The sequence below is a fragment of the Polyodon spathula genome, chromosome 4, assembly GCF_017654505.1.
Source record: "Polyodon spathula isolate WHYD16114869_AA chromosome 4, ASM1765450v1, whole genome shotgun sequence".
NCBI classification, from domain to species: Eukaryota; Metazoa; Chordata; class Actinopteri; order Acipenseriformes; family Polyodontidae; genus Polyodon; species Polyodon spathula.
Window position 1 is genome coordinate 65,070,029 of NC_054537.1, and position 144,179 is coordinate 65,214,207.

At 36.9% G+C, this 144,179-nt stretch overlaps 2 protein-coding genes across 6 annotated transcripts; one reads left to right on the top strand and one right to left on the bottom strand.

Moving 5' to 3' along the window:
* Window positions 1-5,247: 5,247 nt before the first annotated feature.
* Window positions 5,248-59,932, bottom strand: LOC121314755 (septin-7). 5 transcript variants are annotated; one of them, XM_041248397.1, is made up of 15 exons: window positions 59,767-59,931; window positions 53,268-53,272; window positions 51,801-51,897; window positions 35,994-36,100; window positions 25,786-25,886; window positions 24,933-25,067; window positions 23,317-23,434; window positions 21,283-21,375; window positions 20,724-20,820; window positions 16,225-16,276; window positions 15,071-15,196; window positions 14,131-14,151; window positions 9,517-9,652; window positions 9,265-9,410; window positions 5,248-6,272 (listed from the first exon to the last, which is right to left on the bottom strand). In XM_041248397.1, the coding sequence occupies exons 1-15, from the start codon at window positions 59,819-59,821 to the stop codon at window positions 6,233-6,235; spliced, it is 1,329 nt and encodes a 442-aa protein (XP_041104331.1). In that variant the 5' UTR covers window positions 59,822-59,931; the 3' UTR covers window positions 5,248-6,232. The 5 variants fall into 5 exon arrangements, with proteins under 5 accessions (XP_041104331.1, XP_041104328.1, XP_041104332.1 ...); XM_041248394.1 differs by having other exon boundaries at window positions 51,801-51,903; window positions 59,767-59,930; XM_041248398.1 differs by lacking the exon at window positions 53,268-53,272 and adding an exon at window positions 58,186-58,187 and having other exon boundaries at window positions 59,767-59,930.
* A 6,978-nt stretch (window positions 59,933-66,910) lies between these two features.
* nek10 (NIMA-related kinase 10) lies at window positions 66,911-120,167 on the top strand. Its single transcript, XM_041246735.1, has 34 exons — window positions 66,911-67,014; window positions 67,400-67,460; window positions 70,102-70,241; window positions 70,523-70,621; window positions 71,968-72,052; window positions 72,376-72,417; window positions 73,073-73,151; window positions 73,253-73,320; window positions 73,520-73,599; window positions 73,904-73,990; window positions 74,252-74,476; window positions 79,502-79,641; window positions 80,156-80,217; window positions 81,466-81,543; window positions 81,808-81,872; window positions 81,970-82,072; window positions 82,177-82,305; window positions 83,099-83,236; window positions 83,818-83,863; window positions 84,444-84,565; window positions 84,934-85,036; window positions 86,335-86,410; window positions 93,991-94,120; window positions 94,736-94,806; window positions 95,835-96,036; window positions 97,406-97,592; window positions 100,319-100,393; window positions 109,707-109,841; window positions 110,364-110,464; window positions 112,352-112,462; window positions 112,921-113,029; window positions 116,271-116,323; window positions 118,345-118,400; window positions 119,120-120,167. Exons 1-34 carry the CDS (start codon window positions 66,941-66,943, stop codon window positions 119,169-119,171), a joined length of 3,384 nt encoding a protein of 1,127 aa, XP_041102669.1. The 5' UTR covers window positions 66,911-66,940; the 3' UTR covers window positions 119,172-120,167.
* The last annotated feature ends 24,012 nt before the right edge of the window (window positions 120,168-144,179 follow it).

Consider the following 144,179-nt stretch of genomic DNA (forward strand, 5'->3'; position numbering starts at 1 on the left):
GGCTTTTTCACATGTTCCTAATAAGAGTTTACTGAGGTATACCATGGTAGTTAATCATAGTGAAGGAAAAGTATGGCCAAGAACAGTAAAATAGAGTATAACCATGGAAAAGCATGGCAAACTAAAAACGTAACACGGTAACTATTATCACCAGAGTAAAGGTCAACAAGTCTGAGAGAACAAAACATGACTCTACACACAGGCACACAACAGCAGCCCATCTGAGTGCCAGAATCCTGTCAATCTGGCAGTGATTTGCACTTCATGACAGTGTAGCAGTTATACACTGGCTGTTATCAGACCTGTCTTAGTCAAGGGGTGCAGTATATAGGGGTGTACAGAGCCAGTCAGAGAGGGTTAATTCCAGTTCTTTTTTTTACAGCAGTTCTTAATATGCATTTAAAAGGACAAGGGTATATTATTTTGAGTAACTAATAAGTCACTCACTGTGTTACGGACAAACAAAAGGTCAGTTCAGAACAACCTGAATAGAAGTTTGTTAGAAAAACAAACAGAAATAAACCACAGAAAATGGTTAAAAATATTGTGAAACTTGAAAAAAAAACAAAAAAAAAACTAGTCACCAAAGGAGATTAATACCAGTGGCTAGTCAAGATAGGTACCTGCTTATCCGAAGTGCCTCAGTTTCTAAAAAGGTCAACAACAATAAATAAAAAGGCTCATAGTCTTTTTGCTCTGGGGCCTTCCGTCCTAAAATGTTACATTGTAATATTTATTTGTACGTCTGACATATTTATTGGCATAGTTTAGATATTTTAAGATTTCCTTTTATACTGTATTTATTTGTGAACAAAGTAAAAAAAAAAAAAAAAAGTAAGTTTCATAAACTTCTTAAAGACAAGCTTGATACAGGCAAGACATATCCCAGTTCTTTACTGTACTTGTTGCATGGCATCTGTTTGTCATCACCTAGTGACTTAAAAGCACCGCTATGGTCGCTATAGAACTGTCAAATGTATTCCCTTTATGTGCACCTGATGCACCAGAGTGTAACTATTAAGCTGTCCCTCTTGCACCGGATGGATTTAACACCACCTTTGTTATAGATAGTATTTCTTACAGATGTATTCTTATACCCACTAGGGGGAGACTGTTGCAGGAGAATAGGTTCATTGTTTTACTCTGGTGTACCAGCTCTATAGAAACATTTCAGTTAAGATATGTTGCTCTTTAAGAAGTTAAAAAAGCAAGCTTTCTGAAAACTCAGAAAGATACCCATATAATACTAGGCTGCCAGGTGTTATAAAAGTGGACTGCAGAATATTGAGTCCAAGTCTCTGCACCAAGCAGTCAATAAAATGAAGCCCTCAACAGCAGAAAATTTGACCTGTCATCGCAGGCAGAATAAGCATGGTTAACTTACCTGGTCCCCAGCAGACAGAAGGTCATCACTCATCCCCTTATCTTGTCTTTTGAAATAAATAAAATATCCATTCATCACTATCCCCCTACATCCTACTTTATATGTACAAAAAGTAAACACACAAATAAATATAGCGCGCCTTTCCTACCAGGTCCCTGCCCCGGTAAAATTGTAAGGGAAAAAACAAAACATAACATCAGAATGGCATTACTCTTCAGAGAGCAGTAGTTACTCTTATCAACCACTAGAGAGAGCCAGTCACTGGTTGTCTCAACTATAACAGGGCTTCTTGTATTTGTGTATTCTGTCATGGTATTGCCAATTGTAAAACATACAAAAGGTTTTGTCATGGTATCATAATGTACCAGTATGGATAAAACATACAAGTTCCAAAACATACAGTACACATTTTTTAAAGCATTTGTTATTAGCATTATTCTGCAGAGAAAATAAAAGTTAAAGATGTTCTGAACTAGTAAGAAACAACTTCAACAAATAATCCTTTAACCTTTGATCCCACCCTTCTCCCTCTCCCTCTGCAATGTTTGGATTTAGCGGTAATTAGAAACCATGGTATTTTGATAGCTATTATCTGCATGTTTTCACACATTAGACTTCAATTGTAAATATTTGTTTTAGATTTGCATGCCCTATAAATGGAATCCATTCTTCCCACACTTCTATACATAATCAACTGGAAACTGCAGCCTGGGAAGTTTGTTATTTGTCTTTGTGAAAGGGCTAAAAAGGTAGGAAATAGAAACTCTAAATACAGATATGCAACTGGGTGACCTCTATATTACATGGATATCAATCTTAATGTTTAATTACATATCAGCGTCTTCAATGTTTAATTAGGTATCACTGTCTTCTGTCATTGTGACATTCCATCCGCAGCTTGCACTATTTATTCATATACAGTATAAAGTAATTGAGGAAGTTTCCATGTTGGGTGATATTCATCATGGGCACTGACACACAAGAACTTTCTGGTCAACGAAGAAGCATTTTGAAGCACTATGAGTAAGCTAAAAATGTATTTTAGTGAAGAGATTTTAATTTTGACGAAATTGGTGAGAAAAATCAAAAACTTTTTTTTTTTTCGTAAAGAGCCATCATGGATGGGTATGAAATGTGCGGTTACCGACATGGGGTCAAACGTATTGTTTACGGGGTTAAAACGTAGTTGTCGTAACTGAAGTATCACAGTCTAATTTCTCATTAAAACAAAATATGTATATATAAATAGATATATATATATATATATATATATATAATATATATATATATATATATATAATGTATAGACACACACACACACCCCATGCCTATACAAAGTCTACACCCCCTTTCAAAATTTTCACATTTTGTTGCCTTACAGCCTGGAATTAAAATGCATTAAAATAGTTTTTCATTAATCTACACACCCCACAACTTCCAAGTGAAAGAAATATTCTAGAAAATTCATTAAAAATAAAATCGTACATAGCTTGGTTGGAGAAGTGTCCACCCCCCTTGTCATAGCAATCCTAAATTAGCTCAAGTGTAACCAATCGCCTCCACCTGTGTTAAATTGCAGTGATTCACATGATTTCAGGATAAATTCAACAGTTCCTGTAGGTTCCCTCTGCTGGGTAGTGCATTTCAAAGCAAAGACTCAACCATGAGCACCAAGGCGCTTTCAAAAGACTCCGGGACAAAGTTGTTGAAAGGCACAGATTTGGGAATGGGTATAAAAAAATATCAAAGGCCTTGACTATCCCTTGGAGCATGGTCAAGACGATTATTAAGGAGTGGAAGGTGTACGGCACCACCAAGACCCTGCCTAGATCAGGCCGTCCCTCCAAACTGGATGACCGAGCAAGAAGGAGACTGATCAGAGAGGCTACCAAGAGGCCAATGGCAACTTTGCAAGAGCTACAGGCTTTTATGGCCAAGACTGGTCAAAGTGTGCATGTGACAGCAATATCCCAAGCACTCCACAAATCTGACCTGTATGGTAGGGTGGCAAGAAGGAAGGCATTACTCAAGAAAGCCCACCTTGAATCCCGTTTGAAGTATGCAAAAAAACACTCAGGAGATTCTGTAGCCATGTGGCAAAAAAGTTTTGTGGTTTGACAAAACTAAAATGGAACTTTTTGGACTAAATGCAAAGCGTTATGTTTGGCGCAAACCCAACACAGCACAGCACCCAAAGAACACCATCCCTACTGTGAAGCATAGTGGTGGCAGCATCATGTTATGGGGATGTTTCTCATCGCCAGGGACTGGGGCACTTGTCAGAATTTAAAGGAAAATGAATGGAGCAAAGTACAGAGAAGACCTTGAGGAAAACCTGCTGCCCTCTGCAAGAAAGCTGAAACTGGGATGGAAGTTCACCTTTCAGCATGACAACGACCCAAAGCACACAGCCAAAGCTACACGAGTGGCTAAGGAACAAAAAGGTAAATGTCCTTGAGTGGCCCAGTCAGAGCCCCGACCTGAATCCAATCGAAAATTTATGGCATTACTTGAAGATTGCTGTCCATCATCGCTCCCCAAGGAACTTGACAGAGTTTGAATAGTTTTTTAAAGAAGAATGGTCAAATAGGGACAAATCTAGGTGTGCAAAGCTGGTAGAGACCTATCCCAACAGACTCACAGCTGTAACTGCTGCCAAAGGTGCTTCCACCAAGTATTAACTCAGGGGGTGGAGACTTATTCAATTATGATTTTTCAGTTTTGAATTTTTAATATGTAATTTTTTCCCCTTAGTGTGGAGTATGGTGTGTAGGTAGGTGGGAAAAAAACATAATTTAAATGCATGAAACTCTGAGGCTGACACAACAAAATGTGAAAAAAGTTCAAGGGCATGTAGACTTTCTATAGGCACAGATTACACCGTGTAACAATTTTATTTATTTATTTTTTGTTCCTGGGTAGTAAGTGTTATTTCTTAATTGCTTATGCCTCAAAAGTATAGAACATGGCTCATATTCCCCACAAACTTTGCTTTTGTGACCAGGACAGTGATATTTCAAAATATCACTATTTCCAATGGGAAAACAGGCAAATGTGTGTCTTTTCGTTCACATGAAGTCAGAAAAAAACAACATATGAATCCAAATTAACATGTATTTATACTAAAGTAATACAAAAATGACTACAAAAGACCTAGAAGTGAGTAGTTTTTCGAGATTTACGATTATAGTGTAGATACAGTATAATCGTAAATCTCGAAAAACTGCTCACTTCTAAATCTTTTGTAGTCATTTTGTGTAATTGAGTACTAGTTTTGTGTGTGTGTGTGTGTGTATATCTTATATATATATATATATATATATATATATATATATATATATATAATGAGACTTATAGCTTGGTTCCAGACCACTATACATTATAATTAACATCCTTTATAAATACAGGAAAAACTTACTATTGCAGAACACAACATGGAACTGCCTCCAGCAGTGGGTGATTGAAGTTTCTTCAGCTGCTAACTGCCGCTGTTGTTTTATGACTCCTTGTATAAAATAACAATCTTTCTGTTACAGTTGTGCGATGCCATTGCTTCATATCAATTGACTTTCTAATAAGTGTTTATATAAAAGCAAGCCAAAATAATAATAACAACAACAACAGCCAAAAAAAACTTTCTTTATGTGGAAATAAAGTGGATGGACTCCTGCCAAATGACAGTTTACAGCTCAGGACTATATTCTTGAGCAAAGTGCATCAGTTAAAGTCAGTATTTAAATGTACATTTCAGGGACTGTGGTCACTTTTTAGAATGTCCACACATTAACTATGAATGAAGCTTTTATTTTTCACATGAAAGTAGAAGATGAACTATATATAAAGAAAGATACCATCCATTTACATCATCACAACTTTGTTTATTATGTGACTTTGTACAATACAAACGAAAAAATAGAGGTGAAGCAGTACAAGAATATAGTTAAATGTGAAAATGTCACACTTTTAGAAGACGCGGTACCCAATGCATGTAATGAGATGCACATTCATATGCACACAAATGTGCAGATGTCAATTAATAACCTTATTACTGCATAAAGCAGTGATTTTTACAGGTAAAAAAAAAAAAAAATGCAAAAAGTAGAATTCCCATAATTTCTTAACATACAAAACAATATATTTTAGCAGAGCCAATATATGGAGGGCAATTGTAAAATGTCACATTAAATGAAGTAGTAATACATTGGCTAGATTAGTTTAATTACTAGATGGAAAAGGAATACAAATTAGAAAAAAAAAAAAAAGAAATATGTTATATGAACACAAACAAGTCAGAGGTTCCTCTAACTTACATAGGTAGCCTTTAACTTACATATATTTATCTTAAAGGTAAGTGAAATATATCTTCTTCATAGGTCTTGTTGGATGAGGCTATATTTACTCTATGCTATACTGTATGAGGTTTATGTGTTATATTTACCAAAGCATAGATGCAAGAAAACATGGCAGTTTTTTCAAAAACACCTTCTGAAGTTTGACAATGGAAGAAGTATTTTTTCTGTAAACAATCAACCACCAGGACAAGATTGTACAACAGTAAAACATCTCATTTGCATAAAAAGGTTAGACATCAGTTTAAAAAAAGAGAAAAGAAAAAAAACAAACTTAGAATTCAGCTCTTCATCCAAAGACGATACATTTTATCAATATACTACCAAAACAAAATACTGTTCATATTAGACAGTACTGAACTGGCTGTTTGGCATGCTGATGCATCCAACATTCGATAGAACGGTTACATTGGTTGGCTAAAGAAACCAAAATAAACACTGATGTCCAGGATGGCAAATTGGCAACTAGTACATCATAGATCTGTGGTCCTTAAATACTTTAGAAGATCTTCCCCTTCTTTTTGTTCTTTTCCAAGGTCCTACATTAAAAGAAAGAAAGAAATATTATTATTATTATTATTATTATTATTAAGCATGTTTGCTCTGCATGTGGAGCACTAAGCTTCTGCGTCACAAGAATCACAAAATACAAAAAAAGCCAGAAAGTATGATCTACATAAAATAGAAATCAAATAAAATAAAAGGGAAAATGGGGCGTGAGTTCTCCCTCCCAAATGAACCAATTCTACCTTCAAGAGTTAGTTTTGATACTGAATTACAATTAGTTGAGGAGTGAAAAACCCCCAAAAAAACTAAATACATCCCAAAGTAGTGTGCGTTTGAAGTACAGTGCAATGAAAGTATAGTGACGTAGTATCTGCATTGCACACAGGTATTGTCTTACTTCAATGCTTCTTGTTCTGGTGTTTATGGTTGTGTTCCTAGTGTATACATGAATGTGCTAGTAAAAACTACGCCAAACAAAGACTGAATCATTAAAAAATAAATAAAAGAGCACAGCACTTCAGTGGTTCCCATCACTGGGATCTACTGAAATCTAAGAGAGACCCAACAGAACTACATTTACGACAATTTAATATTGGTATATTTTTTATAGAATATATATATACTATATAATATATATATATATATATAATATATATATATATATTTTTTTTTACAGCCCCGCACATAAATGTACCTGCCTTTAGTGTTTTATTTTTATATTAAAAGTGAAACGAGCCGATTAAACCAGACTTCTTTCTACTCCACAAATAACGTGCAGAACGAAAGCGTGGACAAATAAATGAATTGCTCTGCATTTTAGTAGTGCTCTTTAATGCAAATGCATTAAACATTAATCGTGATTAATCAATCTTTTTTTTTTTTTTTTTTTTTTTTGACCAGTTTAGCAAGGATGGTCTTTGTTTTATGAAAGTTAGTGTTGTAGCGACAACCTCCAAGCAACGAGGATAAAGAGATCATAGCTATGTTTTTAGGAATGTATAGGTAGAAAAATAGTTATTTATTTTGTCATTATCAGTTTACCATGACTAACTTAAGAAACTGAGAAGGTTTAATGCACTAATTACAACATTAAAAGGCAGGCAAAGCGCTCAGAAATAAAACCCAAAAACCAGAATCCGTTCTGGTGTATTTAGAATCATTTGACTTGTGTATTTGAAGTAAGTGGGATACTTCAAGTTTATTTCAGACAGTGCATTATTGACACTGGTAGTAGAGTGAGGGTTGTGTCGAGTTCATAGGGCTGAGGTTTGGAAGGACCCTCGCAGCTGGCCAGTCACATGAATATCAAATCGAGTAGTTACCCAAAAAACTCGAGCTGCAACCCTCTGAACTACACATTGATTATGATGTGCTTATAACTCATGCGGCTAAACTCTCTCCATCTTGTCAACCCGCTTAAGCTCATTGTATTGCTGAATGTATTAGACAAAACTTTATTATTATATAATGACATCACTGTTAAAATTCAAGTTTAATAGATTAGGACTTATAGTGTCTACAACAAAAATTCTGGCATTGCTACATTACATTGTAACGGCGAGATTCAGGTCTAATTTTTGATAATTTTTTTTTTAATTTGTTATTGAAACAGATGGTAAGTTTAATGAAACAGAAAACAAAGTAACTCCTGAAATTGAAACTGTTGTTAGAGTGCACTTCAGGTGTTAGTTTTCCTAAATATATGTGTTAGATATCCTTATGGTGTTTGAGCAGATTTGCAAAAACAACAATTTTATAAGCACTTCTACCTAGAACAGTAGATTTTTTTTTTTGTTGTATAGTCTACAATAGTATTATTTTTGTATACAAGCCCCACCCCCAGTTCCTTCTTAGCCCACATGGAAGTATGTATTTCAATGGAATGTGGGAAGTGGTGTGGTCTGGCTGCACAACTGCGACTTTTACGTGACAGCTCTGGATAAAAACAAACCTGGAATTATTTTTTTTTCATATATAGACAATGTCACAGAATCGTTTGCCAAGTCTTGAGATGTTTGTGTTTTATATTGTGAGAAATTAGAAGCATTGGCTCTGGCAACGAGGGCAACAAGGATTTGCCCAGAACAACTGATGTGCTGCTGTCTCACAGAAGCACTATGCTGCAGGGTCGCACAACTGAAAAGGTAACATTATTATTACATACCTGTCAACTTTTTAAACTACAAAATCGGGAGTGTAGAGCGGCAGCGGGGGGGCTCCCCTGGGTCCTAAACCCCAATGGGTAGAGACAGGCATTGCAGTAACCACACACCCGCCATAACTTTTGCAGACATTAAAGGTTTCCCAACTTAAGGGGGTTTTTGCTTGTGTATTAGTCAACCCCTCCAACTTCTGGATTGTGTTTTGGGGTTTAAATGGCTTCTCGACTTACTCAAAAGCTTTTATGGTTTGGGGGGGGGGTGGGGGGGGGGGGGGGGGGGGGGGGGGTAATACTAACATACGAATACCTATGATACTACAGATGTCTTGATTGCCATCTACAGAACGTCATGTATACATTTAAAAAATAAATAAAAAAAATGTGTACCCCTTTGGATTGCTTCACGCCCCTGTTGAGAACCATTGGGTAAATGTGATGGATTAGCTACTACAACACTTCATATTAGCTGCTCATGTATATTTTTGAAGATTCTGATCAATGTGAATTAAAGATTGCTAAATGACAAGCTTGGTTTCTTCTCACCCAAACTAAGATGTATTAACAGTCACAGTTGTTATAAAATAGTGGAAAACACTAGTGGAGGCTTTGAGTAAATTGTTGATGCTCATAACATCGAGATATATATATATATATATATATATATATATATATATATATATATATATATATATATATATATATATATATATATATATATATATTTTTAACTCCTGAATGTGTCTAAGACTTTTGCACAGTAGCGTGTGTGTGTGTGTATGTATGTACGTACGTACGGTAATGTGAATATAGAATTATAGCTTTGTGAAAAGGATATTGTGTGTGAAAACGGTAATAGCGTTTACCTGGAAGAATCTAGCTTCTGCTGCTCCAATATGCGCTGTTGTGCCTCCCAGTTCATTTTCTCGTCCTCGTACTGGCGGCGCTTCTCCTCCAATTCTTTGTGCTGGGCTTCCAAGTTCTTCTTCATCTGCTCATGGCGTCGCTGAAGCTGCGGAGGGAGGGGTGGGTAGATACACAATGAGTTGCTTGTATAAATATTAGAAGTAATCTAAAAGCCACATGTTACTAACAATGTTCTTTTTGTAAATCTGTACCTCTGCCTCAGAGTCTTTCAGTTTCTGAATCTTCTCCTTGACTTTCATATCGAAGACCTGCTCCATTTCCATCTCCATCTTATTCATCTTAGCCACGTGTTCTTGCCTCTCCTCCTCCATCTGAGCCAGTGGGCTTCTGCAGATATCCAATAATAAAATACAAATAAGAAAGATCAACAGTGCCAGACACAGGCCTTGCTTAACACTGCGCGTGTACATCAGCACTACCCTGAAGGAAAAGAAGCTGGCAATAACACGATTTTAATCTTTCAAATAGGTAACTGTAGAAAGTACATTTGTTGAACAAACATTGTGTCTATTTAATAGGATGACCAGTTAAATTTCAGAAATCTCTTTGGGAATGTTTTTTTAAGACACCCGATTCTCACACCCAATTTATTAACCTTTTCAAGTAAGTGGATCATTAAATTACATATACTGTACCATGTGAAATAAACCCACAAGCACTGTAGCATTACCAATACCAATGTCTCCTGGGTAGCATATCATTCCAAGTTAAACATTTGAAAGAGGCAAAAATCATACCATAGCTTTTAAGTAAGCTTGAAGAAGGGAAAGAGAAATATATTATTCAGTGGCTCAGTTATAACTCGTCATGGACGTCCCAGCTAGCCAGAGAGTTGCACTGCCAGTTATATTGGATTAGTATTGTACATGCTTGCTTTATTTAAGTATTCAGCACATATCCTACCAAACAGTCTTAGCTACTTTGCAGGCATGAGTCACTGGGCCAAAGATAAAAACTATTTGGTTTCCAGTATCCCAACCCTAAACATTTAAGTTTTTGCCCTTCCTTAAAGATTTAGGTTCCGCTCTTATACTCTGCTGCTTTTGAACTTCAGTCCTATGAAGGCTCTGTGTGCAGATTGGGCTGAGAAAGAACTGTTGTTATTATTAAACTGACTATGTTATCAGACATGCAGGCGTCCATTACAAAACTGTAATAAAAAAACAAACAAAAAAAACCTGTAGATTACATTTCTCTTTATAGCACTATATACAATAATAAACGGGCTTCAGTTAGTTACTGATACATAATTCCATCTAGTGTATGTGACGTTATAAACTATGAGACCGTCAGGTCTTACTAGTTTATAATACATGGATATTTGTATCTAATAAAAAAAGACAATAAAACAGATAAAGGTTCAATTGCAAGTGCACTTAATAATGTAAATTAAAGTTAAATATTAAATAATCCAAAATATAATTTTATTTTTTATAATTCAGGAACGGTGAATTAAACTGGGTAGATAATGAACGGAATAAAGTATTTAAGGAAAATGTGTTTCAATGGGGTATGCTTTTTTTTATTTTTTTTTCTTGTCGCTGTCAGCTCGCTTGTTTGGTGCTCCCGTGGGTGGAGGATGACTGTAAATCTTCAGAGACAGATTTGCTAAATGCGTAAAATCACAAATTGTGGGTGCTCGAGTTATTGAAAACGCAACATTTTGGGGTGCACAGGAGTCAGATATGGATTAAACGTTAAGTATAATGTTCTCTACCAATATACCATTTTTATGTCACTACTGTGGTATTGCCTTTTTCGAATGACTCAGGATGCAAATATAGCCTTCATCTATCGAGACAGAGAGAGGCTACACACGCGACAAAGCTCTATGAAGGATTGCTATTATTTTTATGATGATTATTGTTTTAATAATGTTTACTATTAGAATTTGTATAAATCAGTTAACCTTTTAGCGTTGCTGCGATCATATGGTAACAGCTCGGTTGCGGGTTTGCTTGTGAAAAAATGAGTATCATTTGTACGCATACATTTTCAAATCTTGAATACAATACTTTCATTTTCTGACAAGCACACCAATGACACCAATCATATCTAAAAATCTTAAATGTTTTAAATTAGATACTTAATCTTTATTTTAAATAACATGATCTGTAATGTATAGCAGAATATATGGCTGTATATAAAGTGTTTTAATATATTAGTGTTTGAGTTCAATTATTGTATAATTACACTATGCATGGATTAACAATCAATTCTTAAACCATTTTCAATTAATGAATGCTATGGTGAAAATTGACATCTGTAATTTTAAATAATGTCTATGGCCATTACCCAATTAATGGTTTAATTATTGGATTGACTGGTGTATATTATATCTGATAAAACAGTTTTTTTAAAATAGACAATCGCTGCAACACCTGATGGAGACAGATGCACACATATAGCAAAGTCCCACTAAAGATCCAAATGTTGACAAAGGCTTGTAGCTTGATAGCAGACGAGTGTCGAAACGTGTTGTGTGGTGTATGGCCATCTGCTTGTATGCTGTTTTTGTTTAAACAATGAAATAAGTTTTAATAAGTAGTTTGTAATGGTCATGTTCTTATAAATTATATGATGAGTGTGCAACCAAGACGTCTCTACAAGGTCTACCATCAAGCTACAAGCCTTTGCCAACACCCAGATCTTTATTGAGACTTTGCTTAATATATAAATTGTTTTATTGGTTAGCATCTCTAATTACAAGCATTGTGGTGTACATATGTTTTTAGTTTATATATATATGCCAGTAAAAACACTACCTCAGTAACTAAATACATGAACCCATTCTGAAGGCTGTATGCATTAAAACACCACAAATACATTTCCAAAATAAAATGTTTTTCTTATCTACTATACCCCCCCCCTCTTTTCTTTTCATTGGACCTGGAAACCATTAACTTTTTTTATTTTTGACCCTATACATTTATAAAGCAGAATATGAAAAGCAAAAACCACATGAGTTTGGTTAGTTAAAACATTAGACATTGAATATTACAAGCCAAATTGTAACGAAGGAGCAGCTTACAGTATTATGTAGCGTGGCCTAAAATTTTTTTTAGTGGCTGGTAGATTTTTATAAAAGAGTGAATGAGTACATGGAGATAAAGTACTATCTATAATATATAACATATAAAAGCCCTTGTTTTTGAATAGACAGCGATCTTAAGTATATAATGTGCTCCGGGTGCTGTACATCCCAGTGTAGAGTACCTAGTGTTAAAGTGATATCCCAAGGAAGAAAAAACCATTGGCTTTCACAAATCAGTTACAATGGTGTCCAAGGGACAGTTACAGCATTAGTTCAGTGTTAAAATGGTCATTAGCACTGGTTAATATTAGGGTTATGAGGATACTTGTAATTTTCCTGAGTAATTACCTTTAAGAAATATTGGTCAGCAGGTATTAAACAAATCACTGTTAGAATGTATTTAATGATACTCAATAATTGTGTCAACAAGGGCATTCAAGGGATTGCTTTGTTTTGTGTAATTAACATGCTTTATTGCATTTAATTGATAACCAACCACTTCAAAATTTCTTACAGGTAATTACTCTGAAAAAGCGGCATTTACTTTTAATTTACCCCTCCCTCCTGGAGCAGTGAATGCAAAAAAACTATTTTTGGGGGGGGGGTTTGTGGGCTGGAATTGAAGATTTGTACTAACTTGGGGCATTTGGCACAGATCCTAAAATTAAGTCAATATATTGTCAATGTATTTTAACCTTGAATTTACATGACCAATACACCTTTCTTTTGCTCATCTTCTGTAGCGTGTAAATGTACTGTAAAAGTACTAATTCACTACTTTCCATATTCAGTGCCTTGCCATATGAAAATGAATACTCTCCAAAATAACCACAATACACTTCCACACCTGTGGTACCAATATCAGTCTGCACTGTGGAGCTCAGAAGGCGTATAAAAACTGCCGCGCAGAGTAGGTGTGCGTGCCATTTCACATTTTACATGAGGTTGCGTATTTGGGCATTCTGGCTTTGGGCGAAGTGAAAGGCAGATTGGCAGAGGTATTAGTAGGTGTGTGCACAAAATTACTGAAGTTTGGTCAGGAGCTTCTGACCACTGTATAAGGGCTTGCTTAAAGGCAACGGTTGCAAGATGCAAAAGGCCAAGCTACCACTTACTGATGTGTTTGTTTCTGCTCAGTTTTGTGCTTATGTCAGTTTGTTATTATAAAAGTCACCTCTGTTTCAAGACTGCTTATTTTAATATGCTACAGCACTGCAATACTTTGTAGTAATTTGCGCAAATGAGGTAGTAACAAGGGTTATAAAATACAAAGAAAGCCTGCCTGCCACCAGTTATTTTTAAATATACTAATGGACATCACTAGCTGAGGGCAAGGACATCTAACCTAACAAAAATAATTGAGCATTTACAGTTTTAATATCAAAATATGAAAATCAGGCATCCCATGGTTCATGTTTTGCAGTTATAAATAAATACAATACACTCTACTGTGTGTGTGTGTATGTATGTATGTATGTGTGTGTATATATAGTTTGTTTTGTCAGATCTGGTGTGGTACAGGGTTTATTTTTAAATAATCAAATTGGATTGTGAAAACATGAACATTATTTTTGCCACAGCACTACAGGTAGATGGATGCATTGGCTACTTTTAAATGCTGATACTTGAGAAAAGAAACAGGACAGCACAGAAAAAAGTTCCAACAGCATAGGTAAAAACAAGCAAACCACCTGCATGGATACTTGATACGTAAACTTGAAGGATAAAATCCTCTCTCAAGTTTTGGAAAAACTTAAAAATGACCACTTACATGCCTTCAACTGTGTCATATCTAAAAAACAAAAACACACAAACTTAGCATGCTGAAAAGAAACCATGCACTAATAAGAAAACATTAAAAAACTAAAATGGAAAGATTTTGATAAATAAATGACTAGCATTAAATTCAGTTCTAAATACAATACAAACAAAGGGCTTCAAAACCTATTAATGGAATTAAAATCCACTTTTGTGTGGCCACGCAGCAGATTAGTAGTGACTCCGCGCTCCATTGTGGAGGGTTAGCTCACTTCAATTAGTTTAGTGATTTGCAGAGCAGGGGCGGTGTTAAAGCTTTCATGTTTATGAACATGCCTGACAGGCTATTAGGCAGCAGGCCACTACCACTCCAATACTGATCTAACATACCTGTATTTCATGGACTTTTCTCAACAGTTCAGTTAAAGTCTGAACACACAAGGACTTATTGAAATATGAATTAAATGTATGAGTGGCAGACAAATACAATGTAAAATTAATTTAAGAAAATACAAAAATAGCTGCAAAATATTATCTTGTCTGCAGTGTAGTTTTCAAAACACTGATTTATTGATGTCAGTAGATGTAACCAATGGCCACTTAATGTTACAAAATAAATATATTATGTTAAAAAGGTCCCATCTTATTGCAAGAATATTATTGTTGAAAATCTAAAATATAGCCAGCATTTTTTAAAATCACTGTATCCAAAGGTTATGAAAACTATTGTATCTTATTGTGTCTGGTGTAATTTTTTTTTTTTTACCTACAAGAAAAACAAAGTGTGTAAAATTCACAAGCAGAATTTTTCAGTCCTAAAAACTGGCTGCATCACGCACAGCATCCGTAGCATATGTATGTACTTTTAAAAAAAAAAAAAAAAAAAAAAAAAAAAAAAGTATACTGGCATTTCAAACCCAATTAAAAAGAACACATGTGGAATACAAACTTACTTAGTGAGCTGGCCTTTGTTTCTGTTGTTATCCACACCATTGTATGTCACAGCTGCCAGCTTCCTGCTCCTATAGTTCTCATAGTGAACGTTGTTGGTAACATCTTTTAGATCCTGCATGTGGGTTCTGTGGGTCAGACACAGCATTTTTCCACTGATAAGCAAGGGTTTGGATCAAGTGCGATCATGATCACCTCAATAGAAATATTGTAATAGGGTTAAATTATGGAATAAATATAGTTTTTGAATCCACACCAAGTAGATTTGTCATCAAAACTAGCCCCCCTTAGAGAATGCAGAAAAGACTATGGTATGCCAGCGATTTATTTGTTAAACCACAATGAGCAACCCAATAATGTGGGTTCTTTGTTGTCTCTATGACTTCATCCTATACAGTTTTTTTATTTGGCCTATGGCATGACTCAATCTTAAATGGCAGTGCAAACAAGTATGTCAGTAACAAACATATATTCTACCAGAGGTGTCAATACAAAATTTGAGTCACAAATTCATGAAAAAAGATCACCATGTCTTACATCCACAGTATGCACATTCCATTTTAAGAAATGGATGTGCACAGTTTTCATGAAAACCAGACAACCATTTATAGCCTTTAATAGGAAGGACAATGTCAGTACAGTACTATGAAAAAGTAGGTTACTATGGCATATTTACAGAATGTGGAAAAAATTATTGTAATGAGGTCAAAACCCACAAACTAAATTCTGTTACCCATTACAACTTGCTAAATGTCCACCCCAAGTGTTTTCCCTGAAATTTGGTTAGCAGTCTGGCAAATATATCTAAAAACATAAAAGAATAACTTTCATAAGCATTTAGAAGGACAGGCACCTCACATATATATCAAATTTTGAATACCATCACAAAACCAAAACCATCAATAGTTTATTCACAATTGTATAATTGACTTCTCTCTAGAAAGATGTATTAATTTTTTTAAAAAAAGCACTTCCACCACATCCCAAACTCCTGCAAGGTACAAGAAGATTGGATCAAAAGCTGAAACAGTCCAGACGTGAGTCAATGATCATTTTTTAAAACTGACCAGCAACACTGATCAGCTAGCACAGCACCCAAGTCCAAGCAGACAATTACAGTGCAGAGTCAATGTAAAATTATGTATTTTTTTCTTACCTGATCAGCATGTTTCGTAGAATTGTGAAGTCACAGTGCTCACTGTTTTCAACTGCAAAGTAAAAATAAATAATTATTTTTTCAATCCTTTGCACTAGGGTGAGCACCATTAATTTTATTAGGGCTGTGTTCAAAGGTTTGTTCGCTAGCCAGGAATTCAAAGGCAGTTTTAAACCTTGATAGGTTTGTCAGGCGGCATTCACGCACGCTGTTTTTTTTCTTTTCTTCTTCTCTGAAACTGATTGACAATGTGGGAATACTATAAAATCACACATTGAAATGTCACTCACATGCAACATTCAATCTTTTGATTTGTATACGTTGTATTAAAATCCACTATCAAATTGTTATACGCAGCAACTCTATATGGCCTTGGCCGTGTATGGAGCAGGGTATATTTAAAAATTCCTATTATTATTACTACTATGACTACTGTTATTAGTAGTAAAATGTGACTGACTGATAACCTGCTTGGAATGGAGACTAAAATAAAGCTTTGTTTTGCCTAAGTATGCTGCAGTTGGTTCTGCTGCAATGCTAGCTTACTGTATACAGTTTATATGTATTTATTTAAATTATAAAAACATGACTACTATATAACGTATTTATAAACTACATGCGACTCTTGTATTCCATTTATATGGATTACCTGTAAAATAGGATTTTCAATCAAATATAAAACTAGTAGCTATGGTGACATCACCAGTAAATTATGCAAATTAGTGCCATCGAAGGTTCGAACATTCCTTCGGTAATGTGCTCCGAACTTTCGAAAGTCAAAATGTACCCTTCGTTGGAGCCCTAAATGTTATTATGTCTAAGCTACCTGGATTTAATTAAAATGAACATACAAACACATGTCGTTAGTCCATAATCAGATGCCCCTCAAACCCCTCTTTCTATTGTTGTTCTAAGAAATGTCCATACCAAGTTTCATCAAATAACTCAGCAGTTCTCAAGATACGTCTTAAAATAAGTGTGATATGAAATAACTGTTTATATTATAACATTAGACCCCTGTAGTCTAAAACAAGGGCAATAGGTCTGTCAGCAATAAAATGCTAGAGTAGCTATTTTGGACAGTTAAACAAAGCTTGAACTTAACTTTGCCTTATATGTGGAAAGCCAAGTAAAACAGGAAGGTGCTCTACAATGCATTTATTAAAGAAATACATACTTGTATAATTTGTTTATGAAATGCATAGCTTTTGTACAAGGTGTTTTTCTATCTCCTTGAAAGTTTGCATGGGGAAATCAATTGGAATCTACTTGGGTCTCACTGCAATTCATTTTATTCTAAATGGACTACCAGTTTAACCGGCTTCATCTAAATCTCTGTTAGAATCAATTTCTATTTGTACAACTAGGGCTGACACAATGATTCATACGTCAGGTCAGGCAACTTTTGTTGTTCTGAGACCTAATGTTTGTGTCTTGAGTAAGCTAAAATTCAACTAAAACATTAACTGAATTCGAATTCACAAAGAATGAGCACAACTTGAGATTGGAACATTTCTAGTACAGAGACTTTTATTATGGGAGATCGAGAAAGGAACTTGACAATCCAGTGGTTTTTGAAGGCAAGGTCAATTTCTATACAACCTGATATAATATTACTAGGAACCATGTTATGTATGCTGTAGCACAGCATTTGAAGAACTGCACACATGCAAATAATCTTTCAATGTATTAAATACGAGTTTTCAGTAGTCCACTGTGGTAAGTAACCTTAAAGACAATGAACAACAAGGCACAGTATTACAAGATCTTTCCAAAGTTGTTGCTCCACAGAAGGTTCTTAGACAGATCTTGGCTGGATAAGTTGATTTCATGGTGACAACATCTATTTTTTTAATCCATGGAAAAATCTGTTAAGACCATTTCCACTCAATTGGAAAAAATAGGTCTACAAATCAGCAATGCTCTTTCAGTATTGTTTTTGAACTAAAAACGGGCAACCCAAAACTGCTTTTAAACAAAAGCTTTACTTAGAAGGAAAATGTCTTAATGACACTACTAAGACAATATAAAAGTGTGACACATGGTGTCTGGCCTCAAGCCAATAACAATGTTTCCCACAAAACCACCAAAGCAAAATTTTCACATGCATCTCTACAGAAAAGAATAAACCATGAGAAAAGCATAGTTAAAATGTACCACTAAAACCCTGTTAAATAAAAGTAGTTAAACACAAGAGGGAGCAGCAAGATTATGAACAAGCAGTTAGCCAATAACCTGAATGTGATTTGCATAACCTTGCATAAAAAAAAAGTAACTCATATGCTATCCTGTGTTGCAAAACTGCCATTTACCTCACTGCCATTTTCATCATTCAGTATCAAAACGGTTAAGCTCTGATAAAGACAATCAAAAATGCACTGAAGAAGTAGGTTTATTAATAATATACATAATCATTAAAATTGCAAGTATCTAAGAAAGCAATTACAGAAACTGCACTGGCAGAATGATTCTCTTCAAAAAAAGAGTCTACAGTAAAGAAACCACCACAAGAGCTTAACTCAATGGTAATTTTAGATATTTAATATGTAAAAGTTAAAAGGAGTTTAAAGGTTCCAATTGCCTAGTCTTAATATACCTTAATTATAAATAAAAAAAATAAATTGTAAAAATCATACTAAATTTTGATTTTTTTAAAATGCAATTTTTAAACTGATTCATCAAGCCCTTCCATTATGTTGCTCTGCACATCTGTGGGTGTGTACAGTACATGTAAATTAAACATTTTATTTATAAACATTTTGGAAAGAAACAGTCATTATAATAACTATATTTGTTTTCTGATGAAAAACTAAGGGTGGGTTACATTCTCCCCCACTAAAATCTGTTCTCCTCAACGGGAGACATGTTGACAAGCTTTCTGTTAAGTTTATCTTGACTCAAGTAACTGTATCAACAGTTCTGTTTGATTTTGTGTCACCTGGCTCTACTGTTGCATCATAGCAACAAGGGGACCGAGGTACCTGTTTTCAGAGAGTACATTCACACTGTTGATGACATTTTGTACTCCACCCAACCTCACAGTCATTTAGCTTAGCGAGAGGCCGACAATCATGCTTTGGCCTGCATGATATTGGCACTGGCAAATCTTTCTGGCAAATGTCTTCTGGATTAAGCTCATTTTATATGTTATATAATTAAATGGTAGTGTGGAGTGATATCTTGTTATGTTTGTGTGGTGAGGTGGCAGCTAACGGTTCACCGACAAATAAACCTCTTCTAGAACGTCAATCAGCCAATCAGAGTACTCCCTCAAACCATGCTGTTGCATAAATGACCATTAATCTAATTAGAATACAAGACAGATAAAAACTAATTTTTCACAAGTCTTTCTTCATATTTGTGTAATTCAATGTGTTTGAATTCAAGGCTTTTGGGACCAGCCATTTCTCTTTTCATAACTAATTTCTCTTTCAGCGCAGCTGGTTTTATATCCATGCCAAGCCTCGCTTCCTGTCAGACACAACTTAAAAGTAACTTCCTGTGGTGGCAGCGGACACAACTGTTCAATACTGCACTCTGAAACTTGAAGGGGCTTTTTTTTTTTAAAACTTAAGAAAAAAGAAAGAAAGAAAATGGATTACTGCTACAGAAAAAAAAAAGTTCCACATTTATTTATTTTTTTATCTGGTGATAAGAAATATTTAGTTTATGTTTTAATAAACCAGCTTTTTTTCATGCCTAATAACAATGTTTGAATACATATTCTGATTTAAAGGCATGATATTGTCAATACAAAAGTAACCCCAGTCCTATGTAGTGCACTGAAAGTTAACTTTTATACAGTAGTTTCTAATATCACATACTAAAGTATATATATGTTTTTGGGACAACATTTGGTTTGATGGAGAGACAAAGCACACAGCTGCTAAAACGTTATGATAACGTCAGTTGATCTATAAATGTTCCCTCTTTAAAATCCATATAGGGAATTGTATTATTGTTAAAAACTACACATGGTATTGGGTGGGGTGAGGCATACTGTTGAAATATTTACTTTACTGGCATGTTATGTTACAATAATGGTAAATATGATTTGATTCATCAGTATAAAAACACAGCAGTGCAGAAATATATTTTTCTGTTGCTTCCTTAACCTTTTCACAAAAACTTGTATTTAATAAAATTTAAAATCCTGAAAAATATATATCTCTGCCTTATGGACTAATGAATCTTTTCTTCATTCTAACAAAATTACTTACCTAAAATGTTCAAAATAGGCTATTACTATTACAGATAAGGGAACTAAGTAATGAATCATTATTTTTGGATATCTAAAACCATGCAAGTGCAATAATAATAATAATAATAATAATAATAAATATGAGCATGACAGTGACCTTATTCATATACCAATACAGAATGACAAACAGATTAAGCATTAAGGAAATACCATTTATTTCATCAATCCTTCTGGACTTATTTCAAGAAAATGACACGTGAAATGCACAATATTTAGAAAATAAATTCCATTAGGTTACCTTCTGCAACTCCCCATGGGTACTGTCTTCCTCTGACTCGTTTGCCAACGACTTCTATGACAGTATTGCTGCCCACTACTGCCAATGGTAAACGATCCTACAGAGAAAAGTGAATTGAGTCATATAAACATTAATATATGTATCAATTTGAGATTCCTTTTAAAAACATTACAGGAAGGCACATGTCCCAAATAGGTCATTATTCTGTACACCACAGCAAGCATTTTACTTAACGGTTTTTAATATACATCGACATGGATGTTTTTTTGATTGACATTTGATAGACAAACAACCTCCAATACACTCAAGCTGTGTCTTCTCTCTTAATTAGCCTATATTTTATGATTATGTATTTATACACAGCAGTGGAGCCAGTGCCTGTGGCTGTATATGTTGATTTACCAATTACATCCTAAATAATGTATAGAACTATTATGGTTGTGAATTATATATATGTTAAATCGATACTGTTTTTCACTTTCCCTGGTCTGCTGCCCTTCACCATAGGAACCTCGATCATCGATTAAGAATAAAAAATTTAAAAAAATGCAAAAAGTACCGTGATCTTTTTAATTAACTTGTTTTCCTCTTCATCATCCATCTCTGGAAACTCATACATTCTGATTTTATGTTCCTGGATCTCTTTCATTATCTGAAAATAAAAATGAGGCATTGGGGGAAGGGAAAAAAAAACAAACAAATAAAAAAAACCTGAAAATGATATTTGCTTGTAGATCTTTTTATTGGAAATAAACACGACAGACAGACAGACAGACGGATAGATATGGAGTTTGAGAAGAGCCATCCAAGCCCTTTCTAGTTTATCAACTTTGGGGCTTGTAGGCACAAAACGCTCACAAATCACCAACATTTACCTCCTTTCTTGAGTGCTGCTCTTTTGGTGTATACAAAGAGAGAACAAAGAATACTACTGTTATACAATCTAGGGTGCTCCCTTTCCAAGATACAGTACACCTATCATTATCATTAAAACTGTCTTTTAGGTGATTTTTGGGCATCGATAAAGCCAAAAAAGGTAATGGTAATAATAATAATACAAATAATAATAATAATAATAATAATAATAATAATAATAATAATAATAATAATAATAACCTATATCTATAACAGCAAAACAGGAGAGAAGTGTGATTACACTGTGTAACAAATTTTTTTTTTTTTTTTTTGTTCCTGGGTAGTAAGTGTTATTTCCTAATTGCTTATGCCTCAAAAGTATAGAAAATGGCTATTATTCCCCACAAACTTTGCTTTTGTGACCAGGACAGTGATATTTCAAAATATCACTATTTCCAATGGGAAAACAGGCAAATGTGTGTCTTTATACAGTAAATACAGTATACATACATACAGTATGATGTAAATACAGTATAATCGTAAATCTCAAAAAACTACTTCTAAATCCTTTGTAGTCATTTTTATATTACTTTAGTATAAATACATGTTAATTTGGGATTCATATGTTGTTTTTTTCTGACTATGTGAACGAAAAGACACACATTTGCCCGTTTTCCCATTGGAAATAGTGATATTTCAAAATATCACTGTCCTGGTCACAAAAGCAAAGTTTGTGGGGAATAATAGCCATTTTCTATATTTTTGAGGCATAAGCAATTAGGAAATAACACTTACTACCCAGGAACAAAAATTGTGTTACATAGTGTTATTAGACAACAAAGAACATAATGGAGTGACTTGTTACTTTGGTTTCAGAGGCTGTGTATTGGTTGTAAAAACTGCAGAATAAATTGTGGATTTATTTTTTTGTAGTTCATCTTTTAAATGACTGTTTCCCTAATAATAATAACAATAATAAAGCAGAGTATCTGTAATCCAACCCCACCCCCTCAAAGGAAATCCCTGTGTCTATTCTCAGTCATCTAGATGACTCTGCGCAGGACTTCAGTTAAGAGGCCACTCAGTTAACAACAACAAAACCGCTCACTCTTGTTTATAATGCAAAAGCATGTCACAATAAATATAATGACATTGTCTCCCTGTTTAAAATATTTTCCCTTTCCTGTTTACCCTTGGTCCTGGTTTCCAACACTCTTTCTCTGCATTAACAAACTATTGTATATATTCAATGTAAATTAAATAAGCACATGGAAACAATTCATTTGCAGTTATCAGAACAAAGGAAAATCACTACTGGCATCTTCTTTTTTGACTTCTTTTGCTACCTTACTAAATATTGTTGGTGTAAAACAGATTAAAAAAGTAGTAATAAACATGGTCATTTTTTTCACATATAAAAAACCGTCCTACATTTTCCATCAGTGGCAAAGCCAGTAGCTGACAATATCATACAAGCTAAAACACTGTAAATAAACAAATCAGCTGACACATTCCTCCCCTTCCAGCCTGAAAGTGATGCAAGGAATTCGGACCCTTCCCCTCCCCCCACACCTGCTATACATTGCAGATTAGAACTTGCTCATACATTTCTGAGACGTAATGCACATTTTAAGATGATCACTATACACAAAGCCAGTTTACAGGCAAGTTAAAGAATAGAGGTATGAAAGAGGTAAGAATATTGGTTGTTTTACCATATGCTACTCCACACACTCACCTGCTTCTTAAACTGTTGGCATTCTTCTGGTGTGAGTGTATCAGCTTTGGCAATGAGTGGGATAATATTAACTTTTTCATGTAACCGTTTCATGAATTCAATATCCAAGGGTTTTAGCCTGCAAAAGACAAGCAATGTTTATTTATTTTTTTGGTAAGTGAACTATAGTAACCGGATGGGCAATTGTCCCTCCTTCCCAACATTTTTTTTTCAACGCATTAAGTGCCGAAGTTCATGAAAACTATCAGTCAAAACACACCCCATGTCCCATTGATTTTCTTTTCTTTTTTTTTTTTTTTTACTGTGTGGTATTTCTTTGGACAAGTAACTCCACAGTATGAATTTCTCACTCAAGTCAGTCACTGATAATTAATTGTGGGTGTAGTTTAATGTGTTTTCTTCAGTTCACCACCATAAATATGCCTTATAATCTTTAAATGTCTCACAGTTTATTAAGACAGAGCCTGGAGTTCAGATCTAATGAAAGAAGAACAGTAAACTGTCAGTTACCTGTTAAACCACCTGTATAATCTTACAGGTCAGTGGTAGATCATGCAAACTACCCAATACACACAGAAATACAAAAATAACCAAATAAATAAATAATAATAAAAAAATAACACATGCTGCCAACTGGATGGTCCTAACTAATGCTACTAGGGGTGGGGTGCAGGGCTGGATAGCTATAGACACAATTTAGATTATACAATATACATCAATAACAAGCTAAATATTCTGATGAAAGATGAAAAAGTAGGCTCTGGGAATGTTTCATGATTAATGCAGGTTTTACAGTAGATCAAGGTTGAGGACATTTATAAAAACAGTGGCAACCTACTTTACTACTCAAGAAAAATGGTTATGAAAAAAACAGTTGGGTTGCAGCTACATTAAACTAACAGATTACTTCTTCCCTTCTTTTGACACTTCTTTACTCGTGCCATGTGTTGAAAATAACACTATCTCTTGCAATAGTGATTAAGGTGAAATGCTTAATGTCAAAAACAAATAAAAGCAGATGTTGTGCACTACACCCATTCTGTATGACGGTAAGCTTTACAAAGAAATAGTACTGTTTCCATTTCTAATGATTACAGAGAACCAACACACTGAGGGAATAATAACAAAACAGATACTGATAGACAGATATATTTTTTTAATCCCTCAGCAAACAAAATAAACTCAAACCATTTTCATTTACACAGCCAAACCCTATGTGATATTTTTGTTACCTTCTACAAACAGCCTTCCACTGCAAACAGCTTTATTGTTGCAATGGACAGTTGCAATGGATTACAAAAAACTTCCAAATACAATAAGGATTACTTTTGTAAGAGCAGAACCAGCAAGTATCTGTCAGCCTTTGCTAGATATTAACTACTGTATGGACAAAGGAATCTTTGTTCACCTGTTGTTGCAAAAGTGGCCTGGAAAAGCTATATCATATTCTAGATATGAATATGAAGTTGTTTTTTTTTTGTGCGAATATTGTGCAAGACAAAAAAAAAACAGCAAAACTGAACTCAATGAGCTGAAGCACCTTTCAAATTTAAGGCATTTTTAAAAGTTTACTCTACAGTAAATTTACAATATGAAACAGACACAAACATACTGACCCATGACCTGAAGGTGCAATGAAGTATAAACAGCAATGCACTCTGTTATCTGGCATCTGACGTCTGTTAACACGAGACTCCGCATTCAGGTAATCCTCAAACTTACTATCAATGTGATCGATGACAGGCTGCCAGCTGCAGAAAAGTAAGAAACAAGAAATTAAACAGGCAAACTGGACAGAACACCTTCACTTTAATTACAGCACCACCAACAGATGATACAAATTAGGCACATTAAGTAATAATTTGTACAGCTAAAAAACAAAACAAACAAAAAAAAAAACACATCTGTATTTAAACTTTGAAAGGGGTCAAAATTGGCAGTTTTTCAAAGTGTTATTATACTAAAATGTTTTATTTTAAGGTTAAAAAGTGCTATTGTGCTATTGTGCATGTTTATTAACTAACACAAATTAAACAGGAACAAATAAAACACGAGGGCCAAAATAAAGAGTTACAAAAACATAACAGAGACATTAACAAAACGCCAGTCTGAGTAACACCTTCACTGGCTTTCCTCCTCCAGACATACCACGCAACAAAGGATTTTTCCTTCCTTTATATACATGTGGCCATTAACCAGTTAGCACTCAATAGCCTAATTAGGAAATGGCCACACCTGTGATTGTTGGCAGGGATAGATTTAACTCCATCCCTACCAAACTTACATTCACCAACAGAATTAGCATGCAGTTTATATAATTCTGCAAATAAGTCACCACCTGTTTTCTAGGATTCTGCCATCTATTAACTACATTAAAGGTTATGTTAATTAAATGTAAAAAGACTCACTGAGGTATAACACCTTGTTTCCAGGTGCATCTTAGATTAAAAAAGAAAAGACAATCCTTACCAATTACTGTTGTCCACAGCATCTCCAAATCCAGGTGTATCTACTATTGTAAGTAGTAACTGGACCCCACCTTCTTTTATGAAAACTTTGGACTGTTCCACCTGAAAAATTAAAAAATAAACAAACAGTCATGACTGTAAAAAAAAAAAAAAAAAAAAACCAACAACAAACACATCCACATAAAATCACCTTTTAAAAAAACATACAAAGAGAGGGTGTCATCTTAGGTAAAATTTATTATAGATGATTTAGTTCGGAAAGTTTGAAAATATACAGAACACAGAGGAAACCAGAGATGTTTATTAAATATATTATTTATCTAAACCTAAGATTAGTCTTGCATCTGTGACATATTTCAACATATTAATTGAGGCAAAACAAAGCTGCAGTACAGGATGTGTGGTTGGCCCCAACATGTGCTGCAGCACGTTCACATATTTAAACACATACATACACACATCTTTTAAATATTGTATTTGGTTTGACAAGGTAAATGTGCAAGTAGCTGTTGTTGGTATAAAATCAAGTATTTGGTTTACTAATATCAGCAGCAATAATTGGGTTCACACACAGAATGTGGAATGGGGTAAAAATGCATCCCACATACATAAACACTTAACTTATAATTAAACTGGTGAAACTGGTTTGTATTATAATTGAGTTATTAGTTATTTATTGAATGTTGTTTTGAAGTGCTACTGCAAGTATTTTTCTAGGAATTGTATTTATTTACTACAAAACCTTGCTATTAACAATAAATGTCTTTAAAATTTCACAAACACAAATATAAAACTACAAAATTTAATATTTTACATGGATCCTCAGAGTTTAGTAAACAACCAAACAATTTGTCACATCAATGTGAAGTTGCATTACGCGCAAAAGAAACAGCTTCAGTCTTTTCAGCAAAAATAAATAAAAAATAAAACAGCAGAAAGAAAACATATACATACTAAAAAAAAAAATAATTCCAAAACCAACTAACACCATTCAAAGATTCAGAGTAGACTGAGCACATTTGGGCTACATTCACACTGGGTCCTTTTCAAATGGACTCTGTCTAGTTCATTTAGTTGGAAACAGTGTATCAATTTGCTTGCTGTTCACTCTTGTCTGCGAACAAAAGGGGCAGATTTTGTTTGGATGTGAACTAAAGTTATTATATATTTATTTTAAATTAATACATTTTTTGAATGCCAGCAGTAGGAGAATAGTACAGTATGTAGTTACACAATTCTGCACTGTTTTACTGCTGTCGGTATTAAAGTAATTTGAGGAAATACTGAATATATTTTATTATTTTTGTGAGTTTTGTCCAGTCTGGCTTGGATTTTGGTCTCTGGCCACATTTCTATCAGAGCTTCAGCTTCTCACACTGTCCATGTAGTTTAGGATTACCAGATTTCCAAGCCATTAAAAAATAACAGCATATAATAACATAATAATTGTTTAAAAATTAAATAGTGTATTTACTGCAGATCATAACTCATTTTTCTCTTTATCGTCATCTAGTTAAAACAAACTGTACAAAAGTCAGATTAAAAACGCTATTACCATATAAACATGTGACATACACATAATCAGAATGATTAAAAAAATAATCTATAAAATTGGTTACATTAATCCGCCACATATCTGACTCTGGTGGGACCAGAGTAAGGGCGGATATGTAAAAAGGCGGATGAATGAATCCTGTTTTAAATACCATTACACATAGCTGTAACAATTACTGTATTCACACAATTATTGTTTTGAGATTCAGCTCCCCTAAACCCCTTGTTTAGAAAGACACAGAGTATTAATACAGAGTAGCAGTCTGCCATGTGGGTGCGTGCATTCAGTCTTGGAGTGACAGACAGGAGATCGAGACGGAGGTTGAAGTTGATATGCCATGCAGGCGAACAGGATTTATTTACATATCAACACAATGAACAGCTCACGTGACACTACCAGTAATGGCAGCGCACGGAGCACATACAACACAGGGTATGAAAACTTTGGTGGGATCTACGATCTCTGAACGAATCTTCTCTGTTCAGTAATAAACTAACTTACATTGCTGAAGAGACTGATCATAAACTGTTAGGGCGCCCATCACATGTCCGGATATGCAACGGATTACTGTATTTTATTTTTGAATTGCGCTAACACAACCTAATAAAATTACTCTGCTATTAACTTACTGGGCACACCGGTACAGTTTTATTATACAACAGCAAAGCCAGGACGATGTCTGGTAACCTTAATGTAGTTTCGTTTTGCTTTTTGCTGTACCGTATTCCTTTGAATTTAAGATGCTGCCTAAATTTTTCAACCCCAATTTGAGGAAACAATAAAACACCAAAAAAATATGCATTTACAAAAGACACAACAGAATTTCGCTGTTGTATCGTACAAAACTTACACGAAACAGTGTAGCTGTAGATTAACCATGGAGCTTGTTTATTGCGCTGCATACTTTATTATACTTTAGATGGCTTCGATGTCGTACACACACAGCATCAGACAATATATAACCCAGCAACCACAACAGCATTGAACACTGCTTGGCATGTCGAAAAATACGGGGGTCTGACCAGCATTTCCGATCTGAAAAACGATGAAAAATGAAAATGACGAAATTGCAAACGTTTCTCTTGGAATTTCTCAGAAAGCTTGATTTGTTTTTTCTCAGTAGTGTCACGTTGCTGCTTCTGTATTCGGGCAGACACCTTTGTTGTCATTTCTTGGAAGTCAGTCACGTTGCTGTTTATATACTCGGGTAGTCACGTCTTTTGTTGGCAATTTGAATACATGCATCACTATACTGTACTCAAAATTTAAATATGAAGGAACACGGTACTTCTTTCCTCAGAATCTGAACTAAAGTATGTGCAAAATGTTTACTTCCGAGTGAGGTTACCAAGTGTGCAAAAGGACCGAGTCCAGCAGTTGTTTAAATTGGAGGTTTATTTTCAGAGAACCAGACTCTATGCGTTTGCCAAACTGACTGAGACCAGACTTTGTTTTCCACACATCACACCAAATGTACCACGTGCAGACCAAACCCTCTCAACGGACCCAGTGTAAACACAGACTTACTTTGAATTTCCTGTGGTTTTTCACAGGAATCTATTTTTATAATAATGTACTATAGGAGGTAAGACGCAAAGTACTGTAAAGAATGCAATTATTAAAACATAGTGCTGGACCCTAATGTATTATAGGCGATTTTTCTTTTTCTACACGTTCCCCCAGCTCTTCCGCAACTGTTAACCAGCTGTGATTGTGAAATGTGACAAAATAATACATTTTTGGAACCCTCTGAAGGCAGTTATGAGATATGTTCATTTTAAACATGCGGGGTGCATTTGCACCCCTTGCTGCGGTCAAAGGGTTACTGGTTTGTCTCTAAATACAGAATTAGGGAATCCGGTCATGTGTATGCTGTAAATCAATCTTCCATAATTTGCACTTAAGCCCTTTACAAGAAACTACAGTAAGTAGCCCAACATTATCATTATCAGTACAATTAAAACCGACATTAGTCCAAACTTCTGTGTACAATGACAATAATCACAAAAGGAACAACACCTGTTTGTCCTAACAGTGAATACAGAATGTGCGGCACCTATGTTTTATCGAGGATCACCATTATCCACCACCCAGTCCTGGATGTGGCTATAAAGGTTCTTCAGGACCTACACGATATTCTAAGAAGTCGCCAAGTTGACAAAAATAAACGGTTTACTGTCTTAATTCAAATGTCGTAAAAGTGACTTAGTTAACTCAGTCCCCCCCCAGTCCCCCCCCCAGGGGGGGGCTTTACTGTTATTTAAAGTGTGTTGTCAGTAAACGAACTCTTGGTTTCAAAGGCTCCATACAAAGGCTCCAGACATTAGGCTTGAAGCAACTGAAACTGGCAATATCCCAAAAAATCCTGAACAGTAAATGGATGTTAAATCAGCAAGGCCAACTGGATCCTTCATGTCTTTAAAAAGCAGTTCATGGGAAGGGTGGAAAAGTCAGTGCAATTCCTTACATTTCAATCCCTTCTTCATTCTACTGCTCTTAGAAAGGTCCCCCCATCCTAATGCTTTGTAGACTATATTAAAAGTGTTGGTTTTTTCAAAGATACAGCAGTGCTACAAATATGCAGGCCAAAGACAGCATGCAAGAATGACAGGAATTACTAACAAAAAGAAGTAGCCTTTTCATAACACGATAATGCATACCAAGTACCAAAGTATAGGGGTTTACGAGGAAGATTTAAAAGATTGTTCCAGAGCTCAAAATTAAAAAAGTTTCATTTCAAAACATGTTTAAAAAATATGTTGAAAAATCCAAACACTTCTGTGCCTATCGGCATAAAACTATTAGACATGCCCGCCATGGCAATTAGTGATCAGCAACCTGATAAAGTAGATGACCTATGTGTATATGTACTGTAAGAATTAAAGTATGACATTCATACAGACACATTCTTATACTGTTAATAACTTAATGTTCTGACCAAGTTTCATCACCACTGCATAAGCAGTTCTTTAAACTCCTAATGTGTGAAATAAGAACACACTCACACCTACACTATATCCCCATCTGCAGAAACACACTCGCAATAGTGGAAACAAAGAGACGTGCTTTAGCAGGCAATTTACATTGACTGTTTAAAGAAAACGCATTATTCTACAGATGACATTTAAATAATATTTAAAAGTAAATGATTTGTGTGCTTGTTTTTAATTTTTCAGTTGTAAAAAAGCATGTTAAATAATTTACAATAAACATTTTAAGATAAGAGGAAGCCTTCAAAACACACAAACAAGCAAACGGCTTTTATGCTGAACTTGTTCCACTTTCTCCACAAAACTTCAAAGGTTTTGTAAAAAAACAAAAAAACCACTTCCTGGTATATTCTCCAATTTTCTCTAGCATGAATTCATTAATCTGACGTAATGCAATCAGTTTGGACAGTTACTTGTAATGATACATGATCTAAAATTGGGTTTCTGACAGCAATCTAAAGCTGAAAAGAATAAGCACAATAAGGTGGATCTGTCTATCAACTTACAGTAAATAAGGGGAAAAAAACGAACAGTCTCTCTTTTCTTTCTTAACCCCTCTGTGGTGGAACCACCTAGAGGAGAACTTTAGGACTGCTCCATCTCTCACTGCCTTCCACCGTCTCCTCAAGGCCCACCTGTTTAGGCTGCATTTGTAGATCTCTTGATCTACCCCTCATACTATGCACTGGACTCACCTGACTTAAGCACCATGATGCACTATCCTTGCACTACTATTAGGGGTGAAACGATTCATTGTGTATCGATGCATCGCAATACTGTACAACAGATACAATCTTGAAATGAGTAGCTAATATGCCACATTTATTGAACAGTAAATCATGAAAGAAAAGGTATTGGTTGTCTGAACGCAAACTCAACTTGATATAAGACATATCCCATTGTGCAATGACCTTGCCAGACATTTCCGGAATTTAAGCGGGAGTAGAGGAAACAATGTTTTTTTCTGTATTCCATTGCAAGCAAGCAGGGAATACTGACACTGTACTAAAGGCTTCAGAACAGGCTGCTGAAACGCTGCCTGGCCAACGGGAGTTGAGACAGCTGTGATTCTGGCCAATGGGAGTGCAGAGGAGGCGGAGACAGAGGAATGAGGAAGCAAGCAGTGTCTGTAAAAACTCACTGCTATGGCTAATTTTACTAAAAGTTACTAGCTTTTGTATTCAAATGCTATATATTTGTCTCCTTTTGTGAGAGCATTTTTATTTCATATAAATAGATAGCTATATGTTTTTATTTTTTACTTTTTACCACTTTTAATGTACTGCTTTCATTTTAATGTTTCTTTATCAATCTGGTGTAAATGATTCATATTATATATATATATATATATATATATATATATATATATATATATATATATATATATATATATATATATATATATATAAACACACACACACACACACACACACAAGTAAAGTCAGTCATTTGTAAACAGTGGACAGGCTATATATTAAATATTTAAGTATCTGAAGTTTTTTTTTTTTGCAGAAAGAATGTGTTTCCTGTAAAGCTATTTATTATAGATTTCTATTGCTATTTCTTAAGGGTTTTCTTTTATATTTGTACTGTATTCAAGAAATTAATTTAAATATTTTTGAAAAAACACATTAAATTGACATTTATCATTGGAAGTCCAGATACATTTAAAATAAATGCAGAATTCTGATTAAAGTGCATTTATTACAGTATTTTAATTTGTATTAATCTTTGAAATATTTAATATTTTGTTGTTCTCACAGGATTAATATTAATAATTCAATTTAAAATAATATTTAATTAAGGCTTAACATTACTGGTGTATTGGTGTAATAATAAAAACTTTCAAAACATACATTTCAACCACTGTTATTTCTTGGTTACCTGAAGCTTTCTAGCTTCCAAAACATTTTAAAACTTATTTCAGCCAGATATTTTTATATTAATAAAATGTGTGATAATAAACAAGGAATTTATTTGCAAAAGCAAGATCTTGTTTGTGTTCATGGCTACATTATTTCCTTTATGTGCAAACTCGAGTTGCAGTATTAAAGCTATTGCCTGTGTGTTCTCTAGAGTTTAACATTTCACAATTGTACCTGTTGTTACATGCCATTCTTCCCCTTTTGCCAAGAAAAAGTATCTTCCTTAGTAAGCACAGTGCACTATGGGGAATTTGTTTGTTTTATGTGAATAAACCTGATTCCATTTAAGTTTATGCGCATTAAGGCACCTTAAATTTGCATTTTCTCAAACTGTCGACTTTCACAAAACGCTAAGGTCTAGCGTTTTTAAAGTTTGCATAACGGTAAACATTTTTGCGAACTACACCTGTTTCCATTGAGCTTATTTTTTTTAATTCACAAACTTAAATCGAATAAATCCACTACAATAGAAACAGACAGAAAAACATCAGGCAACAAATCAGATTACAAACGTTTAACTCAAGATCATTTAAAAACACAGACAAGAGCAATGTCAGTCCTATGAAAAGAGCTACACTGATTGAAACTTTTCATAAAGGGTATTTGTAGCCAAATGTGCCTGCAGCTGCGAAGCAACCACCCGCTCCACTTAGAAATGGAAGATTTGAGTAGAGTAATGGTGCAATAATACCCGATATTAAATTAATAATATGTAATAAAATAAAAGCAATTTTGTCAAATTTAATTTTCAAAAGGGTCCAAGTAGCCTTCACAGATGCAAACACATTGGCAAGCATACAAGATGTTAAAAGGTAAAAAAAGTTTTTGAAATTTGATGTTGTTGTTCTCAGAGAAGGTAACTGGGGACAGATGTCACCACTAGGAGCAGAAACAGCAGCAGCATCACAGATAGTTAATATTTTTGATACAAAGAAACCCATAAACTCCTGGCAATGGGCATCAGAAAAGGAACGTAGAGTAGAATTTGCAGGGGGTGACAACAATTTACTAAATGGTGGAAAAAAGGACTCTGGAGTTCCCTTGATTTTCCTTGATGATATTGGGGAAAAAAATCAAATTTTCTCAGCCCTTAAGGCCTTTCTGTATTCCTTTAGATGCTTGCGCCAGATCTGCTCATGGATCACAAAGTAGTATTTCTTCCAAGCTTTTTCCAATTTATGCGTGAGATTTCACAGCCCTTAACTCATCTGTGAACCAAAGTGAATTTTTTGGAGCTACAGCTTTACAGGTCTTAAATCGAAGCCAGGTCATCAATTATTTGAGAAAGCGTGATTATAAGCATTTACACACCAGTCTAGATCAGAACTAGCAGAATTTCATGTTTTGAGACTGCATTACATTTTGAAAAGCTGATGAAACTGCCGTATCCAAATCACCTCCAAGAGAGGTAGGAGATAGGTAGGGCAGCTGACTCAACTAGAAACTGACATAAAAAAGTAAAAAAAGTAACAAAAAATTATCAGAAAGATACAGTCAGAGACAGAAAAATCAGAACTAGTCAGACTGCAGGCAAAAACCAAATCTAGAATATTTCCCTTAATATGAGTGGGTATAGAAACAAACTGCGTGAATCAAAATATGAGAATAAACAGTTAAATTCAGCCACCATGGAAGACGTTGGTAGGGAAGGTAAATTGAAGTCACCCATAATGAATAGTATACGTTCAGCCCTGTGATGATAACATAACAGCACTTGAATACTGGAAAAGTGAAACTGAGTGTCTGCCTGTCGTGTCCAGTGTGGCACTGCGTGCACTCACAGTGCCTCTGGAAAGATCATTTAGTTTGTTCAGAAAAGCTCAAGACAAACGTTGCACGTGCCTCTCTGAAGAAAGACTTTCTCAACATTTTGTAGGCTTTACTGGATCTAGCAAATAAATATGTATTCCAGTAACTAATAAAAGACCAATAAAAGTTATTTTATTTATTTATTTATTTATTTTAACTAATTTTTACATTTTTCACTCTTTTTTTGTACTAATAATTTAAAGCAGGTATGATTTACTGATTTATGTATATTTACTTTTTAGATTTGGATGCGATTTTATAAAGCTTTAAACAGTATACCATTAATATATTGTCTGCTACCACACCCCTGACTTCGCGCAATCCTTAAAATATAAATCAATAAAAATCTAAAACGCTTAAAAATAATAATTGATACTATCCGTCGAAATTCTTAAATATAAATCGAATTCTGCCGAGCCTAACTGTATTACAGACTTAATAAAAGTGCAAATGCAAAGAAAGTGAAACATAACGTTTCTGTTTTGCAAAATAATACAACATTTACTATTTAACAACAAAGTATATATACAGATCTGGCAAAGTCCAAGTCAGACTGGCAGATTGTACCCGAATTGAAGTCAAAGCAGATGCTAGTCAGAGGTGAAAGTAACTTTAATTTCTTACCTGTGTAGTGGTACTTGGCACACTGTGCTTGCTTGCGCATGCCTAAACGACTTCTGCTAAGAAAGCAGGGAAGCACCCATTCAAATATGGTACGTCAAGTAGTTTTTGGTCTTTTACATTTATTTTTTTTTTTATTGAATTTATCTTATTTTCCATTCTTTTATGTTGTTTTTAATGCAATTTATCATATTTTTCCACCATTAAGAAAATAGTAGAATATTTATCATATGCAATACACTGGGTCTTGTACATTTTTTTTTTTTTTTTTTTTTTTTCTTCTGCAACTTTGCTGTGGACTTCTTGTGAATTGTTTTTTCTTTTTCGAGAAATTAATTGTCCGTTGCCAGTTTAAGTTTGCAAAAAATAATGTATAATTAATGGTAAATGTATCTCCATAGACAACAGGAAAACACCCATCATATCGCAATTGATTGCGCATGTCAAAATATGACGGCGCACAACATGCAACCTGTCATCGTACCACTTTCTGCCATTACACGAGTCAAGCTGTGGTATGCATACCACATACTGATGAAGTACTACTTTCTAACACTACATTATGGCTTCTATCAAAGTGAAACTTGAACTTAAAGCTTATCTATAAACTTCAGGTACATTCAAACGGTATTCCAATTCCAAAAGAAAAGAAGATGGTGACAGACAAGATGAAAAAGGCATACACACAGAATAACCTAGCTTGAAAAAGTAAAATTGAAAATAATTTTGTATTTTTTTTTTATTTCTTTGCCTTTTTCCTGAGGTATATCAGACAACGTTCGTTAGGTAAACTGTTCCCCAACTACTACGACGAGTTGAACGAAAATTGAATTGAATTTGTTTCAAGGACTCGTGACTCTGACTCGAATGATAGCGACTTCGACCCTGATGACTCTGACTTGAGATTTGAGGGCTAGTCTACAAAAGTCTGCTAATGGACAACTGAGAGTTTGTTATGCAGCCTGTCTAAATCTAAAATGTCCTATCAACTGTACAGATTGTTATAAAGAAACATGCTACAAATAGGAACATTTGCAGCTGTTCAATAGACTTCATATTTCCATCCTGCAATAAAAAAATGTCAGCCGACATATTTAAAAAAAATTAAAAAAATAAAAAACTAAAAAGGTTACGGAGACCAAATATGTGATAGAAAAATTGTGCTGACTATCTCCAGTTTCAAAAGGCAACAAGCCTAACAAACAATGAGAGCACAGAAAACAGGTATAGATGAACTAACAAGATCAACGCATACTGCCTTGGTGCTCTTTGTGACATTTATTGCAGCTTTAAGATGAGGCATATTTACCTGTACAGTCTTTTTTATTCTGTGTGAAGGACCAGGATATTCTGGCGAGTACAAGTCCGTCAGAAACAAAGAGTTGATCAATGTTGACTTTCCAAGCCCAGATTCACCTTAAAAACAAACAAACAAATTAGTTAACACATTTTATTCACATTTTTTCAAGCTTATGAGGAGTAAAATATATAAAAAGTATAATATACACCCTGGTATAAATAATGCCCCTTTCAAACAGACGAGTTATGACTGGTCAGAGCCAGTGTGGCATTTTGGTCTGTGTGAATTGCCTATACCATCATATTTTATGCCGTCTCTGAACCACCTAGTGAGGTGGTCTTAACTCCTGCGTGAAAGACTATGCCGGCACTGAAGTGCTATAGTTGGCATGGACTGAAAGTCAACATCCCATATAACTGTATACCGGATGTGTTGGGTATTTTTGTCGTCAGTGTTACACTTTCATTTTTTTCAAGTACAATAACTGATCAAGAACAAGGTAGTAACTGGAGGAGTCTAGAATAAGTTTAGGAATTGTTAACTTTATGGGCTGACAAGGTGAATTCATAAATTGAAGGGACAGTGCGTGATGCTGTGTGTGTATATATATATTATATATATATATATGTTTAATGTATCGCTTACCTATCAGACTATCATCTGTAAAAGCTCTTTTTTCTCCAACAAGGACATTGTGTTATTAGTTTAAACTGCATTTTGCAGATGATGCATGTCATGCTCCATCGTCTAGCGGGTAAGTACAAGTACAATTCAACACTACTTTTTACCACCACTGGTGATTATAAAGAAAGTATATTAAATTAATGCTTGATCACACCATTCTGGTGTCCACTAGGGGAGTTGTACTCTGAAGAATGAACTATTTATCATAACAGTGAGATGTGAAATTAAATCGGTACTTGAAATAATGAACGCAGTCTTTCCTAATACATTTAAAACAGCAAACCTAAATACAATTTATAAATCTTAGCTTCAGGATATTTTAAATGGGTTTTATATAACTGAACAAAAGAGATCCAATATGTGAAGAAATCAGCAGCATACTAAATTAAAGTGTTATCAAGAGTGCACCATGTGAGAAATAAGTCATTTTATGCAAACGCAAGTTTCTGTAGAAACTTTATTAATTTAGCCCAATCACATATTGTAGATACAATAATTTAATACACAGGTATACCTTAAGGACCTGTCCTAGGACCCCTCCTATTCTCACTCTACATCCACTTGCTAAACACTCAAATCTCCTCTTTTGGCTTCTACCACTTTTATGCTGATGATGCCCAGTTCGTCCTCTCTTGACTCTCACATCTCAGGATGTCTCTCAGCAAATCTCAAACTGGACGCATCACCTCAAAGTCAACCTCTCAAAATCTGATCTCTACATTCTCACCATCTCAGTCTCCCTTGACTATCACTCTTTCTCCATCTGCTAAAAACCTAGGTGTTGCTGTTCACTCCTCCCTGACACGCACTTGTCACTTCTTCCTTAGCAACAGCTACATAATACATCCTTCAGCTCATTCAAAATGCTGCTGCTCATCTTGTATTCTCCCAACCTCGCTACTCTCAAGCTACCACTCTGCTTCACACATTCCACTGGCTACCTATATCTGCTTGCATTCAATTCAAGACCCTGGTTCTTGCCCACTGCTCTCTTCACCACACTGCCTTCTATCTCCAATCCCTCTGGTCTCCCTTTGCCCCCTCTCGCCCTCTCTACTCCTCCTCTACTGGCCGACTGGTCATGCCTTCCCTTTACTCTCCATCCTGCCGTGCCCGCTCCTGCTCTTGTCTTGCCCCTCTGAGGTGGAACGAGTTACCAGAGAATTTCAGTTTAGACTGCACTTGTAGATCTATTATTATGTAATTATATACAGTACATTGTTTTAATCTTAACTTGCTGCAATCTCATCTTGTACTGTATTTTAGTAATATAATTTGCACTTACTGTATTCAAATACTGTTTTGTATTTTAACCTTTATTGCCCAGTAACACTTGTAAGTCGCAAAAAAAAAGTCATTGATTTTTTTTCTTAGTATTTCTAAATTCAGCACGATTGGAATTTATAAAACTAACAAGAAACAAAAATTAAATGACAAAAGTTATGACAGTTTTTTTCCTCAACTAAATTAATCTCATCCACGTTCTTAAGCATCCACAGCTTTGGACTACTCTACTGTATACAGCAACCTTTCTGTGACCTATTAACTGCTATCACTGGTATCTATTGTTAAACTGCATTTTGCTAGCTACTACTGAGGTTTCCAGATTGCAAAACCATTTCTCAAAAATTCTGATGCCACTTCATGTAAAAGGGGGAGGGGTCAACTTAAGTTCTCATGCACCAGCATTCCATGCATTCTTGTAAACATTCATGGAATGCAGTAAAACAAATTACATCCTGAAATGAAAACATTTCAAATTAAGAAATAGCAAGCATTACAGTGCGCAAGAGCATTTAGTTTATCATCCAATCAATAACAGCACAAAGGGACTGACAACAGTAAAACATTCTTTAAATGCTTTGTTACTGTACCATAGGTAGATGTAGGTTAAAGATAAATCAACATACACCAGAGCTGTGGAATGATCAAAGGCACCACAATGCAAAACATTTAGTAGTTCATAAAAAGTAAATAACGTAAAACTTAATGCTCTCTATGTGCAACACTGTTTTGCAACTTAGTTGCTAATGACCTGCACGACAAATATGGGCAGGGATTCTTTGTGGTGAAAGAGATGAATCAGTATTTTATCAGACAAAAAAGTTCAATATACTTATTTTTACCTTTATATATATATAATGATCACATTTGATTCTGAAAAACAGTATTTATGTTCTTACTTGAACACTATTGAAAAATAATGTCAGAAACCTGCATCACTACAACATCTCTAACTCCTAACGACATACCTGCTGTGCACAGGACAACTGAGATCAGGGCTCAGCTAACTTTTCTTTTTAGGCAACAGTTGGCACTTCCCTTACAGAACTAGACAGATCATTCCCTAAGGGATCAATGCCCTGAGCTTTAGCTTTTTTTTTTTTTTTTTTTTTTTTTTTAGGAATAGTAAAGCAACTAGAGTTTAATCATTTTTTTTCCCAACTCCTTTGCAGCTTCTTTTACCAAAACATAAAAAACGTTTAGGTTATTTCTTTTGGACATTCTTTTTAGTACGGTCTCCTAAAACAATTTAATTCCATGGTAGGGTCAAACTACTGCTAAAAGCTGCTTACTTGGCAGATCAATGGAGGAATATTAACATTAAAATCAAGTGTAACTGACTGGCTGTCACACAACTTGTATGCTTATTAAAAAGCAATACATGTGCACTTTTCCTATTAATATGGATTATGAAAAATGATGCTGTCCATTTCAGATTCAATACATGCTGAACAAAATATACTGATTCTACTTTGACATTAGAACACCCTTACCAGACTGAACACTAGATGACATGACAATTCCTTAAAAAAAAAAAATCAGGACATCCCAGAAATAAATACTCAGTCTGTATCAGAAAATTGACTGGTTGCTCTATTTCTAAAAAGATGTTTACTTAACTCAGATTTGTTTTTCACAGCAGCAATTTTTACATTTAGACACACTGGCACTTGCAAGTACAATGGCACCATTATAATACTGTACCAAGCTGACAGAGACACTTTCTCTGATGTACTAGCTGGGGAGATCTTCACATTGCACAAATAGAGCTGCATTACAAAGGAGTTAACACATCAACAAAAATACATTTATTTTGGATTAAGCCTTTGTACCATTTCACTCTTACTGATCAGTTTAGAAAGACCCCCCCCCCCATCCATTGAATTCTGAGGCAAAACATATTAGCAAAAATACATTTTGGCAGAGGTGTAAAAAGCAATAAGGGGAGAAGTGAAACTCAATTTTCCATTACATTTTACTGCTCCTCTGATCAGATGTTTAATGTTACTAATAAGCTTTATTAATTTTGCTACCTCATTAGCATTCCCATTTATACTTCTCCACGGTGACAGGGATACAGGAGAGATGCCTGTATGTTGGTTTTAACTACAGTATATCTTGATTCACAATATCTCATTCACGTTGACGAAACTTGGTATGGGCTTTCAGGTGCTTGGAGATGGCCAGATCATTGCCACTATGGCCTACTTTTGCATGAGTTGTGGCCTCAGATTAAGAACATAAGAAAGTTTACAAACGACAGGAGGCCATTCGGCCCATCTTGCTTGTTTGGTTGTTAGTAGCTTATTGATCCCAGAATCTCATAAAGCAGCTTCTTGAAGGATCATAGGGTGTCAGCTTCAACAACATTACTGGGGAGTTGATTCCAGACCCTCACGATTCTCTGTGTAAAAAAGTGCCTCCTATTTTCTGTTCTGAATGCCCCTTTGTCTAATCTCCATTTGTGACCCCTGGTCCTCGTTTATTTTTTCAGGTTGAAAAAGTCCCTTGGGTCGACATTGTCAATACCTTTTAGAATTTTGAATGCTTGAATTAGGTCGCCGCGTAGTCTTCTTTGTTCAAGACTGAACAGATTCAATTATTTTAGCCTGTTTCCATATGGTATGCCTTTTAAACCTGGAATAATTCTGGTCGCTCTTCTTTGCACTCTTTCTAGAGCAACAATATTTTTTTTTTTTTACAATGAGGTGACCAGAACTGAACACAATATTCAAGATGAGGTCTTACTAATGGATTGTACAGTTTTAACATTACTTCCCTTGATTTAAATTCAACACTTTTCACAATGTATCTGAGCATCTTGTTGGCCTTTTTTATAGCTTCTCCACATTGTCTAGATGAAGACATTTCTGAGTCATTTTCATAGATTCCTTCTCCAATTTCAGTATCTCCCATATGATATTTATAATGTACATTTTTATTTCCTGCGTGCAGTACCTTACACTTTTCTCTATTAAATGTCATTTGCCATGTGTCTGCCCAGTTCTGAATCTTGTCTAGATCATTTTGAATGACCTTTGCTAGTGGTTCTCTGACCTCTTTGGGTCAAAATGGGTTTTCCCATTTTATATGGGGGAAGTTGAAATCCCCCATTAGTATGGCTTCTCCTTTGCTACACGCATTTCTAATGTATAACAGATTATTTTGCTCACCGTCTAAATCTGGCGGTCCATAGCATGCTCCTATTATTATGCCCTTTGAATTTTTGTCAGTTATTCTGACCCATATTGATTCTGCTTTATTTTCTTTGTCCAGGTTTAACACCTGGGCTTCAAGACTGTTTCTTAAGTATAGCGCGACCTCTCCTCCTCTTCTGTCCTGCTTGTCTTTCCTATAGTGTATACCCACAAATATTATATTCGTCCCAATCACTCTCAGACAACCAAGTTTCTGTAACACCTATCACATCATAGTTACTTGTTAGTGCAGTAGCTTCAAGTTCTGGGCTAGAAGGCTACAGAACCAATCTGCCCAAATTAGATTACACTTGGACACACTTGTTACAAGAAGTTATTCCATATGTGTTAACACACACTCTGTTGTGCTTATAAAAATTATTGTTTATTTTGTAAAAAGAAACAAAAAACAATAAGATTTTAAACTATAAACATATTTTTATTGAATGTATCCCTACACAACTGCAAGACAGTACCTATACTTTGGCAGTAGAGCCTACAAACATGGATTAAATAACTTATTACTGCTGAATTCATCATTTTTGTAGACATGCACATTTATTTACTTGTTTATTTTAATACAGCAGCTTGAATATACTGTTTTTTTTCTGTAAAGTAAAAACTATAGAAATGTAGAATAAAACTGCTTATCTGCATGTTTTTACACACTGGTATGTAAACTTCATGTTTACAATAATGACATTCTACCTTTAAATGTTAAATGGCAAGCCTTTGTTGCTCTCACCACCAGTTTCAGAAACAGACAGGCTTACTCGCTTGCTGGGTGTCACTCAACACAAACAAAACTGTTTACTGCACTTTAACACACATCGATGTCGGCAATTACTGTAACTTTGCTTATTACTTATTACACTGACTTTAAAATCTGAACCAAATTGTTTTTTTCATACATTATCTCTTCGCTGTTAAGGTCCAAAGCAACCACGCTGTACTTTTGAAAAGTGTTATGGTCTTTTCTCACCAAGCACGTCGTGCCAAAGCGTCAGCACCAGCATATTTTGACGCTGTCAAGTTGCTTTCACACCAAATCAATCCATCTGAAGCACTGAAAACAACATTTCCTTAACAAAAGTACAGGATTACATTTTTATATCTTTCAGCACCAAGTACTGTAACAGCAGTACTATTTCATGATAACTACAGGGGAGGGACTCGAAATAAGTAACACATGCGCAAAAGATATATACTTTCTCTCATGTCCCGTCCTGGGCTCCATAGTGTGTACACTATTTTGCAAAAAAATAAACAAAAATGGTAATATAAGTATTTAGTTTACATGATGTAGTTTCGAGTGGTGTTCTCTTTGTCGCACAGTCTTTTTATACTGTACTTCTTTGCTGTTGAAAGTTATGGGCCTGAAAACACCAGGACATCTATCTCACAGCAATGACTATTGTTATAATTATTTAACCCCAGTTGTGATCTTCATACAGTACTTGCTATTTTTTTTTTTTTAGTAGGGTTGCAACCTTTATAAAATAATGATTCATTACTTGCAACTTTTTGTGCACAATGCTGGGGACCTCGTTTATCTAACATTGACTCCCCTACAACTTCCCAAGCCTGTTGAAACACAAATGCTACATTTCTCCAAAACAAAATATAGCTCAAAGAAATACTTCAGGATTGGGCTTAAAGTCTTTTTGCAAACTAGATAAATGAGAGGTTTCTCCGTTTTCTTGTTTTTCTCTCTCCTCTTTCTGAAACCCATTTTTTTGACACTTTAGGTGCCTGCCTATAAGCTGTGACCTTTCAACTTTCTGGTTTACTTATTTATTTATTTATTTAAAAGGGGCAGTCCAGTAGCCTACTCAGAAACAGCCATCAACAATCTGAATGTTTCATTATTATTTTAAGGGAAAGAAAAAAAAAGCTTTAAATTTTGAATAAAAATATCAATAAAACAATTGTGTCATTGATGTGCATTTTTCAGAAATACACTGGTTAAGTAAGTAAATTTATGCTGGACACCCAGAGAGAAACGGGAACAGTCTATTTTAGACAGCGTTTGGGTAAGCTGACATGCAACACGCTCGGTGTGAATGGACCTAATGCATGCGGAATATTTAAATGGACTGCATTCCTTAAACACCTGTCACATGTTTAATGAGTAAGTAGCGGGGTTCTGAAAAATACAGCGTTATACATCCCCATGTTTTGCTCCAACTGTTTAAATAAGATACCTGTAATTTCACTGTTAACATCCTGACAATCTTTTAAACTTACACAGTATGTTTCAAAGCTCTTTTCAAAATGGCCAGTCTAGTGCACTGACCCAAATGACCACACAATCATAATTTACATAATAGAACGTTGCAACACTACACTTGCACCAATCAACTACTACAACTCAATTTAATGATACAAAATGTCTGATCACCATTAATAGAAACCAAATATTTGTATAACTACTTACAATGATATTATACTGAAAATATTAAAATGACACCTTGCAAACAAATAATTACACAAAGCCCATACATATTATTAAAACAGCCAGCTATTAATCCATTTTAAGTTTTGCATCACCTAAAATTTTAGGATTGAGACGCAAGAAAAAAACAAAACACCTGTATGATCTTTTATTTAATGTCATGTAATCAAAGAAACTACAAAATGACATTGCAAAAGTCTACTGGAAGACGTAGTAGTACAGTATTTCATGTTATAGAATTCAAAATGTCAGTTTTTCATTAAGTATACTGAAAACTACAAAGCGGAACGTAATTCAGTATGTTAACGCAATATTATTCAGGTTTCATTCGACTTTATGACACTAAATTAGTAAATGTTTTTAGTTCAAAATTGTGAAAGTAGTCCTAAAATCGCCGAACACCAATTCCCTTCAAAACATACATTTGGGGACATGTATCAAGATCGACTGACGAAGCGCTAAATTGGCGGAGGGTAAGTAGCGCTCTGCCACGGCACAAATTTAACCCCATCCCGAATGAATTAACTGGAACAAAATGAATGAGGCACAGTGTAAGCTGCTACATTTAAATTTGTAAATGCGCTGCGCCGGTGTTCCGAAACCCTCAAAATGGGCTACCGGTAGCAAAGATTAACAGACTAATCTTAAAAATAGCGCCTCCCCTCCAAATGGACTACCTCAGTTGAAGAATGACCCGTGCTGACTAAGTGTCTTGGCTTTACATTATATTATTATACGATGGATAAAACCAAATAAACATAAACATAATGAAAAGGATATAATGAACCAAGCTTATTATACAACAAACCCAAACAATTGTACACAATGAAATAGCTGGTATCGAGCTATAATTTCATACTTGGTGAGATCAAAGAGAGTAATACAGACCCTAAATACTCTCCCTGTGTTCCTGGGTTGTTCAGGAAGGTTAGGAGCCTTTACTATCCGCCGTAAGAAATGCCCCTAAAAATTCATGATATCACGAATTTCATGGAAATTGTGTATCTGACTGCCTGCCATGAAAATATGCATTTTATTTTCCTTACAGTATTTCACATTACTGTACTCTTCACTTCCCCTGTTGCTTTCATACTTTTATCAAGTAGAAGCAGCGCTACAGTAGCTTTTTTTTTTTTTTTTGCAACCATTTAAAAAAATTGACTTGTTTCCAGTTTGTTACATTTTTAAAGATTGTTTCAATAGCGAATCAAGTTACAATGTACATTTTTAAAGAGTTGACTCAGTAGCTAGGCTAAATATTAATGTTTCAGCCATAGTTTTTGATTGATGTTCTTGTTGAACTATTAATGATAACACATTTTAGGCAACTTACATCAGTAGAATATAATGTAAATAGAAAATGTTGGATAAAATGGTGGTTTGTAACACTTCATAAATTTTTTTTTTTTTTTTTTTATTATCATTCGTGAATATTTTTTCAAAATACACAGAATTTTCCTGGCCCCTATGACTGCTGCCATAATGCTCTTTCCTATTAGCTGCTTTCTAACACCTTAAAATGTATGGCTAATGAGCAGGGGAGAGCATTACATGGCGGAGTGTATTTTGGCGGTGCTAACATAGCCTTAACCTTTATGGTCCTGTGTCGGACCAGGTCTGACATTATAATTTTCCCTTTTCAGTCCATTATCATCAAAAAGATGTAAAAAAACAAGTCTCTAGTCATTTTAACTCTGGGAAAAGCTGAGAAAACCTTTCAATGACCAAGTGACATCGATAAGAGACGAATTAAGCCGAAAAATAAACAAAAATATATATATATGTATATATATATATGGTGTATTTGATAGCCCCATGCACCACAGAGATAACACGGACATAAACAAAGGAGATAGCCGCTTCTGCATCCAGCACTCAAAGAATATCATGGATATTTGCAGAGCTTTTTGAGATGATATAGTAATAAAATAATTAGTTGGAACGCAAGTCAAGCTGCTTTATGTTTGGGATGAGCTGATGGCAAAGCAAGACGACTTCAAGATATTAGACAAAGCCATATGGTATCAGGGAGTGTACATTACTAGGACTGAGCCAACACATATGAGATACTTTACCAAAGCAACTAGTTCCATTGGTGGTGAAGACAGTTTTAACTCTAAAAGTGCACACAAAACTAAACATCAGCAAAGCAGAATATTAAAATCTGGCCACAAAATTTCTAACATTTAAAATTATAATGCTCCTTTTTCTATATTAAAATAATTACTCTTTTTTTTTTTTTAAAATACATCTTTTACAATTTGACTTAGTTAAAAGGAAAAAAATCAAAAAAAGAAAAAGTCAGCTAAGAATGAGGCTAATATGTCAGCGCACTCTTTAAAAAGGTAATGTGTTTCATCCCTTTAGAGGTCGGATTTACCTTGTACTCCAATGATCAGCAGTAAGGGGATTAGACTGATCAGAGGTAGGTGGACCAAAGTATAAGGTAACCTCACCTAGAAGATGATTCCTGACATCACTGTGAAAAACAAGCAAGACAGGTTCCAGCACCTGTACTGTAACCTGGTTATTAAAGGGTTTCCCAGGCCATAGGTTGTTACTGTACATAATGACAGTACAGCGATAAAGGTGATGACAAGGACAGAAAGAGCTAATAGGCAGGGTGTTGAAAAAGATTCTCACAGAGTCATTGGGCATTAATCCGTAGTTTTACTGTGTGAGAGTGTGATGCATGACTAAACCAAAACAAGTAAACTTCCCAAGGGAACAGCAGCAAATGTCTTTAGATGTAACTTTAACTTGCAAGTTCAACTGAAGCAACGCAAAATCTACAAAACAGCAAACTGCATTACTGTCAATCAGTGAGATGATCACTATTCATCTGAGATGAAAGTGAAGCAAGCTAGAGTTTTTAATCTTCCCCTTTGCTGGTTCTCAACTTTGTTTGTCTAGGGGCCTGGGCTGCATTTCTGTCTGATGACATAACTGAAATCGCTACAGGAAGAGAAAGCGTTTGAAAACAAAAGCTGGAAATTAATGCCACTTTTAGAGCCAGACTTGATCCAAAGCAACACTGAGGACCTAGAATTATGGTCATGTTCTTGCCCAAAGGCTTTTTGGCAACGCTTTACTGAAACTACATTCACTAACGTTTCTCTTCTAAAACAAATGGAATTCTGCTGATTTTTATTGTTGTAAATGTTACCTGAGAGTAGGAGAATAGTCACAGATGGAGTCAATACAGTACTGTATAACTGGACACTACAAACTGGTACACTGGGATAAGTGCCTTGCATTATTGCCTTATTTGAAAACAAAGTTTTTCAGCAGGCTTATCCAGCCTCTCAAGCGCAACATGAACATACTGAATTTATGAGCTAAAGTGACGAATAATTGCTTCAAAAGATATTTAAAACTATTCAAGCTTTCATTTTCATCATTTTTGAAGGTTTGGCTTCTGCCAAGAGCATCAGAAAGAGATCCGATATGTAAATATTTTAACATTACCAAGAAAGCACCAAAGCTAACAAATCAACATTAGCCCATTTTAATTTCTTTCAGATTTAACAAGGCAGACTGAAAAAAGGAAATCTAGCATGTGAGAAGTTGGGTAATTTTTGGGGAATTATAGTCTACTTACTGCTTGAATATTAAAAACCTCTGTTAACAGTTTATATAATATGTATGCATGAGAAAATCCAGCACACAAACCAAATGGCCAATTTAAATTAGAACTCTTCACTTGTTTCAGGTTTTGTACAGTACTTGCTACTATAACAACCTTAACGATTGTTCCTAAACAGCAATAGTCTTGGACTACCGCACCTAACATAACATTAAGTAGTCCAAGAAACTAGCTCGCCACATAAATGTTACCAGTACCCAAAACATTACCTTTGTGTGGGATGCTTAAAATGAAAAGGCATTTTAAAATGACATTTGATTTTGTTCATTACACAAACAGCATACGTGCAGCAAACCAAGAAATTCAGCCTGGATTTTGGGTTTCGAGAACGAGAACTACATAATGTTTAAAATTGACACAGTAAAAGGAAATGAAAGGTCTTCAGACTGTGACTTTGTTTATCAGAGTTAATATAATCTCCCTTTTGTGTTGCCATGATTAATGTCCTACATGATAATTGCACATAATCTAGCCATGTTGTCCAAGCAACGAGTCTGCCCAACAACCCGCCCCTCAGTTTCCTGTGTACATAAACTGGGTGCAGATTGGGGGGAGGGGAGTCAATTTGTTTTTACAGAAACCTGTATACTTCCCATGGTGTCCCTTTTCCTGCGAGAACAAGGCTTCACTTAACAAACAATACAAAACAAAAATAAACCCTAGGTCATGTTTTGGAGCGCAAATAAACCAAAACTTAACTGTATCCCGACTGTACCATTATGCAGACGCTAATACGTTTAAAATATATATAATAGATATATATATATTATATATATATATATATATATATATCATATATATATATATATATATATATATAATATATATTGTATATTATTAATTACCGCATTCAGGTCTATATATAATTGTATGTATTGTCTTTTAAACCTGTCCTTTTATACGTGCCTTGTTTGTTAAATTACGAACAGTTGTATTAGTTTCTGATCAGTGTTCTGGGAAAACCTGGCATTTTGGCAGATGCTGTTTAAACGAGAAATGAAAAACTACAAGAACTACACAGTACTTTTTCTTTTCAGCAAAAACTGCAATTTAATCAGTACTTTGTAAACCTCCATTAATTACACAGTCTATATTTAACCTCACCTTTTGTATTTTTTATTTCCTGGCTTTAACCATTGTGCACACACACTTACAGCCCATGTAGGTACTTCTTGAAAACTGATTGTTTGCAATGAGATTAGGTCTGTATCCGTTTTAGGTTTGGAAAAACGATAAATAACTTTTCCATTCCGTTCCTGGTTCACATTCCTTTCTTTTAAGCAATTTTATTACTTTCAGTTCTACATAGTTCTCGCTACAATCTTCACTTAGACACTTGTCTGTGTAAGTGGAATTTCAAACTCAAATGTATCAATCTTTTCATGTTCGGATATTCGCTCAATTTAAATATTCGTTCTTTTTCAAAAAGTAATAAAAGCCATTATATTGGCCAGAATGTATACAGAAACAGCATAGCAGCAGGGGAAGGGGGCGTGACCCCTGTATATGTCCCTTTATTTTACAGCAAGACATTACAATATGTAACACATTAAAGTAGAAAAATATCCCAGGAGTAAAGAATATGTTGTGTAGGCCTTACTTTACCCCAGTGAATTAACTACAAAACAAAAGGTTGCCAAACAGCAGTTCAAGTTAAACATTGTTTTCTTTATTCCGGGAATAAATAGTACATAAAGTTGACACCGCATGTTATTTATTTTTTACTTTTTTTTTTTTTTCATCCTTGCCATCGCCGTTTTTTCACAGTAAAAAATGGAGATACACGTTTTCATGAAGTAACAGCATGAGGTTTACTTCTGAGTTTTTGTAGCTGAACAAACAAACAAACAAACAAACAAACAATAAAATGAGAAACTGAACTTTAAACACTTCAAATAAAACAAAAACGTGGAAATGGCATTGTAAAATGAAGGAGGGAAAAAAACAGTTATGGTTCTCGTTTCTTACATTCCACATAACAATGTCGCAACAAAAACTATATAATATATAAAATCTATCTAATAATCACTACACAACATTTCCAGCAGGTTAGGCAGCGTTTAAGTGAGGCATTTCAGAATGACGTGCTTGCCTCTTTTCTGTCCCATGACATTCTGACTCGCTCTAAAGCACAATAGCGCTTTTTTGACCCAGATGACCTTCCATAGAGATCGCTATGCGTGCAAGCATAATCTGGTTTGTTTTGCTGTCTAAAACTTTTAAATACAGGCTCAAGAGCTACTGTGTTGAAAATCCAAATGCTTTTATGGCTGTTGGCAAAGGCATGTAGTTTGTGGTGTACAGCTATCGGCGGTAAATAAGTGCAAGGTATTTTTGTCATTTTCTAGCGAATACGTACATCTGATTTTTTTCCGAACAATTGCTCGAATATTCAGATATTTGTCCCAACATTAATATGTGCACAACAGTTTTCCTTTTTGCTGTACCAAACTTAATGTGTCTGGTTTCTCAATATTACTGTGCAGTCTAAATCTTTGTGCTAAAAAACTATTTTTAGAAAGCAGAAACCTAAATTCAAGTCAGTGTAGGCAACCAAAAGGACAACACTGAAGCATACCAGCTTTGTGCTTAGAACAAGCATGAGAAGAGTTCTGTGAACCAAGGGCTGATCAGGATCCAGCATATTTCTTTTAAAAGGAAAGTTCATGCAGCTGTATAAACCATAAAGCTTATTTAAAGAAACTCCCTTTAGCAGCCCTGCAATAGTTGCGGACAGTATACTCAAAGCAATGGAAAAATAAACGTTGGAATGCATAGAAAGAATGTCTTCTGAAGTTTGAAATGAACAACAACAAAAAATTGAACAATTAAAATAACCAAGAGTGGTAATTTCATTCAATAAAACTCCATGGGTTGAAAGGACATTAGAAGGAAGTGATAAATTCCTGCTAGGAAAACCTTGTGAATTCCTCAGCTGGTTGGCTCTCGGTGCTACCTGAATGAATGAAATGACAGGAAGTCTCCCACCCAAAGGCATTTGTCTTAACCATTGACTTAAAACATATTTGCTTTGGATTTCGGCTGAAATGATTACATGTTGTTGGGAAATTATGTAAATCTACTATCATTATCTTCAACAACATATCGATTTAAGCCACACACAGACTCCCAGTATAAGGCTGAAGCACTGGTACATTTCAGTTGTTGGTAGTAACTAGTCTTCAATAGCACTTGTTTTTGTATTTTACGGTTACTAGTGCGTACTGAGGCTGCTAAAAGATCACTTGCTTACTTTGCTCCATGGTCTTGGAATGACTTAAGAGTCTAAAACTTAAGCTGCTGTCCCGAATTGTACTAAAGTTATTTAAGAGTAAGCTGCATGATTTAAATTCAATTTTATTTTTATATAGTGCCTTTTGCAACAAGTTGCCACAAAGCGCTTCACAAAGGCAAAAACAAGACACATTACTGAACAACAGTAACAATTTTAAAAAAGAACAGAATAAAAACAAAACATACTATATAAACTAATATAATAAAAATTATGTTAATCTAGAAAATTAATATAAATAAATAATAAAATTAATAAACAGTGGGAACAATATGGGGCAAGAGGATAACAGCTCATCTGGATGAAAATGCCAGGCTATAGAAATGGGTTTTTAGTCTAGACTTGAAGACATTGACTGAAGGGGCTTCTCTAATTGTGATGGGCAAGTTGTTCCATAATTTAGGTGCCATAGAACGAAAAGATTTACCACTTGAAGTTTTCTGTTTGAATAACAGGTACAGACAGTAGGCCAGCACCCAGTGATCGGAGCAGGTGATTGGGGACATAGGGTTTCAAAAGATCTTTAAGGTATGGAGGTGCAATACCATTTAAAGCCTGTAAGTTAGTAATTGTAATTGAGAGTTGTGCTTGTTTTAAGTAAGTGATTACACCTGTATTGATTATCACTAGCTGACTGTTTATTGTATTGAGTATGACTTGTCTGTGTTTTAAAAGTATTTTATTTCTCTATTTGTATTTTGTATTGTTTTTTGTATTGCTGCTACCTTACTTGGCTAGGTCTCACTTGCAAGAGATATTAATATCAATGTGATTTCCAAGTAAAATAAAGGTTTATTATTATTATTATTATTATTTATTATTATTATTATTATTATTATTATTATTATTATTATACACATGGTAAATGAATGCAAACTTAATTTAATATTTTTCTGTTATTTGAAAATAATTTGTTTTAAGAGATATTTTTAAACATCTATAGAGACTGTAAATGAAAAGAAAACTAATCAAAAGCTTCAAAAAAAAAAAAAAAGTGGGGGGGGGGGGGGGAGGGGGGGGGGGGGGGGGGGGGGGACATGAATCACAGAACAACTACTAGATGTGTTAAATGAAACAAACAAATACAAAATTGTTGCAACTGCAGTATATACAAAAGAATAAACAAAAAATAGCAATCTTGTGAGGCCCAGGTTCAATACTAATGAATACCAAAGAATTACCAACTCTATTGCTTCCTGAGGGGTGGCCACATTTGGTAGTTTGTCAATACCGAAAAATGAAAGAAAGCACAACTTACCTACTACCATCAGTGTGAACTCAAACCCCCTTTTCACAGACTTTCTGTATACTTGATTTGGAAGATTTGCAAAACCCACGTATCCCTCAAGGTTTTTCTGTTCCTTAAAGAAAATGAAAGTACAGTTAAATCAATAAAGACAGAAAAAATATATATTTTAAAAAAAGTATTACATATAACATATTCCTTTGAATTTAAGACGTGGCCCAAATTTCCCACACTCAACTTGAGCAAAGAAATCAAGTAAAGATGCATTTAATCATGTAAGAAAATGTCGTATGGAAGCAGTTTGCAGCCGTCTGCTGTCACACAGAGCATTAAAGCTATGTGCTGCTTCTCATTTTCAGGTGTGATTACTCGCACATGTTTTTCTCCCTTTTTGTGAACTGTGGTATTGCTTGTCAAGAAGAAAAACACGGGGTCTGATTAGAACTGAGCCTAATAACAAAACACTGAAATTCAAATTCCTCACGAAGCTAATGACGCTTTCGGAGAGGGAGGGCCCTGTTGCTGGATCAGCTGCGCTGCTGCGGTAAACAGGAAGGCTTGCTTGGAGCTGAGCTGATCGAGAGGTCCTGATTGGCTGGGAGGCGTGATCGGGAAGCCTACGCCTGTTTAAGAAGGCAGCAGCACCAGCTTGAGGCTACTGCACCACGGCCATAGCTACACAGACGGGCCCTGAGCGAAAGCTTGCTTTGTTTACATCGAGGAGGAGAGCACCCGCTCCGCAGGACAACTACTACAGAACCCTTCAACTACCACTCAGTCCCGTTGTTGTTCCTGGTTACTCGGACTGTCTTTTGTTGCCAATTTTAATAAACACATCACTGTACTGTACTCAGATTTAAGATGCTGGCTATTTTTGAGAAGAAAACAGTGGTTTAAAAAGTGTGTTTTAAATTCGAAGGAATATGGTAACACAGCAATTCATTATGCAATATTTTTGTTTTTTTCACAACACAAAACTTTCTAATGTGTTTCTCATACCCCAGACTAGCACAGGCCAGATACTGCAGTCACTATCACACAGCTAAATATTGACTTTAGACAAATATATGTAAGCATAAATACAGAAAATATATATGGTTACATATACATAGCCTTTGAAAACACAAGTTGTATTGTCATTCACAAAGTAACCTATATATTTGTAACAATACTTACTAGATATTTAGTCTAGGGTTTATGAACTCCTGTAAATCATTCCACCTTCAGTCTCACAATTTGCTGTTTTACCCAGTTATAATAAACCATGCATTACCTTATTTTGTAACCAAACAGATGCAGTCACAAGGTGTGGCGAACATTTAATTGTGTTACATCATGGTAAGAAATGGGTTAGCCCTCCAATAAATGAGTTCCTGTTAATAAGCATGATTGCACTTACCACCTTAACGGTTGTATCTATTTTGGGGTAATTTAATAATATCAACAAGAAGTTGTTTAATTGAATAGCTCAATACTTACAGCTACTTTGAATTGTCATCATTCCAGTATTGTAAACAATGATGAAGGGCCCAGGAGAGTTGAATTCCAGGAATATTGTATGTTGTAGTAACCAGTCAAGGCAGGTGAAGCAGCAGCAGCAGCAATCCAGGAGAAATATGAACATGGAGAAAAAAACATGACAATTAGGTCAAGTGAAACTGCTCCCATGAAAACAGAAAGAACATTAAATGCCCCTGAAACGTGAACGATGAACAAGATCTAGTCTACTTTTTAAAGCACATTAAAAGTCTACTACAAAAGACAACAAAAACACCCAAGACAACAAAAATACTGTGGTGGATCGCTCAAGTTTACAATTTTTAATTGTTAATTTAGACCTATGTTTTATTACATTAGAATCTGCCTTGGATTTTTTTGGCCAAATATAGATATCTAAATATTGTTATGTCAACATCTATTACAAATACAGTTATGATGACACATAAGATGTACCAATAGAATGCAGTAGATAATAATAAGCAAAACCAACAACAAAAGACGAGCAAACATAAAAAAAAAAAAAAAAACACAAGCTATAAATATAAAAAAAAGTCAACCTCATTGTCGCACAGTGACAACTTGTCAGCTAACAGTGTCTGGAGACCTATGTACAAATTAAGGCACAACATACACCTTACCTTACATTTATTTATATTATATACATAAATACACACACACATTTATATATATATATATTATATATATATATATATATATATATATATATATACACACACACACACACACACACACACACACACACACACACACAACTAGTTTAATGTAACTTAATCATCAACTCCTACTGACTTTTAGAATGTATTTGGGTATAATCAAAGTGTTCATCTAATGAAATCCTTTTATTTATTTATTTCTTTATTTATTTATTTTTACAAATATTGACAAGACTATGTGGATTTTCCCTGCATGTGAATGTATTGTTTTTCAGTCATAGAGATTATATTTTTAATCCCTCATACACAGAGAAAACACTTTTAGAAAACCATCACTGCTGTTTTAACTTGCTTTAGACATGCCCAGACTTATATGCATCTACCTAATGTCGTGACCATGTGAACATTTTACACTTTGTAAAAACTTGAAAAGGTTATAAATATCTATCGAGCATATGTACTATATAGTGCTAAATCACATCTTACACACACCAATGTTCTGTAATGTAAAGGTTCCTAAACACTTTTTTTTCTTTTTGTCTGAGGCCCACCTGCTTAGCTGTAATAAAACATTTTAAAACCTGTAACCCTAAATCTAAACTTATTTTTTCCCATTGGAATCTTTTTTTTTTTTTCTACATAGACTGTGTTGCTCCCATGGCCCACTCTTTGGGGACCAGCATAGCAACAGGGGAAGGGGGCGTGACCCCTGTATATGTCCTTTTATTTTACTTAGCATGGTGGCCCTAGACACCCACTGAAACAAAAGCTAAATTGTGTATTGTTTGTGAGACTCATTATAAAGTGGTTCTCAAATCAAGGGGCAGATGTACCAAGATGGGCACCAAGATGGGCCAGTCACAGTGTAAACATCCCTCAATTTGCATTTTCGTAGTGACAACTCGCAAAGTATACATTTTGTCGTATGTACTAAGAGAAAATATGTTCATGAAAAGAGCCGCAATATACTAATTTAAATATTTGTTGTGTCTTCTTAGCAAGATCTCTGCAAGTGTTGCACGACATTGTTCAAATAAATAGCGGTATTCAAGTGGTTTACTGCAGCAGAGGGTGCCTGAAGGAAAACGTCTATGCATGCAAGTGTGCAAGAATCAAAATAACATTGTTTTTGTTAAATGTCATCTATACAATTCATTGTGTTCATTTTAATTATTTTAATACTGTTGAAATAACACTATATATATTTTATATATATATATATATATATATATATATATATATATATATATATATATATATAAAATCAAATGAAAGCTAGCACATTTTTAATCTTTATCAGATTCTATAGTGGGACCCCACCTTGTACCACCCAAAAAGCTGTTCATAATCATAAAAGATTATTTTAAATTGAAACTAAATGATTTTAGGTTTTTTTTTTTTATTATTTTTAACGTGACCTAGGCCTACTTCGCCTAGACAATTAACACACAATTGATCACAGTCCTATACAGATGCTCAGAATGAGCTGGAGGGATTAGTGGTACATGTGTGCAGTCTATTGCTCCCAACATGCTGGGAAAACCAGAAATGTCACAGAAATTTGTTTGTAAGGCTTGTAAGCACACCCTTACCTTAGTGAAAATTAGGTACTTGGGTGTTCGCCTCAAAAATGCATTGAGCACAACTGGCAACACACGAGAAACAGCGGACTGGGAAATGCCAGTTCAACAGTTGAGACTGTTTAAAAAGTGTTTTCAAAAGTTCTTAACAAATTGTTGCAATTTTAAGTGTCGTAATTACCTGCAGCTTTAGTACATCTTACTATAATATCTGTGAACCACATTTGCACTATATCCACCCCTTTTTTGTGAATTTATGCAGGCACGCCCATAATTGCATATTCACCTAAGGTTGAACCACAAAGAAAAATTCAGGCACAGCACTTTAGTACATCTAGCCCCAAATATTTTGGTGGCCTGAGGCAGGGTGATTGCAGCCACCAACACTTTCTGATGACCGCACTGCAAATTTTTATATTGCAGGAAAAAAAAAAAAAGAAATATAAAAGAAGCAGCCCCTCTCTACTCTGTACTGAATCTTAACTTCCATTTATTTTCGTCCAGTCTTTCAGTGTGCCTCTTTGGATCATGGAATTTACAGTGACCTAGTGTTACACCAAACTGGACATCACTGGGGGACATACGTTGTGTCCGGCATAGACGAATGTACAGCATAGCGGTGTCTGTAATCGCGAGATGCTACCGTATTAATGTTAAAACAGACATAAAAAAAAAAAAAACTTCCAATCACATGCTGCACAATTCCCAGCTAAATCATACAAAAATATTATATCATAAAATTATACGTAAAGAAAATATCCCAGAATAACATGTTAAGGCCTTACTTTACCCCACTAAATTAACTATAAACGCAAAGGATGTCACACAGTAGATAGTTTAAAAAAAAAAAAAAATCTTGTGTGCACTTCAGGCAGAAAGAGTACAAAAAGAGTACACATTTAGTTTTTTAATCCCTGCCATTGTTATTTCTTGGCAATACAAAAAGGCAAGAGACACATTTTAATAGAGTAAGCATTACTGAGGTTTAACAGCTGCTCTTTTCTTATTTGCCATTTTAGAGACTGTCCTGCAGATTCTGGCAAGGTGATAAACGAATGCAAGGCAACACATGTTAGGATAGCATTTGTAAGTTCTATCAGCTATGTAATATACGGCGGACACAGACATGGATTTTTGCCTGTTCGTTCGACTAGTCGGGTATTCTTCCAGCACTATAAACAATACTATTCCATACCATTATTTTCACGTCACACTACTAAAGCCTTCTCTCGTTCATCAACAAATGAGCACTGACAGAAAGGAAAACAGGTGGCGAATGTGATCCATGACAAAGTTAAACTGGTAATGTTTACAACACCTTTGATAAGGTGCAATAGCTTGAGAGGAAATGAGAAGGAGATAGTGACTGAGCAGAGCCAAGCATCAAATACTCTTTTGAAATAAAGAAAAAAGAGAAGTATAGGCTGAAGAATTATTCTTCATTAGCAACAAAATCACTTAGAGCTGCCAATGTTATTGTATATAAAATGAATTTTAAAACTGACAATTAGTTGCTTTTATGACAAATCACTATTTAAAATCACTAATTAATCATAATGCTTCTAATGGAGATAACTTGTTTTTCTGCTGGTAGGCAAACTGACGGAAGTGCTGTGGTGTGTAGTTGTCTAGATATGCAGGCTTGAGAGCAGCAAGAGTTTCCCACACCCAGAAAGTACCAGAGCCCTAGACACTACCATTGGAAGAATAAAGATCCTACTGTGCAGTGAGGGGGAAAAAGGATTGAAGGGCCTTAGAATACATCATTATTATGTACTGCATAACCTAGAGGTTACTCCCTTCTAATATAGATTTCACAGTTAATTGAATTAGCCTACTAATTGTTACCTCGTGCAGACAGGATGCTCACTTGTGTCATTTTAGATTCTGAAAACAAACGGCTGCTGCTTCCTCTTTCCGACTTGCGGTGACCCTGTGCTTTCTCAAACCTCCTGAGTTTGTGCAGAACCTGAACAAATGCAAGCTGCTGTATTCTGACAGTCTGCTAAACCTGTCTGCAAGGTTTTTTTTTTTCCCTGATTTAACCTACAACAGACCACATGTTGCCTGTCAACTTTCCCTAGTAATGCAACAAAAAATCTTGGAGAGCTCATTTATAAAGTTGTCAAATTAGTGAGCTTGTTCAGATGAAAATTAGAAAACAATGCAGTAGCTCCCAATGTCACACAGTGACTTAGTTGCTGGCTACAGAATTACTAAACAGCTGTGAGGTTAAAAGTCACAATGGTGAGAACTAAGAAGGGTCTGGCCCTTTTTAAGGCTACGAATAAAAATTGTCTTTGAATTTGCTGTAAAATAGAGAAATTCATTCATTAATTTAAAACTTAAAATGCCTACAATTATTTGTATGTTTGAAAAGTATAATAGACAGACAAACAACCAGTTAAATGTCATGTAGCTTCTGTAACTTGAAAGATACACAATTTCAGTGACATGAAAGGGTTTAGATTTCCTGTTAAATGTTGCAATGTAGTCACACAAGTGACACTGAACTCAAAAAATATTTATACCGTACACACTCAGCCATTTTGTACAGTATTACCTTACATAATCTGATACAGCACACGTCCACAATATGTAACCTTGTAAAAGAAAGCATCTAGGAAACTTGACACATTGAACAGCTACAGCAGGGCCACATACTTCATATCATAGTTGAGGGGGCTTCCTTCTCTGTGGTCCAAAACACTATTACAGGATCAGCTTCTTGAACAGACAGATGCAAGATTGATGTTCATAAAATCTACTGCTTGTCCCAGTATCCCGCAAGAGTGACAACAATTACAATACCAGAAATAGTCGTTTATAGTGTTCACCTCTTTGATAGCTTTTAAAAGCACAATAAACTTTAGACCATGACAATAACAAACGACACATGTTACTGTAACCCACAACGCAATAATACGTTTAGTTAATACATCAGTAACTAACTTGCATCCAATGTAACATTGTTAGGAACAGACAGAAGCCTTTCAATCTGCTTACTTTTTATTTTTAAATATTAAGTACGGTAAATGAGCTTGGCCAATTCTAAAACCTAACGCTGAACTGTAAAGGCTGGTTTCACAGCCGCTACTTCCTAGTCATCTTGGATTACCTTACCTAAAGTAACATTAGGTAGTCCAAGATTAGTGCCAATCTAGTTCTGTGAAACAAATCCTAAATAACCTAAACCTGCTTTACTGTATTTGAAAAAGCAAACTATTGTACATGTACACTTGAAATGTGTTCAATAATTAAATGCACAGTTCCATAGCACCACTGGCTATTCATCCTCGTTAGTAACGGGAAAATGTGTACAACTTTAAATTATTACCCAGTGGAATTATTTTTGCAGTGCCATCCTGCCTTAGTTTCTATTCCCTGCCCCCTCCTCACAACACAAGCGACTGAAATGAAACCTAATAAATACTGCAGCTGCTGGGTTACTTGACGTATATTTTCATTGTATTTACAGTAGAAAATGACTAATCTCTCTAGTAATTCACATACGTTTAAATTTAAACAGGATTTGTAATGTAGTCAAAATAAATCAAATACTACAAAGAGTTTGATATTGAATTGCTAACGGCACGTCTCGATCAAAAGTCAGTGTGTCGCCATGTGTGTAACTTGAATTGTTCAGCCCACCACCTCTACCACCCAAAAGTCCGCTAAACTTTTTTGCAGTTTTCAAAGTTTTAATTAATGCGTTTGCCTCAACTACATAACAAGCCTCAAATGTATCAAACACACACACACACACAATATACTTTCTACGTGTATTTATTTAAATAACAACCCCTGAGCAGGTAGTATTAAGGAAACATTAATGACTGTTTGATATAAGTGAGCAAACGCACATATCTCAGTATCGTTGATACAAAAAAATACGTAGCTTGACATAACAAAATACATATATGTTATATATATATATATATATATATATATATATATATATATATATATATATATATATATATAGGTATGGTTTTGTTGCAAAACGTCGTCTTGGATATTCAGCAGAGCCTATAAGAATATACCGGTACATATATGTGTAGTGTGTGTATATATATATATATATATATATATATATATATATATATATATATATATATATATATATATATATATCGAAACGTTTCACACTCACACTGCTCTTGGGTAGTGTTGAAACAAAATTTGTGTAAATTACAAGACAATATAATCACGAAATATACTCACCCATGATGTTGACGTCCCTAGCCGCCTCAGTAGACAATATTTCCCTGACCGACATTCCACTTCCCTTCTCAGACTTACGGTTGCCCCCAGATTCTGTAACATATGTACGAAATTTTCATAGCGTAGTCACACGACTGTTTAGCATACTTACGCCGTGGATTTTGAGTGTGAAATTTGGTGAATCAAAGCTCCTCCAATGTCTCGCGATGTTTTTTGGCGGCCACACAAATAATGTGCTGGTTTATATTACGTTTCTTCGTGTCCCTTGAACTATTTCCGTTCGTTTCGAGATTTACGTCTAAAATCACACTGAGAAGTAGAAGTCGCGACTACTGACTGTTGAGATGTTTAGTAATGGTAATACTAGCTGGTTTACTGTATTTACGAGGTATTTAAAAATGACACGGTGAAGGGTGTCTTAATAAAAAGGAATGCATGTATTAGAACAAGATATAAATATTTAAAAAAAAATATCTGTTTAAAAAAAAAAAAACATATCGTAAGTGTAGCTAATGATGTAGGCATTTTATTGTCTGCGTATTTATATAAGTCTTTATATGCAGACTTTAAGTGTGCTCATCTCTTCGCACGCCTGTGTGGCCCCCATGTGGAATATTCTGGTGTTACATTTTTTTGCTCTGATGTGTCTGAGTGTGAAGGGAGTAATATCAACAAGCAGCAAGTCTATTAATATAGCCTATCTTATCTAAAGTTATCTCCAAGGGCTCCATCAAGACAGTAAGCACACCTCTCCCTTGTCTTCAGTCTTCTGTATGGCATGGTTCAGAATAGATCATTGGTTCTTCCCCTGCCAGCCTCTGCATTCACACAAGCTACAAACATGTAACTCCAGAATAAGAAGGTTCTTGTCAGTCACTTTGACAAAAGTTACTGGATGATAATTACTTTGGCATTAAAACGTTTCTGTAATTTTATCCTACCAGTTGTTCTCTAGTAAATAACATTTTCTTATTGTGTCCTTGTTTGACTGGCTCGCTATATGTTTATATATAGTGGTGATGCAGTGATGCCAGTACAAGTGATGTAGGATACAGGTCTCTATAACTGCAATGATGGTGGTTGATGGTGGGATGTATATTGGTGAAGGATGGTGAATGGTTTCATAAAGAACTGGGATCAAATGTCACTGAAGATCATATTCCCTCATATGACCAAAAACATATGTGCACTATGTATTCTATATATATATATATATATATATATATATATATATATATATATATATATATATATATATATTATGCAGATATTGTAGGATGTGGTAAATATTGGCATTGATTTACTAAAGGTAAAAGCTTTGGACATGGTAATGTAAGCAGTGTTCCTTAAAAATTGAGCAGACCTTGTATATACCTAAAAATATATATTAGCTGTGATTGTTGATCTTCTGGAACTTATTTATTTCATATAGATGTCAGACATGTGTTTTGTAAAGTGATTCATAAACAATGCATCATAGACTGAAAAACATTGTACCCAATATTTTGGACAATGTCCTAGCAAACTGGAAACAAGAGTTTAATAAGGCCTTTAGAGGTAAAACAAAGAACAAACATGCCACATAGTTTTGTTTCTGCATCTGTTGCAAATGGATAACATTTGGGTTGCTTAAAGCACTTGTGGGAAACTTTTGACTATTTCTGAACAGAGAGGGGGATCAGTTACATGATATATGGGAATACACACACAGGTTACATGATATATGGGATTACACACACAAAAGGTAAACAAAGCAGTGGCAGAATACAGCGGAGGGAATAAACACAGCATGTAAGCACATATAGACAGCGGGGATTACATACAAAAACACAACGGCACGGATCGGTACATTGCCCCCACCTTAGTCTCTCTTTCCCCTCAAAATGTCTGCAGGGCACAATGCAACTCATGGCCGCAATGGGCCACTTCCCCCATTAAAACACAACCCCCCTCCACTCATGTCTGGTTTCTGGGCTGTCTGGTGGAGGCGCTGGGCACTCCGGATGTGGCGGTGGCGCTGGCAGCGGCAAAGCTGACATCAGCGTGGGATACTACGGCAGTGGTGCTGGCGCTGGGGAGTCAGGTGGCAGCGCTGGGTAGTCAGGCAGTGGCAGCGGCTCTGGACCCTCTGGTAGTGGCGGCGGCGCTTCCTATGCTGCGATCAGTGCTGACCACAGCGCGAGGCACTCCAGTTGCTTCTCCTCCCCCAGGAGGGGGCAGTGCACAATGCAGTGACAATGCAGACAATGCAGTGCCCCCTCTTCCCGCCGCCACAGCACCAATGACAGGCCTCCCGATCATCTAGGTAGTTGTCCCAACTGCCCTTCCGCCGTGCAGCCGACGGGCGCGGGGCATTCCAGCGGCAACAGCACCTCCCTCTTTGGCACTCGGGCAGGCAGCACCTCCTTCTGCATTACTCAGGCAGGCAGCACCTCTCTCTTCAACAGTGGAAATGGCAACAGCTCCCTTGCTTACCTCTGGGAACGGCTGCCCCTCCTCCACTTTTGTTTTCGGGCAGGCAGCTTTTCTCCCTCTTGGAAGCGACAGCACCCCACTGTGCCCAAACTCCAGGCAGACAAGACACCAAGCCCAGTCCTCGAGGTCCCCGAGGAGATCCTCCCATCCAACATCCCACCGAGTCCGGGACGGGTCAGGGTTCCACCGGCTCCTTTTGTCTCCAAACTGCTCCTGCTCTACTCAAGTTCTATCCCACTCTAGTACCAATGTAGCTTCTCAACAGGAGGCAGAAAACAGATACATGCTTTTTTAAATTTTCAGACGCTACCTGGCACACACCAGAGTCCACTGCTCTGTCCGCTTCTCTGCATTCAAACCACTTTGTTTCATACAACAACACAAAATGGTTTTGCAGCGCCTTCTTATAGCATTAGCCCTGCCCCTTATGCAAATAGGGTACTGGGGCTCAGGCACATCCCATTGGCCCTCAGCCGCACACTAGGACCAATTGGGACAACAACCAATCATAACAGACCAGGGAAGACAAACAGGCAAGAACGCAGAACGAAGGCTCCCACAGTTTAACTCACACAGGATAGCTCACACACTGTAGTGTTGCGTGCGCAACTCGTAATTTATGTAGTGCTTCACTGACCCTCAACACCCCTACCATGTGACCATAATACCCCACGAACCTTAGACTTAGGGTTAGGTTATTGTATCTTGTTAGGTCTTTAAACAGAGCTAGTCTCAGTTACTCCTAGTTCTAAAACAACACAGATATCAATGTACTGCTATACAAGTGTGTTTATGAACAATTAAAGTGCAATATTTGTATGAGATACAGCTATGGCCAAAAGTTTTGCATCACCCAATAGAATGAACACATTTTTCTTCATAAAGTCAAATGAAACCTGCTGAATAATGTTAGGTTAACATATTAGTGAATGATATACCGCTTGGTAGTTTTCCTTATACTTAACGCAAAACTGACAAAAACTGAAAACTGTAACATCTAACAATAAATACTGGAGGACTATTATGGCTTCCCAAAGACTTTTGTGATATCATTTTGTAGTTTCTTTGTTTAGAATGTTGATAAAAGATCTATATTATGTGAATTTGTTTAGTTTTGTTTAGTTTTTTTTTTTTTTAAATATATCTCAATCCTAAAATTCTTGGTGATGCAAAACTTTTGGCCCCAGCTATACAATATAAATATAGTATTTTTTTTTGTTTGTTTTTTGTTTTTTTCTTGACACACCGCAAAGTTTATGAATGTACTTTATTTGATCTCTTCAGCATAATTCTAAGATTATTAGTGACACAAAAAACAATAAAGTAAATAAGTAAATACAAATTGTTTTATGTAACATTGGAGTCCAGCGAGTCTAGAGGGAGACCTGTTAGTAAATGGGGGTGAATTGCATTAATACAACCTTTTTTTTCAGTATGATCGAACCAACGTTACAGTGGAGATTTCATGAACCCCCTGCTGTTGAAAACAAACAACATTCCAGCTCCAGGACAAAGGGAGTATTTACCAACAAAATAAAATGTGATGAATCCTGTATCAATTTTCTACAAGACTGCGGCTGTCGTTTCCAGGTACTACAAAACGTGCGTTACTGATTTTTAGAAAATATTAAATACACACACACACACACACACACACACAATACAATAAATAAATACGCATACAGTAACTCAATACTGGTACTACCGTATTAGACTGCTGCCCCATTCAAAGCTGCAGATCGATTACTGACACGGTGCCATTGTAAATGTTCTAAACTTACAATACGATAAACACATAATGGCGATTAGCCTCACAGTGATTTAAACATAACTTCATCGATCATGAGTTCCTTTTTACTTTTAATTTGCTGTCTTTTTCTGTGTTCGAAATTCCATGGTTACCAGTCAGAGCGTCAGCGGTCTCCATGACAAACAAACCCTGTAACATCGCTTCATATGATTGGTCTGGCCTCGACATTCATTTGAAGACTGCGCTTCCTGATTTGTAGTAGAGCTGGCAGAGAGTTATTTAATGAGTTTGATTGAAAATAAACTGGAGTGTGACAGGTCACTGGAATATACGAACGCAAAAAATAGACCGATATTTGTAAGGGGCTATCCATCAGTGAAGTATTGTGACAGTTTAGTTAAAGACATGACAAGGGTAAGTACTTTTTTTTATTTTTACTGCTAATTGTATAGTATGTTACTACTAGGTTACTGTACAGTATGTTGACTGTACATTTCCAACGTCCAAGGTCCTGTTGACTGTGACCCGAGGCAGACTGTTCTGTCCAACTGCCACAGACTTGCACGTTCAAATACAAACAGCAAATAATATAATAACAGTGAATGTGTGTAGTAGATGTATTCCAATTTATTTTCGCTAAGTATATATATATATATATATATATATATATATATATATATATCTATATATATATATATATATATATATATATACTTTATGGAGACCTACGCCATAAAGTGAAAGACCTCTGGAGCTGTAAAACAAGTATGTCTAGGAGATTCATATAATCTCTGATAATATGCATATTAGTTGTCAGCACAGAGCCAGCTACTAGCATGTATTGTGTACTCACCGTATGTTAACCATTGTTATATGTTATTTTCAGGATTGAATGTTGTGATAAAATTATCTTAATAAAATATGTATTTAGAGAAAGAAGTTTCTTTACACATAGGGATGGATACCAAACCAGTGATTTTAGTTCATACCAGAATATCCGCGATAATAATAATAATAATAATAATAATAATAATAATAATAATAATAATAATAATAATAATAATAATAATAATAATAATAATAATAATAATAATAATAATAATAATAATAAATAAATAAATAAATAAATAAATAATAATAGTAACACGTGTGCAAACATGCAGATTATTTGTAGGTAAAACAAACACAGAGACACAAGTGTTGTTAGGAGTTACAGTGCCACTACATGAAATTTATACTTGTAATTGCATGAAATAATCCTCAGAGAATGCACAATTGAAGAAATAGCCAGTTTGGATAGAACTGTGTGGTACTTTAGCCTCACCAAAGTGGCCATAAGCAATGCTTGAATGCACGACAAACGCAACTTAAATAATCTGCCAAAAATCCAAAATCCCTGAATACCAACATATTTTGGTTGATGCTTGTAGATATCTATCCAAACATATCTTTGGGTGATTTTTTGGACTCCCTCCACGGAAGTTATTACGGCATAGACTTGGTACAAATTGCCAAAATTCCAATTTCAAAGGGGTTTAATGACCAGTGGTGGCACTTGAAATTAAATGTTTTTCACAGAATTTGGAAGACTGGTACCTAAAGATCTTACAGCAATACTTACATTTTAGGACCCACATCCCCTACAGGGTAAAGGGTTAGGCTGAAGTTCGAATAAAACTCGTCAGTTACCGCTTGTCTTGCAGTTTGCCTGAAGTGAGTAGGGTGCTCCTAGTATTTTTTCCTGAAAAGCCCTATTCAATACGAGTAGAACGAGGTGCTACACATGATGGCATCATCTAAATTGATTTTTCTGGTCAAGGTCCCTTTCTCACTGTAGGTTGACCTTTGCAAGGTCACAGGTTGAAGGGTAAATTTAAAAAAAAATAGCTATCCTTTCTGAACTCAGTCTGAAAACCCCCAGGTGAATTTTTCTAGGAAAATCTGAGACGGACAGGCAACGTCACCAGTTGAGTTGGCATGGAATGACCTGCATGCTATACCAAACATTTTCAGGAAGCCTGTTACCTTTTACATCCTAGGTCATTTCACCCAAGCAGTGTATTTTGCTTCAGAGAATCTTACTAGCTGCAAAGCATGTCAGTTTTTAGGGGAAGCAGCTGGTTGAATACTGACAGGAAAGAAAGTGCAAAAGGGGTGGGGACAAATTTGCTCTCCAGGTTTTTTTTTTTTTTTTTCTCAGCATGTCAGAAAACCCCCAAATGAATTTTTCTAGGAAAATCTATGACAGATGGGCAGTGAAATGTACATTTTCTGGTTGAGTTGGCATGGAATGACCCATGCATTCTTTCACAACTGCACATTTGAGACCTATATATAGAATCTATGAATGGGGTGTATACAGTCAATGTTGATAATGACAAACATCAGTTTTTTACATCACCCAAACAGTGATCTTACATATATGTTTTATTTGACTGGCTTACAACGCAGCTCTATTAAGATCTACCACTATATACAATTAAGATTGCCCCCATTTTGTCCAAGTTTGCAATGAGAAAACAATGTTAATATGACGGTATAAAAGTAGCAAGATAACTTTTCTTACAGAGCCATGGTGATGGTTTACTAAACTCCTTGTTATCTACTAGTTAGTATTTACATTTTAATGTTTTTACCACAGAGTTATTTATTAACTTATAATGTGCTTCTAAGACAGTGCTTCCAAGACAATGAACTGAATTCATTGCAAAAACTAAGTAATACTTTTTATTTTTTTAAAAGCTGCCTAAAGTTGTATGAATCTGATTGATAGGTAAGTACTGTAACCCGTGTTTTTACAAATAATTTTGTACATGAATTTCAAAGTGGAAGTTATAAGAAAGGGACAGTATTGTTTTGACAGTGAAAGCTGTTTAGATAGTTTATAGTGCAATGCATTCTTGTATTTGTAGGAATTAATTTTGAATTCAAAGACCCTGAGGTTTTACAATGCCTGATCACGATAAAAAGGCAAAGAGAACAGACAGGACAACAGACAAGAAAGTGAAGGGGATCCCTGACAAGTAAGAGACATTTTATTTGAATGTTAGGGGTCCTAAGAATGCTGTAGATAATTGTGTATTGTGAATTGTGTATCGATGGATTTTGATGCTGATTAACAAGCTGTGGTGTTGGAGGCTTGATTAAAAAAAAAAAAAAAAAAAAAAAAAAAACTGTTGTCCTCAGATCAGGGGCATAAACAGTGGCAATGTGACCACACACCCCTTAACAGCCAGCACTGTATAATCCAAACTACTTGAAAATAGATTTTGATAAGAAATAATTATTTTGCAGTTTAAATATCTGAAAACAGGCAAGAAAAACATTTCTATTTAACTTTCATTGTTGTCTCTTCCAAACTGCACAAGATGTTATCTGCATACTGAATATTGTTGTTTTTATTCACAGGGAATTTTCTGATCTTAAAAGACTGTTGTCTGTTCTTACAGTTCCAACAAATAAACGGCAGGTAATTCTTACCGCTTTGATTTCAGTAGCCTGTCGTTGTATTAAACTACTGCATCTGGGTGTGTACAGCTATGGTCAAAGGTTTTGCGTCACCCTGTAGAATGAACACATTTTGCTTCATAAAGTTGAATGAAACCTGATGAATAATGTAATGTTAACATATTGAATTACATACTGCCTTGTAGTTTTCCATATACTTAACGAAGAACCGACAAAAATTGAAATATGTAACATTTCGAAATCTAGCATGAAATACTGTACTGAAATACTGGCTTCCGATAGACTTTTGTGTTAACATTTATTTTTTATTTATTTATTTATTTATTTATTTTTATGTTAAACAAAGGATCTAAATTAAGTTTGTGTGTGTTTGTTGTGTGTGTGTGTGTGTGTGTGTGTGTGTGTGTGTGTGTGTGTGTGTATATATATATAGTAACACGACAGGAAGGGGGTTAATATCCTCCCTGCCAAAAACATGTGAAAATGCACATTTCTGTTAATTGTCTTATTGTTAATTAACCCCTGCACCTGGTGATTATTGTAAATTTGAGCCAGGTGCAGGGTATTTAAAGAAAGCAGCCGGTCTGTTCAGGGCTGCTGTGGTGTAAAGGAGCCTGATTGAAGATGTGCTCAATTGTAGTTTAAAAAAAAAAAAAAAAAAAAAAAAGTTACTATGTGAAAGCCTTTTTGTGTGTTTTGTTTGGTTAGTATTTGTGTTACAGATAAACAGCTTAGCTATCCTGTTTGTGTAGTTAGTGCTCGTAAGATCTAGGTGTTTATTTTGTGTTTGTTTGTTTTGTGTTTATTAAAAAGTGCGCGTTAGCGCTTTAAAAACTTCAATCTGTGTGTCTGGGTCTACGTTGGAAGGGGCAAACAAACGACCGCAAGTGCCGGCCAATTTACCAATTCACTCACTCTCTCTCTCTCTCTCTCTCTCTCTCTCTCTCTCTCTCTCTCTCTCTCTCTCTCTCTATATATATATAATATATATATAGAAAGTCTACACCCCCTTGAACTTTTTTCACAAAAGTTTTTATTGAGAAAAAGATTATATATTAAAAATGCAAAACTGAAAGATCATAATTGGATAAGTCTCCACACCCCTGAGTTAATACTTGGTGGAAGCACCTTTGGCAGCAATTACAGATGTGAGTCTGTTGGGATAGGTCTCTGTCAACTTTGCAACCTAGATTTGTCAATATTAGACCATTCTTCTTTACAAAACTGTTCAAGCTCTGTCAAGTTCCTTGGGGAGTGTTGATGGACAGCAATCTTCAAGTAATGCCTTACGTTTTCGATTGGATTTAGGTCGGGGTTCTGACTGGGCCACTCAAGAACATTTACCTTTTTGTTCCTTAGCCACTCCAGTGTAGCTTTGGCTGTGTGCTTTGGGTCGTTGTCATGCTGAAAGGTGAACTTCCATCCCAGTTTCAGCTTTCTCGCAGAGGACAGCAGGTTTTCCTCAAGGACTTTTCTGTTCTTTTCTCATTTTTTCATTTCATTTTCCCTTCTATCCTGACAAGTGCCCTAGTCCCTGCCAATGAGAAACACCCCCATAATATGATGCTTCCACCACCATGCTTTACAGCAGGGATAGTGTTCTTTGGGTGATGCACTGTGCTGTGTTTGTGCCAAACATAAGGCTCTGCATTTAGGCCAAAAAATTGTATTTTAGTTTCGTCAAACCACAAAACTTTTTGCCACATGGCTACAGAATCTGCTGAGTATTTTTATTACATACATCAAAAGTAAAATACAAGCCAGATTTGTAGAGTGCTTGGGATATTGTTGTCACATGCACACTTTGACCAGTCTTGGCCATAAAAGTCTGTAGCTCTTGCAAAGTTGCCATTGGCCTCTTGGTAGTCTCTCTGGTCAGTCTCCTTCTTGCGTGGTCATCCAGTTTGGAGGGACAGCCTGATCTAGGCAGGGTCTTAGTGGTGCCATACACCTTAATAATCAACTTGATCTTTGTCCAAGAGATATTCAAGGCTTTTATATTTTTTTATACCCATCCCCTGATCAGTGCCTTTCAACAACTTTGTCCCAGAGTTCTTTTGAAAGCTCCTTGGTGCTCATGGTTGAGTCTTTGCTTTGAAATGCACTACCTAGCAGAGGGAACGTACAGGAACTGCTGAATTTATCCTGAAATCATGTGAATCACTACAAGGTGGAGGCCACTTGGTGTGTGATTTTGAAGGCAACTGGTTACACCTGAGCTCATTTAGGATTGCTATTACAAGGTGGGGTGGACACTTATCCAACCAAGATATTTCAGTTTTTATTTTTAATTAATTTTCTACAAATGTCTAGAATATATTTTTCACTGGAAGTTGTGGGGTAGGATATGTAGATAAATGAAAAAAACATTTTAATGCATTTTAATTCTAGGCTATTAAGCAACCAAAGGTGAAAAACTTGAAAGAGGGTGTAGACTTTCTATAGGCACTGTATATATTCTTTTTTAAATTTTTTTTTATGATGTCTCAGTCCTAAAATGCAAGGTGATATAAAACTTTTGACCATAGCTGTAGATCTAGTTAAAATAATAATAATACTATTAATAATAATAAATAATAATAATAATAATAATAATAATAATAATAATAATAATAATAATATTTCTGAATTTCTAATTGCAGTTGCCAACTGTGAGCCATAACAATGTCCGCAGCAGTGCTATAAAATCTCATCAGCATTGCTCCTTAGCAAACAGCAGTGGAAACAGAAACAAGACCCAACATCAGCAACCCACTGAGGCAGTTGAACTAGAAACCTTTAGGTATAGCTCCATCCATATACTTTATATGGCTGGTTGGTATAAGAAGTCTCATTTCTTGGTATTCCTAAATTATGATGGTCTGCTATGAGGATTGGTACTCAAAATGTATTTAAATGTATGGATAATTTGCTGTGAGAATGTTTTTATTCCAGAGATGTGGATGACATGAGGTTAATTGTAGTTACTTGTCTTTTTTTTTTTTTTTAAAGAACTATTTCAAGATTCTAGTTATGATCTTGAAATTTACTGTTCCTTTTTTTCTTTCTTTTTATCAAAAAAAGTGCAACTTACAGAAATGAAAGAAGTTTTAGCAGCCTGCCACATCACAAACTGTTTCTGGAAATATTCAGAGCTCTGGTTAAGAACAGACTTACTTGCAGGTATGATGCAACTATGATGCAACTTTTTATTATGCTTTGACTTCCAAATTGTTGCTATTCTCCTGTTATGCCAAAGATAATACTGAAGACTTTATTTGCAATATGTTGTAGGCCATTAACATTTTTAAGAAAAAAAAATATTATTATTATTATTATTATTATTATTTAATTAATAATAACATTAATTATAATAGGCTTCCAAGCCAGAGTGGCTAGGGAGGCCTATTGTTATTGTAAAGATTTTTATTAGGCTTCTAAGTCAGAATCATCCCAGGTTGAATACAATTCAGATGCTAAAAAATTGCGCTCCTGCGTCAGCCAGGATGTTGGCCTGACGCATTTTTTTGATAAACCTTTCAAAATCTTCTTTTTGGGAACCAGTGAACCGATTGATCTGAAACCAAACCCACTTCAAGTTTGTGAAGCAGAAGTTGCTGCGATAAAATTTTACTATCCAAATAGCTGCCACCAAATTCGCCAAAACACGCCCAAACATCAAGCTGCTTCTGTTTGCAAACCTTTTAACCAACTAACTCTTAACTTGGTAGGCATCATCCTGGGGACAATGGAATTCAAATAGGAAAAAATGGTGTTCTTTTGTAAAACAAGATGGTCGCCAGAGCTATGTTTCGTTCTTAAATTTAAAACCACTTCAGTTGAACACGGTTTATTTGATTAACGCCAAAGATGAGCAAGCATCATCCCCATGTCAATACAACTGACAAGCATCATCCCCATGTCAATACAATTGACTTTTTCAAAAATGGCGTTTGTGCATAAACCAATATGGCCACCTGACGCATTTCTTTAAAAACCTTTCAAAATCTTCGGTCAAACTCCTTATAGTGCACATAGGGTTATGGTTACTATATAACACATTTAGGAACCCATATATGCTCTATAAAAAATTACCTTGATTGTGACCTTTGACCTCTCATTAAGGTTATATGTAAAATTAGCTTATACTCCTTACAGTGTATAGATAGGGTCATGGTTACTATAGTGTTTAGTTATAAAGCATCGTGAGATAATGAACTAATGCAGTATTTTGAATTGAAACTGCTCCATAAAACTATCTGTTGCTGACACTTGTGCTGCAATGCTACAGCTTGCCATAATTTCCAACTGGTACTGAGCTTGGAAGCTGTAAAACTGCCTGGCAGTTCTAGTTATTATTATTGTTATTATTATTATTATTATTATTATTATTATTATTATTATTATTATTATTATTATTATTATTATTGTAGTTGCAGTAAAAAAAAAAAAAAAAAAACTATTGTAGTATGGTCTGTTTGACTAAAGTACACATTTAGTTTGCAACTACTGTACCCTCTCAATTTCAGTGAGTGGATTAATCAAGCCCCTCCTGATAACTTCCTGCGAGTGTTGATATGTCTGCGATTACTAATGAGGGAGACATTTTACCAGGTATGTGTTATGCCCTACATAGACTTTCCTTTTTAAAACATTATAAATACACTTGAAAACTGTATTTTGTGTGAGCCTGTTGTTTCTGATTCCATTAGCACACTACTTTGTCAAAATATTGAGGAGCACAGTAAAGTAACTTAAAATCTTTAACAAACACACAATAATACTTGCTGACCAGGTATAAAGTACACATTTCACAAGTTAGATTTTGAGTGGTTTGGAAGAATAAAATGTTTGTGTTTATTTAAAAAAAAAAACCCAGAAATGTAGGTTACTGCAGTGCTCTTAATGTCAATACTGACTTTTTTCTTTTCTTTTAGAAAGAATTTCATGAGCTTCAAGGGGTTGTTTGTCTTGCAAAGGTAATAAAATAATAGTTCTCATATTTCCTGCAATTGTGTTTTGTGAATATTCATTTGATTCATCTAATGCTGTGTTCCTACTGTATTATCCTAAATATTTATCTTAAATTGCATCGGAATATACAGTATGTTACCCAATCAACAGTCTATTTCACATTCTACAAGCTGAATTCTAAATACTGAATATATCGGCAATACTGAATACTTCAGAATTCAATACTGATTAAATACTGAAAGAGAAACACATTTGCAACAGTATAGAATTTTTTTTTTCTGTGCAAAGTTGTTTTTTAAATGCCATGAGAACAGTCTTGGCTGATTATACATTTACCTGATTTCTTGTTTGTTCAATAGCACAATAGTTATTCATTGAAGTTTAGGTCACAGATTGTTACAGTGTGCTACGGGTAGAATGTGCCTTGGATTCTGGGGTATAATTGCACTCTAAAGGGAATCTGATTTAACGAGTCAGAAAGAAAGATTCATGATATAAAAATCCAGTCAATTTACCTAGTTGTTCCAAGGGGGCAGGATGTTATGCTAAGCGCAGGGAGGTGATTAGAGCTGAAAAGAACAGTGCATATACAGTATAGGGCCATGAATTAGCTGTGGAATCTGTTTGATAAATCAATGTAAACAATATGTTTGTCACTAGTACACAGAGACGGTTGCAAATGGATATCTGGAATGTGGAGAACAGCTGTTTCTTGTGGACAGACTGGTCAATATAACGTGTAAGCTTTTTCAACATTCTTCATTATCTGATCTAAGTTACATAAAAAGACTGCAATAAGTTATACATTGTAAGCAAAGTTATCTCTTATTTTCTGTTTAGATATATTTCAGAAACTGGCTGCAGTTGCAGAGCAAAGAGAATGGATTGTTGCATCGGGAGCTCACAAGGTAGGCATCAGTCTGAAGGATCCTTTGCAATGCCTTGTTGGCTGACGAGCTAATACAGTAAAACAAGCTCTCACTTGCTCAGTTAAAACAAATATAAAATGCTTGTGATGACAAGACAAGGGACAATATACAGTATTTTTAAATCATTACTGTAAATCAAGTACTGCAGAATTCTTAACACAATAATCTTTCTTTGTAGACTTTAGTCAAACTCCTTGCAGCCAGGGACAACAGTGTACTGCTGGGTGCTCTTTTGGCTCTAACTAGCTTAGCAGAAAGGTAACTTTTGTAATTTTTTCTGCCATTTATAATATAACATGTCTATGCAATTACATTGTAATTTTACATGTGTTGGTCTAGTAACAATTCTGTTATAAATGATTGTCACTTTCTCAGGGGAGACCCAACTGGGTAACAATTATAGCAATATCACTTTCAATAAACAAATAGGTAAACTTTACAATTAGTTTTTTTCAACAGTATTTATGTCAGGTTTTGGCAGAGTCAAACAGAAAGCTATGTTAAAAAAATAACAATTTCCAGTTACTTCTAAAACATGTATGTTCCTGGTCCCTTGTTGTAGCCCAGAGAATAAAATGAAGATTGGCAAGCTTGCCATTGTGGAAAACCTATTGATGATATTACAGGAATATGATTTGCTCTCAAAAAGGTATGTCGTTTTTTCTTTAAAACTGGATGTTTTACTTTTTCTCTGGTACGTTTGTATTTTAGACACCTTGACTGTCGGAACACTCTTCATTAATGTTTAATTTTTAGAATATAAATCTGTATGATTTCAGCAACAATCTTACAGTGTTTTTTGTTTCTGAGTAATTACACTATTTAAATAGCCTTACATTGGTGGCTGGTGGGCTGAACCCTGTGTTTCTAAACCCTGATTCTCCCAATGTGCCCCTGCGTGTCTCCCCAGGATGGCAGCTGAGCTGCTCCGGCTTCTCTGTGCAGACGCCCAGGTGAGGGAGCAGGTGAAGGTCTATGAAGGGGTTCCCATTCTGCTGAGCCTGCTTCACTCGGAGCACCTCAAGCTGCTGTGGAGTGTGGTGTGGATCCTGGTGCAGCTCTGCGAGGATCCTGAAACCAGTGCAGAGATACGGATCTGGGGAGGCATCAAGCAACTCCTGCATATTTTACAGGGGCAAGTCTTACAACTTTTTTTAACATCAGCTCTGATGAAACACTGCGACTAATTAATAATTGAAGTACAAGTACATGTCATCTGGGATCATGATTATCATTGCTGTGAAAACGAAGCGAAAATTATACAGTATATTATCCTGAAATAAAAGGACTTCAGAATTTTATAATTGTATGAATAATGATAAAGGTTTTAGGATACAGGCAGGAATAATAATTTAGAAACTCCAAATTCTCTGGAGTGTTGTAAGAATGTGACATAGCATTCCTCACGCTATAGAAAGTGCACAGCCAAAACCTGGTACGCCTCAAAAGGTGGGTAAATCACCTCCTCACATTAAAAAGCCATGCAAATTGACCAAAAACTACAGGTTTTTTTTGCATTGAAACAAGTCCGAAAACCGTACGTTAGTTCACGAGACTTCAGCAGTGAAGGTCCCGTTTGTGATGTAACCTTGGCTCACAACTTTCTACTATAATTACAGGTCATAATACATTGTTCTTTATTAACAACTGAGATCTGCTGAAAGTAGCCCTGGCAAGCTTCTTTGACCAAATAGAAAAACATAAGCATGTAGTACGAGGGGTTTAGAGACCTCTTCATTCAGTATTAATTTTTTTAAGTGACACCATTTATTCAGTGTTTCAGATTATTGCCATTTGATTAATAAAATGATACCACTTTATAGTTTAGTAACTAAGCTCTTTGCGAAGCACAGAAAGATATATTTTTTTCATCCTTTACACTTGTGTTATTTTTGTGTTTGGTCTTCGGATAGCTGATTGCATTAAGCCAAGACTTTTCTGTCCGTTAGCAATAGGATGTAATTAATTGTACACTAGCTTTAAGTAGCATCTATCAAGAACAAAAAAGTCACATTTGTACCCCCAAATTTGTTGATCTCATCTAATTCTGATATTAGTTATATTCATACATATGAACATGACTAATATTGTTTTCATATTAGATTCCTTCCTACGTCATCACCTTCTTCAGTGTGCAGTGCCTGTGGCACAATGTCAACAGCTGCCATATTTATCATTACTTACAACAAGCACTGTAAAGCATACAATAATAGGCTACATTTAGAACAAAGATGTGGACAAATAAAAAAAAAACGAGGTTCACACATAACAAGAATTTAAACAAACGTTTTTTTAAAAGAGTGGTGCTGGCAGTTGGTTATCCTTGAGGTACTTCGAGAACAAGCCTGGACACTGGCCATTTAGGAGTTACAAAAATTGCACTGTTGTAGGCGCGACATAGAAACCCATTGCTGGCAGTGCGACGCCTGCACAGCCCAGAAAGGACCACTGGGACAGTCACAAGCTCCCCTACAGAGCTACCAGATGGCTGTGGATGTCATTGGGCCCATCCCGAGGTCTGAGCAAGGGAACTGGTTTGTACTGGTGGCAATGGACTATTTTACTAAATGGCCCAAGGCATACGTTCTACCAGACCAGAGCACACCCACAGTTACTGATGCCCTCCTGGGGGACATGTTCAGCCGCTTTAGGGTACCCGAGGAGCTCCACAGTGATCAGGGCTACAATTTTGAGTCCATGGTCTTCGCTGAGGTGTGCAAGCGGATGGGGATACGGAAGACAGGTACCACCCCCAGGGAGATGGGCTATTTGAGCGGTTTAACCGCACCCTGGCTGTGCAACTGGCCATATGGACTATCCAAGACCAACAGGACTGTGACTACTACTTACCCCTGCCTCTCTTCACCTACCGGACAGCTATCCAGGAGTCCATGGAGTGTATGCTGGCAGCTTTGATGTTCGGGAGGGAGCTACGTGCCCCCGTGGACCTACTCTTTGGCCGACCACCTCCGCTCTGGGGGGCCATGACTAAGTGCACGAACAGCAAGACTGGCTGGACCAGGTCCACCAATTTTCTCAGGAGCGGCTAGCGGGCACTGGATTGAAGCAGAAGCGAGTCTACAATGTGCGGAGCAGGGGGTGGGACTTCCAGCCAGGGGAGAACGTCTGGGTGCACTGGCCCCAGAGTAAGTGGGAGGGTCCCTGTGAGGTTCTTCTCCAGCTTTCAGAGGTGTTGTATCAGGTCCGGCTGCAGACTGGGGTGGAAGGTGATCCTCCACCAGGACTGACTTGCCCCCTATCCGCCAGGGTTTGACCAAGGGGGGATCAACCCTACACCACTGGACTCAGGTGCTACACCGGCATCACCCACATGGCCTTTTTTGTTGGAGTAGAAGAACCCGTCAGGCCCCGTAAAGGCTACAGGACAGTTTCTTGAGTTAGGGCAGTGAACGAGACATCTCATTGCAGGAGGGGATAGTGTAGCGATTCTGGGAGGTTGAGGCGCTGGGAGAGTGTAAATTGTGTGGTTGTGTGTGCGTGCAGGGGTTGCATAGTGTGTGTGTGTGTAGGGGAACTGGGTTGCAGGAATGTTGTGAAAGACGTGGGGGGCAGGGGTCTGGCATAAGGGGTGGGAGAGCGAGGGGATATAAGGGGGTGCATGGAAATGACTGGGAGATTGAGGAAGATAAGAGTGAGAAAGTTGTTTGGAGAGAGATAGAGCGGGAAAGGTTAAGGGTGCAGAAAAAACAAATACAAGTAAAATATTTTATTTTCATTTTTGACTCCCAGTTCCCTTCTCCTTACTTTATGATTTATTTTCGTGCTATTTGTGTTAAAAAATAAATAGCTACAATATATATAATAATATATGGGCTGCTGTGCATTACGAGAAAATATTTAATCTCGGGTTTCTGTGACACCATAAACCACTTAAGCTATTTTTATTATTACACGGATTTCAAAAATATGATAAAATATGTTGTTCAAGATATCTGTCAATATATAATGCATAAATATAATAACAGATGGCGAATTCAGAATAGTATCATTGTAATCTATAAAAAGATGCCACGTACTGGGTCTATAAAGAAAAGACAAGGCACGTTGCTTAAGAAAATGTAGGTCTTTATTCGGCAGCAATCCCGATCCCCAGTTTCACTGTCTGATCAGGGCCTCTAGAAGGGCCCTGCCCCTATAGCAATGTTGCTAGGAGACAGCAACGCAAGGAGAGTGGCTTCCACAGCAGCAGGCTTGTAGGGAGGGAGGCTTATATACACAGTGTCAGGTTTGTACTTACTAATGTTTTTTTTTCGTTATAGGTAAGATTTAGATTCGTCAAATTTTGTTTTCTTGGACATGTTTACATGTTCTTGTTGATTAATAAAAGTTTTTCAAGCATCGGTGTCGGCTGGGTGTTGAAAACAGGACATGTGAGTTTGTGACAAATGTTTTTTGCATGCGCTAATGCAATACTTTTTGACGTCACAAAGGTGCAATATGACGGTTTTTTTTAGCATGGGTCAAAGTGTAAATATAGCTACTATCCATGTAATGTAATATATATATATATATATATATATATATATATATATATAGTGGTGGGCAACCATATGAAAATTGGATATTTTTATAACACAATTGCAACGGTGAACATATATAGTAGAGAGTCAATTATCCAAACTAATTTGGATTTGCATAATTGATTTGTATGGATAAACGTACCATATACCAAATTTTGAAAATCATCAAAGAATACAATTCAGCACAACTTGGACATATTACAGAACTTTAGGAATCATTAAAAAATTCAGCAAAATGTTTCTATACTTTTGATACTTGCTGATAAGGCACTGTAATAACGTGCAATTGAAATTAATAAAATAAAAGTTCTTAGCTGCTCAATAACAAACAGGATCTCCAGCCTTTACTGACGAAATAGAAGAAAAATCAAGAATGAGGTGACTGTTTTAATTTGCCTACCTGCAGCAATTTAAAGCACACAAAGCTCCATCGGAGGTTTTGGTGGTCTGAATAAATTTTGTAACTTTCATTTGCCTCAGTCTGCCTGTACTTTTTTTGGTAGCTAAATCTCGTATCCGTTTTAGCAGCAGAAGCTGTGTGTGTAATACACCACATGTAATTCATCACGTGATTACAGGTGCATTTCGTTGATTAGACAGTACAGTTAATGAAAGATCACATAATTGATTCTCTACTGTATACCCGTTTAGATGTTAACAGGTATTTACATATGAAAAGCAATAACTTACTTTAACTTAGTGGTGCTTTGCTTCATAATTTCCATTGAGAAAAACAAGGTCTTGTTATGTTGTTTTACTATTCCATCATCAGCCACCTCAAAACCAAAATATTTCTATACTTCATTTAACAGACTTTGGGGTTGTTCATTTTCTAGCCAATCCGGAAGTAATTGAATCTTCAGCTGCTGTGCATATAAATACTGACTAACGACACCTCTAAAACTATTAAGCATGGTGTCATGCCAAATATTCCATTATTTTGAGATGTGTTTTGCTGTTTAAAAAGCAAATCAGATTTATATTATCTAATGTTGATATTCAGGTTTTTGACAAGTTGAATTCAGATTATTATTATTATTATTATTATTATTATTATTATTATTATTATTATTATTATTAGTAGTAGTTGTAGTCGTAGTAGTAGTATATAATATTATGTAGTGGTAAATGTGGGGTAGCCTACTGTAGATTTTCTACCAGTATTTTGAAAATTAACCTAAAGTGACTGATTTTAGCTTAGGTACAGTTAAAGTTAAATTGCTGAAGTTACAGTTCTGTAGGAAAACTTGTATATGCAGTCAAAAAATAATATATGTGTAGTACACAGTGCTTTCATATAGGATGTTGGTATTTTGTATTTTTTTTGTATTTGTATAACTACGTCTGGGTTTTGTTTCCCTTGTTTTTTTTTTTTATTATATTTTTTTGGTGGCCAAATGAGGCAGGCCGGACTTGCGGTTCTTCACCACAACCTCACCCCAGTTTAAGAAAGCGGCACGATATCAGCAGTCATGCAAGGCTAAATTGGTTATATTTTAATATTAATTAGGTCATTTGAATATGGAAGGAGAATTTCTCTCCCTAAAATAAATAGGATGTTTGTTTACCAATAAAAACCTTAAACTAGCATTGTTTTCTTTTTCTGGTCTTTCCTAAAGAGACAGAGACTTTGTATCTGATCGGTCCTCTATCGGAAGTTTATCCAGTGCCAATGCTTCTGGAAGAATTCAGCAGCAGCACATATCAGAAGAGCTGAGTCCTCAAGAGATCTGGGAAAACATACTGTCACTGCAAGCAGGTGGGCATTTTGGGTTTAGAATTCAAATTAAGTATTTTGTCAATTGATAACCGCAGCTGAATTTAGGGACTGAATACTGTCCACATATCTTATAAGCATAGGTGACAGGGATACACACACCAAAGCAGACATTCTGAAGACCCGCGATTACTGTGTATGGGTGATGAAAACATATGAAAACATGCCTTTAACAGTCTTTACTTGGTGTGCATATTTTTATAGCTAGAATTACCTTATGATGGTGAACAGACTGTAGGGTTTCCACAAAACACATAACTTACTGTGGCAGCCACTGTGTTGTACCTTTAACCCCAAATAGCCACAATTTTTTTTATATGTGTCCTTTTGAACGCTTATTTTATTCATTGTCTTGTTGTGTCATAATATCATATAATATCTGCATGTAGTTTGAACCACACATCTTAAAAAGCTGTCATTTGCAATACAGATACTTCAGTAATGTTTGACAGCTGTGTATCATTGTGTAATCTGTTTCCATTAATTTTCATTTCAGCCTGCTGTGCTGCTCTGACAGAACTCGTTCTAAATGATACTAATGCACACCAAGTTGTCCAGGTAGACTTTTTGATACACTATCTGAGTGTCACAAACATACAGAATAATACTATAGTGAGGTTGCATGCCCATCGAGAGAAATTTTGGGCCCCAGCACATAAATCTAAATGGGTTTTATTAATTACTTTTAACCATTAGTCCATCTTGGATTTATTATGCATGCTGAACTAACTTTGAGTTTTAATAGTTCAAGTAACATGACAATTCAAATAAAAAAGTGAACATGTGCTGCATTGTTTTGTTAAAATTGCAAATCGACTTGGTTGTACAATGCATGTGGTACAACACCATCTCTGACTGTAAACCACCTGTCGAAAGTAGAAGGCACCGATTGAGCAGCTGCCCCAGTGCTGCAGCCTGTACTGCAGTACAACGTGTAGGAGTAATTTTAAAAGGGTAATGTTGTGTTTACAACATATCAAAATATGAGCATTAAATACTTATGTTAAAGTAAATTAATTTGTCTCTTTGTAAGTGCAACACTGTAAATGCTGTATTATTTTTTTACTAATATTTATTTGGAGGTTACCAAGACAAAGTAGCACAATTGTTACTTTTTTTCTTCCTCGATTTGTGCAATAAGTTATAAGATTAGACTTAACAAAATATGTTATGCATAGTTAACGCAAGTCGTTATGTATTTGTCATTGTTTATTCAAATCTTTTTATATATATATATTTTTTATAAATGAGTCAAATATGAAATGTTGACCTGTTTGATATGCTGCCATTTATACGTATTACTTAAGTGTTATAAATGATAGATTTTGATTAATTTGTGACTGTTTATTCCTAATTATTCTCTACAACTTAAAAAAAAAAAAAAAACATGGTGCGGTATGATCAGAATTGCATGGTGGGCCGAGACTGGTCAGTCAAACTTGAAAGTGTGTCACTTATTACCACCCCTGTAACTGCGACATCACACCTGATTCAAAGAGGGATGTCTTCTTGACTTATAGACCAACCAATCATCAACTTTTTGAGCGATTAATAGGTGGTTACGGCTTTGAAAATACTGCCACAAAGTTGTGTCGCCCCCCCCCCCTTTCCCCCTCTCGTCAGCACTAATTTACATGTATTGAAGTCACCAGCATGCGTCATGATTATTTACTTGTTATGGCAAGGGATGTGCATTACTGTTGTACTTGTTGGAGTTCATGCAGTATCTTTTTATAATTTTATACAAGTGTATTAAATAATACTGTACATGCTAAAGACTAACAACACGTACATTTCTTTTCACAGGAAAATGGAGTGTATGTAATAGGAAGGTTAATTCTGCCACATAAGCAAAAGATTGCACCAAAAAAAGAAATGCTGCAGGTATGTAATAAAACAGTGTTTTGCCATTTGAACTTTGAAAATCAGCTCTCTGTATCATTCTTTAATTTACACAGAACACTTTGTCCATTTACTGTATAATCTTAAAACAATGTTGTGCCCTAGCCTTGTGAAACATTCCTTGATTTTTGCTGGCAAATCTAATAACTGTAACTACACTGAAAAATGTATGCTGAACTGAAAGATAATTCAACTATAATTGAATGTCAGGAAATTACTGAATTTTGACTTCCTTTTTTTTGCCAGTGTTATGCATTTAGGGCTTTGCGTTTTCTCTTCAGTATGGAAAGAAACCGACATCTCTTTAAAAGGTATTTATTAAAAAAAAAAAAATCACAGAATAATTTTCCATTCTTACATATTCAACTGGAATATAACTTGGTTTACAGAAATGCTTTGTAATTTTAGACTTTTTTCTGCAGAAATGTTTGAGATGTTTATTGACATTGGACACTATGTTCGCGACATCACTGCCTATGAAAAACTGGTCGCTACATTTAATACATTTTCCGTAAGTGTTGTTTTTTGGGGTTTTTTTTTTTTTGTTATACTTGCCTCTTCACTAGGGTTACTGTGCTATATGTTCTATAATAATTTTTTTACACTTTGATTTAGGATGATGAACTAAATCAAATCAAAGAAAGTATTGAGACTGTGAACCAGAACAAAGCTCCTTCAAAAATAATCAATGGTTATGCAATTTTAGACCACCTTGGAAGTGGAGCGTTTGGCAGTGTTCATAAGGTATTGTGTATTTTTCGACCTGTTTTTACTAATTTGTATAATTCGAAAACACTAAACAACATTACAACTTATCATAACATTTCATTATTAATATAGGTTGAGAGAAAAACACTTTACACACACAGTGTATATATATATATATATATATATATATATATATATATATATATATATATATATATATATATATATATATATATATATATATATATATATATTATATACACTTTTTTTTACATTTATAAGGGTTCACACTGTTAGATCTAGCATTGCAGTTCCCTTTTGCATCTCTATTATAAAACCGCCTTTGCTTAACTTGATTTGTTGAGACATATCACAAGATTATAATATCCCAACAAAATGAAAATGGGGCAGCACATGTCATTTTTAAAGGCCACTTACTGGGCTAAGGTTAACTGACTGTTACCACCTGTATGTTTATAATATTTATTCAGTTAATATTTTTCATATGGTCATCTTATAGAATGCCAGCTATATATTAACAATACTTGCCCTTGCATTACAAAGGGACCCTTTTTATCAAACAGAATACTAATTTAGTTCGTAAAATATATGAACTTGACACACTGGTTTAGCATTCTGGACCAGTAAGGAGCATAGGGTAGGAAAGTTAAACTTTAGGAGGAAACTTTAAGTCACTTTCCTTGAGACAGATTTACTCATAGATTCAATCATGCTTGAAGTACAAAATCTGAATATTTTCACATGTTTTATTGGTCACATTGGCTGCTCTCTTATGGTTTAAAACTGTGATTATGTTTTTTTACCACAGGTAAGGAAACACAGTGGACAGAACTTGCTTGCTCTGAAGGAAGTTAACCTGCACAATCCTGTCTTTGGGAAAGATAAGAATGATCGAGACAGCAGTGTGGAGAAAATTGTGTCAGAGTTGACCATAATCAAAGAGCAGGTACTGAATCATTCACTTTCTGTACATTAGGAAAGAGGGATAGGTAAGATACATAATGTGCATGTAATGTTTACACACAGGTATTTCATTTAGGAAAGAGCAGCAATTTTAAATGACCTCTCATATTTGCACCGAGATATTTTAGATATTTTTTTTCCCAGACAATCTGCCCCTGTATTCAGTTTTATAATTTTCTGCTGAATAGAAATACAATTTTTGTACATACACAGGTATTTACATTATAATGTATTGCTAAGCAAGTGAATCTCATCCCATACCCAATTAAGTGATTTGTGGTCAAAATGTCATCAGTCGTCAAAGTATGACTGTGCAGGATGTCTTTTATACTGTCCCATTTTGAAATTCCCAAACTAGATGATATATCGGTGAACAAGAAAAAAAAAAAAGAATAAAAAAGAGTCCTTTGATAGGTATCTTATGAAGGCATACAGAATGTGAACATTGACAGATTGTTGTTGTTTTTCATGTGTAGTAAACAATAACAAGGATGGAGTGAATACCCATGTAATTTAGTATGTACATTCATGTCTTTTTCTTTTTTCTTTTTACTGCCATCTAAGCTGCAACATCCAAACATAGTCAAATATTACAAGACCTTCTTAGAAAGTAAGTATATATGTATGTATTTATAAACAATATCATTCTAGTACGTCCCAATAATATACATTGATAATTAATACTATACAATATACAATACACAATACAATACACATTTATTTTTACATGAAACAAAACATCTCATGCGTACACTCCAGTTCCACAGCTGAGGAGCACAACAGCAAAAAGATCTGGCTCCAGTTGTTTTAAGATGACTTTTTGGAACGGTTCTGCATTTTCTGATTTCAAATAATGACTAGGATTATAGAGTTAGTAGTTCTTGGATATAGGATGGACCTAATCCATGAAGGGCCATGAAGGATAAATTATTGCAACAACTTTAAAATCAGTCCGGTAGCTCACTGGTTACCAATGTAAGGACCTAAGCACCTGAGTAATGTGTTGAGAACGATTTCAAGTTTAGTGGCAGATATACCAGCAAGCAAAGAGTTGCAATAGTCAATATGAGAAATTATAAATGCATGTGTCAGCATCTTTGAATAGTATAGTACAGTACAGAATCTATAGTACCGTTTTTGGCATTTGATTTGATATTATAATCCAGTTTTTTTTTTTTTTTTTTTTTTAGATGACAGATTGTTAATAGTTATGGAGCTAATAGAAGGGGCTCCTCTTAGAGAACACTTTAATTCTCTCAAGGAAAAACAGCAACAGTTTACAGAAGAACGAATCTGGAATATCTTTATACAAGTAAGGACACACAACTTGTATTAATGTACAATAATATTATATGTAATATGTTTAATATTACTGTTACGATTTACCTACATTTTTAATATTATATTTGTTGGCAAATATCTATATTTACCTTGTTTTTGTTTCATTTAGTACCAGTTCCATTTCATTTTTAAACATGCTGTACTACCATTTGCCCAAGGCTGGAATGTCTTGTTGTGTGCACCTGGTACAGTTCTAGATTAATATTTTTCTATATTTATGTTTGGTAATATTGAATATCACTTGATATACATAAATAAAACACATTACATACACATGTGTATATGTTGTGAAAACGTTATCAAAGTTATAGCCTCAGCGTTTCTGTTTTGTATTTTCAGATATGTTTAGCACTGCGTTATTTGCACAAAGAGAAAAGAATTGTACATAGAGACCTTACACCAAACAATATCATGCTGGGTGAAAAGGATAAAGTAACTATAAGTAAGTGTCATGTCCGATACTAAACAGAATGATTGTGTTTCTTACAGTTTGGTGTGCAGCAAGCCTGTATAAGGAGTGTGTATACTCCACAGTGTACAGCCATAGAGAGACAATAGTACTTTGGATTATAACTTCTATTTAGTGATCTTAAAACAAATGCAGTAATTTTAATTCAAATAAATCAACTTTTGATAATGCCGTATTGTACTGTCCAGAATAATCTCTTTATTTGTTATGAAATATTAAAATGCACATAAATGCACGCTCTTACCTATATAGCTTTTAAAGATATGTATGTATTCAGACAAATGTGTATGTGTCCAGACAGCAAACGGTACTGCACTGCGCTACACGAATCTGTCTTGCTCTGAAAAGCGCTCTCTGTTAAATGAAGTGACGTCCCAATTAAACAACATAAATAGCATTGGGAAGAACCATCTCCCAGAGTTCTATCTCAGTTAACAGAACTCACCATTATCAGTGTCCGAATAAAGTGGCACCGACTGTTCTTCCAAAGATACTACATTGGAACGCTTTACTTAAATACAGTATGTGCATTGGTGGAAACTGCATTAAAACACTAGATGGCAGTGTTGAATTAAGAGATGTTGTAGAAGCACAATACTTTACAGTAGCTTACAAATTAAAACTGGTGAAAAGGTTTATAACTAAATCTAAGTATGCTGGCACACATACTATATACTAAATACTAAACATACTAAATCCTAAACTGGTTACAGTTATATGAGTTTTAACTGAGGGTAGGACCTTTAATGAGAGGGCACTATTGCTATAACCAACTTTTTCTAATTCAAATTCCATTTCCAGTTCCTTTTTAAAATCAATTCCAAATTCCAATTCAAATTCCCATTCCCTTTTAATCAATTCCAGAGTTAAGGTCAATTCCAATTCCAACTTCAGTGCCAAGTCCTTCAAATGATTGGAATTGGAATTGATTAAAAGGGAATCGATTAAAAGGGTATGGGGATGGGAATTTAATTTAAATAGAATAGGAACTGAAAAAAGGAATTGACCTCAACCCTGATAACCACCGAAATATACATTTTAATGTCTACCATGTACTGAGAAAAAAAGTTATTTAAAACAATTATAAAGTAAAAGAAAATGACAAACATTCCATATGTCTCCAGCCAGTTTTTTTTTATCTGAATAACATAAAACAGAAAGCACAGCCAATTAATGCTGATCTGCTCACAAATTATATTTTGTTCTCAGTTTCTGGTTAAATATGTGATATGAATAACAATTTCATTAACTACCTGTAATTTCCATTTTAGCTGACTTTGGCCTTGCAAAGCAAAAACAGGAAAACAGCAAGCTTACCTCAGTGGTTGGGACCATTCTGTACTCCTGGTAAGTATTAACATGAATCGTCTATCTGTATAAATATGTGTCTTTTTCTCTATCTATCAAATATAACTACACATACTGTACATATTTAAACCATGTGATATACAATGAACTGGTTTTATTCTTACAAACAATTGTGAGATGTATGCCTTTTTTTCTTATGCATTTCTGCTATTAACATTTGTGCATTCTTTTTAAAGGTTACTAGTATATATTTACTGGTTGACAAAATTAATCATTAAGTTTAATATAACAAACAAAATGGAAGGGAAAGCTGTTACTGTGGCAGAGCTGAGGCTAAAACAAATGTATTTAATGTATGTAATTGTAAGGAATATGTAGTAGGTGGTCAGGTGTCAATTGAAGAGTTGATAAATCAACCCTGGTCACCTGCCTTTAAAATAGGCTGGAGAGCCAGCCCTTTGTTCTTTGCTTATACTTCTTTTGTTTGATGCTTTTGACAAGCCTGGAGGGGAAGAAAAATAACCAGAGCTACAGCACCGATCACTGTGCGTTTAACCAGGGTGATCTACAGCACCGATCACTGTGCGTTTAACCAGGATCATAGGTACATAGGTAGGGATTCATTTAGGGGATTTTAATCCCGCCTAAATTTATTTAGTTTGTGTTTCCCTTTTAGTGGGATCAGTGCCTGGCCTGTGTTTGGCTGTAGCTGTTTTCTCACTGTGTTTTGTTTTGTATTTTGTAATAATGTACACCTGTGTGTATGTCCTTCCGCACTAGGGCTACCATTGCTGGTACCCTAGTGGCGGCCACGTACAACTGCACCTGGCTGCTTGTTTATTAATAAAGCATGGATGCCTCAGTGGCGTTTTCAACTACAAACCCTCTGTGTCTCTCTGATCTCTCAGTGGATACCCACACAGTAACGGAACACCCCTGTTACACTTGTCAGAGTGGGATCCGCTGAGTCCTGCCAAGGCATGGCAAGACCACCTGCCAGGGAGAGACATGGAGAGGACGGAGGGGAGAAACTTACTGGGGGCCAGCCACCTAAAGAATCTGGTAGATTTTGTAGGCCTGAAGCCTGAAGTCCAGCTCAAGGGGATTCGCAGGCAGTACCCGGCACTCATAGAGTCCTTGGAGGCCATGACAGAGGTTGTGGACTGGATCTATGAGGAGTGGGAGGCTGAGCAGCCAAGGTTGGGACACAGACAAGGACACAGTCTGGGACCTAGAATGGGAGGAGCCTGATGTCAAGAGCGAGGCAGAAGATCTGCTGTCCCATGAGGAAGCCACTGCCGTGTCCAGAGGCACTGCCGCTGCAGACATACGTGGGAGAAGTTCTCCTGGTGGAGGAGCAGGGGCCTCAGCAGCCACCAGAGGCACTGCTGAGGGAAACCGAGAAGGAGGGGCTACCTACCCAAGAGCCAAAGAAGGAGGAGTTGCCTACCTGAGGACAAGAGAAGGAGGAGCTGCCTGCCCGAGTGACAAAAAGGGAGGTTGCTGTCCTGCGTGACCAAGGGGGAGGAGCCACCGTCCCAACAGCCAGAGGGACAGGAGCCGCCATCGGTACGAGCGGTACCATGTCCATGCCCAACTCAACTGCTGCTACACATGCTGCTGAGGGGAGAGTGACGGCAGCCAGGCATGCTACCGCCAGCGCTCCTACAATCTACGCATCAAGAGGGTTCAGCACCACTGCTGGAGTGCCCAACACTATTGTTGCCAACACCACGGCTGGAGTGCTTTGCTCCAGTGCCACTGCTGGTGGGCCCTTTGCAAGTGACACCAGCAGTAAGCCCGGGCTTGTACCGGTGCCGGGACCGTCTGCTGGAAAGGAGCCCCAAGAAGAGACTAATGGGACACTGGGTTAGTAGGGGTAGGCCGGGGATTGAATGGCCGCCCCCTTAAAGAAGCCTAGGGTTCACCATGCAGGTTTATCAGGCGCCCCTATGCAGCCTAGTAAATAGCCGGGATCTAATGTTGGGACCAGCTGGCATCAGACAGCAAGGTGTGCGAGTGGTAGAGAGCAGCCATGTCTGCCTAGTGTTTGATAGAGGCCAGCTGAGCCCCAACCTTCCCTCCCACCCACCGGTGTGTTTATTGAAAATTTGGGTGAAAATTTCAACTGGACCCAGAGGGGTTCAATTCTAAGTGGGAGGGTATGTGGCAGGGCTGAGGCCTGCCCCTGTTATTAGTATGGTTTTGTTTGTAACTAACAAAATTTGTTTATTTTATATAATTGAAAGGAATGTGCAGCAGGAGGTCAGGTGTCAATTTAAGAATTGATAATTAATTAACCCTGGCCATTTGCCTTTAAAAAGGGGCTGGAGGGCTAGCCCTTTGTTCTTTGCTTGTACTTCTTTTGTTTATGCTTTTGACAAGTCTGGAGGGGAAGGAAAATAACCCTCACCACTATGTGTGGAACCAGGGTGAGCTACACCATAGATCACTGTGTGTTTAACCAGGGTGAGCTACAGCACTGATCACTGTGCATTTAACCAGGGTGAGCTACACCACGGATCACTGTGTGTGGAACCAGGATCATAGGCACGTAGGTAGGGATTCATTTAGGGTAGTGGTGCACAACTTTTTCGCTGGCAGGGCCACATTGACGACCCGATGACTTCTGAGGGTCACTAATAAAACGTGTTTTTTTGTTGTTGTTTTTTTTAATAAGACATAACCAGATACTGATTTTTTTTGTTTATATGAAAATCCAAATGCCAAAGTTTGTTAACAGACTAGTTTCTGTTAAGATTTCTACCAAACAATAACAAGCTAATAATGGTTACGTTATATAAAATTCAGGGAATTATGACCAGTGTTTATAGGTTTTTGACAGCATAATTTGCTTGAAATCACTTTTACAGCCTTTATCAGTCCTAGACACTCACAAACAGTCTGGATTTTTGATCCAACCAGCATCTTGTCATTGATTTTAAATTATTCACTTATTTACAAATGAAAATAATCATGTTCTGGGACCTAAATGGACTGTGGGAATGGTTTATTGTGCACAAGCAATCTATAATTAATATTTTTTCCCGAATATTTTTTTAATAAGAAAAAACAAAAACCTGGGCTTTAGTGAGAACTTATGACTGGTTGGAAAACACTGGCAACTTAAGTAGGTGATACTTATCAGTGGATGCTTTCTCGGGATTAATGCGACGTGTTGCACTGCCTCTTGAGACCAATTCACAATGTCAGGTTTTATTTTCGACGTTCCCAGACGCATAACTGCTTCAAGATTATCATCCATAATCCGATTGCATTGTGTTGAGACTAAGCAGAGAAAAGGTATGCTCGCAAATGAACGTACTGCCAAAAAGACAAGCAAACTTCATGGCTCTCTGTCGCAGTTTCTGAAACTTTTCAGAATCAAGGCAATTGTATAAACTGAGCAGATTTCCTTTGCAGTATTTACTGCGAAGCAAGTCAGAGCATTGCAGGTCAATAAATTCAAGTTGAATACTTGATTCCACTGCTTCTGGGTCAATTGAAAATGGGCATAATTGGTGTTCTGCGTTTACAGTTTTTATCTTTAAAATTATATATATATATATATATATATATATATATATATATATATATATATATATATATATATATATATATATATATATATACACAGTACCAGTCAAAAGTTTGAGTACACTTGCTTGAAACCAGGTTTGTCATGATTATCTATGCTTTTAACTGTATAAACTTGTCTATAAACAACATTTGCGAATGTTTGGGCAATCGCTGTGCTGACGGAAGTAGTATCTACTGAAGGTATGATGACAAAACAAGCCAGGTTTACTCGCCTTGAAATCATAAAAAGAAAAGAAAATTGACAGAACTGGTCACTGCAAAACCATTGGGAGATGGGTCAAAAAATCACACTGGACATTTACATCAATGCATCCATATAAATTTACCAACTAAAGCATCACCGTTTCCTGTAAAATATTTACGATTAAGATTGTGAGTGTTAGGCAATGTTTTAGCTGATGGACAGTACTGTCTCACAAAGTCACATATCTCTCTGCAATAAACAGTGGCTGTCCAGCAAAGCACAGTGCTCTGACAAACACGTTAGCAGTCATTCTGCGCTCTCTTTTATTAAAGTTTGCGTAAAAGCTGCATGAATGGATTGCTTGTCTCTCGTTCACATTCTTGTTTTAGTTTAATGTGTCGCTTATTTTTAAGTATGTTCTTTTATTATCAGTGAAAAACATGTACCTCAATGCAGCAGTATTTGCAGCGCTATGCATCCTCTACCTCATCTGACCCATTTCTGCTATTTTTGCTTATTGTATACGTCGAAACATTGATTTTCTTTTGAATATTGATAAACTGATTTGTTTTCTCCCCATTCCTCATCCACTAAAAATACTATATTTTTGTACAAGTATTTCATTTTAGTTTTTGATCAAGCTTGATGGCCATGATGGTCATGAAGAAAATCCACTGCAAACAATGAGCGTTCTGTTTTAAGTGTGGTTAAAACCTATTTCCGAACTGCCACAATCAATCTGAGTGATCTGCTTGTAATGGCAATTGAGGCAATCATTGGTAAACAAAAACGTGATTTGAATGTCCCAGTTGATATCTTTGTCAAAAATGAAGCCTAGGCGATATCCAGAGCAATGCCAGAGGTTTATTTTATTTTTTAAAGTTTGTTGCAGAGTTTTAGTATTATGGAGAGGGGGGCCCTAAATGCATTCTTCCCCCCTCTCCCCCAAACCTTTTGTGAAGTGGTGCCCCTGACCCAAGGGGTTGTAAAATAATTCACGGAGATACCCAAAGCTTTGTCTGTCTTTCAAAAATCTTGAATGTATAAAAATGTGATAGGGTAAATAGTATTCACCATTTACCATTCACTAAAGTAACTCTCAATTTATATTTAGCTTATTGTGTACAAACAGGTTTTTTTTTTTTTTTTAACTCTCACCATGTGTATCTTATGACTGAGTACCTGGTCTGAGAAGATCACATTCATGATAAAAATTAAGAAAATACATTTTTTGTTAAGAGTTACCCAGGGAGTACCAGATCAAGAGACTTGCACGTGATAGCTTTGACATACTGGGGCATATCGTAACACACGCATTATATATTTCTAAACACAGATTATAAAATGGCTTATCATTCTTGACACTGTGCACTATTTAACAACACCCAGACCTTGCTGTATCTTATTAATTCAAACTGGTTTTAAGAGAAGTCATTCTCAGTTAGACCCTTAAAGGCACCAGTAAACCCTCATGAAATGTAATGAATCATTTTATTGGTGCAGTATTTGTAAATTTTTACTCTATAAACTACTATGAAGATATCCAAATTCAAAACTACAGCTGTTTACAGGGCGTTCCTATCAGTAAAATAAACACAGCACATATATGTTCTCAGTTTGCTTACTTGTTACTGGTACATTTCCTAGGTTATTTCTCCTCAGCAGTGTCTTCACGGTCAAAGTTTCTTACTGTCTGCAAAGCATCCCCCTTACTGAACAGAAATATATTTTAATATATTGAGAAATATAATGTAATATATTGATTTAATATATTTCAATATATTGAAGAAATCAAAACTTATAAAATATATGCCAGTGTATTTTCATTATATTGTACAATATATAAATCATACTCCTAATATTATTTTTTTTGACAGGTGAATACTTTTAAAGTAGTTATACAACTGCAAAAAAATAAAAAATAAACAAACATTCAAGAATATTAAAAACCTTAATACTAAAATGACAATCTATTGTATGTCAATATATTCACAAAACATATTTTCCTTCCATAAGGGGTCAGTCACTGAACGCAGTAGGTATGCATGCACATGGATTAGGGAGTGGTTAACATGTAGAAAACAGAAATTACTGATTAGAGGAGAAACCTCAAAATGGAGCGAAGTAATCAGTGGAGTATTAGGTCCTCTGCTATTCCTAGTCTACATTAATGACTTAAATTCTGGTATAGTAAGCAAGCTTGTTAAATTTGCAGACAACACAAAAATAGGAGGAGTGGCAAACACTATTGCAGCAGCAATGGTCATTCAAAATTATATAGACAGGATTCAGAACTGGGCAGACACATGGCAAATTACATTTAATAGAGAAAAGTGTAAGGTACTGCACGCAGGAAATAAAAACATGCATTATAACTACCATATGGGAGATACTGAAATTGAAGAAGGAATCTATGAAAAAGACCTAGGAGTTTATGTTGACACAGAAATGTCTTCATTTAGACAATGTGGGGAAGCTATAAAAAAGGCCAAAAAAAAATGCTTGGATATATTGTGAAAAGTGTTTAAATCAAGGGAAGTAATGTTAAAACTGTACAATGCATTAGTAAGACCTCATCTAGAATATTGTGTCCAGTCACTTCACTACAAAAAGGATATTGCTGCTTTAGAAAGAGAGCAAGAAGAACGACAAGAAATATTCTGGGTTTAAAAGGCATGACATATGCAGACAGTCTAAAATAATTTAATCTATTCAGTCCTGAACAAAGAAGACTACACGGTGATCTGATTCAAGCATTCTAAATTCTAAAAGGTATTGACATTGTCGACCCAAGGGACTTTTTCAATCTGAAAAAAGAAACAAGGAGACAAATGGAGATTAGATAAAAAGGGACGTTCAGAACAGAAAATAGGAGGCACTTTTTTTTACACAGAATTGTGGGAGTCTGGAACCAATTCCCAAGTAATGTTGTTGAAGCTGGATCCTTCAAGAAGCTGCTTGATGAGATTCTGGGATCAATAAACTACTAACAACCAAACAAGCAAGATAGGCTGGATGGCCTCCTCTCATTTGTAAACTTTCTTATGTTCTTATGATCAAAGCCCCCAAAGTGGTACGGGACAACAAAATTCTCCAAATCTACATGAAGGCCTGCAAACAGAGATTTCTTTAACCTAGTGTAGTAACTGTAAACACGGATGAAACCAGAACTACATATTGGAGACCTATATGATAAATGCATCTGCAAAGTATACAAAATGTATGGAATTATTTTGTAAGCTACAATACTTTTAAATGAAGCTTCACATCTTCTTAGCATTGAAAGATAGAAAATTATTCACCCTGTTGTGTTTAATAAAAAAAAAAGTTATTCAGTGTTAGAACTTTCAAAATATATTGTATGAAGAGAGTGAGATTTATTTATTTTTAATTTTAACAAATGCTAAGCCCCATTATTGTACAATCAAATTCAATTACATGATTTTGAGTACATGCTGGTAATAAAAAGCACTGCACATTACACAAGTACTTATACTTTTAGTACAGCAGATTAAGTTGTACTTCATCCTTGTCGTATTTTTCTTTTTAGTAAAGCACAGGTTGAGGCAATGCTTTTGTAATGAGCTGTATTTTAAACAGTCATTGATACAGTATTACTTACATTAATATTTTAGCTTGGTACTCTTAATAAAGAAGCTCTAATACCAATTTTAATAACAGCACTCTGACTAACAATCTATTATCTGCCAGTAGTTGTTCATACATGTTTATCATCTGTCTTCTCTTTACATTTAGCGCTTGAAATACATTAACCAAAAATGAATCGGTTGTTTATAAATTGCCTCTGAATTTATGGTCTCCATTTCTTTTGTAGCCCTGAGATTGTGAAGAGTGAGCCATATGGAGAAAAGGCTGATGTCTGGGCAGTGGGGTGCATCCTTTATCAGATGGTTACTCTAAATCCACCCTTCTACAGTACAAACATGCTTTCATTGGCGACTAAAGTAAGACCCTGACTCAAGCACTGATCCCAGGGAAACAAGACTGTTATCATTAAAAAAGGTTAATGACTTGAGACAACCAAAGGCTAAATCATTGACAAGCCAATTGCTCATTGCAGTGATGGTAGAAGTGTAATCATGCACCCCTTCACTTCAAGTCCAGTCAAGTTGTGGTACCTGATTGATTCAATCTAGATTCAATCTTCTTTTTGGTGCTACTGTCCCAAAAACAATTTATAGCCCTGAAAAATTTTAGGCTTTGATAAATATTTTTTTCCTGAGTGTTGATTGTGCAGTGCTATTCATCCATGTTTTTTTTTCTATTTTTTTTCATATCAGTGGTAGGAAAGATTTATTTAAAAATAAAAAGGTGAGGGGGTGTATTAGTAAACGTCAGAGTTAAGACAGCATTACTAAAACAGATGTACCCTGTTTTTGCCATATGAAATAGATTTTTTGTGATATTAAATATGTTATGGCGTTTGTTTCTGTTTTTTTTTTTTTGTCAGACCGTTCAGTGTACTCACTTATATAGTGATTCATGCATTTTAATACCTCAAGTATGTATCTCAAAGCTGAACTAACTGATTTAATCTTTCTTTTTGTAATTTCTTATAGATAGTTGAGGCTGTTTATGAACCAGTCCCAGAGGGAGTCTACTCTAAAAAAATGACAGACATCATTAAATGGTAATCCAGCTGGCTTTGCCTACAGCTGCATTAATTTTGTTTAAAAATAAGCAATTTTTCTTTTTGAACTTGTGTACATCAACCTTATGATGTTGGTTTCATCTGTGGTTCTAGAACTGCAATACACCATTGAAGGATATTATGAAAACAGAAATAATGAGGTGGCAAAAACAGCATGCTATTAAGTATGATAACAGTGTCTGCTTGTTAAATCTTTCACCTCCTGTTATACTCACCTCAAACAAATCTGTTGGCTAGACATTTCTGGAGTTACTAACAACCAGATGTCACACTTTTAAAAAATAAATAAATAAATGCTTCAATTGCTGAATACTTTTATAAATGAAAGGGAAAAAAAAAATCTTTCATGAATCTTCAATGTATGCTTCTGGATCAGTGGTTTTCAACCCCAATCCTCAGGGATCCCTGTGTCTTCTGGCTTTCATTCCAACTGAGCTCTCAGTTACTTAACTGAGCCCTTAATTAAACTAATAATTAGCTTAAATAGACCTTTTTAATTGTTATCAGCTTCTAAGAAGTTGCAGATGTCACGTTATTTATAACATTGCATAGTCAAGTTGAAATCTCCAACTGTTTAAGAGCTGAAAACAATTAGAAAGGCCTAATTAAGCTAATTATTAGAATGAAAACCGGAAGACACAGGGGTCCCAAGGCTGGGGCTGAAAACCACTGTTCTAGATCCTTAGCAGCAAGTTTTTACATATTAAAGTGCCCCCACAGACTTTCTACCAAAGAACAAAAGAGCAAAGACATTCATGAGCTACCCTGGCATTTATTCATTTTAAAAACACAAGTACAGTAAAGCTACTCAAACACACAGATCAATCTAATAGACCACTGTATTAATTTTTATGGAAGTAAACATGTTTGATGAAAGGATTAAACATAATTTGTATATAATGCAGCCAGATAAAATAATAAACCAAACTGACAAACAAGCTAACTAAGGCACCTAAAAGCAAAAAAGAAAGGCAACATTTAAAATTGGAATTGGTCAATTGTTGTAGGTGTTTGACTCCAGATGCAGAGTTGCGTCCAGACATTGTGGAGGTCAGTGCCAGGATCTCAGATGTTATGATGAAATATGTAGACGGTTTGTGCATATCCCAGCTTGCCCTGGAGAAGAAACTCGACAGAGAGAGGAGACGCACACAGAAGTATTTCCTTGAGGCAAACAGGAGCGTGTTGAGCTGTCCTGTATTATCACAGGTGACAAATGTTGAACTATACTATAAAAAATGCTACAAAATAACAGTGTGTAGAGGAAACAGATTGTTGTGAATTATGTTCTATAACACTAAAATGCTCATGTGCCTAGTAGTGAACACAATTCTAGACTTCTTTAACCAAGCTTGGAATCTGAGACAGTGAACTTTAAAATGTAAGAGCTATGCATATGTACAGTCAGCACTCACATATCCGACCCTATACAATTTTGACTTCTGTGATGGTTAAACGTGTGTGATGCATGTCTGATTATTTCATTTTGGCCCAATCCAGCTCTTTTATCTTTTTGGTGTCCCTGAAAAACTGACAATATCAAAAATACATATCTGAAAGGACTGTGTACTATATTTTTTAACATAAGTAGTATTTTCATTCAGAATGGTATGATTCTGAAAATATCACTTGCCAAAACTAAGAGACGACACATTAACTGTAATACAGTACATACATTTAAATCTGGTACGCATTGTAACAGTATGTAAAATTTCCCATTAACAATCTAACAGCAAAATGAATGTTATCCATGCACAGAACTGCTTAAAATGTAAAAGGCAATGCAATTTAGTAAAACCAAAGATTAAAATAAATAAATAAATAAATAAATAAATAAATAAATAAATAGTTTCTAGAATTAAAACAGTATCCAAAGTCAGTATTCAAAAATTGCAGAATATAGTGCTCGATAAGGCTCTAATGTCACAGTTAACTTGCAAATGAAAATGCACAAAAGCAATAAAAGGTCACAGATGAAAAAAAAAAGAAATACATCACAGTACCTAAAGCTGTTTAATGATTAACTGTTACATTACCCTAGCTTGTCTCGTTCGCTTTGTTTTGGATGCATTTTCGTCAGGTGAAACTGGAGGAAGCGCTGTGTAACTGCACAATGTAAGACAAACTGGTTTGGCATTAGAAAAAAAAAAAAAACAGGCTGCCAGATATTCAGATGAATTGTAACACTGAAGAGATGGGCTTTGTATTGGAAATTGCGTGTGATGAGTAAATGCATTAGTATATGATGGGGATTGATTTTATTCTTAATACAAGGCCGGTAAAACGCGACTGACGGGTATCTGGGTAACGAATATCCGAGTGCTGACTGTAGTTTATAGAAGAAAAAAAAAAAACACTTTATTGTTATTCTACACAATCTAAATACACTTCAATATCAACAGTGGTTCAACCAACAGTATACCATTCTATACTGTACCCCCTTGGCTGCTTTTATTTTCCATGATAAACTGGGCAAGTGCTGTAAATATAAAGCACAATGTGATTTGTTTCAGAAAGGAGAGAACAGATTATAGGAATGTTTACTTTAACTAAAGTTGAGTGTCTTTTTGCAATAAAGGGGCCTTATGACAAATCAAGCAGTCTGAGCAGTAGCAGTGGAGCTGCCAGCATTAAGAGTGAATCATCAGAAATGACTGAAACACCATCATACAGTTTTCAAACCAGTCCAGTGGAAGAGAGGGATGATAAACCGAATGAGGGTTACTTTCCAGAGGATAACTGTGCTTCAGAGAGCGCTGAACGGGGTATGTGTCACCTCTTAGCAACCTTTTTGATTTGGCTTATTCTTAATTGTTCAGCATTTTGTGATAACTCTGTTATGAAAGGCACTATATAACAAAATGGTATTGTATTGTAACAAGATACATATGTCTTTTGATGTGAAATTTACTTTAAGCTTTGTATACAGGATGGCTTGTGGTGACGTCAGACCAGGAAGAGATAGACAACGAAGCGCTGGTGCACGAGTTTATTATAAATAAAAAGGCTGAACAAACAGAAAACAACACACTTAATGCAAAATTCCCTTATATGCATACGTAATTTGTTCAGAATGAGCAGGAAGATGTCAGCAAAGCCTAAGGATTTAGTTTGGAACAGCCACTGGTGAACATATGTATTTCTATTACACATTAATTCTTGAAATTTCCATTTCTAGCCACTTAGCCGTCTAGGGCACAACACACAATGACTGGTTAAACTAATATCCCAGAGCCCTAACCTCAATTGTGCTGCAAACTGTGCAGCCTCATTTGCTGGTACAGGTGTCAGAACATGTGGTTCCCTCTGTAAGTGTTCTAAATAGCAGTACATTAAAATGCACAGCTTCTGATGCTATTTGTATGATAAAATGGGACCCGATTTGACCCACTTTCCTCCTAATGCGTAGATGCATGGAAACAAAAGCCTAGTGGAACCCATTTTTAAAAAATAAAAAATAAAACCACAAAATATTATCATAAAAAGTAATGCAATTACTAGTTACAATACTCTCAAACAATAATTGGGACTGATAAAGTAAATTATTAAAATTACTTGTGGGACAAATTGCTCATTAAAGTTTTTTTTTTTTTTTTGCACATGGATTATGAACTGTTCAGGAATAAAATATTCAGGAATAGTAAGATATTTAGAGTGTACGGGCAACATATGCAGCATCCCAGTTATTCTACATTTATTCATCTGTCTCATTACTTGTTGGATAATAGTGTGTAACATTTGCATAAAAGATGTGTTAGTTATAAATGGTGTTCTACATTAAGAAGTATATTTTATTTTAATTTCATAAGTGCTTAATAGCTGTAATTCTGTAGTGACATACTAGTGACATACATAAGTGTCATTCTGCGAATGTTTTCACTGGTCTCATTACTTGTTGGAGGATACATTGTAACATGTCCGTAAAAAAGTGTGTTAGAGGAAGGTGTTCTACACTATTACTGCTTATGAGTGTTTTCTATCCTCTATGTCTGTAGAGGATGTACAGTATTCCTTTAACAGGAAGCAGTGTATAAGATATGGCAGAGATTCCTTTTGGTTCGCAGTAGTGAAATTGTAATGTCATCTAAGGGGTGGTGCAACATACGTGCTAAAACTGCTGCATATGTAAAGAATGGTGTTCATATGGTGCTATGCGCCCACTAATAAATTTGCACTTTGCCATCATTAATACATTAAAATGATATTGAAATGCATTCAAATGAAGAAAAAAGCAAGGAAACATTATAATGTGATGTAAGAATTTTGCCTTGCCTTTTGCCTGACCCTCCGCAAACCATTGTAGAAGTGAGTAACTAATAGCTGTATAAAAGCACACAATTGCAGAAACCTGTCATTGGCTTCATGCTGATGTGACAACACATGTCTCTTGTTGAGGAGAGGCAGGAACACATTCAGATGAGAAGGGCAAGATGAAGAAGACCCTGCATATTCAATCCCAGGGTCACTTTGTTTGGTATGCCAGAGGATGCGTTGCTAAAGCGTTATCGTCTCACTCCGCAAGTCATCCTAAACCTTATAGCTGAATTGAGGGATGAGCCAGACCCCTGCATCAATCTAGGGACCACTGTCCTTGCACATGTGAAAGTGCTGTGCTCTCTGCACTATTAGCCTCTCGTTCATGGAACGTCAGAAGCATAGCACAATCTACCTTTTCCAGAGCGATAGGCAAATTTTGGATGTGATGCTGAAAAGGGCAGGTCAATACATGTCATTTCCTAAGGATCCTCACATAACTGATGTTAGCTGATGCTTTTCCAAACAACTCTGTTTCATGCTGGGTGACCTCAGCCATATGGACTCTCAGCTCCTTCTCAGAAAACTTTTTTTTCACTTTGCTGCCCTTCGTTTGACATTTTTCTTTGCTTTGTATTTTCGTGCTGCACAAATGTCATAAGCAACTATTGCTCTCTGTACTCCTCTCTTCAAGTGCAGCCTCTAAATAGACCAATGCTCTCATTGAGACCCTCATTATCATAACTGCGGATCATTATTTGTGCGTTTTGAGTAATTTGCATTGCTCATAAGCTTACATAGGGTGCAGTGCAAAATAATTGCCTGGCCGTAATGCAATTTAAATTTTGCATCCACAATGTTTTCAATGCGCCTATACTTACAGCAACCCCATAATATAACGAGTGGATAATTCAGTAGGTTAGAACCTCTTCTTTATACCATGAAGAGACTTTCTCAGTATGTTTGAAAAGCATTTCCAGATGTTCTGCAAACAATTTCTCTCAAAATAATCAGCCTGTCCCTGACTCGTTTACAAGATAAAAAATTATGTTTGCAGATGAAAACATAATATACAAGTCATGCTTTTCTCAACGAATTGTTCCTTTTTGCCTTAAACTTTTGTTTTCGTACAGTATTACTCTGAAGACCTGATGGTCATACTCCAAGAAATAAATGCTGTAGTATGCAACTTCAAAAAGAAAAAGTTCTAAAACTGTTTTTTATTTTTCAAATGTAGGTTCTGATGAAGAATTGGATACATCTGATACATCAAACAGCTCCACTTCAAGTCCTAGTAAGGATTTAGCTTTGAGTAAGTGTTCAGGGGTATATTTAGTTTCATTCAACACAGGGAAATACATTTTCTAACCATAAAACCATAATGGAAACTGCCGATTCTTTCATCTAATACAATGTTAATGTGTTCACAGAGATTTGTATTAATGTAGCAATGACGTTAGAATGAACAGCACATAGTAGTCAGGCTAGACTGCACCATCATTTAATGCACCCAGGAGAGCTCTACAAATAACATGTCACATCAGGCTGCCATAGTTATTAGGAGCAGGAAACATTCACAGATCACCCCGAGCAATACTTTGATGAAAACAGCCGTTCGTCTTTATTAATGAAATAGTTTCTGGGACTCTCCCATTTTTGTGAGTGCTCCAGATGGTAACAATTCAGTTCCATGTGTGTCATTCTACAACGAAGAGCAAGCTGTTTTACTGTTCTTATTACATTCACAGCTATTATTCCCTATCAATTCGAATGACAACCATTACCGAATGGGGGAAGAACCTCTCTGACCGTCAATCACTGAGCATATATAAAAAAGCTGCCCTGTCAGGGCCCTGCTGTGAGGGGGAAGTCCCTTCCACCTCCTATTGAAGAGTGACATCCTCACAGTAGCACATTGCCATTTTCTCTCTCATCTCACTGAGACAGGTCGTAGATAGCTTTTGCTTTCTGGTACCGAATTTGGCTGATTTGTTTGGTTTGACTAATTAAATTTGATTATCCATGGTAAAATCACGTTGTTGAGCGTTGGTAATAGTGTTCTTGCTTTATTCTTGCGTCAGTTTTCTGATTAGAGCTGGTGTTGACCCATCTTAAGGGATTAGTGAGCGACCATTACTTTTTTCACTACACGACCACGCCTATTGAATCGCCTGCATACCCCGACACTGACCGCCGTTTTCCCGCTGACTTGCGAGGCTGAGAGAAACAGTGCCCTCCCAGCCCCAGTTGACTCAGAGCCAGTGTAAACATCTTTGGCGCCACCTACAGCTTGGCCTTGACTGTGCCTACCATCGGCACTGACCTTGGAACAGGTCAACTCGGCACCAACTGTTCGGCACCAACAACGCTTTCTCTCGACGCCGATCACTGTACCGATTAATTCGGCACCAGAGAACCCCTTTGGGGCCGTCTACAGCCTGGCACTGACCGCACTTCCCATTGGCACCGACCTCGGCACTGATCGACTTGGCACCGACCTCTCGGCACCGACAGCAGTCGCCCCGACACTAATCCCGGCACCAACTGATTCGGCACCTGTGAATCATTTGAAAGCGTCTACAGGTTGCTTCATCAAGTGCAGCAGCTTCACCTGCAAAGCATGTCGGTTCAGTCGACTGGGTCCTCCGCTGGTTTCCACCAGTGTGACAGGTGTGTGGCGAAGCTGCCCAGGCGTGACGAGCACTGATCCTGCAACAGGTGCCTAGGGCCAGAACACGCGACCAAAGCTCTGGCAGGTGAGCTGAACTGCTCTCCATGTCGTAATTTTTTCGAGGAGAACTAACCAATGGAGGGCAGCCCTATCCCCAGCAGAGTCTCTCTCCTCAAGCCTTGGGAGAATAAGATCAGTGGTCCAAGAGCCTCCGCAGAGGTCGGCCAGGACTCCCCTGCTACAATGAACAGGGAACTCTCCCGCACAACTGGGTCACCCTCCCCTTCCCCACCACCGGTACAGAGCCGCAGTCACCTCTCAGAGGAGGCGAGATGGTCACCACCGAGGCGGTACCACTCGAAGAGACGATCACCAGGTCGCCACACAGTATGGTCCCCTAGTGGGATCTAGAACTGCTACTGCGGGCCCTTATGGGTCCCCCATTTGAGGCCATGGCGTCAGCAGAACTGCGCCCTGTTTCATTGAAAGTAGCATTTTTAATAGTCATTACGTCTGCCAGACGAGTAAGTGAGCTCCACGCGCTGTCCATCAATGACAGATGTATGACTTTAACTAGGAATGACTCGCGGGTAACATTAAGAACAAATCCATTCTTTTTGCCAAAGGTGGTATCCTCATTCCATATTAACCAATCAATGGTTTTCTAAACTTTCAGACCTCCCCCGCACGAGTCAGAGGAGGACCGTAGACAACGTAGCCTATGCCCATTTTGGGCTCTGCGCTGTTATTTGGATAGGACGGCGTCCTGGAGACAGTCCAACCAGCTATTTGTCTCCTATGAGTCCTGCTCTAGAGGTCAAGCCCTATTGAAACAACGTCTAGCGCACTGGGTGACAGACGAGATACTCTTGGCGTATGAACAGACGGATTCCCCGTTACTGGGGGACATTACAGCTTGTTCTACCAGGGGCCAGACAACTTCGTGGGCTTTCGCCGCTTTATGGTGCCTCCTTGGATGAGTTATGCAATGCTGCTACATAGACAGGTAGTCAGACATTTTACCGCCTTGATGTTACAAACTGAGCGAGACCCTCTCTGGGCTCTAGAGTGTTGCAGGCGGCATGCCCTTAGGCGTCATGTGGGCTCTGAGGCTATCGCTGGGGAACTTTACTGTCAGTAATCTGGAGCCACAACAGCTTTGGTACAGCTTTCCCATTCGGTAATGGTTGTCATTCGAATTGAAAGGGAACGTTAGGTTATTACCATAACCCTGATTCCCTGAAAAGGGAATGACAACCATTACCCTTTTGAGGTCCCCAGCTGACCTCTGTTTTCAAAAGAAAATGACGATGTGCTGCTGTGAGGTCGTCCCTCTTCAACAGGAGGTGGGAGGGACTTCCCCCCTTACAGCACAGCTTTTTTATATATGCTCAGTGTTTGACAGTCAGAGAGGCTCTTCCCCATTCAGGGAACCAGGGTTATGGTAATAACCTAACTTTATCTTTCAATTCGAATGACAACCATTACCGAATGGGAAAGCTGTACCAAAGCTGTCGTGTCTTGCAGTATGTAAGTCACACAAAACTCAAACAGCATGTACATACACTTACTATGTCAGATCACCAAAATGACTGAGATATGATATTAAGTTTCCTTGGAGATTTGTCTGTATTTTGGGACAAAACTCATCTGGGTTTATAAAACAGGTGTTTTATAAAACTAAAAGCATGTTAAAGTAGGTCTGTGGGTTTAATTAAACACAGTGCACAGTGTTTAATAATGTAAGTTGGATAATAAGATACCTTCATTTATGGTGGGATGATGTAAGTAAAAGAGATAAAGCACCTGAAGTTGAAGCTTGATTATGATAATAAGACAGTGTACCTAAAATTATAGCCAATGATGTAAGAAGAAAAGACAATGTACCATAAGTCATGGATTTTAGTGTATAAAATAGATGGATCCAAAAGTTAGAGGATCACTGTTACTCTATCGAAGTAATTGACATACATCTGAGAACTTTAGGTTACTTACCGTAACCCTGGCTCCCTGAGAAGAGAAGACGACCACCAGTGACATTATTTATGGGATATGGCTGCCCATTGGGTAGGTAATTGCTGAGCTCTCTATACCAAAGCTTCTGATAGGCCCCTTCCTGGGATGACACGCTCGGTCCCACCCACCGAGGGATTAAAACTGTCATCTTGCAGAAGCCGTTTCTCTTTTCCCATCGAAACCCATGAGGGATGCGACCTCGTTGTTGGTGGTTAGCAGTGTGAGCTTACACCCTCATGGACCCTTGTGCCTAATGAAGGCAGAGTAGGAGCTATTACATTAAGGCGGTAGAACCTGGAGAAAGTATGTTGCGTAGCCCAGCTAGCTGCAGTACAAATATCGGACAGCGAGGCCCTTCTGAAGAGGGCCCAAGATGTAGCCAACCCTCTAGTGGAGTGTACGGTTACCCTCCCAGGTGGGGGAAAGCCAGCACCATCAGCACCACAATCCAATGTGACAGACGCTGCTTTGAGAGGGGTTGTCCTAGGGTCCGTGTCCCGTGAAAGAGAAATCGCTTGTCAGACTGATGCAGAGCTCTTGTCCTATCCTCATAGCTTCTCATTGCCCGCACTGGGCAGAGGAAATTCAATCTCTCATCCTCTGTTGACGCAAATGGGAGTGGATGGAAGGACTCCAGTGGAAGGCTGTAATCACCTTGGGGAGGAAAGCAGGGTTGGTGTGCAGAGACACCCTGCTGCCATCCTCCCAAATATGCATATAGGAGCTGTGCACAGACAGCGCCTGCAGCTCACTGACCCGCTTAGCAGAGGTGATAGCCACGAGGAAGGTGTCTTCAGAGACAGGTACTTCAAACTCTATTGAATATATAGGCTCAAATGGGGCCTTTGTGAGAGTCTACAGTACAATATCAAGGCTCCATTCAGGAGAACAGTGCTTCTGGGAGGGCATAATCGGCATGCGCCTTTAAGAAAGTGGGTAGCCAAGAAATGTGCACGCAGAGGCACGGCATGCAGAAATAGCCACTAAATACACCTTCAAAGTGGAAGGTGACCTACCAGCATCAAGCAGTTCTTGAAGAAACTGTAAGATAACAACTGGTATAGGGCAAGAGAATGGGTCATGGCTTCTAGCCACACCCGCATCAGGACAGCTGGTTTTCAAGAAAGGCCAGGATAAGCAGTATAGGAAAATGGTTTGGGCCATTCGTGCGCTAGGGAATCGGCGCCAAATGGACCGCCTAAGAGGTAGAGGTAGCCTAAGAGCGTGTCGTCTCTGCTGAGGCGAAGAGATTGACCTGCACTGTCCTGAATCATTCACAAATGTGCTCCACTACCTGAGGGTGGAGTCGCCACTCTGACGGCAGGGGACCCTCCCTCAAGAGGAGGTCCGCTGCCCAGTTCACCGCTCTGGGAATGTGTATCGCTCGCAGGGACAGCAAGTTCCTCTGAGCCCACATCAAAATTCTGAAGCCAATGCAATGCAACCCTGGGAACCGTAGGCCACCCTGGTGGTTGACATACGCCACCACTGTTGCGTTGTCCGTCTGGACCAACACATGCATACCTCTTAGAACTGGGAGGAAATGGTGGAAAGCAAGGGAGACCGCCTGCAGCTCCAGCATTTTTATATAGAGGGACGTCCAGCGGATTTAGGTGGAACGCAGTGAGCCACGCTTGTAGTGGGCGTATGCGAAGTAGACCCAGCTGAATGGCAGATATGACTGCGGCCATCAGACCAAACCGTTTCTGGCACAACAGGAGGGTGACCTGCGACCCTGGATAGCTGCAACTCTGTCATCTGACAGGTATACACTCATCGTACTGGAGTCCAGCCAGAGTCCCAAGTACGTTGTACACTGCACCGGTGTAAGTCAACTCTTTATATCGTTGTGGCAGGCTGGCGAGTGGATAGAGGCCCAGAGACAGACTGCAGTTCAAAAAAATAACTGTTTTATTATAAATAAACAAAAATAAAGTGCACAAGGGCAAAATAACAGATACTCAAACACAAATAAAGCAAAAATAAAACTCACAAAAATAAAGTTTCCAGGCTGGGCAATGCCTTCACTGGATTTAGAAAATTCAAAAAACCACAAAACAAACACCAACCTGCTTCCTCAGCTCCCTTCTCCCCCAAATGAGAAGCTGAGGCCTCCTTTTATATCAGGTGGCTGGGCGCTGATTGATCGTTAATCAACCTAATCAACTAATCAACCCCAGCCACCTGAACATAATAAACCCAGGCAGGCAGGGGAAGTTAACCCCATCCCTGCCAATTTAAAAGGGCAGAGCTTTGCTCTGCCACAATCGTTGATGGTGAGGCCCAGCCTTGTCAGATGCTCTGTCATGACCGTCGTGTGGGGAACTCATCTAGTTTATTACTCTGAACCCCTGCAGCCGCAGGGGGGCCAGGATAGTGTCCACGCACTTTGAAAACATATGAGGAGCTAGGGAGAGGCCGAATGGCAGCACAGCAAATTCGTAAACGTTTCCCTGAAAAGCGAAGCGGAGATACTGCCTGTGCTTTGGACGAATGGGAACGTGAAAGTACGCGTCCCATAAGTCCACGGTGGTGAACTAGTCGCCCTGCCGGACAGACTGGGGAATGTGACAGTGAGTCAGCTTCTGGAACCTCTCTTTTAAGAACCCATTGAGGAGCCTCAGGTCTAGGATGGGGTGAAGGCTGCCATCTTTTTTAGGGCACTAGAAAATACCTCGAGTAGTACCCCTCTCTGTGGGAGGTGGCATCTACGAGATGAATGGCTCGCTTGCACAGCAAGGCGGCCACTTCCTTCTGAAGTACCGAGGCCTGGAGAGGGTCTGTTATAAAAGTATTTGTGATACCTCGAAAGGGAGTTGGTCCCAGTCAGAACTGAAGCACATAACTGTTGTGCACAGTGGCGAGCACCCAGGTGTCCGAGGTGCAAGTGCGCCAGTACTGCAGCTGTTTTGCCGAAAAATTCTGAGGCCGTTAGCCTTCAGGGGCCCTGCCGGGGCTGCTGAGGTTGCGGCGGGGCAGTTTGGGGTGGCTGTCTAGGGCATTGGCCCTGGAAGCGCCTCCTAGGATGCTGGTGTAGGTGCTGGCCATGTCCTGCGTTCCCTCTGCCTGCTGGGTGGGCCCGGTTGTTTGCTGCTGGGCAAATCCTGCGGAGCCGAGGGGACTGCAGGAAAACTGCAGTGCGTCCCATCAGTGCCAAAACTGAGCTAGACAACAGGGGAGCACTGGCTTCTGAGGCTACCTCGAAGCTAGGTTTTCCTCAGCAGGGGTTCGAACTCCCCTCCTACCTACATGTCAGAGGAGAAGGAGGCCCCATCCCCAGAGGCCACTATAGAAAGCGTATCCTCTTGCATCAGCTGTTTTGACATCTTGCAGTACTGCTGAAAACGTTCTTTGTCAGACTCAGGTTCTTGTATCAATGTATTACAGCTCTTTTCTCTTCTTCAGCGTTTCGTGGACCCACCATCACCATCTCTGTTTTTAGGTACACTGCTTAATAATAAAATAATCTCTTCTTCCTCCTCCTCTTCTGTTGAGGTTTCAAGGATGCGTTACCAAACACAGACATATTTCTTTTACCAATTAGATAGTTGTTTTTCACTCGAAATGGTTGCTTGGTGTTTTCTCCCTGGGAAAGGAAATTGATGCTTGGGTATAGATGCGTTGGTGTAGTACTGTCTACCGTGCGTCAAAATAGAAGCGAAGTGACAAGCTGGCTTGTCCCAGGCTTTATGAGAGCTTTAACAGGAGGTTCCTTTGGACTACAGATAAGAGTGAGAGCAGCTTCAGTGGTTGCCTGATGCGACCCGCTGGAATCCAAAGTGGTTGGGAATGCGGAAGTAACTTTTGTGATGAGTGACCATAAAGAAGACGTGAATTTGTATAGTATAATGATCGATCGTAATTGTGCAGTTTATTCATTGTTTCAAAGTCGGCTTTGTGTTTAATTTAATAATCAGAAATGAACCGCATTTTGGGTTAATCACTCATCACTAGTTTAAACCTAAATTGCTAACAACATTATTTAATATATATTGTTTTATGAAACTAGATTTAGGTAAATTCTCAGTTTGTTTGGCTTGCCGTCCATGAAGGCTGCTTTACTTCCTAGCTGCTTCTAGCCGAGCAGTGTTTTGGGGGTCAAAGCATAAAATGCCTCTTTTCCACTCTACAAACAAGCCGTACTGAGCCCTCACAGTGCTATTAAGGAGAGCCTGGGTTGTTTTTTTAACTGCAGAGCCGAGACGTGTGACTGACGGCACACAGTTATTAATTAAGTCATCACACTCCCGCCATATTGCTTGTTGTTTGTCTTCCTGGAGTTAGTGACTGATGCAACATAATGACAAAAATCCTTAACCCTGCCCCTGGCCCGGGTTAGCTCAGAGCCGGATTCAGATGGCTTATGAGGCCCGAGTTTCACTGTTTGGTTCTCGTTCGACAAATAGCCAGTGGAGAACCACCTGTACCAGTACTGTACAGAGCCCTCATGGGTCAGATGTGCCAGTGGAGAAGGGGTATTACTGGCTGCAAAACATGCCAGTTATTAAGGAGGTAGTTACTGACAGGACAGAAGGGCCTGAATGGGAGGGGACAATTTCACTCTGCAGGTGAAGTTACCAAAGAAGGTATAAGACAGTCTGAAAGGAAATCTTGCAAAGTGAGTTTGTTTTTTAACTTACTGTAGTACCAGATATCATTTATAAAAATGAAAATACATGTATGTGTTTCTTGAGACCTATATAGTGAATGGATGTGCATGACAAGGGAACTTGATGATATTATTATGTAAGCTACAATCACTTTAAACACCTGAATCCAGATAATTAGTTTCCTTAGATCAAAACTTGCATCTGGTTAGCGATGCGTTATGAATTAGAACAATGCGATTTGTCTGGACATTGTTGGATTGGAATGAATACAAGATGTGAAAATATTTACTCAGCAGCTTGAGAAAAAAAAGTTATTCAACGCTGATCTCTCATCCGTATGTATAATTAGTTATACATACTGCAGAGGTTTCCAGATTTATGCCCTTGGAGATAGAAATGTAAAATGTTACTGGAACATATGGTATAGTGAAATAAATACAAATGAAAAATGTATTCCTGTGCCTTTAAGTCAGGGATTTTGGAAGGAGATTTCTGTGTGTGTTTTTTTTTTTCTCACAATTATAGTCAATTAAATTCTAGTTATTCTTAACATATTGCATCATGAACAGTCCAGTATGCTGTTTATCAAGCCAAAAACACCCTTTCGGTTCTACCGTTTTTCATCACATGCTTCATAAAAAAAAAATAAAAAATGCTTCAGTGTGTTCTTCATGAACTGTCAATAACCATCTGATTAATTTATCTTTCAGGAACAATCAAAAGAAGTGTAAGTGCCTCTGGAACAGAAGGACACCACACTGGGTCAGTGGCTTAAAGTATTTACAAGTAATAATAAAATATGTTTTCCATTACAGTTCAGCATTTATTATTTGCACATTATTTCTGACCTGATAGACTCCTTCTGACTAGCACTGTAGCATATAAAAAAAATGGATTGTTCTCCTATAATCCTGATGACCTTAATCCGAGTGTGCACTCAAATTCTTTATTCTGTGGAGTCCCCACAAAGATTATGTATTTTAAGCACCACAGTGTCTGACTTCCTTCTCTGCCAGTAGGAAGGTCATATTGTACCTTTTATACCTGCTGACTTCAGTCATTTTCAATTCAGTCCTTTTAGTCTCTTTAGCAACTTCCTTAAAGAAGCCATTATTATACTGCCTGATGATGCATCTCTAGGTCTTCCTCACAGTTCAGTTGTTTGTTGGAGCTTTAAAATCATTTGCTTCTGGTTATACTCATACTGTTTAGTAATGAAGAAACTCTCTGAAAACATCTTAAATGTCATCCATGCAACCATATTTGATAAGTTCTTCTGCAACTGTAGTTAATCAATTGTATTACCTCGTTTTTTTCTGTCTCTTTAGCTCAACTGTCTTTTTCTTCACTTAAGCCAGTGACTACAGCTCTTGCTCTGGCTCACTCGGGGGAGAGAAAGCAGGCTGTAGGATGGCAGGGTTGTAGTCTTCCAGCAGTAGTACTTCACAGTATTAAGTGCAAAGGTGGTATTAGGTGCTTTAGGTGATTTTTCACAAACAGGGAGAGCTTTGATTTCTAATTGATGTCTATCCCTGAGAATAGAAGCATGTTAGTAATTGGTCTGGTATGAAAAATTCGCTGTTATTGAAATAATTCAGTCAACAGGGTCAGTGAAATAGTAGTTTAAGTTTGGAGAAGATGATGATTAGCGACGATTGATGGGGTTGTGGGATTGACAGGTCCATAGTAAACTGTGATCTGATCTTAAAAACAAAAGCATGTAATGTGTTTATTTTGTAATGGGTGGCTAAAACTTACAGTATATAAAGTGTTTGGGTTGAGTGTTCAGCAGATTTGATATAGAGTAATCAAGCATTGGAATCTGAAAAGTGTGATTCAAAATTATATCTGCATGTAAAAGTTTCAAATCTGAAGGTACTTTTCCAGGCATATTTGATTACTTTGAAAACCTTGAAATGTATATATTTAATGTCCATTTATTATAACATTAATGAATATTTGTTTTGTAAAATCTTCATGTGAAGCATCTGCTGGAATTGCAGTGTCACAAAGGAAAGTGCGTCAGATAAGTGATCCGATCCAGCGCATTCTTATTCAGCTGCACAAAATGATCTATATTACACAGGTAAGATTCGTTGATCTCAAACACTCTCAATCTAGTTTCGTTATCAGTTTTTGCCAAGGTCACTTTTAATGCTACTTTAAGATTACTCAGTGCAATTTAAAGCTTGTTTCTAAAAAGAGCTACCATTTATCTTGCTTAACATGACACATTCTTTAGCAGTAGTGTAATACGATATATGTTTTTCAGTATATCATCATTATATCTACAGCAAAACACTTCTGACCTTCTTAAGCTGGCAGGAATGAGTTCTGAATTAATCATTTGTAGCTATCATTAGCATTGTGATTTATAGGTTATCATTTGTATTAATCATACTGGTCAGCATCACAGGGAAGATAATTTTTCTCCTGAACATTTTAACTAGTGTACAGTATATACATTTAAAAAAGAATAGAAACAATTACTACATAATTAGATTGATCAGTAATAGTCAGTATCCTTGGTTGTGTTGTGTTGTTTGTTTGTGTTGCCTAATTGTTGTTAGGCCTCAATTCATGGCTTTCATTAATAATTTGTAACCCTGTATATAGTGGCAATGGATGATAATTGAGTTATCATGTTTTCCATGTTATACTGTAGGAAGGAAGCAGACTATTCTCACGCTGCACTGTCTCCATTGTTAGTGGACAGTGTTATCTAGTTGTCATTGTTTAATACTGCAAGCACTGAATTTAGGAACACAGCCATGAAATCCTTGTTAGCCAATCTGAGCACTTGTTTTTTTCCTGGCCATTGTGTTATTAAATAATTTAATAGAGTAATTAATGGAAAAAAGACAAATTACATAACCAAAATAATTGAACACACTTGTCCACAAGCTGTACTTTTGTGAAACATAGCTGTGTGGCATTGTGTGAGCAATATATTCCATGTTTTCTTAATGGTTATGAATTTACAAAAAGAGCAAAAAACTTAGCTGGTCAGGTTTGGTCAATTGAAAGCCTTCAGTTTTACAACACAATCACTGTATACATGTACCTGTAGTTTAGCAGAGAAAAAGAGATGAACATTGTACTGCAAGTTTCCTTTGTGAATTAGCAGTTATTTAATGTACTGTATAAAGCAGTGGGTTTATTTGTCAGCTGCCTCCCCAAAGGGGTTACACAGTGAACAATGCGCAGGTGGGTAACCCTTGGAGAGGTTATTATTGGACAAACAACTTCATCTGCTGATCACATCTGTACGACCTTGTTTTAAAATTCACTGGAAAAAATTTCAAATTAGTCAAATCAACAAACTGATAATACCAGTGTAATGATATAGCATATACAGAAGCTGGTCTCATGTTTTTAGTATTAAAGCACATTTTCAGTATCAATGTATATTTTTATTTCTAAATTGTTTTACCTTACTTTGGTCTTAGAATACATCACGTAATGTTCCCCTGCTCAATAAATACATTTTTTCATCAGAATTGACATTCACCATCGGCACTATAAGCAGATGTACCGTGACCATTGTGAATTATCTGCAATTGACAAGGGAACCGAACCATCCACAGGGAAATTGCAGTATTTTCCATACATCTATGACTAGCTCATGAGAAGGAAATTACAAAGTACTAACAAGCATAGTACAGTTTTATCTTTTCGATCAACAAATGGGATCAACAGTGTGCAGTGTCTTGGTAGCGGCTGCTACAGTCTCAGTTTTAATAATATATATTGATATTGAGTAAGAGCTATTACTTTGACTTTACTTTTCCTCTGTTTTCATCTAGTTGTGCACAGAACTGTTCAAATTGAAGATTCTGATTACATTACATTACCTGACGCATAGGAAAATAACATTTCAAAGGGGTAGTAAAGTTAGTCACATTACCTCATCCTTACTAACAAAACATTATGTTGTGTTACATGCTGTGTTACATTTGTATTTGTTTTGCAGCTTCCACCTGCTTTGCACCACAACTTCAAAAGGAGAGCAATTGAAAGGTTCAAAAAATCACTGTTCTGTCCACAGAGTAACCCAAGCAACTTAAAAGTAGAAATAAAAAAGGTTGGTTGAATGAAATTCTTTCTTTCTGCAACACTCTTTTGTTCCCGCTCAGGAGTGACATGTAATTACCAGGTATAGGATCGCTTTGGCTGGCCTTAGAAGACAAGGAGCCATTTGAAAATCTTTGGAGGTTTAATGGATCCGTTTACCAGCTAGCAGTCATACCCTTCTTGGAGAAACAGCAGGGCTTTACTTCCAGCATAAAAATGCCCAGTCAGCCTAACAGAAAGAAACACTGTCCTGTTCTTAATTGGAGTTCAAAGCTGTAGTAGTATAAACATCTTTGTTAGAATAATACAATAATTAATAATAATTAAAATGCTATTTATGGTATGATAACAATAATAATAAAACTAAATAGTAGCCTAATTTGTTTTATAGCTATTCAGTGAGCCATCCTCATATTGACTAGATCTTTGCATTGACAGTCCCTTTTTTATTCTCTGCTTTATTTTCAGCTTCTGCAAGGCTCTCCAGAATTAATAGAGTCCATCTTTATAAGTACAGATTGCCGATTTTTATGTCATTCCTTAGGGGGAAATTCAATTGTCCCAGAAGATAAGGCAGGTAAAAAAACATTTGCATTACAAAGACCATAAAGGGTTGTTAGGAATGATTTGAGTATTAATAATACATTTCTTGCATGCCTTTCATTAGTTGTCAGTTATATGACTTTTAGTGAAGCCTTGAACTTGGGCATTATGAGAGGAAAACTTAATGGTTTACTAAGAGCTATTCATCCCCAGGCAAGCAACTGTTTCTGATCAATAAATAAACCTTGCATGACATTTTTTAAAGAGAAGTTTCAGCAATTATAATTATTATTATTATTTATTTCTTAGCAGATGACCTTATCCAGGGTGACTTACAATTGTTACACAATATCACAGTACAAAGTATCACATCACAAAATATCACCTTATAAAATATCACATTACAGATAAGAGCAGTTATAAAGTACAGTAAAATCAAATAAGAGCAAAATAAAGAATAATTATTACCTTTAAGAGCGAGTTCAACTAAGACCAGCTAACGTATTGAAAAAATGTGTTTATACTAGTAAAGTCCATTAAGAGCATGTAGTAAGTACAATGATGAGAACGATTTCAAATAAGAGCAATTGGAGGGAGTGGAGGAGGGAGCGGAGCAGCGGTGTAGCGTGGGAGAAACCAGGAAGGGAAAAGACAAGGCAGGCAGGAGAGTTTTGGGTGAGCTGGAGCGGACAGATAGCAGAGGCGGGGAGGCTGGATTGGAGGGAGTTGCAGTTGTCAAGGCGAGACAGTACCAGGACCTTAACTAGAAGCTACGTGGAGCAGTTGGTGAGGAAGGGGCGACAGGAGCGTGCCAGAGTAGAGATGTGTTAGAAAAGGAGAGGGATGGGTTGAGGGTGACACTGAGGTTCTTGGTGAATGAGGAATAAAAGAGGGTGGTGGATCAAGAGGGATAGTGATAGAGAGGTCAGTGGGTGGTGGGGGGGGGGGTTGTTGCTCTCCAGGTGGTTAGCCACCCACAAAACACCCCCTGTGCATTGTGTGATGTCTGATTTGGAGAGGTGTTGAGTTTTCCTTGGGGAAGGTCATGTTTTGTCTTCTGAGGTTTGATTAGTCTTGTTTCAAAATACCACAGGGTTACCAATCACAATGCTATAAACTTACACTTCATACAGAGGTGGTATGATTGGGATTTAAAAGACAGTTCAAGTGGGAGAGTTGAGACAACAGGCAGTGCAATGGCTGGAGAGGATCTACAGTTGTTCACTACCAGGCAAGATTAAAGTGTTGTGCTTTCAGTTTGGTATTCTTCCTAGGTTACTGTGGCTGCTTACTGTGTATGAGATTTCCCTGTCAACAGTAGAGAGACTAGAAGCCTTGATTAATTCATACATTAGGAAATGGCTGGAAGTTTCATATTGCCTTAGCAGTGTAGCACTCTACGGTAAAGGGAAACTGCAGCTGCCAGTCATCACTGACTAAGAAACTAAGAAAGTCAAATGTCGGCTGGAAATGACACTTATGCAATTGTGTGATGAATGTGTAAGTGAGGTAGTACCCATCGTGATAACTGGGAGAAAGTGACCAGCAAAGGACACAGGGTAAGATGTAAAGGCTTGGTTCCCTCGAGATTACACAGAGCAGCTGCAGCTGAAAGGAGGAAGTTGGAAGTTACTGAAATGCAAAAGCATGAGAGGATGAGGTGTGTGAAGGCAGTGTCCCAGGCTAAGCAGGATGAACGTATAAGATGGGAGAATGTGGAACAGCGTAAGATTGGTTGGCGAGACCTGTGGACAATGGAACAGAGGAGGATCAGCTTCCTAATTGGGTCCACATGTGATGCTCTTCCATCATCATAGAACCTGAATGTCTGGGTTGGAGAGAACCCTGCAAGTTCTTTGTGTTCATCACCGACTACCTTGAAGCACATTCTTACAGGAGAGATTGGAGAATGCGGGCACATTTTGGCCAGCACCTAATTTTCGCACCTTTAGATTTACAGCTAACCTTCGACTTGACATTGTCCTGTGGTCAGCATGCCTTGTTCTCCTGATGGAACTAACAGTGCCATGGGCACGACGCATACGAGAGGACGAAATTCCAGTATTCTCAATTAGCTGCTGTGGAAGAGCGGGGGGTGGAGAATATTGGTTTATTCAGTAGAGGTGGGTTATCGGGGATTCGTCATGTACTCCATGACCCGGCTTCTCAGAAATATTAGATTCAGAGGACAGGAATTGCGTCATATAGTAAAGGCTCTATCCGAGGAGGCAGAGAGAAGTAGCAACTGACTCTGTTTAAGGAGGAAAGAGCGATTGTGGACTTCAAATGATAGGTGACAGTTAGCATTAATGAAAAGGAATGGATGGCTAAGTTAAGTGAACTGAGCTGGGTTGGCTTGGGTGGGGATGCAGGGCCCCACCCAGCGCATTCCAGAAAGTTGCCATGCTGATGCGCTAGGGAGGCCGTACTTTGGTGATCCCTGGAGCCAGCATCTCCACCATTGTGTGTGCTGATGTGCCAGGGAGGCCTCAAATAGATTGATTCAAGGGAACCAGCATTACCCTTCAGCTATCAACACTGGCCAATAGGAAATCCAAGTTACCTGGTGGAAGAAGAGCACTGAAGGCTCATATATTATAGCGAAGCTACGTCTTAGTTGGTCCCCACCACTACTATCTCATTTTATCTTGGCGAAAGCCGAATACAATATTAGCATGAAGTAAATAATAGCTATTCTCATGTAATGAAAATCAAATCATGTTTAACAGGCAAATAGGTACTGCTAACTGATAAGGTGAACGTAAGAAAGGCATAAACATTTATATTCAGACAGTCCTGTTGCAGCACTAAGATTGATCCACGACCTATCTATAGCATTTGTATTGTGCCACTAGAAATTGACATAATGGTGCAGAATTATAAAAATAAAGCAGTTATTTGCTCACAATTGTGGTTGATATGCACTGCCTACATTCATTGCCAGGTTTACTGTGTATATTTATTGACCCCTTTCTGAGATCTAAATCCTTCGCAGAATTCACACTTCTGATGTGTAGATGTGTTCTGGGACATTTCATACTCCTAACGCATAACATGATGGTCTGAGATACAACTTGTCAGACATCCATTATCACAATAATACTCAATTAGGTTTCTCAAAGGGCACCTTTAGGTACTGCATAAAAGAAGCTCTAATTCTGTATTTATTGCCATGGCAGGGGATGTTCAGTACTGTATGTAATTCAAAACTTAACTTTTTAAAGTTTGCTGGGCCAGTTGTTTTGCCTATATAAAAATGTGCATTTTATTCACAGGTAACACCTGCAATGTTGACTATCAAGAAGGAGTAACATATGAACAGATGCAGGTATGTCTTATATTATCTTGTCTGTAACTATCTTAAAGATTATTTGTTATTTTTCTTTGATTTTATTTTTGTACAGTACTTAATCATGAAAATAATAAAAAAATAAACAAATTTTGCTGTTAACATAACATTCCTTTGACAACTTGGGTCATAGACTGCAATTCATATTTTTGTTATTTATTTATTTATTTAACCAGGAGATTTACCCATTGAGACTGAGGCCTTGTTTACAAGGGTGTCCTGGAAAACAATAAAAAGTCAATTACAAGTACAAACAGCACAATAACAGCATGTGTAGTTCAAACTTAATCGACAGCACACAGAGATCAAAGAACAGAATAAATAGGATATAGCTATTTGTTAATGTGGACTGAAGGAGAAGCATTGGCAAGAGGTTCTAAGCAATTCCCAAATGCTATCTTTGTAACCAGAGAAAGGAAAGACATGGAAAGAGTTCCATGTCATCGGTAGTTGATATGCAAAAGACCATTCTCCCAAATGTCTTTGAACCTTTGGAACTGTCAAATGAACATAATCCTGAGAGTGTAACCTATAACCAATGCTCGTCCTTTCTACCAGTGCACTGAAATAAGAAGGTACCAAGCCTTTAAAAACCGTAAATACAAAACAATACCAATCAAAAAACACTCTAAAACAAATCTGCAGCATGAATTATACAATACTTCTACTTTATGTAAAGCCTGCTTACAAGCAAAATGATAAATATAATCACTAGAGAAAAAAGTAGCAGTCACTAACTTTTTTAGTTTAAATTTAGTTGTCGCCAATGATTTTACCCCAATTTTTCTCCCCAGTTTGGAATCGGCAATTGTATTTTTATAGATTGCGGTTAACCGCTATAACCCCCCAACACATGCGTCCTCCGAAATGTGTCCCTGCCTAGACGTCTTTTTTCGCACTGCAGATCCACAGCTAAGCCATCAGACCTGTAGTGCTGGAGGACAACACAGATCTGAATGGCTCCACAGCAGACCAGCAGGCACCCTCTGCCTCCTTCGCAGGAGGCTCACAGGGTTGGTGCTCGGCCCGCTGTACACAAGGGTGGTCCTGTCGGCTTACGCTGACTACGTGCTCCTGGTGGCCTCCGATCCAGTTGATCTGGAGAGGATGCGGAGCTGCCAGGACGTATACTCTGCCACGTCCTCTGTCAGGATCAACTGGAACAAATGCTTCGGGTTGTTGGTAGTTCCCTGGCAGGTGGACTCCCTCCCTGCCGCACTCCAGCAGTTCCAGTGGAGCACGGACAGCTTAAAATACCTAGGAGTCCACCTGAGTCCCGCGGAGACCTCAGTTGCAGCCAACTGGGTGGAGTTGGACAAGGTTGCTGCGCGACTGAGGTCGTGGTCGGGTCTGCTGAAACTGCTCTTTTTCAGGGGATGGGCTCTGGCCATCAACCAGCTGGTGGCATCGCATTTAATGTGCAATTTGTAGAATTCACACATTGTCAAACAGTTTCTGCTAACAGAGAGAAAAAAACAAATGAAACAAAAAAACATACAGTGCTGAGTGCCGCCTGACAAACCTTCAAAGGTTTAGGACTACCTTCGAATTCTTGGCTAGCAAACAAACCTTGAAACCTTCAAACCTTGGGTAATACACTTCGGATGGTAAATCCTAAGCCACTGTGCTTACCTAAGTCAGATGGTAGAAATAAACAATCAGGATCAGATGGACTTGGTTTTAATTCCACATTCCCACTTAGCAGTAAATAAAATAATAAGAATAAAACACAAAATGCTTTTCAATATTATCTAGTGCACAATAATAACCACAGTGCAGCCTCAAAACAGCCAGTCTCCTTATTTTGTCCTTTCTCTGCTTCTGCTGTTGAATGTTACTGATTACTCTGTAACTGTTGGTTATGTGAACTGTTGGTCAGATAATCAAAGTTGAATGAAACCTTGTTTCATTGTCTGGGAGAGCTCTAGAAATCAGCTCTAGAAATGTTCTAAGTTGTACAAAAAGATAAACATTTGTCCCTTTTTACTTCATCACCTCAGACCATGATTGAAGAAGTTCTGGTAGAAAATGGATACTATAGTGTAACACCAAATAGGTAAGTTTATCGGTGGCAACATCCCTTATAATCTGTGACAGAAGGTGGGTATGGCTGATGGAAAACACACAGGTTCCTCTAAAGTTGTTTGCAAATGAAATTTGAATAATATGGGTGCAGCATAGATACAAATGTAAATTAAACTTCAGTTATTAAAAACAATCTTGCTCAGTAATTATTAAATGTACTGTTCAGCTTTGAGCACTAGGTATATTTTGCATGTGGTAACAAGTGCACCATTGAAATAGAAATTTCTAGAGATTATATTTGAAGAGATCATTCAAAGGTCAAAGATTAGCTATTGTTCTATTGTTGATTCTGTTGCTTCTGAAACCCTTTGAAGCAAAGTAACTAGTGAGTCAAGTTAGAAACATGATATCCTATACCCATGCTTTGATTCATTCTGAATATTAAAATGAAACAGTAAAATGTTATTTCATTATTTATTGTGGCTTTGCTTGGTATAGGATAGCAAAGCAGACACTGCATTTTAATTTATGTTGGTTAAAATGTAAACAATCTGTCATAGCTGTACAGTGTGATGTTTCTCAACCTCTGTGATATTCAATGGGTTAACTAGCATATGGAGATAAACTTGATTTACAAATTATTGTTGTGAATTACTGTGCACTGGCCTTCCCAAATGCATATCCACTTATTACTAAAAATAGGGAGTTTGTGTTGGCTGCACTAATCATTTTTGTTTGTGTTGATCACAGGAATCATTCGTATCCATGGGGAAGCAAGAATGTTCTTGCTGCAAGGAGATAATTACTGTCTAACAGTGTCTGTGATACCATAGCAAGAGGAAGTCCTCATACTGCCAATACCGCACTGAATAGAAATGTGCTTCCCAACCATGCCAGTGGTAATCAAAGAGCCTTGATATATGAGGACTTATCTCCAGGTCCCTTATGCAATGAACCCTAATTAACCTATTGTCACAATACTTTAATTGTGATATTCTAATATACAGTGTATCTTATGATATTGCATCTAATAAATGCTAATGAAAATAATGTGCAAAACAACTAATATGAATAGCTTGAAGGTTAAGGATGAATAACATGTCCTTTCAAATAACTGCAACTGGCAAATAGTCTACAAAGGCCAATTAACACCATCCATGTGTTTCCATTGAAAATGTATTGAATTTTTGATAGAAAAATCTTTCGAAGGAAGGTTATAGAAGCTTAATTTTATAGCTGATTTACAATGGATCCACAATAGATTAATTTACCCAGTGGTACCTTTAATTATCCAAGACGAAGGTCTTGAAAATAAACACATATTACATATATTGAAATATGAAATATATTGAGATACAGAAACCTATAGGACTCAATCCATTATGCTTCCTGGCTTTTTTTCATAATAGCATTATTGATTCCAATATTGGACAAAAAATTGGAAACACGTATATATTGGGCCTGATTCTGATGACAGGGCAAACCTCCAAATGCAAGGACAAAATGCTTTTGCCCCTGATTTTGATTAAAAAAAACACAGCGCAAACGGGAGCAAACTGCTTTTGTCATGTAATGCGATTTTGATGGCATATTTTGCCTTGTACGCTAGTGCCAATCGGCATAACTGTCAGGATATGACCTCATTTGCATGTTAACTTTGAGTGATTTTGATGATGGCACAGTCAGGGGCAACTGTATCCCAGACTAACCAGGTAAGGGGAAGTTTATTTGAAAAACAGGTGCTGTCGATTCCATTACAAAAAGGGAACAGCAAGTGCTGAATGAGCGAGGGAGCTAGTGAGAGAAAACACACATTTTCAGAACAATTTTCTGTTTATATATATATATATATATATATATATATATATATATATATATATATATATATATATATATATAGCATTTTATCGTAAAATATTAATCGACACGCTCGCGAGCTGTGATGTTAAACGGCCTTTGTTAACTTCCGGCAAGACTTCTGTTTCTAAAGATGTCGTATATATATATATATATATATATATATATATATATATATATATATATATATATATATATATCATACTTCATAATTACTGGAAGTAATTTATTCCAAAGCAATTGAACATGCAGTTAATCATTAGTTGAGTGGTGTCTTCACAAAAGAATATTCTCTCAAAAAATACATGATCTGGAATAATTAATTCACAGTACTGGCTTTATATTATTTAAGGAAATATTTTTTGTTTGTCAGAATTTTTCAGAGCAGCATTAAAATATATGAAGCTGGTAGGATCATTCTGCCTGTACAGTGTCACTTTGGATACATCCTAAAAGCTGTATTGGAAACAGTTCATTTAAACCTAGTGATACTGTTAAAAGTTAATCCATTCGAATAATGTATTGGATTAGCAAATAGCTGAATTTACAACAGTGTAAGCCGTACATGAAGTTAAGTATTTATTGATCCCCCGCTCTGTCCTACAGACTGCATTGTATGCAGTTGGCAAATACGGGACCCTGGTTAGGTGTTACTGGCGTTTTGTAAAACTATAGTATTCAAAAAAATAGCCATGTTTTTTTAAATCTAGACTCCAACCTTCAGAATGATTTATTGGCTATAACTTTTGGATTTCTTTTGAGGAAAAAGTTAGGTGCAAAACAGGAAATGTATTATAATTACAATTGAAGAACCGGTAACTGATTTAACTATGCCACCTGAGTTAGCATCTGTTTTTAATACTTCAAGTGCTAATAAACATTAGTTAGTATGTGCCTTTTGTCTCAGTTTGAAATAAATTTAATTAAATGTAAAATGCAGTAAAGGTGAACTGTTAACAATGTACCATTCTTGATTTTTAGGACAGCTCTGGTATTGTGTTTTTCCACTGCACTCCGATCTAAACTTTATAAAAAATAAAAATAAAAACGTTTTTTCTTAAAAATCTAAAGCCCATATTTCATACCTGCATTTAGTAGTTTATTCCAGGTCATTTAATTTTTTTAAGTGCAGCTTTTCTTTCTGTGTTGGGTTTGAAACATATGTGTGGTTATTCAGAAGACTGACAGCAAAATAATAAGTGCATATTCAAACTTAAAGCATGTAGGACTAAATTACTTCCAGAAATTATGAAGTATGAGGTGTATGCCTATGTATTTAAAAAAAAAAATGTTTTATAGAAATCTGTATTTTTCACAGCTGCTCTAAGGTTAATGAAGCCACATTCCAAATCACAATTCCCTATGTAAATCTCAAATGTGCTCTATTGCAAAGTAGTGTTTATGAAACACTGCAGTCACGCATGCCAAAATTGTTCACTGAATGTAAATATTTCTGAATACTGCATTAAAAAATGGTGCGATGGTTACAAATCAGCTTTTTGTTCATGAAAATCACAGCAATAAGACAAACACTAGGGCTGTTGGTTTCTTAAAGGGAATGCCAGTTGCTCCTAATTTTGCTAGCAGCTTCTGAACAGAATTTCGCCTGCAGAAAATATAATGGACCAAACTCAAACACACTTAAAAATCACAAAAGAAGCAGATGGCATAATCCAGATTTCCTGATTTCCTCAAAATGGGGCCCATTGTATTTTCTTTAAATGAGCTGTCCCTCATCTGACTGATTAATTTGTTATTGCAGGTGGAATCCCTTACCTGTATATTGTATTCTAGGCAAATGCAAATGAAATTGTCCAGCTCTAAGAAAATGGGTTTACAATGCATTTGTACATAGGAATACAGCAAATGTAAAAATATTTGTAATTTAAGAGCACAAGCACAAGTGTTGAATAGTGGAAATAAAGAATAGTAGCATTAAGCTACTGCCCTGACCCAGACAGCACAAAATACCGATGCTTCACCAGGAACAGTCACTGTAGTAATTGCTCTACAAGGCCTTTCTGGAGAACAGGCTTTTCTGCACAGAAAAATGGTAAAATATCCCTTAAAACTTAAGCACCTTGCATACTCATCACATCAAACCAGTAACACCCTGGCTGCCTATGGTGGCCCTACAGAGTAGTGAAAACATGAATACATACTATAACTTTCTACAGCTTGGAAAAATCGTTGTTGGGGAATATCAAATCCAGTACTCAACTAAGGCTTCAAATCTCTGGGTCACTTTTGTTCAAAAGTTAAATATAATATTAAATATGTCATGAAGACATTCTTTCACTATGGCCTCCCCCAAAGGATTATGAGAGGTTGATGTAAAACCTACAGTAATTCTCAGGAATTTCAGATCAGAGAAGTTTAAATCAATTTAGTTATTTACTTTCACCACACCATATATATTGAAATAAAGTTAAGAAAAAAAAAAGTGGTGATATGTTTTGATTTTAAATAAAGTGTAAGAAATGTAAAATCAATTCCAAGGAAGTTTTCAATTATTTTATTGAAATATCTGAACATAACATTTAGGTCATCAATCTTGGTTTGTAGTTATTTGTTGTGATTTTGCATTTTTGGGGTGAATGGGGTTGTAAATAGTTTTACTAGATTTAGATGGTTTATTCTATTAAAAAAAGGGCTGGTGTTTGGCTAGTGTTTGCATTGGGCTACTTTGCCTTTTTATTATTATTATTTTATTACTCTTACTTTGTGTGCAGAACAGCCCGATTGATACTTACAATAAATGAAACATGTTCTGATGAGTGCCTTGGTAAATTTGAGTGTACTTATTAGACATCTTACCATTTCTTGCACTATCCTGCTGTTACAATTCTATCTGTGAAAGAGTATGTTTTTGGTCAGTGTGTTCAAAGCTTTGATATTTTGATTGCACCACCTTTTCTGCTTAAATATACTGTATATGGTCAGTGGTTTCCCAAAAAGTTACAATGACGAGATGCATCCTAGAGGTGGAATCCCCTTCAAAACAAGCCTTTAGCAAGAAAATATAAAGAACAGTTTTATACTCTGGCCTTCATTAACAAGGTTCATTTTTCTGTTGTTGTGAAATTCACTATAATGAAGTTAATCACGCAGAAGCGTTTATTTCTAGTTTGGAAGTGTTAATAGCTTTTTATTGCAGCTTTGCACTTGAGAAAAAAACAAAAAACAAATTCTAGTTCATTCTGTCTTCCTAATACTTGTGTGTTGTTTACTGTGCATGGGCTCTGTCATAATTAGACTAGACTAGACGCTAGACTAAGCCTGCTCTTTCGCAGACCCCATTCCACCCTTTATTGTGTTGTGAAATGACAGTAAGGAGGTTTATTAATTAACGCCTTTTAATACTGGTGGTAGTAAAGGGTGCCAATTTTTAGATATCCTTCAGTTGAGATATTAAAAGAGACCTTCTTATCTGATTTTATTTAAACAAGTTTAGCTTTAGGTAACTTTACTATATCAGTATTAGGGTCATTCACTTTATTGGTAAGTCTGCAGCAGTGCACAGCCATATAATATTTAAATAGAGATATAATATAGAGTGTACATTTACCAGCAGGCTCTTCAAACACATAAATACACTGGAATGACCCCTGAGCAGGTTACAGGCAGTTGTGAAATGTACATGATTTGAAAATCTGTCTGTTGTTACCATCTTTTTTTCTGTTTGTTTGTGAGAGGGATTTTTGTAGTTTGAAATGTGTGCGGTGTATTCTGCGAGTTTTATTTAATATTACTCAAAATGTATTCAACCTTTAATTTGCATACTTTCACAAATCGTATATTAAAGTTATTGATGCCACTTAATTCCATAATTCATTTGTCAATTACCACAACCTCAGTGCTTGTCTGACCATCTATACATTTCTTTCCTCAGAAAGTGTTACATTCTGACCCTATAAAAGTTTACAGTTCATGAAAAGTACACCTTGCACACACTCTGCTTTGTGAACAGCTAAAAGACTAAGTAGCAGGGTTCCAGAAAATACAGCGTTATATATCCCCACGTGTTGCTACAACTGTTTAAATAACGTACCTGTAATTTTTCTTTTCATTATTAAAATCTGCCAGCTTTTTACACTTGTTGCTCTATTGCACTTACGATAGTGTAAGGATTATTGCCCACAATGTCAAACAGGTAACACAGCAATAATGATCCATGATGTGTTATGGATCAGAAAAGCTAGAGCACTTGTTATGTTTTTTTCGGGTGTGTTTGGATAGGATTTCTAAATATAGTATGTTTTTAGGCACCCATTGGAACAGCATTTTGTGTTTCATGCTTTTTTTCCCCACAATATTTATTGGATTTGATTGTCAATATTTTTCTCAAAATTGTCATAGACCCTGCTATGTTAAATAATATCCTTACTGAACAACGTGAAGAGGCACTCACTTTAGTGACATCCCATCAACACAAGGGCAGTGCTATATGTTTATGCTATGCGACTAATGTTTGTAACTCTCATTATACTTTGGTAACCCTTTTTTTAATAAATATGTTGTTTTTATTATTAGAATGAACATCCTTTATGTGCAACATCTAGGTGGTGTGGTTCCATTTAACAGCATGCTTGCTAAACCTACGTGATATGAATATAATTTACAACATACTTTGTTAAGATGCAAATTGTTAGTGTGGGGTTTCCTTTGAAAAATAGGAATTTAAATTACCTAATCTGCTATGTATAGATAAGACCAGTAGTTTTCAGAGTGTAATGTTTTAGCATGAAATTATAAAATCTAAGAATGGTTTATTTTTGCTAATTAATACTTTAATATTATATTCACAATACTTAACCCATTTCTTTCTACTTTTGAATTGTTCTGCATTTTTTTTTTGTATAATACTGAGTGGTATTAATAAAATGACTAAGAATGTGTCTTTGCTTTATTAATAAAGTATGAAATAGAATGAAAAGGATTAGTTAATAAATGTGTTCATAAAAATGTATCTGTTGTCTGATTTTTAACCTTACATTCACAGGGCGTAAGCTGGGGGTGTAAGGATAGGGCAGAGGAGGCAGAAAGGAGCAGTTAGTAGGACAGGGTTCTGGCTAGAAAGGACCGGACTTAGGATAGAGGAGCGGGCGATGCACTGACTCTAGTAGCAGACCAGTGGAGCCGGACATGGAAACTAGGATATAAAGATGGTCACTGACTGAGGGCAACGACGCCGACACAACCCAGGGGCAAAGGACCAAGCGACCAAAAACACATATGAGGGTTATGACTCGGGGAGCCACCCCTCGAGAGGAAGTCAGTCCTGGTAGACCAGGACATGACGGAGAGAGAGAGAGAGAGAGAGAGAGAGAGAGAGAGAGAGAGAGAGAGAGAGAGAGAGAGAGAGAGAGAGAGATGGTACCCAGCATCTGAGACTTCTGTAAAGGGGCGCTTGTTAACCCCTGATTGGCGGAGACTTAATCTGCCTAGGACCTGAAATAAGGACAAAGCATGGAAGTTAGTATGGAACTCTAGCACTGGTATCAACCACGTCCTGAAAGAAAAGCAGGTTAAAGAACAGGGCCTCAAGGTGAGGCAAGATAAGAGCAGGAGCTGCGAAAGGACAGTCTGGCCAGGGGTCCGCTCTGACTCACATGGTGAGAACCTCCCTGAAGGTAAGGGAGGCGGATGCCTAGCCCTGAGGTTGGGGAAGTGAGATTCATTTGCCCCCTCAAAGGATGGACCCCCATCTCTTCGTGAAATCACCCACACTGTGAGACAAAGACAGCACATGCCGATGCATAACATAGACACAAGATCAAAAAGAGAAACGGGACAAACAGAGGGATAGTTAGTAATTTAGTAGGATGTGACTATGTGTATACCTGCTGCTCAGTGCAGAAGAAAAAACCCTTGAGGCTGATTAGGGGAAAATCTCTGGTGGCCCTGGCAGACAGGAAGCTCCCACTCAGGGCATGCTAGCAATTTCAAAATGAACAGCAACTATATCAGAGGAGGACCAGCTCTCCACATTCTTGATTAGTCTGATTGATGATGGCCCTCGCGGAGGAGGTGGCTGCGCCTATACGGAATGCTGCGGGGGGTGGAGTCGAGGAGAGAGACCCGTTCTAGAGGTGAGGGTGGAGTCAAGAAAGGAGGCCTGCTCTTATTTAGCTAGCTGACAGTCTTGCATCCTTATTAATCTCATGCAGACTATGGCCGAGGGGTAATAAGATAATTAATTAATAGCTAATTAACCTCTCGGACAGAATATAAAACCCTGCAGCTGTCTGCGTTCAGGACGACAGTGTCAGAGGAGAGACGTAAGTCTATGAAAAAAGTATTAAACATGAGTAAACAATTGCTATACATTGTGGCTAAAAACCAGCAACGTACTTGTTTGTTTGGTCAAAGCGCCCTTTATTTGGCAGTGTTTTGTGTTTGTTCAAATCTTTTGTTTGTTTAACAAAACGTTGAGTGCTGTAGGGCCTTAGTTTTACCCTTCATTTCATTGTTTTGGAGTCTGTGTTTCTGGTCTGATGTCACCCCTGCAAACATGGGCGGATTGGCTTTCTGTCAGTCACTCAATGGACCATAATAAATACAAAGGTGGTGCCGAAAAAGTCAGATAGACTAAAAAAAGGGCTCTTGAGGCAGACGCTGCTAAATGTGTCAAATTAACAGACTTATTTGAAGCAGCTAAAACTGTTAATCACAGATCAGTTGCTGCTGCAGCAGATGACAGTGGTGCAGTCGAGGTCGAGGTAGGAAAATTCACACACACTGACACAGATCATGTAGCCTACTGCTGCCAGTTATACCTAATATTTTGGATGTATATTGTATGAAATAGTAGGCTAATAATAATTAGTGAAGGGAGGATTCGGGGGAACCTTTCCTTTTAAACTGTCTAGCTAGTAATTGCTAGCTATAGCTTGCAAGCTAACTTTCACGGGTGTAAATGCTAATGTTTGTTAATTCGTTCATGACATGAGCTGGCTAGCCAGATCTCAGAGTGAAGACTTATCGAGTTATAGCTACCTGTCAATGTAACAGATTAGCTAGTTAGCTTGATAAACGCAAAAGATCTGTGTTTTTTGCCCACACAAATATCTCTCAGAGTTCAGCTAGCTAGCTAACTTGGTAGATATTTCTCCTCAGAACACTCCTTTCAGGAGCTGTCAAATCAGTTGAACACCTATCTCGTGCAGCACCCGAGCATGCGATTATGTAGACACGCTCTTCAAAGTGCGTCCAATTTAAGATTCCTTTTCAGTGTGAGTTGACTAGTCTTGCCTGTCACTGGGAGAGACTGAAAACATCAGCAGTGGAGGAGTACACAACCAGGATTGTGAGTGAGATACCTGTGGATGGAAATGATGAAGAAAAAGTGGAGATGATGAATACAAGTTGTTCAACATGTAAGAACTGTGCTGTACGTTGTTATCAACTTCTATGCCGGTAAAACTTACTGACAGATGCTTACCATGTTATAGGCCTGCAGTACAAGTTCCTACTCACCCTGTCTGTCACCCAGGTAGCCTGTGAGAGGAGCTTCTCAACTCTCAAATTCATAAAAAATTGACTCAGGAGCACCCTATCCAACGATCATTTGGAGACATTTATGCTGATGGCAACTGAAAAAGAAATACTGATGGCCCTAGATACAGATGTTGTCATTGACAAGGTGACAGAAAAGAGTGAACTACTGCGACGCCTGCTGACAATAGGGTAGGACATTGTAAAAGCAGAGGAGTCCAAGAAGCACAGATAGACAGACAGACAGTGATAGCAGAAAACAAGGAAAAGCAAAGACAGAGTGATAGCAGAGAAGAAGGAAAAGCAAAGACAGTGATAGCAGAGAACAAGGAAAAGCAAAGACAGTGATAGCAGAGAACAAGGAAAAGCACAACAGAACAAGGAAAAGCACAGCAGAGAACAAGGAAAAACAGACAGTGAAGACAATGACAGCAAAGATGCAGAGACAGCACAATGGAGGCAACAAAGGCACGGTTATAGTGGTGAGTTGTATCTACTGTGGTGTTTTTTTTTTTGCTTGTTGTATTTCTCTTAAAAATGTAGGTGTAGAAGGAATATGTTTCACCGTTCATTGGTAAATAAAGTACAAGTAGGGAAACGCTGTAATGTAGTATACCTTCTATGTTATTTGTCAGTAGCATTATCGCATCTGTGTATGCAGCCCGTGGGGGGTGGGGACTGCAGGCGCGGTGATGTGGGCTTGTGTTACTAAAATGCCAAGGCTGAATTTATATCCCAGTCTGCCCCTGCCTGCAAAGCCACCCTTTCACAGTTGGTGGCAGTGGGACGACAGTGCCTCCAAGCGTCAGACCAGGAATGCTGAGGGTGAATTACATTTTTTCCCCCAAGAGAAGTGTGTTTAGTTTGAAAAAGAGAGAGGAGCCATCGCTGCCATCTCCAGCGCCAGAAGGAGAGGAGCCATCGCTGCCACCTCTAGCAGCAACCTCCTCCAGCCTGCTGGTTCTGCCTCCACCGCCATGGGTGGACTACCTGCTGCTCATCGCCTGTGGAGCCACCTGTTACAGGGTACAAGGGAGAAGTGGAGCGCCCCTCCTGAGTTTACCTCCTGAGGGTCCGCTGCTGCTGTCGCCTCCCGAGGGTCCGCTGCTGCCGTTGCCTCCTGAGGGTCCGCTGCTGCCGTCGCATGGGGTCTCCGCCTCCGGACGATGGGAATGTCGATGCCTTGTCGAAGGAGCTTTGAAAGTTTAGCGGAGGCCAGTCTTTCTGATAAAGACGCATACAAGTTGAGTAATGAAGCTGCGCTTTGGACGGTGCTGTTGCTGGTCTGGAGGATGGATGGAGCAGGAAAGACTGAATAGAGAAGCTGAATGATGAGAAGAATCACCAGAGCATGTAGGAAAAAAATTGATAATATCTTGGCAGCGCTGCACAGAGAAGTGACCTTCGGTGAAAGGCAATGAAGTTTAGATATTAACGGTGAAGCACAAAACAAAACACTAGACAGCGAAGGTGCAAGTGATCAGGGCTTAAATAGGTACTAATTAACAGGAAATGTGAAGCCCCCTGCCCCCCCCCCCCCCCCCCCCCCCGAACTACAGGGGCTAACAAACACACAAAAAAATGGAAACACCTGGGTAAATTGAAAGCAATCGCTTCCACACAGGTGTTGCTCATGCGTTAATTAAGCAAATAACATCCCAGCAAGCTTAGGGTCATGTATACAAATGCTGGACAGGCCTGGTTGCCTATAATTATGGCTAGCACAGCTGCAAGAGGAGACCACAGTGACTTTGAAAGAGGGGTGATTGTTGGGGCACGTTTGGCAGGAGCTTCAGTGACCAAGACAGCTCAACTTGCAGATGTTTCACGAGCAACAGTGTCTAAGGTGATGTCGGCATGGAACTCCGAGGGAAAGACATCATCAGCAAAGGGCAACAGTGGGTGGAAGTGCATACTCCAGGATCGTGATATCCATGCATTAATTCGAAATGCAAGGCAAAACAGGCGAGCAACTGCAGATCAATTGACTATTAATTTCAACCTGGGACGCGAGTAGCCAGTTTTATCAAAAATGGTCTGCTGATAACGCCACAGAGCGGGATACCACCGTCAGGTTGCAGTGCACAAACTGCTTATCACACCTGGCAATGCATGTTTGCGAGTCCAGTCGTGCAAAAAGCACAGGCAATGGACTACTGAGCAGTGGAGAATTGTGATATGGTCAGTTGAATCCTCATTTACCATGTTCTCGATAAATGGACAAGGGCTTGTGTGGCGCCAACCTAAATAACTCTACAGCCCTGAGTGCTTGGTTCCAACAGCGAAAGGTTCTGATGGTTCCGTAATGTTGTGGGGCGCATTTTCCTGGCATGGCTTGGGTGCACTCATTCGCTTAGAAGGCAAGGTCAATGCTAATCGCTACTTAATGGTACTGAGTGATCATCTTCACCCCATGTTGCAGCATTTCTTTCCTGCCGAGGGGGGGGGGGGGGGGGGGGGGGGGGGGGGTGTATTCCAGGATGACAATACCCCCATCCGCAGAGCATGTGTGTTCGCCCAATGGTTTGATGAGCATGACACTGATGTTATCCATATGTCATGGCTTTTTCTGTCACCAGACCTTAACCCAGTCGAGCATTTATGGGATATTCTGGAATGACGCCTGACACAGCATTTTCCACCTCCATCAACTGCTGCATCCCTCCTGCAGAATTCTAGAAGCTGGTAGACTCTATGTCACGGCGCATACAGGCCATACTGGCGGCACGTGGTGGCTCAACGCCCTATTAAGTGACTCTACATTGGTGTTTCCACTCTTTTGTCCACTACCTGTATATCTACATTAAAACAAGCTTCATAGCCTTTCTAAGATTCACCAGAGTAGTCACTAATGTTTACACAGATATTTAAATTATGTTTAGGTTGTCACAATTATGAATGCTGGTTTTAATACCTTTTCAAAATAAAAACTTGTTTTGCAATTCCACTTCCAGTTAGGGCATGTTAAGTTTGGACTTTGTTAAAAACCTCCCTGACTGATACATACATGCATAAATTTACATTTATTGTGCTCAATTATTTTACCCCTGATTTTCTCCCCAATTTAGAAGGTCCAATTTCTTCTCCCTCACCCCAGCGATTCCCCACAAAGCTCAGAAGAACTAAAGGTTCAGTGGGTGTCCTCCGATCCAAGGACCAAGCCAGCTTCCTCTTTTCCACCCAGAAAGTCGAAAGCATAAGTCAGCGAGTTACGAGAATCTGGAGGACAAGGGCCAGCCCTGCTGTTGTTAGCCTGAGCTCACTAGGTGCCTGGCCAGCAGGATCTGCTGTAGCGTGTTGAGAAGAAAAAGTCCCTGCAGGTTTTGTCTCCCTAACCCGCGGGACCACCAGAACCAATGTGACCCTCCCTTTGAAATCTCCAGTGAAGACCTGCACCCCCAACTTTATGACTCACCCTGCACACTACTCGGCTCTGCTTGTACAAGGTAAGACACTCAGGCACCCTCAAGAATTCACAATATTTAAACTGTTACTGGTGTCCTGAAAACCGCAATGGTCTAAGTAGGAATACCTTCATTTGTTTTACATTTGCAGAGGTCAGATTATGCCAAAACCACATTGTTTTGCAACTAGCTGTACGAAAAGCTGCACAACCAACTTACTAGCAATCACATAGTCTATCATATTGACAACTGAAAATGGAACATATACTAATTACTTGTGATGATTGTACAGTTATGATATAGAAAATACAGCACTGTAAAAAAAAAAAACGCTTTGATATCATGAATTGCGTTTCTCCATGATATTTTTGTTTGTTTGTTTTACCTTTGCTGTGAGAATTGTGAATGCTTGAATCAGATCACAGTGTAATCTTCTTTGTTCAAGACCGAATAGATTTTAGACTGTCTGGATATGACATGCTTTTTAAACCTGTTATAATTGTAGTCGCTCTTCTTTGCACTCTTTCTACAGCAAAAATATTCTTCTTTTAGCCATGTGACCAGAACTGAACACAATATTCTAGATAAGGTCTTACTAATGCAATGTAAAGTTTTGACATTACTTCCCTTGATTTAAATTCAACACTATTCACTACATATCTGAGCATTTTGTTGGCCTTTTTTATAGCTTCCCCACATTGTCTAGATGAAGACATTTCTGAGTCAGCATAAACTGCTAGATCTTTTTCATAGATTCCTTCTCAATTTCAGTATCTCCCTGTAACAGTGTAAGGAGCCCTGTACCTGTATTTCTTTGTTTATTTTTAGAACGGGGTCTCCCCCTATGCCCGTGTCTCAGTGTGTTATTTTGTATTTATGTATTATGATTTATTTATTGTATTTGTTGTTGGCCACCTGTATATAAACCCACAGCTCTCTGCACTCTGGGTGGGTGTTTGAGAGACGGAACGAGAGCGAGAGAGAGAAATTTAAAATAATAAAAATAATAAGGATCAGTGAAGGCAGTTGCCCAGCCTGACCTTAGTTTTAGTTATTATTTTATGTTCGTGATTTGTTTTATTTATAACATTTATTGTCACCCTGTGAGCAGTGTTTTCTGTTTAAACATTTTATTTATTTTTGTTGTTTAATAAATGGCACACGTCTTTAAACTGAGTCTTTTGCCTGCAGTAATAAATGGCGTCTTTTGCCTGCAGTACTGCCTTTGTTTTTTCTGTTTCTGCATTCTGGCTGATGTCACCATTCAGCATCATACTGTCACACTCCCACATAAACAGTGAAGGTCTTTAGTAGGTTTAACCAACAGGAGTGTCAAAGATCTGACCCTTGTCACCCAGGTGTCCAATCATGAGTGAGCCGAGGCAGGACATAAATATGCTAGGGTAGGGTGTGTAAGCATAGCAGAATAAAAAATAATAATAAAAAATATATATAGCTGAAGCTCGCACGATATTATTATAGAGACAATTATTGAGAATCATATTGAGAACTTCGAAGTAAAATTTCAAATTGTTTTTTACAAATAAAAAAAAAAAATGTCATAAGACAGAGACAGTCTATTTGGTTACAATTAAAAACTGAGGTACAGCTACACCAGAAATACCTGAACTGAAGGCGGCAATTAAACTGTGGAATTACTTTCTCTGATTTATGACTATGACAGCATGTTAAGCAATAGCCACAGTATTCTCAAGTACCTCACTGTAACAAGATTCCAGCTTAATCTCTGTGGTGCCTCAGATTCTGCTAGGAAGCTAAGCACATAGCTATATGTAAACAACTAAACTTCTGTGAAAATGTGTAGCATTTAATCAAATAAAAATAATTTTAAAAAGACCAAATTACCATTGGGTTTTTTTTTTTTTTTATTATTATTGATTTTTTTAATATTACTATGCAGGACAGCTGCTATTATATCGTTATCTTTATTAAAAATGTGCACGGATTAATCTACTGATTAATTAACTAATGCCTAATAACATTTTTAATTGATTGACAGCTCTAATATTTTAAGTAGCAGTAACAAATACCTTTAATTGTTACCCAAGGTGCTTAAATTTGCTGCCTCCCTTAAAAAAAAAAAAAAAAAAAAAATGAATATTTAAAAACCCTGTATTACTTCATTAAAATGTAATAAAGAATATTGAAGGCAGAGAAGAGATATGAAGTCACAGCCCTGAGGCACTTGCTGTACAATAGGGCTAATTAGCCACCTATAACTTGTGATTTATGCTAATATCTGGCTTGATTACATCCTGCTGAAGAAGGTTCTGCTGCCAAATGAAAGAAATTAAGACATTTACATTTCAATATGACATAATTAAATGGAAGGACAAAAACAGAAAATAGTAGTATTTCCATGGGTTTGGTTGACACAATTTGCCAAATGGATTGGTGTTTTTTAATTACTACAGCTAAAGCAAGTTTCAAAGGTCACGCAGGAAAATCAGGATACTGTCACTATAGCACCGTTTTCTGTCCGTAGGAGGACTGGTGTGAACCTTTCAAATGATCAAGCTACCTAAACTGCTGAACACAGATAACTTCCTACTGTAAATAATGACTTTAATAAAAAAAAAAAAAAAAAAACCTTTTTGCAGAATAGTAATGTTACTCTATAACCACAAAAAGGACTGTCTGGCAACCTGCAACAATTGATCTTGTAGACCAGTCAACCTCAAGAACAGTGTTTTCAAGTTTTAACTGGATTATATACAGTAACATCCACAGACTTTCCGATGTTTTTGAAGCAGGTAGCAGGTTCCCTATTAGGCGATTGTTGACAATGCGCAGAACGAACTGTGCACTTGACCTAATCGCTTCACAAAGCTGTTGAAATGATCAAACAGATAAGGAGGGTTGAGATATTATGCAAATCACTGCAGTTAGTCACAAATCATATGTGTTTCACTGGTTTCTATTCAACTTAACAACCATAATTTAACATCACATATGGCTGCTACAATTAAATCGAAAATCAATTTGTCAGTCGATTCCATTCCTCATTATATACTGTACTGTACATCGAGATAAGTACTGGATAATCAATCACATAATTACATTTTTGTAAGGCACATAGTTAATAACATTATTTCAGTTTATCAACGAAACTGCGCTGAACACCATGCCTTTTTATTTACAGTATTTCTGCCAAGACAAGTAGTGGGCTAGCTCTTCTTTTCCTGTTAAAATTCTTTGAAAGCCACATTTAGACTGCTATGCTGGAATTCTGAGTCAGTTTTGTTTTAAAATTATTAGAGAAAATGCACACGTGTTTTTTTACACATAAGTCATTCAAATGGTATCTAACCACCATATATCATTGAGACAAAGTGCCCGCCCCTGTGTATATTATCTGTTATGTGGTGCGTGTGGTGTGTTTAAATGTTGGTGTATAGACATTGGTACACAGGATATAAACGGGTCTGTGTAACACAAGTGTTTAAAATGCATATGTGTATTTAGGCGTGAGGATTGCACAGCACTTCACGTGCAAATAAAATGTAACATGTGAGCACAGGGAATTGCACTTTATTAATTCACGTGCAGTTGTACCGAGACTCCAATTGAATGATTGATTAGCAGTCGAGTCTCGGTACAGCTGCATAAAAGCAGCATGTTTTCACATACGCGGGGGTGGGTGTTCGGTGAGTGGAGAACGCGATAGGAGACAGAGGTAATAGTGAATAATTGTGCGAATAATATTTAAAATATCTATTCACCGTGTTTTGTTTGTTAGTCCATTGTTTGTTTTGTTTAGTCCATTTTGTTTGTCTGTTTATTTTGGCGAATGTGTCGTGTCCTGTTTTTGTATTGTTACAGCCGGTTATTTTCTGTTCTGTTTATTTATTAAATGCTGAGCGAAGGCATTCGCTCAGCTCAACCAAACTCCACCCCTCTGTTTATTTCCTGCTTCTGGTCTGACTCCACCCACTCCGGCCGTCTTTGTGACAATCATTTAAAAGCTTATAATATTAGTGTCAAACACGTTTACAGAATTCAGAACATGGTAAAATGTAAAAAGGTACAGAATTGGCAGAAAAAGGTTTGCAGCCTACATTGCAGCCTGTGCAACTACCTTGCGAGATCGCTTGCCAAATTCCATTTTACAAAATTAGCTCTCTGTTTTCACTCCTAAGTACAATCTCATCCAGGTTCAAGGTTCATCGAGCCGTCCCTTTAATACACGTGACAGTTTTAAGCCTATCACATTTCAGAACCATTTTAAATGATGCAATTTACGGGCAGCGCTGTGAAATGACGGGGCCAGAAAATATTTGGGCTTGGCCCTGAACTAGATGTTCCAGGCTTGGCCTTGAAAGGGTTAAGTGTTAAGTGGCATCTGATTTGCTGGTCCCGTCCTGACTGCCAGCAAATCAGTTTTGAAAATGCTTTGTAAGTAGTAGTGTCCTCTGTGCATTTGAAGTAAACAAAAAGCGCACCGCCTTGGATGCAGAGCAGGCCGAATACAAGCTTGTATTCCTGGCAAACAACGTGTAAATAAACTGTGAAGACCACTGTTTCAAAATTAACTGTTATACCTGGGAATAACACTGTTTTTTATGTTTTTTTACAATGTATATTTCAAACGGGCTGTGTGCTCCATCTGGGTTTCCTGGTTGATGACCACATTTAGTTGACTGATGTAAGTACAATCAGTGCCGCCCACAGCTGATAACATTTTTATGCCAGTGTAGCATGAGAAACTGCACCCCATGAGATAATGCATCCCTTCAGTGCCGTTGGCTTTACCACGCATGCACACATTATGTGACGTAAAGGGGATTCACGTTTGCATAGCTTTACCTATGAGAAACTGCATCTCGTGCAATTGTGCACCCCTACTTTATTATATTAATATTCACATTTAGCTGTTTATTTTTTAATAAAATATGTTAATTTAGTAACAGATGGGTTGTTCCACTTCATGCTTTTTCACTTTCACACTGTGTCAGTAATGCAGACAATTTACGTGATTTCCATGGCAGGCTACTTCACATTTGAATGTATTTTTAAGCCTTAATGTTTTTTCTTTTGTTGTTTTCTTATTTATTTTTATTTTTTAAGATGCCATGGTTGAGTAATCCTTCTCTGTGTTTGTTTTTTTCAAAGCATCATTCTTATTTTTTATGCAGTGTAGTTTAATCAAAATATGTTGTTTCTATGATCATATTGAATCTCCATTGATATGCTCCTTCCCTATTGATTTTTTTTCTTGTGTCAGATCGGGACATGCATGGCATTAAAATAAAGGGGATGAATTACTATTTAATACGTTAATAACAGAAAAATACAGTATTCAGTTTCATTTCCACTTTTCCGTTGATAAAGGAAGGAGATGCACTGTATCAGGGGTGGCCAATCCTGTTTCTGGAAAGCCACAATCCTACAGTTTTTCTGGGTCTCTAAGTCATCAATGGCCAAAGACCTAGGAAACATGTTAGTTTTGACCAATTAAGATAACAACTGGTCCAATTAAGAAAATAATTGGTTCAATTAAATAATTGAGAACTCTGGTGGATTGAAAACCAGACGACCCTGCAGCTCTCCAGGACCAGGATTTGCCACCCCGGCACTATATCACACTCTATTGTTCAATGACGCGTTTGGTCATGTGACTGTACAGGCCCCGCATATATATATATATATATATATATATATATAGATAGAGAGAGAGAGAGAGAGAGAGAGAGAGAGAGAGAGAGAGAGAGAGAGAGAGAGAGAGACACACACAGACACACACACACAGTGCTGAGAAAATGTTTGTGAACCCCAATGATAATTATGGAAATTCCATAGTTTTAACATGACAGCCTTCTTGTCTTAAATATCCAATAGAGTTTATATTAACCAATTCCATGTCTTTTGAAACAAAATGATGTATGAATTAGATAAACAATGAGTAATTAAGATTCAGGGTATGTGAAAAAGTAAGTGAACCCCTGGTTTTATCAGCCCAATTAAGGGGATAATTAGAATCAGGTGTTTAAATAATTAGGTAGCTCTTCAAGGGTGAGTTTGGGAGGCCCGACCATATATAAAGATCAGAAACTTTGTGAGTTTGGTCTTCACCATACAGGTGTGTGGAAACACGTCATGCACGATCAAAAGAAATCTCTGATTACCTCAGAAAAACAAACAGTTATTGATGCTCATCAGTCTAGAAAGGATTTCAAAACTATTTTTATGGATTTGGGGCTCCACCAATCCACTGTCAGACAGATATTCTACAAATGGAGAAAGTTCAAGACCACAGTTACTCTACCCAGGAGCGTTTGTCCTACCAAAATCTCTCCAAGAACAAACTGGAAAATCATCAAAGAAGTCACAAAGAACCCCAGAGTAACATCCAAGGATCTGCAGGCCACTCGCCTTGGCTAATGTGACTGTTCGTGACTCAACTATCAAAAAAAGACTGAACAAGAATGGTGTTCATGGAAGGATATCCAGGAGGAAACCACTTCTCTCTAAAAAGAACATTGCTTCCTGTCTGAAGTTCGCCAAAGAGCACACAGATATTCCACAAGAATTCTGGAACAATGTTCTCAGGACAGACGAGTCAAAGGTAGAACATTTTGGCCACAATGAGAAACGTTATGTTTGCATTCGAACAGAAGAACCTCATCCCAACCGCCAAGCATGGTGGTGGGAGTGTGAAGGTTTGGGGCCGCTTTGCAGCCTCAGGACCTGGATGGCTAGCCATCCATTGACACAATCATGAATTCTGCATTGTATCAGAAGATTCTAGAGGAGGATGTCAGGCCATCCGTCTGTGAGCTGAAGCTGAACCGAAAGTGGGTCATGCAGCAAGACACTGATCCTAAACATAAAAGCAGATCTACAAAAGAATGGCTGCAGAGGAAGAAATTCCGTGTTTTAGAATGGCCTAGTCAAAGTTCGGACCTAAACCCCATCGAAATGTTGTAGCAGGACCTGAAGCGAGCTATCCATGTAAAGAAGCCCTCAAATGTCACAGAGTTGAAGCAGTTCTGATAGGAGGAATGGGCCATACAGGAAATGCTTAGTAGAAGTCTCATTGCTGCTCAATGTCCTGCCACCAGTTTACGAATCGAAAGGTTCCAGTACGTTTTTCACAAAACATGGGTATTGACTGTTGAATCATTTGTATGGATAAATAAATGTTGAAAAAATATCATGTTTTTGTGTAATTTGTTTTATCAGGTTATCTTTATCTATTAATAGGACAGATTTAGATCTAATAACATTTTAGGTTTGAAATATGTGAAAATCCCAAGGGGTTCACAAACTTTTTCTCAACTCTAGTGTCGTGAGATACACATATATATGATATATAATATATATATTATATATTATTAGATATATATATATATATTCCACTGAGATGGCTGTACCTAAACCGACATGGATTTCTTACGCTGAAATGCTTACACAGTACTATAAAATATGTTACTGCAAATGACTGTGGACTGGATATAATATAATTCTGTGTTTGAACTTGTTCTTCTGAAATTCACTTTGTTTGCACTTGTTCTTTTGATTGTTTCCACTCTGTTTTTTAGAACCCCCCCCCCCCCCTTTTTAATGAACATTTTAATCAACGTTTCAACTTTGAAATGTTCACTGAAATAAAAACAGATTCCAAACTATTATTGAGAAAGGTTATGATGCTAAATCACTGGTGGATATAAATACACTTTAATAAAATTAATTTGTTTTAAATCTAGTCTTCAGCAATAAAAGGAGACAAAATTGAATTGGAAAAGGAAATGAAAAGACTAATGTGATCATTAAAAAGGATGAGCATAGCTTCTTGGGGAACCAAGGCAACAAGAAAACAAGTGGTGACAGGATTGTGTTACCTGACCATCATATCAAGAACTATTATCTACTTAGTGAGCATTATACGTGTAATAACCATGTATTTTATGCTTGCAAACTTTGTGGGGTCAGGTGGGATCTTGTTACCTTTTACACAGAAAGTGAATATTAAATGGTACATCAATCAAATAAACACATTACTTTATTTAATACTTTATTCTTCTGCATTTTCTGAGCATCACCCCTCCCTAGTTTTTTTCAGAGCAATAATGCCAAGATCAGTTATTTCACACAACTAATTTAATCATTGAATCTGATTCCTTATTTCACTGTACTTTATAGCCCTATTAAATTCCAGAAAGTACCCATCTGTGCACTGAACCAGGAGGTTCTGCAATCAAAACCGCCTTGGGGATTGTCACCTTAACCTCAGCTGTCCACTGGGAGTCATGCTATTGCCTTGTACAGTATTATTCCTTAAATAAATACCTCAGATAGTACTGTAGTGCACTAAAGTGTGTGTCCTAATGCAAACAAACTTCAGCATGTTTTATCACTAGGATGGGACCAGCAAGATCAAGGTTGTTAAAACAATCTGACATTTAGGCCAGGTGTTTTGCGAAGTTGCTTTTAAATGGCAAACCACATGGGGGATAATTACCACTCTGCCGTGCAGAACTGAATTGATAAACTGCCTGCAACAAAGCAGCAGAACAAAAAAAACAAACACATCTACTAAACATTTTAGGACGAAATAGAGATAAAATAGTGTCAGAATGTTTTTGTTTGTTTCTTTTTACAACTTTATAACCTGAAATGTAATGTGATTTCAGAGAGCTGTTTTTCAAATACTTGCATGTATTTACAATGCTTATATACAGGCTGAGCAAGGTACTAAGTTTTAGGACATGTTTTCAATCCTAACTGTCAGTTTCTTTTTTTGAGTAACCAAAATGAATGTCTCTATTTCTGAACCATGGTATAATAAATATTATTATACAACTATCAATAACACAGAATAAAATACACAATTCCTGAAGCGAATTTTACCTTAAACAACATGACAACTGTGGAAACCTTTTCTGGCAAAGAGCCTTCAAACACAGAGCAGTCATGTGACCAGACAGCACCTTTCAATGAGAGAATAAAAAAAAAAAAAAAAAAAACAAAAAAAAGACACCTGCAGATCAGCTCTGAGGGACTAGACAAGATAGAATCCATAAGCATCCATAAACCGACAAACCAACTAGGCAGTCAACGTTTTTTATTACTGGGTGAATGAGAGTAACACAAATATAGACTTGAAAACTGTCACGATAGAACATCTTAATACAGTTCTACGACAATTTTAGACCTCTGTCAGAAATAGCTCCACAGAGCCGTATGGTATAAACATTTAAGCGGGGCTCATAGCGGGTTTAAACAGACACTTTTAAACTTATGAAATGAGTCTTATTTGCTTTTTTTTTTCAGTGTGAGCCATTGTATAATAGGAATAATGCACTCCAGGTTATGTGTTGTGCTGTGGCCTTGTGCCCAACCACCCGAGGCGTGATGTTATGCAAGCACAATACAACCTGTCATAACCCTATACATCTCATCAAGTTCAAACTGATACCTGACAGTAAACATCCTTCATGATACCAAACAAACGCTAAGAGTGAGCAGAGATTGGCAGCCTAAGAAACAAGTAGCCACACCATAGAAAGAAGCTCAGTGAAAAATATCATCTGACAAAAGCAACCTAAAAAATAGCACTTTATATTACATGGCATGCATAATCATAAAATAACACGACAATAACTTTTCTGATCTTACATTGTATTTATTTGTTGAATAAGCATGTGAATTTGGAAATTGTCTGCGGGTTATTACAATGTAATTGCATGACTGTCTGTGCCCTGTAATTTGAAGTATCAGCTGAGAGATGAGAGAGACACAGAGGCTTTAATTAAATCACAGGCAGTTGCAGTAGTTGGTGGCCACCACTAGGGTACCAGTAATGGTAGCCTTAGCGTGAAAGGGTATATACAAGGAGGTGGCCAAACTTCCTGAACCTAAGAGCCGTATACCTACTTTTTCATTCGGCCAAGAGCCGCAAGACACATACTGTACAACTAAGTGTACTAAGATGGGCGGAAACATACCATAATTTGCATTTTCGTTGCGACACTTAAACTGAAAATGATGTCGTACGTACTAAGAAAAAATATGTTAATGAAGACAGCCGCAATATACTCATTTAATTGTTTGTTGCGTCTTCTTTGTGAGATCTCTAGCATTACACATTTTGCGCGACACTGTTCAAATTAGCGGTAGTCGAGTTGTGGTTTGCTGCAGCAGAGGGTGCCTGAAGGATAACATCTATGCATGCAAGGATCAAAATAACATTGTTTTTGTTAAATGTAAACGTCATCTGTACAATGCATTCTGTTCCGTCTTCATTTTACTGACTTATTTATTTATTTATTTATTTAATTAAAGGCTGTTTAATCCAACCAAGAAGAAAAAAAAAATAATGAAAAAATACAATTTTTTTTTTTTTTTGTATTCCTGAATTTGTTCATATGGGGGGCTGAATCTTTTGTCTACCTCCATAACAGCCAAGTACACTTTCACAATTAATGTCTATCACATAGTTTGCTTTCTCCCAAGAGGACAGCTCTGGATATGCTTCTTTGAAATAGACACGTCTAAAAATATTCCCAAGTCATTGTATACATGCTGGACTAGCACAGCCAGGGTTTCTTCAGGCTTCAGTAAGATGTTGTTAGTGTCAATGTGTTTTCACTGTCTTCTAGTCCATAGCTACATCAATGGATAAGGAAGTGTGTTTGCTACCTCAAACTCAAGACTGTGTTTGTGTAATTTGTAAATTGTTATGTGAATTTAAATTAATTCAGGAGCTGTTCAAATCTGAGGAATGGTAAACAACATAAATGTCAAAACAATCACAGTTTTATATCAAATCAAAAGATGACAATGGACAGGAACTGTAAGGAATATGCTTTTTACCTATACAGATCAAGTAAATTAAGATTATCCCAGACAAGCTGCAATATTTGTCTCACGATGGGGAATTGATTAAAATGAAACACACCATTTATAATACATAAATGGTCTCAAATCATTTAAATTTGCTTTTGAACTTTTGAATTAAATATTAAATGGTATCCAAAATGCATGCATTATATATCTTTTTTCCTATTTCTTTTTAAGTGAAGCTGCAACTTATTGGCTGCAGCAACTGCTTTAAGTAGATGAAAGTGTTATACATCCTGCCAAAGGGCCTTTGAAGTTGGTTATTCAATCAAAACTCCCAAGCAGCCTTGAAAGGACACTGATTAATTTGCTGAACTAGTACTGTACACGGTTGATAGAAAATGTCTAAAATTGGCAGCACCTTTTTAAGTGTATTCTTCAGTCTATAGAAAGCATACTCACAATATTTTTTTTTCATTAAGGCAGATCAACCCATTAGCAATAAATGAAATGGACAACAACAGAATTTATGCAGACACTAAAATAGATCAAAATACAATGTTCATGCTACAAACGCCAAGTACTTTTAACCTTCCACAACATAATTTGCCGGCAAAGTTGCTTACCGACACCTTTAATGTGGGATATAGATAATTATTAGGATTCTTTTTAAAAAAAAAAAAGAAACATACTGTATCATAATACATAATACTGGTGACAAAGTGGGATTTTTCAGGCTAAGACTTGTTATCAGGGCCCATCAAACGCGATAACAATACAAACATTTAAAAAAATAGAAATGTCTGAAGTGGTCACGTCTAAAAATCAGACCACCTGCAGCCTCCAAAGAACATTGAGAAAGGTCGTGGTAACCCTATAAGTCTTTTTTTCCCATTACTAAGCACAAGTTAGAGCCAAATATTAAGTCTACTTTATCTGCTTCTAAAGACTAGTTTAATACATTTTTTGAATTTTTTCAAACAAATATTGATAATATTACAACATTTATGTCCCTCTATAACAGCCTTGTTAAATGATTTTGTTAAGGTTACTCCATCAAGATTGACTTTGTTATTAATATGCAACCCACAATCCTTAGACCCTGTTCCCACGTTTCTATTTAGAACTAGCGTTTCATTTTCTCTGCCTATTGGTAACTAAAATCATAAACTATTCCTTGTGCTCTGGAGTTGTGCCTTCGGCGTTTAAACTAGCTGCTGTCAAACCCTTGCTAAAAAACAAACAAACAAACAAAAAAAAACACCCTAAAATTTACATTGTGAAGCTTTTTGTACTTAAAGGCTATTTCTAATCTGCCTTTTTTGGCAAAAAGTTTGGAGCGTGAAAAATGAACTTTACAAGCCTTTTCAGTAAGGCTTTAGACTGTTACACAGTACAGAAACAGCCCTTGTTAAGGATGTGTTAATGGGTGCTGATTCAGGTGCATTATCTATTCGTGTTCTTTTAGACCTTAGTGCGTCGTTTGATAATGTTAAACATGATAAACTGTTGTTTTCACACACCTGTTTTCTGCTGTCTCCAATTAAGGATTGCTACTAATTCATCTTCCCTATCGGTGTGAGTGACATCGTATGCGGCAAACGTGTAAGGACATAAGGAAAGGACGCTGGACATTTTGGGGCTGTTCTGGGGTGTTTCTGTATTGTTAAATTTTGTGTTATTTTATTAGTTAGTTAGTTGTGTATTTTAAATGCTTATAATTCTTCCTTTGCTTTTATAGGACTTCGTTAAGTCCCTCAGCGGCCTTGTGTTCCGTGCGAAGCCGACGGCTCAGTCGCCCTTTCCCTTTGTCTGGTGCGGGCTAGCATATTATATGGGCCGAACACAGAGGTGGAGGCAGTCTGAACAATTTTTTGTCTGTTATGAGGCTAAGTCCCATGGTAAATCTATATTTTTTTCATAGGGATTAAGGTATCATTGGATCAGTTTTTTTTTTTAGCTTTGTTAATTGCATAATTGCTTATACATGTCTCACCCAATAGAGCACACCAGTGTCTCCCATTAGCTTTAGTGAAAATAAACGGTAGGTATGAGACACAGGGTGAGAGGATGAGGAAGATGAATGCACGTGGAGTTTTGCTTGGTGACTTTGTGTTCACTTCATATTAAAAATGTGCATTATAAATATCATATGGGAGATACTGAAATTGGAGAAGGAATCTATGAAAAAGACCTAGGAGTTTTTGTTGACTCAGAAAAGTCTTCATCTAGACAATGTGGGGAAGCTA

Bases quoted from the DNA above. Each gene is read 5' to 3' on its own strand.
- nek10 (XM_041246735.1), top strand. From the start codon at position 66,941: ATGCCTGATCACGATAAAAAGGCAAAGAGAACAGACAGGACAACAGAC. The intron at 81,873-81,969 runs GTATTTATTAAA...TTGTAATTTTAG, and splicing joins AACCGACATCTCTTTAAAAG to ACTTTTTTCTGCAGAAATGT. The intron at 83,237-83,817 runs GTACTGAATCAT...CTGCCATCTAAG, and splicing joins TGACCATAATCAAAGAGCAG to CTGCAACATCCAAACATAGT.
- LOC121314755 (XM_041248394.1), bottom strand. From the start codon at position 59,821: ATGTCGGTCAGGGAAATATTGTCTACTGAGGCGGCTAGGGACGTCAAC. The intron at 16,277-20,723 runs GTAACCTAATGG...TTTACTTTGCAG, and splicing joins CCCATGGGGAGTTGCAGAAG to TTGAAAACAGTGAGCACTGT. The intron at 15,197-16,224 runs GTAAGAAAAAAA...TCTGACCCACAG, and splicing joins CTACGAAACATGCTGATCAG to AACCCACATGCAGGATCTAA.